The sequence below is a fragment of the Cricetulus griseus genome, chromosome 10 (genome assembly GCF_003668045.3).
Source record: "Cricetulus griseus strain 17A/GY chromosome 10, alternate assembly CriGri-PICRH-1.0, whole genome shotgun sequence".
Lineage (NCBI taxonomy): Eukaryota > Metazoa > Chordata > Mammalia > Rodentia > Cricetidae > Cricetulus > Cricetulus griseus.
The window spans coordinates 16,775,436-16,919,614 of record NC_048603.1 but is presented as its reverse complement, the minus strand read 5'-3'; the positions used below and the strand labels follow the sequence as shown (position 1 = coordinate 16,919,614).

At 44.3% G+C, this 144,179-nt stretch overlaps 1 protein-coding gene across 2 annotated transcripts; it reads left to right on the top strand.

Moving 5' to 3' along the window:
* Positions 1 to 94,510: 94,510 nt before the first annotated feature.
* Mtdh (metadherin) lies at positions 94,511 to 141,730 on the top strand. 2 transcript variants are annotated; one of them, XM_027431530.2, is made up of 12 exons: positions 94,511 to 95,196; positions 106,097 to 106,198; positions 118,075 to 118,159; positions 118,852 to 119,028; positions 120,419 to 120,484; positions 121,640 to 121,876; positions 127,017 to 127,115; positions 132,938 to 133,062; positions 134,849 to 134,956; positions 137,565 to 137,705; positions 139,452 to 139,608; positions 140,028 to 141,730. In XM_027431530.2, exons 1-12 carry the CDS (start codon positions 94,801 to 94,803, stop codon positions 140,096 to 140,098), a joined length of 1,764 nt encoding a protein of 587 aa, XP_027287331.1. In that variant the 5' UTR covers positions 94,511 to 94,800; the 3' UTR covers positions 140,099 to 141,730. The 2 variants fall into 2 exon arrangements, with proteins under 2 accessions (XP_027287331.1, XP_027287332.1); XM_027431531.2 differs by lacking the exon at positions 127,017 to 127,115.
* Positions 141,731 to 144,179: the final 2,449 nt, after the last annotated feature.

The following is a 144,179-nucleotide window of genomic DNA, read 5'->3' as shown; positions in this document are numbered from 1 at the left end:
ATTCTCTGCTGGAGGGAGGAGGGAGACTCCTAAGAATTAGGAAGCAAAGAAAACTTACAAGGCTCAGGGAGCACCTGAAAGTTACAAGACTCACAAGACCCCCCAAAAAAAACTGTATAAGCAGTAACAGTGGCTGGGAAAGTGGACTCTAAAATCAGCCAAGATGCCTGTAAGTTCTGTAGACAGCTCCAGATACGCAGGGTGGAGGGTTCTTTTGGTCATGTGACTACCTTGGAGTTAGCTATACTCCTGTATGTAACACCACAAACTCTCTGCCTCCTTAGCAAGACTTGAGTGGAGCTGCCTAGTTCACCTCTTGTCTGTGCCATATCTAACATTTGCTCACTCTGCCCAGGATAAGACACACAAAGCTAACTGGGCTGGGGACAATAACTTGACCACGATTTTAAAAAACTTATGGTATAGTTAGAAGAGGAAAAGTAGTATTTTTTTTTCCCTTCACGTAACGCAAGGTTCGTGGCAAAGTATATCATTAGAGAAAAAAAAAATGTATGAACTAAAGTATACCAATATAACCGACAAGTGTCACATGAAACAGGAAGCTTTGAACACAGGGATCCAAAGAATGAAGGACATTTTTTGGGTGGTTGGTGAAGAATTAAGAGTTTGGGAGAAATGTAACTGGACTGCCAGACATGGTGTGGCATGCTTGTAATTCCAACACTCAATAGGCTGAAGTATCAGGGGTCATGAATTTGAAACCTGCCTGGAATACATCTTGAGACCCTATCTCAAAGAAAAAAAACAAAACAAAATAAAACAACATTGTCCATGCGGCTGCCGAGGGCCATGTCTGGATCTGTGGTCCTACTGCAGAGCTGGGGGCTGTGTTGATGTCCATGGCCTGGGTTACCATCAAAGGCCATATGGATGTCCATGTACCGGGAGTTTTGGCCAGTGAGTATATGGGCAACACAGATTTAACTTGTTTCCTCCTCCTCCTCCTCCTTCTCCTCCTCCTCCTCCTCCTCCTCCCTCTTCTTCCTCTTCCTCCTCTTCTTCCTTGTTTTCTCCTCCTCCTCTTTCTCCTTCTTCCTCTACTTTTTGAGAGGGAATCACAAAGGTTGGGGGAGTAGACCTGGGAGGACTCGGAAGTGAGTGTGACTGAGATTCATGATGTAGAATTCCCAAATAATCAATAAAAATATTATGTTAAAAAAAAGGAAAACATGGGCTTGGGAGTCGGCTCTCCATCAGATGTTCCCTGGGCCTTAGGACTGTGCTTTGTTTTCTACCATACTCTCGCATAAAATCCTGGTCCAAATACACACAAAGAACGATTTCACAAAAATTACCACCGAAACAGCTTCTCAGTCTTGCTTCTCCTTCCAAATAAAGCACGGCTTGTAATTGAAAGCACACGCGCACACACAAAGCAAACACAAAGAGAAAAAGACAAGAGAGAGCAGAAATACGGACAAATGGTCTCGCTCTAACGGGATGACTAGGGCAGCCGCGCTTGCCAGGGCCTCTTTGTTCAGTCCTCTCCACGTCCCTGAACTTTTGCAGACAGGGGAGGGGAACCTCTGAGATGACCTGCTTCTCAGGAAGATCTGCTAGGTTTTATGACTTCCTTTAAGGAGACACGTGCTGACAAGACACGTCTGCTGTGCTTAAGTGTCAAGCTGCCGCATTTGGGGATGGTGTGTCCTGAATCCCATCCTAGACCTTGACTTGAAAATGTAAATCTGACCATTACAGTTCTCTCCCTTCATTATTAAAACCAAGAAACACTGAGGCTGGGGCAGTCAACTGTTGAAATAACAGAAAGGTCACATAAAGATCGAATCCAGGATTCACGTTGTTCTATGTGTAAAACAAAGAATAGAGTGAAAGCTATGAGATACAGGTCTAACGCAAACTACAAGGAGAGAAAGCCGAGGTTGGGGAGGCCCTCCAGGGGGACCAAGTCACATCAATTTCCAGGCTCTGCAATGAGAGCCTGCTGCCACCTTCTGTACTATGGGTCCTGCCCTTTCCTGTCTGGTTCTTTGTTCTTGCCCGTTTCCCTGTGTGTTTATGCCCTTATAACAAATGGTGCATTGCCCAAGATCATTTTCTAAATCATTCTTTTCACACCCAAGAAAGGGAAAACTCAAAATAAGTCATTTGGACCTATGGAGAAAGTTGAGTCAGTAAAGTGTGTGTGTTTGCAAGCATAAGAAACTAAGTTTGCTCCCTGTGTTGACTCAGTAGTTAAGGGCACTTGTTGCTTTTGCAGAGAACCTGGGTTCAATTCTCAGCACCCATATGGTGGCTTGGAGTCATCTATAACCGTAGTGTTTAAGGGGCTCTAACGCCCTCCCTGGGCTATGGTACACTTGTGTGTGTACCATATATACACACACACACACACACACACACACACATGCAGGCAAGACACTCGTACATATAAAATAAAATAAAAAAATCTTTTATAAAGAAAGAAAAAACCCAGGGTAGTGACATACACTGGTAATCGGAGTGACGGGGAAATGAGTTATGCAGATTCCTGTGGCTCACTGGCAAAGCAGGCTAGAGAACTCGGCAAGTTACAGACCAGTGAGAGACCTTGTCTCAAAAACAACACCCAAGGGTGTTCTCTGGCCGCCACACATACACACACATACACATGCACATGTATACCCATATGAACATACATTTATATATACGTGTGTGTGTGTGTGTGTGTGTGTGTATGTGTGTGTGTGTGTGTAAATATATAATAATTTGTGTATGTGTGATTTTATCCATGGAAACTACTTTTGTATCTGCAATAGACTGATTTCAGGGCCAAACAGCCTCTTTTTAGGGACTGGACAAACTAAAATCAATTGAATTCTACTTATTTTTTTTACCATGAAGTACTCAGGAGGAATTTCTGATCTGACTTAGAGAAATGTTAAGAGCAAATGTGTGTTGCCAGTCATCTGCCTCTGTGGGAGAAAAGAAATAGGAAACAGTACTATACATTTCTTGAACTAACACCTACATTTAAACTGGGTGTTTCTGAGCCAGGCTAGCAGGGGATGAGGAGATGCAGATGGGTTAGTCTTCAACCAACCAAGACATTTTGTTGTGAAGTTTACCTGAATATTGAAAACTAACCCAAAACAACGTGTTTTGGTTTGGAGTTTTTGAAGAATTAATAGAAGAAAAACAGATAATAAAATTAACTGATGTATTTTGGGGGGAAACACAGACTGGCCTTAGATTTGCTAGCTGAAGACCCATGAACAAGCTTCTGTGACTTTGTTGCCTCATCTGTAACACGACATTGTTACGGACTTGTTTTGAGTCTTGAACAAAACTATCCATGAAGGATATTCAGCACTGTGCCTGGCATAAAGTAGACCCACAGGGGAAGGGAGTTATGACCATCCCTCCTTCGGATAACCCCATTTCTATCACCACAGACACCTTTTGAAGACACTGTGCCCAGAGTCATCTCTGGAAGTTTCAAAAGAGAATCAAAAACCAAAATATAGTCACAGAAGTGGACCATACTGCCATGGAGACATGAGGATATTTGGGATTAAATCTATGGCTCTGAAGAACTAACGTCCCAAGGGCTTGTCTAAGAATGAAGCAGCCATGTTATCACAGCGAAGAGTGTAACAGCCACTCAAAGGTCTAACATTCTGTAGAAAATTCTAAATCCTATTGTTTAAATACAGCCAGGCACACTGTAGCACACCCCCAATCTTAGCACTCCTATGGTGGAAGCAGGAGAATAAAGAGTTCAAGGACAACCCGGGACACTAGGAAAGTTCAAGACCAGGGAGATTACAAGAAAGCCTGACTCAAAAGGAAGAAATAAAGAGAAAGAAAAATAGAAAGGGAGGCAAGAAAGGAAAGAAATGGAGGAAAAGAGGAGGGGGAATGGAAGAAGAGTGCAGACTAAGTGAAATAAAACGAAGCGATTTTTAAATTTTGGTTTTTATTATTTTTTCACTTGTTACTAATACTGCTGGTATCATGCAAGCCTGCCTGACTAGATTGTCTCTAATTTCCCAAAATACAGTCCTCATTGTGAACACGTATCGCAGAGTATCAGAATCCCACCTATTGGTCATCCACCAGCTCATCCCCACAGTATCTACAGCTCTGTGACTTCTGCCCTTTTGTAGAAGCCAAAGGCAGATCACACCTTGTGTGTCAGAACGGAGCAGCTAGGAAGAAATACTCTTGGGAGCAGATTTCAGCTAGACTGCAAGTCCTTAGTCCCTCCCTCTCCAGCTTATAACTCAAAGGTAAGTGTTTTGTCCATCTTCTCAAATTTCTTCTGTGAACACACCCTCAATGGCTACTGAGTTAGTAACATACCCTTATCTGCTGCCTTGTTTTCTCAACATTACCCACTCACTAATATTCCCAGGAACTCTAAATAAACCCGCTGACTTGGGCTCTCCCCCTAATGGGACCGGGATATTTGCAGAAACCTTTTCCCAATCTAACATGTTCAGGAGAACGGTTGAAGCTCTCAGCAAGCCCTCTGTGCTGATTTCCCCTCTTCTTCCGCATAGCTTTGCCAAACTGTCAAGACCTCTCCTCTGAGCCCGAGACCTTAAAAGCCTCCAGTGGATCCACAATGGAAACACCAACGGGCTCTGCAAAAGGCAGTTTTGCTTATGGCAACTGCACTGTCTCGGGAGACAGCGATGGATCTCAGTGGCTGCCCTTCATCTTGGCTCCCTAGTACAAAGCGGCTGGGTCACCTCTGCCAAAGTATCAGTTTTCCCATGGTGAGCACCACCAGGCAATTAGGTTCTCGCTCTCTACAAATTTCAGCAGGAGAACATAAGGCTTTATTTTTAACTGTGCAGGAAGGCATCGCCATGGTAACATAACTAACTCCTAGAGCAATTTGATTGATTGTTGTTGTGGGATGGGAGGATTGAAATGGATTGACAGGAGGGGGAAATTTCATACAGCTTTATCACCTCAGGCCAAGTTTATAGATTTTGGTTATTAAACAATAACAGCATGCAATAGCTACTCTCATATGCAAAGGGAACCATGTGGTCCAAAACAAGATGATGAAGAAACTAATGAACTGACCACCAGGGAGGAGTGAACTGGTCTCCTGATAAATGGAGATGAAAGAATACGTCTTTGGGCAGAATGGAGCATTCAGACGCTTCACCCACCGGCAAAGATGGCAATCATCCAACTGCTCCTTGCTCTGAGAACATTTCACACTGACCATCACCTCACTTCAATTAATATTTCTCTTGACTTGTCTGCCCACAGCCCAGACTCTATAGTCTTGCTCCTGGGAAGGTAAGGGAAATCCAAGCAGAGAAGGAATCAGCTATGAGCCAAAGCAGACAGATCCCATCTGACACCAAAGGCATTTGGAAAGCCTTCTAGTTATGAAGCAGAAATGAAAAGAATTTTATGGTTGGGGGGAGGAGTCACCACAACAGGAAGAACTGTATTAAAGTGTGTCAGCGTTCAGAAGGTTGAAAACATCTGTGCTAGAAAATGGGTGTTCAAACACATCCAAACAACGAGAGAGTCCCTAGACCAAAGTGTTGACGTTCCATTTTATTACATTACATTCAGAGTGGCAACCAAGACAAACACATGACAAAGCTCCCTGAGAAAGGACTCAGAACCCAAAGCTCTGCAACACTTAAATGCTTGTCAGCAGATGAGGAATGTCCTTCTGTGTGCTGTGAATATACATTTCTCCTACTGGTTGATGAATAAAGCTGTTTTGGCCGATGGACAGGCAAGATGCAGCCAGGCAGGAAGTATAGGTGGGGCTACCAGACTAGGAGAATTCTGGGAAGAGGGACACAGAGAGTGAGTCCTGGGAGAGACGCCATGTAGCTGCCAAGGGAGCAAGAGGTCCAGTCATCATTGGTAAGCCAAGACAACGTGGAAATACATAGATTAATAGAAATGGGTTAAGAGAGAACTAGCCAGTAAGAAGCCTGAGCAATAGGCCAAACCGTTTACAATTAATAAAAGTCTCTGTGTGTTTATTTGGGACTAAACAGCTGCGAGACCATGTGGGACAGAAACTTCCATCCACAACAAAGTGGGTTAGGAGGGAATGGCACGCTGTCCTGCCTATCTTGAGTCATGCCAGGGAGTTCTGTGACCCTTCAGGAGCCGTCTCCAACTTAGCACCATTAGCAACTGGCTCAAGAATGGCAGAGCAACAGCAGAAACCAACTCCAAATAGAAGGAGCCAGGCTGACATTTCTATTTCCAGTGCCATGCGGTGTGAAGACTTTTTAGAAACTAAAAACACCCGGGCGTGAGGGCAAAAGTAAAGACAGTGTGGTGGTTTGAATGAAAATGGACCCCATAGGCTCATATATTTGGATGCTTAGTCACCAGGAATTAGCATTATTTGAGAAGGATTGGGAGCTGTGGCCTTGTTGGAGGAAGTGTCTCACTGAGAGTGGGCTTCGAGGCTTCATAAGACCAAGTGAGGCCCAGTATCCCTCTCTCCTGCCACCTCCAGATCCAAATGTAGAATTCTCAAGCTACCTCTCTGGCACCACGTCCGCCTGAGTGCCGCCATGCTTCCTGTCATGGTGACAGCGGACTGAATCTCTGAAACTATAAATTCTTTTATAACTATTGCTGTGGTTGTGATGTCTTTTCCGGCAATAGGAAACCGACTGAGACACATAGAAAGAACAGAAATTAACCTGCAAACTATGGTGCCCATCCCCTAGGTGACCAGCTACTCAGCCAGTAGCCAGCAACAACGGCCCAGAGCTGCACAGCAGATGACTCGAAGGTCCTAAGAGACAGATACCCTGTTATGTTTCAACCTCACCCAGGAGCCATCTTTAAACTGAGGAAGTAAAAAAAAACACTCCAGAAAGCTCAAGGAAGTCCCTTGAGGCAGCGTGAAGCTTAAGCCAACTACATGGATTACTGTATGCTGTGAAAAAAAAAAATCCTGCTAGATTTAAACACATTTAAGGCATTCTTTTCATGACCGTTGAAATTGTTGCTCAGGGCCATATAAGACCAACATCGTTTATATGCCTGAGTCATGGTGTTTACATTTTTACTTCAAAGTTCTTCTTTTCTCTTATTTCTTTCTTAAAAGATTTTCTTTGGGGCTGGAAGGGTAGCACCATGGTGAGGAGCACTGGCAATGCCCACAGCGAGCTGGGCCCTCCATTGTGAATCATTAATCAAGAAAATGCCTCCGAAGACTTTCCCACTGGCCAATCTGATGAGGGCATTTTCTCAACCTAGGTTTCCTCTTCCTAGATGGCCCTAGTTTCTGTCAAGTTGGCAAAAATCTAACCAGCACACGTGGGTTCCAGGGATCAAACAGTGCCTGGCTTGTACATAGGGTGCCTTTGCCCGCTGAACCATCCTGCCAGCCCCAGAAGCCTTACCTAGCAGACTGAAAGCACATGAGATTTCCTTATCAGCCTCCTCAGAACAGTACCAACAAGTTACAACCAAGACCTAATTTCACCTCACCTTTGCCCTCTCTTATATACTCTTTATTGTGTATTTTTCTCTGGCACCCCTATTCTTCATGAGTCAATGACTACCAGCAAGAAATGGAAATCATCACATACAACATTGTACCTGGATTATGGAAAATACAGAATGTGGGTGCACATCTCTGTGAGGGTGCATGTGTCCATGTATGAGCATGCGTGTGGGGGCCAGAGTTCAACCTGTTGTTCTCAAGAGGCTCCTGTCTTGTTTGCTGATACAGGGTCTCTCACTGGTGTGAAACTCACCACGTAGGTTAGGCTGCCTGGAGAGCAAGCCTCCCCAACACTGCAAATACATGTGTGTCAGCATACCTGGTTTTTTTTATGTAGACTCTTAACTGAAACTTGGGTGCTGTGCAAGCAGCACTCTGAGTTCTCTCCAGACCTTTCTTTAATCAAATAGCCCCTATTTCCCTCCAAACCCTGCTGCATCTCTGAAAGCCCACCAAATGATGACCCCTCCCCCAGAGATGCCCAAGACCTCTCCCACAGGGTATTTAAACTATCCCCCATAAAAAGACTCATGGTTTTCCAGTATCTCTTTCCTGTCTCCTCTCTAGGGGGCTGGAAGGCCATCCGGGAGTGTTGTATTCATTAAGGGTGGGCTCTTTCTGTCTTTCTTTTTTGTTTTTGTTTTTTGTTTTTCAAGACAGGGTTTCCCTGTGGCTTTGGAGGCTGTTCTGGAACTGGCTCTTGCAGACCAGGCTGGCCTCACACTCACAGAGATCCGCCTCTGCCTTCCAGGGGCTGGGATTAAAGGTGTGCGCCACCTCTACCCAGCTGAATGTGGGCTTTTTCTAATTCAGTTTGACTTGATCCGATTTGGATTGCTGCATCGGTGGAGAGGCTTATTGGGATGCAGCAACTTTTCAGCGATGGTGTACCAGAAGCCTTGAACCAGACCAATGACTCATTACAATGAACATTTTGAGAGTGGGCCTGATTGGGACAAAAGGGGCACACTGCGTGGCACACCAATACCACTACGATGAATGAAGAGGGTTTGGAAAGATGGAGGAGTCAGGTGGGTTTTTTATGGTTGTTTTGTCTTTAATTAATTTGGGGACATACTGCAGGGGTGAGGGGTGGATATGGAGGGACTGGGACATGAGCAGAACTGGGGTGTGTGGTACCATAATAGAGGGAGCCATTATAGGTTTAAAGAGAAATCTGGCACCAGGGAAATGTCCAGAGATCCACAAGGATGACACCAACCTACAACCTAAGCAATAGTTGAGAGGCTACATTAAATGCCCTTCTCTGATAATGAGACTGATGACTACCTTATATGCCATCGTAGAGCCTTCATCCAGTAGCTGATGGAAGCAGAAGCAGACACCCACAGCTACACACTGAGACGAACTCCTGGAATCCAGTTGCAGAGGAGGAGGAATGATGAGCAAAGGGATCAAGACCAGGCTGGAGAAACCCACAGAAACAGCTGACCTGAACAAGGGGGAGCTCATGGACCTCAGACTGACAGCTGGGAAACCAGCATAGGACTGATCCAGACACCCTGAACACGAGTGTCAGTGAGGAAGCCTCAGAAATCTATGCATACTTATCCCTAGCAAAAGAATGGCCTTTGGGAGCTCAATCCACATAGAGGGATACTCTCTCAGTGTAGACACAGGGGGGAGGGCCTAGGCCCTGCTCCAAATGACATGACAGACTCTGAAAGATTCCCCCATGGAAGGCCTCCTCCCTGGGGAGCAGAAAGGGGATGGGATAAGGGTCAGTGGGGGGCAGGGGAGGAGGGAGGGAGAGGGAACTGGTATTGACATGCAAAACAAGCTTGTTTCTAATTTAAAGAAAAAAACAAAAAAAAATATAAATTTCCAAAGAATCAAAAATTATGTTCAAAATTTTAAAAAAAGAGAGCTAATGTGCTGATATCATACTGAAGTCAGATAACTGCAGAAATTATATTAGATGGAACCTATGTTATTCTTGATTGAGCGTTGACTCTGTACCAGGCACACGGCTAGTTACTTTCAATGTATTATCTCATTCAGTTCTTAGCAACAACCTCGAATGACAGATTCTGTGAAACCCCAAGGGTTTAAATACACTTCCTTATGGAGTCACAGCCTGTAAATTGAAACTTGCATCTGTCTGATTCTTCTATTCTTTACAACGATCATATTTCACTGAACCATTACCGTCCCACTGCTTGCCTGTAACTTGGACTTATTAGATTTTTCCTTTTTCATTTTGGTATAAACCTTTTCAGATTCCCTTTGTCACCTCAGGCAGAAAACTGCCACACAGACCTGATGCATCGTCCCTGGAATGTGTTTCTTATATCGGAAGTGAAATCAATTTATCTGCTTTGATATTTCATGGGTGTCTTTCCTCCTCTCGAAGCCCTCCTGAGCAATGGGAGCATCTCAAATGGCATTTTGCAAGCTAGTTCGCTTGATCACCCAGCTGCTAATTTTGGCCTCTCTCCTCCTCCTTTTTATGTTTCCATTTTCATTTTGTTTTAAGAAAACAGTGAAACAGCTTAGCTATTAAGCCATATATTACTTCCAAGGTGCAAGTAACAATAGGAATTTTATAGCTTGCTTGGCAGGGAGCCGAGGATGAAGGAAAACAAGCGTGCCATTTTCTGTATTTTCCTGACTAGTACTCCCACCACCAGGCTCGGTATAACAGGGAACTCCACCACTCCAGAGCTGGAGAATACAAAGCGATATGGAAGGCGAGAAGGGCAGCTCTCTTACTAGAGAAGTGCTATTGTATCTGGGTCTTGGTGTTCTTGAACCCTTTGCCACAGGGTATCAGTGGGTTAACCAAAGACCTCTCACACAATTGCCTTGACACCTAATTGTAGGGAGAGATCTGTACGCACCTTGGCACTGACCACGCCCGTTGGGGCTTGGCCACAGGTGCATGGGGTGGGGGGGCGTGGGGAATAAAGATCTGAGGAGAGGGGACTCTCTTCGGGGTTCAGGTCCACTCTCGGAGTGCTGCTGAGACTGGATTCTCGGAGCGCTATCTGGTTGTCGGTTTCTCATGTAAGTGATCTCCCTTTTAATAAATAACCAACTATATCCACATCCTGTGTACGGTTTATTCCCGAGACCTTATCCCCAAGACACCTAATGACCTCCAGTCAGCCACCAACTACCACTCTTCTTGAGGCCCTGTTTCTGACAGCAACTTGGTTAATTTAGTTGTCAACTTGACATACCTAGGAAGAGGAGACTTCAACTGAGGAATGGCCTCCTCCATCAGACTGGCCTACGGGCATGTCTGTGGAGGCACTTTATTGACTGACTGCTACTTGATGGCGAAGGGCCTAGCCTGCTGTGGATAGTAGCATCCCTGGATTGTATACAAAAGCTAGCTGAAGAGAAACACAGATCAAGCTAGTAAGCACCCTTCCCCCTTGGTCTCAGCTTTGTTTCTGCTTCTAGATTCCTGCCTTGAGTTCCTGTCTTGGCTTCCCATGATGACCTGTCAGCTGAAATAAACCTTTTCCTCCTCCAAGTTGTCTTTGACAACAATGGTGTCTCACAGCACTGTAAAAGTAACCTAGGGAGGGGTCATCCCTCTGTGACATGATCCAAACTGATTCCATTGGAAATAAACATCGTTTGCTCCTATGAGCTGCAGTGAAATCCACTCTGTAAGCGGCTGCTTTTCCTTGTTCTATCATCTGTGGCAATATCTTGCTTGTACAAATAAAGCCTGTCTGAAGGTCAGAGGATGGAGCTTGTCACTAGCTAACCATAGAGGTCTGGAGGTCTGTACAGACAGACAGGAAGTGAGATAGCTGGGTGGAAACACGATATAAGCAGGGAGAAACAGGAAATGGCTCTTGTCTCTGCTGAGACGCTGAGGAGGTAAGGTGTGCTGAGGCTTGCTCCTTCTCTCTGATCTCTCAGCATTCCCCTCTTTATCTGACTCTGGGTTTTTATTATCTAGACTAATTAAGAACTCCATTTACATTTTGGCACCCAACTACAATCATCAGATCAGCTGGCTATCACAGTCCTCTGGATTATAGACTTTTTCAGGACCCCCAGAGTCCACAGTCTCCAGAGCTATGATACCCCCAACTCAAGTCTTCTGTTCTATGAGGCCAGTGTTACTAGTTGCTGCCTAAGAAGGATATTCTTTGAAGGTAGTGTCAGTTAGCCGCTGCCATGTAACAAATCAAGAACTGCATGTTTAAATAAAACACCATTACTGTATGTCACATGTCTACAGGTAAGACTGATTTCTTCACTTTGTCAGCTTGTCTAGGCCAGGTTAACAGACCTCAGCTGATACACATACACACACACACACACACACACACACACACACACACACACACACAGACACATGCAGCCAAGTGTCAGGTCAGCTGACAGCTGCATTCCACTCTCTTATGTAGTGACTAACTCTTGATTGAGACAGACATGTGACTAGGCTATGTGTTTCTTATCACTCAGCAAGCAAGCTGGGTCTTGATCACATGGCAGAGGCAAGAGTCCAAAAGGAACATACACAGGCTCATGAGGCCTTGACTGAATAGTAACGCAGTCATTTCCATCATGTTGTCTTGAGAGCAGAGCAAAACGTGAGGCTCAATTCCAAGGACGTTCAGAAATAAACCCCACCACTTCTGGTAGCAATTGCAAAAGTGTTTGGAAACAAGGAGGGAGGTGAAATTCTGGGTACATTTTTAGGATGGGTCTACTGCCTGCATGAGCAATTCCCTGGTCTTTGTCTTTATAATTAGCTCTAGTTCACCTGAATTCCAACTTAGTCCTATCTCTGTTAAGATACGAAGATATTTACATGTAAGAAAAGCCTTCACTAACTCAAATTTTGTTTTGTTTCCTCCTCTTGTCCTCCCGTGCTGCCAAGACACCTAAATTCACACAGCGGGTTTGCTGCATTCCTAACTCCCAACCAGACACACATCCTGTCAAATTTCATCTTGTTATTTTGGGAGGTTTTTTTGGTTTTTGTTTTTTGTTTTTCATTCCCCTTTTAATCCATCAGAGTTCTTAGTCAAGCAGCCTGAGAAAACAATTCGAGCCATTTCCTGTCAGAAAGTCCTGAAAGCCTGGAGCCAGTCAAAACTGAATGTTTTTAGTCAAGCCCACTGGTTCCCTTCACACACAAAGCTCAGATCTACCTTGAGGAGGAATTCAAATCTGCATCCACACTCTTCTTCGAAGTCTGCCGCAGGAACATTGTGACTGATGTTTAAAAGGGCTCTTCTCGTGCAGTGCAGATGCATGGTGCCAAGTCGGTCTTGCAGCCCTCTGCGGTGATAGCCCTGAAATAATTCAGAAATCAAAAAAAAAAAAAAAAAAAAAAAAGGAAATCAAACAGCTTGACGGTGAAAGAATAAATCAAAAGGAGAATCCAGGAAAACTGAAAGAAACTAGCAGTGGTAAAATTTATTTTTGGTGGGATGGGTGGGACCTGTTAGAATATGAGAGGGGAAAAGAAGAGGAACAAATCCCTGAGTGTTCCTGGCCTTCTTTGGACTGAAAAATCTATTGCCTATTTGGCAGATCCCTTTTAAAGGCTTCTCCTCATTCCAGACTCGGCAGGGAGAGATTTAACAGGTAAGGCTGATTGATCAATAGAGAAGCTAGGCAATAGTTGAAGGCTTCCAGGAAGATATTTCCACCACCCTTCAAAGGGAATCGGTGACGATTCTATCACCACAAAGATGCGTCTTAAGACCCAGATCACACCTCACCGGCAGGCCTCTTCCCCCGAAGCTCTGCTTCAAGCCTCCTAAAACCCCTGGATCTTAGGGATTGCTCTGGTAGACAAATGCAAGACTAGAAATCACATTCAATGTTCTGGGAGCCTTGCTGGCTCCTGCCTCTGAATCTTCTCCATGTGGAAACCACAGCTCTCCCGTACAGTGTGAGAACGTATTTCATTAAAGCTTTCAGATCAAGAAAAGCTTGGTGCTCATACTTAGGCTGAGTGGTTTTGGAGTAAGACATAAAGATAAGACGAAAAATGAAAGCAAAAACCTGGAATGTTACATATATCAGAGAATGGCTGATGGGAAAATTGTTTTCAAATCTGTGAGATAACCCGGGTCTCAGAATTGCCAAGCAGTTTAAGACCTGAGGGAAGAGTTGGAGGGTGTGTTCCAGGAGACTTTCAGAATAAGTTGCTATGGACTGACTGGTGGCTTAAAATAACAAAAACATGTTCTCTTCTAGTGCTAGAGACAAGACATCTGAATCAAGAGTTTATTGAGTCCGTGCTCACTCTGAAACCTTAGACAGGGCCAGTCCTCATGTCTTCTAGCTTCTATTTGTTGCCAGCAAATGTGCAGAGATAGAGAGAAGAGAAATAAATAAAGGAAGGGGGAGGGAGGGAGAGAGAGAATGAGGGAAAGGAATCACAGAATTTTAGATTGAACAACCATTTACTGAAGGGGAAAAAAGAGAGACAAAAGAGACTTGGGGGAAGACCAGAGATTTGATGCTAAATATTAGATTTTATATCAAAGAGTAGATGTTGAATTATGTATAGATCCAAAGTTCAAAGAATGAATCCATTGTTGTCAGGAATGGAAAACAGTTAAAGCCATAAGACTCGTGACATCCACAACAAGGAAACCTTTCGATAAAAGAAGTAACCAACGGTGTCAACCGCTTCTGAAAAGTCAAAGGTGATGAGAGCCGAGGTTGATCTGTATGCTCCTGCCATTACACGCAAGTAGGTTGAGGCTCAACCAAGGTTCTATGTCTTAGAGCCACATACAGCCACTACAGCTTTGCTGTCTCTTGTCTTGTAATAGGAAATAAGAAATTAGAAGTAGCATCACTTTTAGTAATAAAAACCCTAGAGAGATCTAAATAGGAAGAAAAAGGTAGGTCATGGACACCACTGACAATCTATATGCTCACAGTAATAATTAAATATATAATCAATTGTCTAACCACTAGCCCGTATGTTCATAAATAAGTAACCATTGGCCTATGAATTTTGTGGTACATCTTTTTTAAGGTTTTTAACTATACTTTGTGTATACACACACACACACACACGGGAATGCATTGTACCACAGCATGCCTGCAGAGATCAGAGAGCAACTTCCTAGAGTGTGTTCTTTCCTTCCACTGTGTGGATCTCAGAGATCAAGCTCAAGTCATAAGGCTTTGCAACTTTACCTGCTGAGCCATCTCACTGGCCTTATGGTACTTTTTTTTTGAGACAAGATCTTGCTATGTACCCCTGGCCAGCTTGGAACTCTATGTAGACCACGTTGGCCTCAAACGTTGAGATCCACTTGCTTCTTTTTTTTTTCTTTAATTTAGAAACAATCTTATCTTACACATCAATGCCCCCTTCCCTCCCCTGCCCCCCACCAAACCCCCATCTATTCCAAGGGAGAGTGAGGTCTTCCGTGAGGGAACCATCAAAGTCTGTCACATCATCTGGGGCAGGGCCTAGGCCCTCCCCCTGTATTTAGGCCGAGAGAGTATCCCTCCAAAGGCAATGGGCTCCCAAAGTCCGTTCGTGCACTAGGGATACATCCTGGTTCCACCCCATAGACTGCCCAGGCCTCCCAACCGACACCCACGTTCAGAGGGCCTGGTTCAATCCTATGCTTGTTGCCCAGCTGTCAGACTGGGGTCCATGAGTTCCCACCTGCTCAGGTCAGCTGTTTCTGTGGATTTCCCCAGCATCTGCTTCTTTCTAGGTGCTGGATTACAAACACGCAGGACCGTGCCCCAGCCCTATGGTATATCTGCTGCGTGATTTTTACCCTTTTGGCTTTTTAGTCTTTTGGGGGCCCACTACCCAGCTCCCAAATAAATCACACATGGAAGCTTATTCTTAGTTATGAGTACCCGCCCTTAGCTTGGCGTGTTTTTGGCCCTTCCACCTTTCCCCTTTCCTTCTTACTTCTGTATATCTTTCTTTCCTTCTTACTCAGTAACTGGCTGGGTGGCTGGGTGGCTGGGTGGCTGGGTGGCTGGGTGGCTGGGTGGCTGGGTGGCTGGGTGGCTGGGTGGCTGGGGTGGCTGGTGGCTGGGTGGCTGGGTGTGGGTGGCTGGGTGGCTGGGTGGCTGGGTGGCTGGGTGGCTGGGTGACTGGGTGACTGGGTGGCTGGGTGGCTGGCCCCTGACATCCTCCTCTCCTTGTCTCTTGTTGCTTGCTCCTCTTACTGATTTCTCCTTCTATTTATTCTCTCTGCCTGCCGGCCCCGCCTATCCTCGCTCCTGCCTTGCTGTTGGCCATTCAGTTCTTTATTAGAACCACCGGGTGTTTCAGACAGGTGTTGAGACAGTAACACAGCTTCACAGAGTTAAACAAATGCAGCATAAACAAAAGCCACACACCTTAAAATGATACTGTACCACATACATCTTTGAACCAAACTTTGTCCCTGAGTAGCTAAGTCAAGAGAGAAGGCATGGGAACTCTGACAAAAGTGGAGATGGTTTTCAGGTGGAGCTGGACAGCTCACCCTTACAGGGGGGCAAGGGGGGTGCCAGCAACAAAAAGACCTGCTTAAGATTAGTGGCCACCCATTGAAGGAGCTCCGGTCATGATTTTGAGGGTTTTTCTCCAGCCATGCCTCGTCAGACAGACAGAAAATCAGATGTAAACAAGGATTTTACAAGGGAGCATTTTGAAGGGAGACAAATAAGAAAACTAAGATGCACTTAGGAGCATTGGAATGTGGAATCTAAGAGGGAGATGAGGACGTGGGGTTGGTAGATTGATTGCACATGCTGTGGTCACTGAGGCAAAAAGAAGGCTGCAAAGAGAATATGAGAGTGTGACCAGGCATATTTACTAGCAATAGGTAGGTTGGCGGATGACCTTGAGCAGAAGGCTATAGGAAGGAAGACAAGGTCATTGGAGGCCAGGAGTCAAGGAACTACAAGGCAGGGGTGACAGAATATCATTGATGTAGGTATTAAAGACTTCTTGGGCTGGAGAGATGGCTCAGAGGTTAAGAGCACTGGCTTCTCTTCCAGAGGTCCTGAGTTCAATTCCCAGCAACCACACGGTGGCTCACATCCATCCGTTATGAGATCTGGTGCCCTCTTCTGGTGTGCAGATATACACGGAAGCAGAATGCTGTATACATAATAAATAAATAAAATCTTTTTTTAAAAAATGACTTAACGACAGCAAAAGGGGCGTGTGCCTTATAGAACGTATGACCCTTTAGTAAATGATGGATAGAGGGAGCAGAGGCTAGAAGCCAAGAGAAACCGTAGGGACTACAATCTAATCGGGTTTCAAAGATGAGGTTTGCAAAGGGAAGGAAAAAAGAATGGCCTAAAAGTGTCGATGAAAGAGGGCGCTAAGCCCATCTATTGGCTCCCATGGTTTGTGGGGTGTAAAGAATGAGGACACAGGGTGAGCAAGAGGTCAGGGAGGAGGAGACAGTTGCTAGAGAAAAAAAGGTAAAGGAGAATTTCAGAGAAAAGTCTAGAGGCAGACAGCCATCGATTGGTCTTATGAGTCCCAAAGATATAGGAGAATTGGAGGCGTGAAGGGTGGGGACGTGAGGTCAGAGAAGATGGTGCAGAGGCCCTGGTCAGCCTTACAATCCTGAGGAACAAGGATAAACTGCAGATGGAGGTAAGGAGGCTGCAGGGTGACTCGCTGCGAGAGTCTTAAGGCAGATACAGAATCAAAGCTTCAGTGTTACAGAGGGAATGAGGGGGCAAGGTGTCCCAGCGTTCTGGGGAGCCTTCTCTATTACAACAGAAATAGAGGTGGGGGGCTGGTTACCTGTGTGTTTCCTGAGCTATTCATTGTTAACTGGTTTGGTAATTATACACGGTTTCCATTATATATATATATATATATTTTTATTTTGCTCCGCTGATTCTAAACTTTCTCTCATGTAAACGCATCCTCTTTATAATAAGATTTTCCCTAATCCCAGAAACTTCCAGTTCCTTCAGCAGCTGTCTGACTTTGAGTTAGTCATTTTAAAGATATAGACATTGTCTCCATCTGTTTTTAAAGGTGCAAAGGAAAGCTGAATCTGTGACAGTTGTAGGAAAGTATTCTAGTGCTCACTAGAGAAGCTTTTGTATGTGGGGAATCTATATCCTGAAATCATCACCAAGAAACTGAGTCTTCCCATGCAGTTGCTGACACTTACTCCTAGGAATGACAGTGTTCTGCCTACTTTCTATCTATCTTTGAAAAGTTGAAATTCAATGGGCATTGGTGGCGCACGCCTTTAACCCCAGTACTCAGGAGGCAGAGGCAGGCAGATCTCCGTGAGTTCGAGGCCAGCCTCGTCTATGGAGCAAATTCCAGGATAGGCTCCAAAGCTACACAGAGAAACCCTGTCTCAAAAAAACAAACAAAAAGAGAGTGAGAAAAGTTGAAATTCAAGACATCGTGAACCAGCACAAAACCAGAGGAGGCAACTATTTCAGTTAAATCCATCTCAGAAGGTAATCTGTAGTACCTATGCATCCACCTAAGTATCTACGCTCAAATTCTAGCAAAGATTATCTTATTTCATGAGAAGCCAGCAAAATCTTATCGAAATTATCCTTAAAGCATCATTATGAGGCTAATATCAGGAGAAGCTAGCGTGCAGCCCCAGCCCTGCTAAACCAGACAGAACATGGTCTTCTCTGCAAATGGTAAGAAGGTGTACTGTCTTGTCTTGTCCCCTTGTGAATTTTTTCCCACCCAGAAACCTCAGCAGTGCTCCCATAAAACCCATTCCTTTATAACCAACAGACTATTCTACTCTCTGGATTGCAAGAAAGACTTCAAAGTGGGCCATTTAGAGTAGAATGTGTTTCCTGAAAAAGAAATTAGAATGGCTTCTTGGAGCGTTGAAAGGTTTGCATTTATCCAGGGAACAGGAACTTCTTTCGGAGTCTCTTCTCCCTATATAATAGTCGATTTTACTATTACATTGAAAGACAGAGAGAGGAGAAGAAAAGAGGAAGGAAGGAAGGATCTAGCTTTCACCCAGTACTTACTAGCCTTCCTAAGCATTTAGCTACAAGAGCGGTGAGCAGAGCCTCCCTCTGTAAGTACCAGGCACCCCATCATGATCCAGCAACAGGCTCATGCTGGGTACCACTTTAAGAAGACGAACATGACTTCCAGTCCTTAGTTGACCTGAAAAGCCTGTTATCCCAGACTCCTGATGCATTCTGTTTTGGCCTTATGTCTTATTTGGAAGAACTCTGTTCTCAGTCAAGAGATGATTTTCAATATTTCGTCTTTTGGGTTCTCTAAAGACGCACAGGGTAATGTAATTAGCCAACAGGAAGATGACTGGGACAAGAATAGATGCCCATCTGCTTAATGAGATTTGGATCCTCAACTTTACCAGCGTGTTGATTCCACCCTCACAGCAAGAGGCCCAGAAGTTCTTCCCATGGTGTTTTTTCTGTTCAGTAAAATTTTAAAGAATCAGAACACAGATCCCAATGGCTTCCTCAGAAACATCAGAAAGACATTTCCTTCCCCAACTTAAAAAAAAGTGTCTGATGCTCAGCATGAATGTTTCCTTTTGGACACCAGGAAACCGTTTAACTCATCCTTGACGTTTGTACTCCAGATAGCTGTGATTGGCTTGTCATGTCTCCTCCTTGCCCGTCTCACTCTTCTGTACATAAACCTAACCCATTCATTGCCTCAATTTCCCTCACCCTTACTCTGCCCCTGACAAATCAGTACCCAATTAGCTGTTACTTTTCTGGATTTTTACCTTTCTCGTTTTCTGGCCTTTAATGAAGTAAAATTTCATGGCTCTTTGCTCCTTATCACCATACCTTAGCATCTATGTAGCTTACACATTGATGGGCCACATACAAACAAGGGTGTCTTGGTGGGATTGGTTTAGCTGGGTTGGCTGTGCTTCTCTTAACTGTTACCTCCTCTTAGGACCAGAGGGCTCAGCCATGCATATTCCCCTCACAACAATGGCAGAAAAGCTCCCCCCCCCAAAAAAAAAAAAAACAAGGCTCAACTTTTGTGTTGTGTCTACCTCCTTCTACTGACCAAAGCAAATCATACAGCCAAACCCAGAGTCAAGGGACAAGGAAATATACTTCCCTCCTCTCTGCCAGGTGAACTACATGGCAGAGTCACATGGAAAATGCCATGGATGCCAAGCTAGCATTTTCCACCTTTGCATTTGGACACTACCAAAACTACACTGGTGGCATTTTCAGGAGCACTGCTGATGTTTATCAGAATTTACCAGTCCTTCAAGGCAGCCCTATTAAACCTGACTTACAAACGCTGTCTAGCAAAATGGAGATGGAGCCTGTTTAGGAAAGAAACTTAACCCCTGCCCAACCCAGGGACCTGATCAAGATGATTATAGGAACACTAAAAGCAACCAATGTCATTCTAAGCTATAGTAACCAAATAATAACTATGGACACCATATTGGTCTGTATTCTAATGCTATGACAAAGCGACCTAGCCTAGGCACTTTATTAAGAAAAGAAGTTTGGTTAGCACACAGTTTAGAGTCTGAAAGTCTAACATTGAGTAGACTCAAACACTTAATATCTAGTGAAATCTTTGCCAGGAATAGAATCTCGATGACGTGACCACCTATAGGAGAAAAGGACAGAGAAGGAGGGCACAGAGGCAAGACAGAACATCAGAGAGATTCAGGTGCCAGCCATGTTCTCATAAAAAGTTACTCTCCACAAAATTAGCATGAATCCCACTGGAACTGCGTTCCCAATGACCTAGTTACCCTCGATGTAAGCGGCTAGGGACCTATGACAAATGGAAGGAGAACGAGGCAGGAGTGAGAATTCCATGGTGCTTCTCCAATGCATTCAGCTGTTTTGAAAAACGTGAGGACCAGAACCAGAAATTAAATTAATTTTCTGTTTTTGTTTTTTGAGACAAAGTTTCTCTGTATAGCAACCCTGGCTGTCCTGGAGCTCACTCTGTAGACCAGGCTGGCCTCAAACTCACAGGGATCGGCCTGCCTCTGCCTCCTGAGTGCTGGGATTAAAGGTGTGCGCCACCACTGGCCGGTGCAATGCTTTATTTACTTATTTATTTATTTATTTATTTACTTATTTATTTATTGTTTTTTCAAGACAGGGTTTCTCTGTGTAGCTTTGGAGCCTGTCCTGGCACTTGCTCTGAAGACCAGGCTGGCCTCGAACTCACAGGGATCCTCGAGTGCTGGAATTAAAGGTATGCGCCACCACTGACCTGCCGAAATTAAATTTTGTGATAAATAAATGAATATCCGGCCAAACAAGAGTAAGAAGTGGAACAGAAAATGAGATGTGCTTTAAGGGATTTATTGTCACTGTCTACAAAGTCACACCCAAGGGGCAGCAGGTGGGAGGCGGCATTTGGAGACCGATTGTCACCTTATCACTTGGACAAGAAAGCTACTGTAAAAACAACAGTCTAAACTAGAGTGGCATCGCCAGGAGAGTGACCCAGATCTTTAATTTGAAAAGCCATCAGTGCCATCCCCTGGTACCAGCAGGCTGGATGTGCTGGCCCCAAACGGTTTGCTGCCAGGGTCCCTTTGCAGCCCAGGAGACATTAAGGTCTGTGTCTCCCTCCTACACACTTTTTTGCTGGCTGCTGTGTTCCTCTACGGATTCACTTCTAGTTACCAATTAATCTGAAGCATGTCTCTCGAATCAGTCTGTTTTCACCCTTCGAAGATCATGGTTAAACATTTGCTTAGTATGAGATCTGACTATAAAATAGAGAGCGGATATTTTAACACAACGTAACTTGGGTTTATAAATGAATGTTTTCATTTCAAATACGTCACTTTCTCCTAAGTTTGTCTGCCCATGACAATGTAGAAGACCATGCTCACAACTGCACAGCAGTGTAGACCATGCTCACAACTGCACAGCAGTGTAGACCATGCTCACAACCGCACAGCAGTGTAGACCTTGCTCACAACCGCACAGCAGTGTAGACCATGCTCACAACTGCACAGCAGTGTAGACCATGCTCACAACCGCACAGCAATGTAGACCATGCTCACAACCGCACAGCAGTGTAGACCATGCTCACAACTGCACAGCAATATAGACGATGCTCACAACTGCACAGCAGTGTAGACAGTGCTCACAGATGTTCCTGTGAAAGCTGTATGGTGCTCATTCTTGACAGGTTTATCCTTTAGGACCCAGGTCTGGGCCTTGTCCTTCTACCCTGGGCTCCTCTGAAATCCATTCTTTTCAATCCTGTGGTTTATAACCCTGTCTGTCTATGTTCTCTAAGTTGAATGAAGCAGCCTTTCCTTCCACATACTGTTTCTTCAATAACTCAATAACTTTTGAAGCTTCTTCCACCGACACAGGGAAGACGTGATGGTTAATTTTCATTGCCAGCTTGACAGGATTTAGAGTCACCATGGAAACACATTTGTGGTGCATCCCTGAGGGTGTTACCCAGAAACTTTGATTGAGCGAGGAAGCAAGCCTCACTGTGAGTGTGAGACACACCATCCATGGGCCAGTCTCAGAGGGAGTTAAAGGAAAGAAAGAAGCCAGCTAAACACCGAGCCAAACTCCTGGAACCCAGTGCAGAATGGGAAGAGAGATGAACAAAGGGGTCAACACCAGAGAAACCCACAGAAACAGCTGACCTGAGCAAGGGGGAGCACACGGACCCCAGACTGACAGCTGGGAAACCAGCATGGGACTGATCCAGACCCCGTGAACATGGGTGTCAGTGAGGAGGCCTGGGCAATCTATGGGGCCTCTGGCAGTGGATCAGTGTTTATCCCTAGTACACGGATGGACTTTGGGAGTCCACTCCACATAGATGGATGCTCTCTCAGACTAAACACACGGGGTGGGGGAGCAGAGCCTAGGCTCTGCTCCAAATGACATGACAGACTTTGAAGATCCCCCACAGAAGGCCTCACCCTCCCTGGGGAGCAGAAAAGGGATGGGATGGGGGGTCAGTGGGGGGCAGGGGAGGAGGGAGGGAGAGGGAACTGGGATTGACGTGTAAAACAAGCCTGTTTCTAATGTAAATTTTAAAAAGGTCAAAAAAGGGCTGGGGAGATGGCTCAGAGGTTAAGAGCACCGACTGTTCTTCCAGAGGTCCTGAGTTCAATTCCCAGCAACCACATGGTGGCTCACAACCATCCGTTATGAGATCTGGTGCCCTCTTCTGGTGTGCAGATATACATGGACACAGAATGTTGTATACATAATAAATAAATAAATAAATAAATTCTAAAAAAATAAATAAATAATTAAAAATAAAAAAACCTGGCAGAAATAACACTAACTTCCAGTATATGTGACTAGGTTATGAATGGCTACATACAGCTTCTACCAGGTTCTCTGTGGGAAACTTGTCTCTCAGACCCAAACACCCTACTGTGAGGAAACTCAATCAGCCACACGCAGAGGCCGCATGCGGGTGCTGGGTTACCAGTTGCAGCTGAGGTCTCAGCTGGCCGGCTATCACCTGTCACAGACATGCGGTAAGTCAGCTCTACACATGGCTGTGGGGTCACCCACCCTTCAGTCGGCCCTGCTGGGACCCCCTCACCCAAGCAAAGGTAAACCCCAGTCCCTAGAGACACACTGGGTTTATTACCCAATCCCAGACCTAAAATGATAGTCCCTTTATGTTGCTAAGTTTGAGGTGGGTTATTGCACAACGATAAAAAAAAAAAAAAAAAAAAAAAAAAAAAAAACTGAACAAGTATGAAATAACTGAAAAAGACAGCGATTAAGCTACAGACTGAAATAAGCCCAGATTCCGGTCCCATGTTCACCCTTCACCAGCTCTGTGAGTTGAGGCCCATCCCACGGATGATTATGCCTGCTCTGTGAGCTGTCGTGAGGAATTGATGAGGCAACATTATAAAACACAGTGCGGAGCTTTGACACACAGTAAACACTTGTTTCTATCTGCCTTTATCACTGAGGTTACCATGGAAATTATATGTATGTGATTATCTCTGCCATTAATCCAGGAGGACCAGTATCAGGAACTATATCTTATACATCCATATAGTTTATGGTCTAGCCCAGTTATTTAATTCATGGTTTTAAATCTTACATGAAGACTATGGAGATGGCTCAGCGGTTAAGAGCTCTGATTGCCCTTGCGGGACACCTTAGCTCCCAGCATGCTCATCTGCCTGCCATCTCATAACTATCTATAACTACACCTCCAAGCCATGTTAAGCCCTCTTCTGGCCTCTGTGGGTACTGCACTCACATGGTGCACATACCCACACGTAAACACATATACTCATAATAAAATAAATACAGTTTTTTAAAAGTTACTTTAAATCTCAGGTAATAGATCATGTCCAAACGGGTTGTTGGTGGCGCACGCCTTTAGTCCCAGAACTTGGGAGGCAGAGGCAGGTGAATCTCTGTGAGTTCAAGACCAGCCTGGTCTACAAGAGCTAGTTCCAGGACAGCCTCCAAAGCCACAGAGAAACCCTGTCTCAAAAAATAGGTCATGTCCAAGATGTTTGGTAAATAACATTACAAAATTTTACATGTATCATATATCTGATTAATTCTGATTTGATTCATGGCTACAAAGCAATTTCATGGTCAAGAATTTTCACACATGTCAAAACTCATCTTCCTAGACACATGGTGAAGTAGTCTCTTCATTTTACAAGTGAAGACACTGAGAGTCCAGTAAGCTAAACACATACCCCGGTCATGACCAAATTTTCATCAAAGAGAGTCAAAAATCATACAAAGATCACATGAGGTCACCAAGAAGAGCATCTGTTTCAGTCATCAAAAACTAAAATAACAAAAGCCTGATTTTCATGTGAGTTACAGGAATCCCCCCAAGATAAGAGTTACAGCAATGTTTCTAACAGTATCATATCACAGGCACAAAGAGGAAGAGAACACTTTTAATGTAACATGATAGTTGGTCATGATGCTTTTACCTTCCAATATTCCTTCTGCAATGCCTGGACACAGGGGAGACACTGTACAACCCGCTAGGGAATATTATTTTAAGGTGTGTGACTTCTGTTTATGCTTCATTTGTTTAACCGTGAAGCTGTGATTCTTTGCCTGTCTAAAACACCTGGTGGTCTAATAAAAGAGATGAACAGTCAATAGCAGAGTAGGAGCAAAGATACATGGGGCTGGAGGGCAGAGAGGACAAACAGAAGGAGAAATGAGAAGCAAGATAGAACAGGAAGGAGGAAGACATCAGGGGCCAGTAACCCAGCCACACAGCTACACAGCAAGCCCCTGAGTATAAGTGAAAGTAAGATTCACAGGAAGATAAAAAGGGAGGGGGGGCAAAAGGTAGATGGGATCATTTAGGTTAAGAAAAGCTGGCAGGAAACAAGCCAAACTAAAGTCAGGCATAGAATAAGCCTCCCTGTGTGATTTATTTGGGAGCTGGGTGGTGAGCCCCTCAAAAAGACTAAAGAGCCAAAACAATAAAACATCTTACTACAACAACCCATAACAGCAGCTGAGAAGAAAAGCTGTAAGGCTCTGAGGACAACAACTTGTTGGCTCACTTCATATTCAGGGAGAACACTCATCCCATAAATGGTAAATCCTTCAAGACAATATCTGAAATATACTCAAAATTAAATTCTATACAGGGGAGTGAAGAAAGAGATTTCAGACAATTGAAGCAAAGCTTGTTTTCAATCACACACTGTTTCCAACTTGAGAACCATTTGTACAAAAAGAAGCCTCAATGCCTTTTTTCAGTAGTCTGAAGAAACACATTATGATTCTGCATTGAAGAAAAAAAAGAGAGAGAGAGCCAGGATTTCAAGTTTCTAAGAAAGTAATCCCTCTTCTCAAATAAAAAAGAGTTTAACAGGAAAACTTCTGTTCGTAAAAGTATTAGCCTCCAGATAATTTTGAAAAGCTGGAAATAAACTTTTAAGTATAATTTAATCATTATTTATTGACTCACTTGGTACCCATTAAGGAGCGGATGCTGAAGAAGGCACAAACCAAACTACTGGGAACAAAAAGCACCCATTCCGCCAGATACTAGTTAGCTCCCATCTAAGTGGAGACAGATGCAGCCGGAACTGCTGACCATCCCGAGGAAGAGAGAAATTGGAGGCGGCAAAGGGTCACGCTACAGGAGGATGCGGGCTGGATTGTGTGAGTGGGTCTGGAAGTCTCCAAAAGCGACATTTGAATTAAGAGATAAGGGACAGTGTCCTGGTTTCCAAGGGCTGCCAGAGCAAATCATCACAAACTGGGAATTTGGCACAAAGGATGCTTATCCTGTAGCGGTTCTGGGAGGTCGGAGGTCAAACGTGAAGGTACTCAGCAAGGCCACTTCTTTCCGATGGAGAGCTTCTTGCCTCTTCCTAGCTCCCGGGGGTGGCTTTCCATCCTCGGCGTTCCCTAGCTTCCCTCTGCGTCTTCCCTCTTCCTTGGATGTTACCTAATGCTCACACATCATTATAGGGTGATTCTCATGACCTTCCCAGAGGGACACTGGTGACAATGGGCTAATAGATCGTCACCGTATTCCAGGACGATCAAGGCTCAATTATTCTATCTGCAATGACCCTACTTTTGAAAAAAAGGGGTCCCATGTGAAGTACTAGGAGTCAGGACTTTGTGTATCATTATCTTTTTAGGGGACCCAATGTAACTCATTAAAGATGAAAGGCAGGATTGGTAAGATGGCCCAGGGGATAATGAAACACTTGCTTATTTTCCCTGAGTTTAATCCGGAATTCATACAAGGGTGGGAAAAATAAAGCAACTCTACGGGGCTGTCTTCCTACCTCTACACATGTGCCTTGGCGTGTATGCTTGTTCTCTCTCTCTCTCTCTCTCTCTCTCTCTCTCTCTCTCTCTCTGCGTGTGTGTGTGCGTGCGTGCGTGCGTGCGTGCGTGTGTGTGTGTGTCTCACACACACACACAATTATGGCGATGATGATGACGGTGATGGTGACAGCAGGGCAGAGGGAAAGCCCCACCCACCAAAAGCCTTGTGGCAAATACATACCATATCTGAGGACAGCGACTGTTGGGGGTCTGCTTTCTTGACCTATCTTGCTGCTCTGATCTTATGTCACAACGGTTATTCAAAAAGTTATAATAATATTGACCCTGACCAGAATCGGAGAGAGAGCCTTAGCACTGACATTTTCCTGCCTATGTTTCTGCCATCCCCCCGGGTCTACCCTTGAGGGGAGAACACGGAGATTTTTCTGGACACTATTGCTCTTCCCAGCCACAACTGAAGCAAAATTTAAAATGGTTGGCCCTCCACTCCTTCCCATCCTGGGGGGGATCGTGCATGCAGTTTGAAGTCTCAGAATAAGTTACTAAGCCAAGCCTAATTTTAAAAATTAAACATAAACAAAAAAGGAAAAACACCTTGCTATTCTCTTTCATTGTACAAACCTCCTTCCCAGAAGGCTGCGTCTCAATGAGCCACTGCCCCCATTTTTTTTTAAAGCCAGCTCACATCCTGATGCTGTGGTCATTTGTTTCTTTGAATCCAGATCAACTACATAACCAATGGAGAGACCACAAATAAAGATGCAAAGCCCAGTTCAGCAGTTCCTGTAAACTCTTCTTAAGACACTGAAGATTGCAACAGATCCCAAAGGGCAGGGAAACTCCACAGTTTATGCTGGGCTGACTGATGTCAAAGAAACCATGCTCCAACCCTGAAGGGCTGGATTTAATTTGGGGTGACTGTCCTGGGAAGAGAAAAAAAGGCTGAGGGCATGTGTGTCAGGGTCCAGAATACAGTTTACTTTGGAACAGGTTCTTCTAATAAATTTCACGGGACCCTGAGAACATCAAGTCTTCCTGGATATCCTGGAATACAAGTTGCTTGAAATTAATCAAGTAAAACATTTGTCTCTTGTCGTGGCCCGGCATGTTTCAGCCCCAAGCCACAGTAGCCATGAGGTTCGGCCCAAGTCGGGGAGTGTGAACTTGGAAACTCTTAGCAACCCAACGGCGATAAAGACCAAACATAGGCATCTTGTCATCTTTAGAGAGCTCTCAGTTCCATGCTGCAAAACTAGAGTCTCTTCTTTATTCAGCATCTTCCTGGCTGTTTTCTAACCATGCTTCCCTGACCAAGAGGCCATTTCTCTCTCCTCTGGTCGACCCCTCTGCCTGGTCGCTCCTAACTCTATCTGTGTCCTCATTTGTCCTGCACACCTAGCCCTCTGCTCAGGTGCATCCTGTTCAAAGGCTTAGTCCTGAAGAGATGAAAACCAGTGGACATTGCCCACTGAGGCCATGATATTCAATAGCAAATCAGTTAGCATCCACTATTCAATGCAGACTGGAGCTCCCCGTTAGAAATTTCCTAATGGAATTTTCCTGACCCCCCCCCCCCGCCAGTCTCCACTCACAAATTTTATTTGACTTCTGGGAACCCGGATACCTACAAAGCACTACCATTTGTCGATATGAAATTCAAAACTAAATTCTCCCCAAGTATGTCACTTTGGTTGTACTTCAAAGCACTGAGGGAAAGCCTGGCTAATGCAACATGGAGCAGAAATTTCAGCCTGAAGAACGGCTTGCTCCTTTGTTTAAATGAAAGGTCTGGGCTGAGGAGTTGTATACACCTGCAGTGCCAGTACTTAGTGAAAATAGAATCAGGAGCTCAAGGCATCCTTGGCTACACAGAGAATTCAAGGCCAGCCTGGGCTACATGAGACTGTCTCAAAACAACAACAGTATATTTGTATGTATGTATACATATATATAGTATAAGGGCAGAAGTTTGGAGAACACTGCTATAATTAATAAGCTACAACTTAGACCCTACAAGAATTGCCAACATTGAAAGAGTAAGTACGCAAGAAAATTGGTGCTGGTCTTGTAAGACCCTCGGAAGCTCAGGCCTCCAGGATCTCAGCCCAGAACCAAGGTCACCCCAATCACCAGGCAAATTCAAAAGCTTGATGCAAACTGCATGAGGCTTTATTATAGTTGTTTAATGAGCTAAGATCATGTTAGCTCGGGCCTTTCATCCATCCACCATGGCAGATGGCTAGGAAAGACAGCTTGAAGCATCTGCATAGAGATCTTATAGGGCAGTGTAAGGGGAGTGTCTAGGGGTACACACAGGCTCAGGATTGGTGTGCCTCCAGGCTTGGAGGGCTTGCCCTGTGTTGATTGGTCAACTGGTTGTTATGGCCCATAGGCCCTCCCAGGGTGGTTGCTATGCTATTCACGTCATTGCTGTGCACTTGTCCGTAAAGCACACCCAGAGCCGTAAAGCATAGCACCACCAGCTAACTTCTGATTGGTTCCTTGCCACAAGGCAGGGATCTGACCTCCTAGTGACCAAGGCAAGGTCAGACAAGCACGTGTCTGGCTGTTATGGCTGCCGAAAGGAGGAGCTGGTCCCTTCAGTCCTTCAGTCTGAATCAATCTGAATGAGTCTAAAGGTGCCACAAGGGGTTACCATGGAAATAGGAATTGATAAAAAATGCTATGACTAATAGAAAGATAGCAACAGCTTTGGCTTCCATATATATATATATATATATATATATATATATATATATATATCAAGCCTTCATTGTTACTCTCCATGGAAATTAAGGAGTTAGCTTAGAGATGGATTTGAAAGAGCTGTCCAACCTCTGAACACACCTCAGTCCTCAGAAGCCTTGCCCAGCCTCCTGTCCTATGCAATGGCAGCAATAGGAAGGAGCACCGTTTTGTCAATGATAACACATAATTTTTACCATGATGCTTAGAGTGAGAACTTCAGTGGTATTCTAAAATAATATTTATGTCATTTCCTGATTACAAAAGTAATGTTTTGATGGGCAACTAACTTTATCCCGCTGTTTGCTGCTCAGGTCTCTGAAGCCAAGAATTACAAAGCCTTCCTTCTTATGTCAAATGGTAAGAGTAAAAAGTTACAGGGAGGAAAACATTAATAAAACCTGTTACTTGTTAAAAAAATCCATGTTGATAAGAACAGAGTGGGGAGCATAAATTACTATTTCAGCCAAATGCTATTTGGCTATTTATGCAGGGATGAAATTGAACTGTACAAATGTTGCTATTTCCTGACTTCAATAAGAACTCCTCTGTAGACATAGACTCACGTCCACGGCTGTGTGAGGATATAGGCACACTGTGCTTGCACTATTCTCCTATGGCTGACCTTTAAGATTATTTACTCTTTTGAGTTATGCTAACTAGCACGGTGATGGACATCTTTGAATATGAATCTTGGCCTGCACATCAGATCGCTCCCTCTGCATAAGTAACAATAACCATCAGTAGCGAGTCTCTGGCAGCGTATTTTTAATGAGATGTCCCTTCTCAGTCTCCCCGCCAACACACATTCATGTGTATTGGTGACCTTTCTTTGTTTGGTGCCTGTAGCATTTTCTGGCTATGCCTCTAGGCTTCCGTCCTGTTTTGTTTTCAACGATTCTTCTGAGGGTTCTATTGTCATCCGGTTGTGTCAGGTGTTCTGGCCATCAGATTCCAGCTTCTAATCAGCTGTCCTTGCTGATGCATTTCTCTTAGCCTCCTGCATCCTGTTATAATGCTTTAGAAGCCATTCCCCAGGATCTTTTAGGGCATGACTTGGCTGTTACTTTCCTCTTCTTCTAATGCCCCTGTGTTTCCAAAGAATGTAAAAAATAATAATAATAATAAGTAGGAAGCAGCCTTTCTAACACAAGCCTGCACTTTGTGAACTGGATCTTCTTCCAGGGGAAATCCCTTAGGCTTAGAGAGGATGGCTTTGTGTAATTCTTTTAGATCAGAGAGGTTCGATGGGAAATGTGGCTGGAATTTGCACTCATTAGCATCCAAGTGGTAGTCAAACACCTTTCTGTATTCTGTGCTTAAGCAGAATAGGCCCAGAAAAAAACCTATACCAGACATCCCCCATGGCAAAATTAAATGAAACCAAGTTTAAAAGTCTAAAAACACCAAGAAAGTTCTGAGCAGATCCAAGTGTCTTTTGTTTCTTAGGAATTTCACACTTTGGCACCTTTGACTGAAGATCCTCTGCTTAAGGGTGCCCATCTCAGATTCTTTCCTGTGGGACTGCCACCACTTCCCAGTACAGCTTCGCCACTGCCCAACGCCACAGCAGCAGAAACAATTTTACCACATGGGCTCCAGGCAGTTAGTAGACAGTTCTAGACAGCAACAATGTTTCTGCACTCTGCTATTCAGCCTGCATAAAGAGTTCAACCCCTCCCCAGGCCCCACGCTCCCACCCTTATGTATAAACACATCTGAGAAGGTTGCATGAATTATCCCTTGTAATACAAATGGAGGCGTTTTAAAATGCAGCCTTTCTCTTCATGCTATACATTCCACAGCATCCGTTTTAATTTAAAAATAACAATAGTGAAATTGATGGAAGCTATTTGTTCCAAATGTACGCGGATGATCAGGATGACTGTTAAAATGTTGAACTGCCACGGTGTCAACTAGTAATTAACTATGCCCCATCCCTAACAGCAGACCCCTCCCTAGGGAATCATCTACACCCCAGCCTCCGGCTCAGTGGAAGACTCTAGGTCCATACCATAAAGCCACTGACTCAGGGTCCATTCCAATTGATGCTGTATCTCAGAAGTGATAAATACTTTGAAGGGATCAGCTCCCCATTTCGGCAGCCATAACAGCAGAACACGTGCTTGTCTGAACTTGCCTTAGTCACTAGGAGGTTAGATGCCTGCCTCGTGGCAAGGAACCAATCAGAAGTTAGCTGGTGGTGCTATGCTTTACGGCTCTGGGTGTGCTCTACAGACAATCGTGCAGCAATGACGCACAGAGCATAGCAACCACCCTGGGAGGGACTATGGGCCATAACAACCAGTTGGCCAATCAACACAGGGCAAGCCCTCCAAGCTTGGAGGCACACCAATCCTGAGCCTGTGCGTACCCCTAGACACTCCCCTTACGCTGCCCTATAAGATCTCTATGCAGACACTTCGAGCTGTCTTTTCTAGCCATCCGCCATGGCGGGTGGATGAAAGACCTGAGCTAACATGAGGTTAGCTCCTTAAACAACAATAAAGCCTCATGCAGTTTGCATCAAGCTTTCTACTCTGCCTGGTGATTGGGGTGACCTCGGTCCTGGGCTGAGATCCTGGAGGCCTGAGCTTCAGGGTGTCTTACAACTTTAATATCACCCTTAAACATTTCACCTAGTTTGGAAAAACCATGGAATATGTATTTATCCGAGCTTGAGTCTCATTCTTTCATTTATCCTCATTGTCAATTTTTCAATAGGTATTTATTAGGCTTCTTTCTATTCAGCGATATGCAGAGAACAGTCATACCTCAGGAGGGGTTATAATCCAGGAACAAAAGTAACTAAATCAATTGTTTTAATATTGTGTGATAAATACTCCGGTGGGGCAGAGTCAGTGCTGTGAGGGCTCAGAGGGTGAAGTTACAGGAATAGCCCACAGGGAAGACGAAACTTTAGCGTCATGTCTTCCTAAGGCACATTCATGGTGGCTGGGAAGTGTTGCACTAGGCTTGTACAAGCAAAGTCAACCACGGACGGAACGGTCCGGAAGCCCAACAGAAGAGGTGACCAATTAGTTCATGAGATTGAGTATAAAAAAAGGTAAGGAGAAGTTAAGCCCGTGAACGATTTGCCTTTCGTACCACAAGACTATGTTGTGGAGATGACAAGTAGCTGAGGTGATTAGCTCACTCTTCCTCTCTGCTCTGTTAAACCAAGAATTGCCAGCACTTCCCACTTTACTCCCAAGGGGGAGTGTGGTCTGGAGACCTCATCTCTAGTTCTCACCCTGTTAGTTCCTGCTGTTACTGTGAGTAAATAAGAAATTTGATGTGACTAAACACTACCACGGGCTCCTCCATGCAACAAAAGGCTAATTTATTTTTGGTCTACTACTTATGGATAAAAACCTGACTTGGAGCATGCCATCTTCCCGTCTTCCTCCTCCCCACTCCCCCCCCCCCCCCGTGGACTCACTGGCTCAGCTGATGAAACACCTGACTATTGTGGGAATACTGGGTTCATTTCTTCTCACAACTTCTCTAACTCTGCTCCAAACACCTGTTTTCCCTGTAGAAGCAGAAGTCAGCAGCAGAACAACAGCCCAGTCAGTGGTCCTGTTCATACATGTGTTCTCAATCTGGGTGCTTCAATATTCAGGCAGCAATAACTACTCACTGTGGTTTCTTTACCTATTGTAAGACCCCCAGAAGCTCAGGCCTCCAGGATCTCAGCCCGGGACCACGGTCACCCCAATCACCAGGCAGATTCGAAAGCTTGATGCAAACTGCAGGAGGCTTTATTATAGTTGTTTAACGAGCTAACCCCATGTTAGCTTGGGCCTTTCACCCACCCACCATGGCAGATGGCTAGAAAAGACGGCGAGAAGCCACTGCATAGAGATCTTTATAGGGCAGCGTAAGGGGAGTGTCTAGGGGTACACACAGGCTCAGGATTGGTGTGCCTCCAGGCTTGAAGGGCTTGCCCTGTGTTGATTGGTCAACTGGTTGTTATGGCCCATAGGCCCTCCCAGGGTGGTTGCTATGCTATTCACGTCATTGCTGTGCACTTGTCCGTAAAGCACACCCAGAGCTGTAAAGCATAGTGCCACCAGCTAACTTCTGGTTGGTTTCCTGCCACGAGGCAGGCATCGGACCTCTTAGTGACCAAGACAAGGTCAGACAAGCATGTGTTCGGCTGTTATGGCTGCCAAAATGGGGAGCTGGTCCCTTCACAGGCAGGACCAAACTACTTAGGGACAGGAATAGTTACATACGGCTATTGTGTGCCATTGGTCACGTGGTACAGTTACAGCAACAAAGAAATCGAGTGAAATTATTATAAAGACTAACCATTGCATTGGAGAGCTGGCTCAGAGGTTAAGAGCACCGACTGCTCTTCCAGAGGTCCTGAGTTCAATTCCCGGCAACCACATGGCGGCTCACAACCATCTGCAATGAGAGCTAGTGCCCTCTCCTGGCCTGCAGGGATACATGCAGGCAGCACACTCTATACATAATAAATATTTTTTAAAAAATATATACTAACTGTTGATACTGATCATTGGCTGTAGATACTGTTTTAGTTACTTGCTGCTGGATGAAATACTTGATGCAAAGCAGCCTAAGGTTGGGGGAGGTTTGTTCTGGTGCACAGGTTGAGAGGATGTGGTGTATCCTGGCAGGAGGACCATGAGGCAGGAGCCAGAGGCGGCATCCCCAGGCAGGAAGCAGAGAGAGATGAAGGCTGGTGCTCAGCTGGTCTCCCCCTCTTCCCTTTTATTCAGCTTGGGACCCCATTCCATGATGTGGGTGTTCCAACATTCATGGCAGGTCCTTCCTCCCATAGTCAAGTCACACGTGTTCCCTAAATCATGCCAAATCCACTCACGTTGACAATAAGGACTGACCATCACAGCTACTAAGGACCAGGGCCGTAAGATGTCTTTTGAGAGCAAAATGACAGTCTCGAGACTGATAAAACAATTCTTCAAGCTACTTCTTCAGTGTGGTTAAGGAATTACTCTGAACCACCTGCACCTCTTTACAGATAGTTGGCCAAGGAGAGAAGGAAAGGTCTTGAATGTTTCCGGGCTGCAGTTTCCTTGCTTGTAATTAGAGATGACAAAGGTCTACAAAGACAACGGGAAATGTGTTGGGCATCTCAAATTTTAAATTCTATCCCCTTTCTTTTTCTCTTCCCGGCATGACGGAAGGGATCACGGTTTCCTTAGAATGTATGTAAAGTCTGCGTTCTGGGGGATAATTAGCACCCTAAGGATCAAGGCCTATTTGATCCTCTTTGACTGCCGGGCTCCAGCACAGATGGCCATAGGCACAGCTGAGACTCAGCTCAAGTCCTGCCTGTTCTTCAGAGCCAAGAATTCTCCAAGGAGGCCCTTTATAGCCCAAGAAGCTATCCATCACATGACAGGCCAGCCTGGTCTACCTAACAGTTCCAGATAAGCCAGGGTTACATAGTAAGACACTATTTGGGAAAAAGAAAAAAAGATTGGTGCGAATGAGATTCATTTAACCAATATATTTTATGTAGCGTGATAGATATAAAATATTATCAGGTCAATATATAATCAATATGAAGCCAAGAGCCTCTTAATTTACTCTGACTTAGAAAATAGATCATACTAACCCCCAGATTCAACACCTAAAACTTTATTAGTTAGAAATATTAGGGAGATAGTCCACTTAAGCACCACCCTTCCTAAGTAACATGCTGATTTTTTATTATTGTTTTATTATGTGTATGGGTGTTTGGCCTGCATGTCTGTCTGTACCGTGTGCATATAGTGCCCACAGAAGCCATAAGAGGGCATCAGAGCCCTGGAGCTGGAGTTACAGACAGTTGTGAGCCACCAGGTGGCACTGGGAATCATTGAGTGCTGGAAACCAAACCCGGGTCCTCTGGAAGCATCCCATGCTCTTACCCACTGAGCCATCTGGACGCTAACATCCTGATTTTTAACAAGCATTGGAAAGGAAAACTCTCCCCTCCACTGACAACCACACTTGAGCACACATACATACACACACACACACACACACACACACACACACACACACACACACACGCACACACACACGCACACACACACGCACACACTTATATATTACATACTAATACATGTGAATGATTGAAGGGAAGCAAAATAGAGTTTCTCTAGATAGGCAAGCAAGCAACTCAAAGTTATTGGACAAGCACTGCGTGGGATGTGAACAGTGGCAGAAGACACTGTTGAAAAAGCAACATCCCAGTCACAAAGGGGTTGATGTGTTCTGCACAACACCCAGGACCGAGGCCTAGGACTGAGGGAAGCCCAGTCAAACATTTTAAGCAGGTACATGTCCAGACAGAATTCTCTGTCCACACCAAGTTAGAAGTGACTGTGTGTCCTATTTGGGCCATCTGAATGTTAACAAAAGTGACATGGGTCACCTTAACCAGTACGCCCTGGTTCACTTCCAGCCAATGACCAAGAATGTTAAAATATGGGGCTGGAGAGATGGCTCAGAGGTTAAGAGCACTGACTGTTCTTCCAGAGGACCTGAGTTCAATTCCCAGCAACCACATGGTGGCTCACAATCATCTGTAATGAGATCTGGTGCCCTCTTCTGGCCTGCAGGAATACATGCAGTCAGAACACTGTATACACTGTATATATAATAAATAAATCTTTTTAAAAAATGTTGATAGTTCCTGAGTGGGTACCATGAGCAGAGCCCTCCTGCAGAGTGACAGTGCCCTTGTTTGTCTTAGCCACTTTGATTTTCAGGTTGTTTTATTGCTGCAATAAAACCACAGGCTATTCTGACTGACGTATGGGGAGAATAGAAGCACTGGATTTATATTTTGTAAAGTAATGAATGACAATACAAAGGATGGAATGGAGGTGGGGGAGCATTAATTACAGAGGAGAGATTCCAGCAGTCTGGGAAAGAGGTGACAATGGCCTAAGTTAGAGAAAGAGGAGTGCAGATAAAGAAAAGGAGTTATAGCCGGGCGTTGGTGGTGCAGGCCTTTAATCCCAGCACTGGGGAGGCAGAAGCAGGCCTCAAACTCACAGGGATCCGCCTGCATCTGCCTCCCGAGTGCTGGGATTAAAGGTGAGCGCCACCACCACTCAGCAACAAACACCTATTTCTAAATAAGGTCAGGTGCTCGGTGGCGCCTGGTGTCACTTTATAAGACACAGCCCAACCCATATCCATCCCCGGATCTACATCTGAAAACTCCCAAATGGTGTCTCGCCTGCCTGGCCTTCTCTGTGAAGCTGGAATGATGTCCTCCTGCCTTCTTCGAAAGCTTGCAGCCTCTCTCCACCACTCCTGCTTTTCCTTTGTTTTTCTCCTTGTCTTTTTCCTCTTTTCCTGCCTTCCCACCAAAAAATACTAATGAATATTTACAATGTGATGGCCTTGTGTAATGGCTATAGAGGACAGAAAACAAAGAAGCAGACTAGGAGCATAACTCAGTCAGTAGAGTGTTTGCCTGGTTTGCACAAAGCCATGGGTTCAATCCCCAGCACTGGTGAGATGGAGGTGAGAAGACCAGAAATTCAAGCTCATCCCTGGCTACGTAGTGAGTTCAGCCTGGGGTGCGTGAGACTTTGTCTCAAAACCAGACAAATAAATAAAAATAAACTAGTAAAGTAGGACTCCCACATTCAAAATTTAGAGTCAGACACAATGGTACATACAAAGCACAAGGAGGTAAATGCCAGAAATGCCCAGGGACAGTGGCAGCAATCACAGAAAGGATAGATCCATTTCTGCTGAGAAAAAAACAAACAAGACGGTTGAGCTCAGCTTTTTCAAAAACTACCTAGGAGCTGGGTTTTCAGAAATATTTTCAGAAATATTTCCCAGTTGTGCTGTGAGAAAGGGCAGGGGAAGATGAACTCACAGCACAGGCATCCATCTCTGTTTGCTACAAAAACATCTCCGAAACTTTAACAGAAAAAAAAAAAGATGGCAACCAAAAAAAAAAAAAAAAAAAAAAAAAAAGCCGGGCATTATTTTTAATGAAAAAGATGTCTTTTATTTAAATTGTTTAATTAAATATTTCACCTCCAAATTATTGTCACATAAAAGGAGGCAGCTAATCTTCTGAGATTAAAAAAAAAAATTGTAACTGAGTCCTGACTGTGTTGTGTCAATAGTGGGGAGACACCAGCCATGGATGGTCCCCAATTCTGGTTTCCGGGAGAGCTGCAGCTTGAGTCTTTCCTTTAGGTAAGCATCGTCTGCCCTCTGCTGGCAACTCAAAAGTCACCAAAGAGTTTGCCTTGCCTCCAAAGACAAAATGATAAAAAATAAAGACAAAAAAAAAAAAAAAAAGTCATCCTTCCAATATTAAAAGCATTAGTTACGTTACTGTGACCAGTTTTCACGTTCCTTCAGCACGTCCATATCAGAGAGAAAAGGTCATGTGTTCACTGCCCTTCTTGTCCAGTAGGACAGCTGGCCCTCAGCTGGGACTTCAAACCATCTCCCAGACTGGAGGAACAGCTTGGGTTCACTGTGAGCAGGGTGGGGTGTGCTGGGTGTGTAAGGTGTTAAGCACTGCTGAGTGGCTGGGGTCAGGGGAAGGGGAGCAATCACATGGGTCTCCATCATACGTGATTGCTTACATTAGGACTAAATTCTCAGCCACAACAGGACTGGCCTTCAAGAGTGAGCAGCGCTTGGTGGTGGGATGTCCTTGCCGTGTGGGGAATTCCCAGCAACCCTGGCTTCTACCCCCCAGGTGTAAGTACCCCCCTCCCCTCAGTGATGGCAGCCAAACATACCTCCGGGCATTGCCAAAGAGCCCTCTACCACTGAGGGCGTGTGTTGGTGTGTGTGTGTGTGCATGCTTGTGTGTGTGTGTGTGTGTGTGTGTGTTGTGTGTGTGTGTGTGTGTGCGCGCGCGCGCCAGCATGTGTGCATGTGTGTGTGCATGTGTTTGAGTGTGTGCATGCAGGTGTGTGTGTGTGTGTGTGTGTGTGTGTGTGTGTGAAGTACACACCGTGTGTGTGTGTGTCTGTGTGTGTGTGTGTGGAGTACACACCGTGTGTGTGTGTGTGTGTGTGTGTGCGTGTGAAGTACACACCGTGTGTGTGTGTGTGTGTGTGTGTGTAGTACACACCTGTGTGTGTGTGTGTGTGTGTGTGTGTGTGTGTGTGTGTGTGTGTGTGTGTGTGTGTGTGTGCGTGTGAAGTACACCGTGTGTGTGTGTGTGTGTGTGTGTGTGTGTGTGTGTATGTGGAGTACACACCAGTGTCTGTGCATGGAGGATTGAAGAGTGTACCATGTTTCCTATCACTCTACATTTGTTCTTTTGAGATCGGGTCTCTCCCTGATCCAGTTTCCTCAGCTCAAGTCTCCTCAGCTATCCCCAGTGATCCTCCTGCCTCTGCTGACCTCAGAGCTGGGGTTGGAGCTGTGCATGGGATACTTGACCATTACCTGGGTTCTGGGATCCCAGCTCCCATCTTCATGTTTGTACAGCAAGTGCTCTTAATAACTGAACCAAGTCCACAACCAGAGATTCACACATTCAGACCTGCCTTCAGTTCCTCTTAAACCATCAGTCTTTGTTGTCATTGTTGCCGTTGGTGGCAGCGGTGGTGGCAGCAACAGCATCAGTGATGCTGTTGCTTGGGACTCAGAAAAGCGAAACTGTGTCTCTGGTGTTATATAATGCACCCCATCCCGTGTGCCGGGCCAACTTCATAGTGGCCATGCAGCCAAGATTGAACTTCTGATCATTTTGCATCCACCTTCTATGTACTGGGATTCAGGCATGCCAACACGACCTGTCTATCTGGTATTGGAAATGGAACCAGAGCTTCCTGTGTGCTACGCAAGCATTCTCCCAGCTGAGACATATCCCCAGCTTTGTGCTGTTTTTTGAGACACCATCTTGCTGTGTAGCCCAGAAGGGGCTTGAACTTGCCATTTTCCTGCCTCGGCCTCCGGAGTACTGGGTTTACAAGTGTGTGGCATCACACACAACTTAAACCAGCCATTACTGGTCAACATCAGTTTTCTGGTGTGCAAACATACAAGGACGGCGACAATAAAGAACTCCCCTTGTCACCAGGTCAACTGACTCGGTCTCAGCGACTGCAAAAAGCTGGCTGGCATCACACTTGGGTCTAGGCTGGTGGCATGGCTCATCAGGTCACGGCACTTGTTTCTACGCCTAACAATTTGCTCCCTGGAACCTACATGGTAGAAAGAAAGAAGTGACTCCTGTAAGTTGTCCTCTGACCTACACACACTCACACACACACCTTTCAAGATTGTTGTTTGTGAAGCTAACCTAAACTAATGAAGCAGCCATCAAGTACAAGGCAGTGTGCTGAGGGCCCTTCATAAGGAGCAGCCAACGAGAACCCTGAGAGCGGGTGGTGGGAAACCCTGAACGGATAAGCTGCACAAGCAAAATGGATCATAAGGTTGGAATGATGCTCAAGGAATTGAATAGAGTGCCTCAACTTTTTATTCCATGTTAAAAAAAAAAAAAAAAAAAAAAAAAAAACCTCTGCAACACCCCCACACCTCCTCCTGCTCCTGCTCCTGCTCCTCCTCCTCCTCCTCCTCCTCCTTCTCCTCCTTCTCCTCCTCCTCTTCCTCCTCCTTCTTCTTTTCATTTGACATCAAAATTTATCTGCGGCCAGGGCCAGGTGTGGTGACACACACCTTTAATCCCAGCGCTCAGGAGCCAGGAGCCCGCTGACCGCTGAGTCTGAGGCTTGTGTAATCCACACAGTGAGTTCAGGCCAGCCAGGGCTACACTATGAGAGGGTCTCAAACTTTTGTTTTCACTTGGTATCAAGAGCAGAGGCACACACCTATAATCTCTGGATGTGGGAGGCTGAGACAGGAAGACTTGGAGTTCAAGGGACGCCTCGACTGTGTAATAAAACTTGTCTGAGCAGAACAATTTTTAAAAAAAATCATTTGGTGGAAAAACTTGACCCACAGTGAATGAAGCTGTTTACTCTGAACCTGCACTGTGAGTGTTTGTGTTTTTCCGCACAGATATTGCGATGTTTGGTCCAAGGATGCTTCTCCAGACTGTATTGGGTTTGTTACATAACAACATGGACACCTTTTAAACTTTCCGAAACAAAGCATACAAGGCCTGAAGGCCTTTTTGGACAACGGACTATAGGTAAGTGCGTTAAAATTAACAGGAGGATGAGCAATACCAGAGGCGAAATTTCACACTAGGTGTGTGCTCTCGTCTCCTTTGCATCACATGAAATTGCATTTGAGGTTAAGTGAGAAACACGGGCGTGTGACCAGTGGGTGGGGCCTGTGGATTTTGCTGGAACAGCAGAAGCAGCGACATCCAGAGACTAGTCACGATTTCCATCCCTCACCCTGAGAGAGAAGTCATACCCCATTACAGAGCCGGGTCCCTCTCCTCACAACGAATGCTCTCCTGCCACGAATGACTCCTCCCTCCTGCTCCCCTGGCAAGGATCAGCTTCAGGTAGCTAGTACAGGCTAGGCTAATAGCTTTCTTCTTTCCCCTTCAGCTCAGCAGCTGGGGCCAAGGGCAGCACCTTAGACCGAGTCCTGCTCTTCTCTAAGTGGGCACGTGAGATATTTCTGAACGTCCAGTATGCGCTTGGATATTGTGCTTGCCACTGTAACCTTTCCTTCTGACTCTTTGGGGAAGAGGGACAAGGGGCAGAGACATACCAATCTTTTTTATGTCATCGCTTCGAAGTCAGTAGGATACAAGGAAGTTTCAAGGTGTCACCTGTAAGAAAGTTTCAAGGTATCACCTGTAGGACTTGAGGAGAGGAAGGGGATGCAGGTGAGGAGGACACATGACTCACATACGCAAGACTCTGGACGGATCACAGCACTTGGAAACTAAAATCAAACACTTGATTACATAAGACACGCTTTTAAGATGTCAAGAAAGATCCAGTTATTCCATAATTAATAGTCATGAATTTCTTTTCTCCTCTACATGATCTGCATGCGTCAGCAAGTCTCATGCACAGTGTGTCTTCACAAATGGCATGGGTTAAAGCGGTTTTTGTTATTGTTAATGTCAAGAGAATTAAAGTTTATAAACGCTTGTCCGCTGTTACATTTATTTATGCTTCTCTACTCCCCGCTGAATATCCTTTAAAACCTTTGTGTGCGCTAACTTCAGGTGCTTAATGAATGTTTAATGAGGAAATGAAAGCGTGCTGTTCTAAGTGTGTGTTAGGATTCATTGCCTTTCTCACCAGCTGTGGGGAAGGGGCTTCCTGTCCCACTGAGACAGTCTTAAATGTTACTTAAACGTGAATCGAAGTTTGCAACTTGCCGAGGGCTTTCGTGCACCTTAAAAAGCCATTTTAGCTGGGCGTTGGTGGTGCACGCCTTTAATCCCAGCACTCGGGAGGCAGAGGCAGGCGGATCTCTGTGAGTGTGAGTCCAGCCTGGTCTACAGAGCGAGTTCCAGGAAAGACTCCAAAGCTACACAGAGAAACCCTGTCTTGAAAAAACAAAAACAAAAACATCTTTTTTAAATTAAGCCAAATTAATGCAAAAATGTACGTTGACCCCAGGAGTTGAGTTAACAGGCAACACTGCTACCTTCCCCACCCGACTCCCCTTTAGAGGCAGGAATTGGCAAGAGGTAACCTAAACAGTACTGAAATTCAGAATCGGGAGCCTGATGTGGTGGCCTGCGCCTGTAACCGCATCTCTTGGGTGGCCGGGTACTGCAGGGTAACAAGGTAACACCCTGTTTCAAAGACACACAAAAAAAAAAAAAGTCAAAAGAAAGAAAGAAATCCAGGATTATAGTAAATTTTCTGTAACATAAAAGGCGAACGAATCACCACAGACCACTGACCACCAGGGGGCACTATAGCAAAGTCCAAAGGAACTGCCTGCCTACTCCACCCAGCACTTGGTCTCAAAGCCCCAGGCGTCAAAGGATTACCTAACTACATTCCACGGAAAAGCACTGCAAGAAGACTTTGTGGTGGGGCACCAGTTCTGAGTGTAAGAACCCCAGAAAGCTCAGGCTTCCAGGGTCTCAGCCCAGAACCACGGTCACCCCAATCACCATGTGGATTCGAAAGCTTGATGCAAACTGCACGAGGCTTTATTGTTGTTTAATGAGCTAACCCCATGTTATCTGGGTCTTTCATCCACCTGCCATGGCTGATGGCTAGGAAAGACAGCTCGAAGCATCTGCATAGAGATCTTGTAGGGCAGCATAAGGGGAGTGTCTAGGGGAACGCACAGGCTCAGGATTGGTGTGCCTCCAGGCTTGGAGGGCTTGCCCTGTGTTGATTGGTCAACTGGTTGTTATGGCCCATAGGCCCTCCCAGGGTGGTTGCTATGCTCTGTGCGTCATTGCTGTGCACTTGTCCATAAAGCACACCCAGAGCCGTAAAGCATAGCGCCACCAGCTAACTTCTGATTGGTTCCTTGCCACGAGGCAGGGATCTGACCTCCTAATGACCAAGACAAGGTCAGACAAACACGTGTTCAGCTGTTATGGCTGCCGAAATGGGGAGCTGGTCCCTTCACTGAGGAACAGAGACTCACATGGGATCATGACGTCTGAGCCTTCAATGGTTTTGGCTGCAAACTGGTACCCTCACACTAGTGGAATCTCTCCTATCCTTGCATCTGCTGGTGACTCTGGACACTGACATGTGTTTAATTTACATGTTCCATTTTTCTGATGTGCATTTGTGATAAACAAATCAGAACTATTGGAACACGTGAGGCTGCTGCGTTCAGTTTAGCAGTTAATAATTAACACTGAAAGAACCTTTTATCACTTAGAAACACCAGGATCCATCCTTTTAATTATGTCTGGGATTCTTGTAAACTGTTTTGGTTTGTGTAAGCCTTGTTTACTATCACTCGGAAGACCTGAAATTTTGTTAATTCGGCATGTCAGATGCAGGGCTACTCACCTCAGTGTAAAGTGAAATATAGAGCTGGCATTTGAACCGCCTTGGTGGTGAAGAAAGCTACCTGCCAACCACCTTCAGACAAAACAAGCAGATGAGGGGGTCATGCTTGGGAAGACACAGAAAGACCCACCTGCCAGCCACATTCACCCCCCACTCTCAGTGGGGAAAGCTTGGACTGGAACAGGGGATTTTTATTTTTACGTTCAAGTGAACTTCTAAGATGGAAAGGGAATATTTCCCAGTGTCTTGGTAATAAGGAAACAATAAGGGGTTCTATTTGGTTCATACCTTCTCCAGGTCTCTAGAACCAGGTCACCCATTAATCACAACTGAACAAATGTCCCAGTGCAAGCTGTCTATACGAAGTAGGCCACAGGGCTGTCACCGTGTGCTCAGCTTTGTGTGTGAGAAGCTAAACGGTGGGTCAATCTACATGTTAATTTCGTTTAATGATGAGTTGAGGCTGGCCAGCCCTAGCAATGGCAACTCAGACAACAGACTCCTCACAACGTCCTTAGCAAGTCATGGTGTCTTTTTTACAGCAACAGAAAAGTAACGAGGACCCCGGTAGAGATCTATTAGGAGGTTTCTCATGAGGGAAGCAATAGTTGCATCAGACGCCAGCACTGCCGAACCGTCCATCAACAGAACCTCCAGATACCAGCTCTGTCTCCCCCAGAGTCTGGTCCCTAACCCAGGTCACACCATCTCCTCCCTTTGCTCTCTTTCTTCTTTACATCTCCTCTGGCTCTGAGAATCCTGGGTGCTTCTTCAGTTTCCACATCCAACCTATACACAAGAATCCACCCTTTCAGCTGGGTAGTGGTGGTGCACGCCTTTAGTCCCAGCACTCTGGAGGCAGAGGCAAGTGTATCTCTGTGAGTTCGAGGACAGCCTTGTCTACAAAGCTACACAGAGACACCCTAGGTGGGAGGGAGAATCTGCCCTTTCTGAGCCTGGGATTGTGAAAATTTGGAATCAAGAATGGATTCATTCCTTATCATCCTGCAATTCCCAAGTCACCTTTCTCTAAGCCAACAGCCGCACAACGACACACTCGCTCGTGTGAATGGAAATAGTGCATAAGGAAGTACCAGGTATTAAAACAAAATTGAGCCAGGTATGGCATGGCTCACGCCTGTAACCTAATGCTTAAGATGTTAAGGCAGTGCTCAGCCTAGACACAGGGGGGAGGGCCCTGGTCCTGCCTCAGAGTGGTGTTGGGACAGAATTCCTTGACTCCCCATGGGAGGCCTTACCCTCTCGGAGGAGCAGATGGGGATGAGATGGCGGGGGGGGGGGGGGGACGGGAGGGGGGGAGCCAAGAGAGGAGAGGAAGGGAGAACTGGGATTAGTATGAAAAAAAAAAAAAAAAGATTAAGGCAGGAGGATTGCTATGAGTTTGAGATCAGCATGTGCTACACAGTGAGCTCCAGATCAACCGGTGCGGTAGAGAAAGACAACAGTGACTCCAAAAAAAATATTTTAAAATATTCTCCTTTCAGACTTCAGTATGAAACCTGACCCAGAAGCCCAAAATGCAAGAGAAATTTTTAAAATAAAAATCATAGCCAATATGGTGAGTTAGCTAACCTCAACATACTTCCTTTCCTTGTCTATAACATGGAGATAATAACAATACAAATAAAAATCACAGCCAATATGGTGAATTAACTAACCTTCTCAAACCTCCTTTCCTTGTCTATAACATGGAGTTAATAACAGTACCTAACTCTTGGGAGCTGTTGGGGTTTTTTATTGTTGTTGTTGTGTTTTGGTTTTTTTGTTGTTGCATTTTGTTTTGTTTTGTAAGTAAATAATTGGCTGTGCTGTAACTCAGTTGGAAGACTGCTTGCCTGTCGTGCACAAAAACCCTGGGCTCAATGCCGGGAACCATATAACCAACCTGAGTGTGATAGCACGTGCCTATAAGCCCAGCACTCTGGAAGCAGAGGCAGGCGAATCAGACAAGTTGAGAGCCTCCTCTCCTACATAGGGAGTTTAAGGCTAGGCTGATGCGAGAAACCCTGTTTCAATAAATAAATAAATAAATAAATAAATAAATAAATAAATAAATAAATAAAGGTTCTAGAGTCTGCCCAGAAGGTGCGGCTCTCCACCAACCTTCGGGAATGATGTCTAGTGTTCCTTGACATTTTGGTTTCATAGATTCTCTTCTTTGCCCAAAGCGTTCAAGAACTGGGCCATGCTGTGCTGTGCGAATCTTGTATCATGTTGCCCTGTTCTGCAACTGTTTAATGGAAACTTTGAAACAGTAACGATTATGTCCCCTTCTGCTAATTACCTACATACAGCTCAGCCTCCGAACTGCTCAGGCTTAGAGAAACTCCCAATCCCCTGTTGTTTGGCCCTTTCCCCACTGCGTTAGTTTCTCAAGGCTGCAATGAGCGGTTGGCTTAGAACAATAGAAAAGTATATTCTCTCACAGTGTCAAGCGCAGCGGGTCCAGGCTCCCTCCCAAGTTTCTAATGAAAGGCCTTCGTCTCCTCTGTGGGCCTCTGGTGGCGCCCCAGCATTCCTTGGCCTGTGACACAAGTCTCCATCTGGGTAGTCAGTCAGTCAACAGCCGCTTCCCTGCATCCTGCCTTCGTGCAGGTCTGAGTCCAAATTTCTCTCTTCTTGTAAGGACAGCAGTCATCTTGGACTGAGTGTCACTCTCCAGTGTGGCCTCATCCAGAATAAATACACCCAGGAACACCCCTATCAGTCACTCAGAGGTACTGGGCCTGGGGACACGTCTCTTAGGGGCCACAATTCATCCGGCGATACCTGCAGGGTCCTGCAGTGCTCCTGGTGGATCCATGAACAACACCAGAGCGTTTCTGTATTTATTTCCAGACCTATCAGTTGATGGAAGGAGACTGGGGGAGCAAAAAGCGCCCCTACTCTGTGTTGTCATTTCCAACATGTCCAGGGTCCCACATGCAGCCACAAACATTCAGACAAGGTCATCCCAGGGCCTTACATAATCTGTGCGCGTGTGCAGCGTGGCAACGTAAACTACACACATACGTGGCGTGGCTATGTAAGCCCCCACACGCATGCACTGAGCACCCCACTTTCTCTCTCTGCCACATTTCTTCCAGACAGGCCTGCGCACTCCCTTTTCTCCCCTTTACCCACTCTTGAGATGGGTTTTGTAGTATATCTTGTGGTCCCTTCTAGCGCACGGTAAATAACACTCTCTACATGTAATGTTATGAAACACACAGTCAGCTTGTTGGTCATGAAATACTACCAGTATGACAAACATGCCCCCCCACACACACACACACAGGTTGGGCCCTTTACCCTGCTCTCTCCCTTGCTAACCCTTTAGGTCATATTCCAAAAGCTGGCCCCAAAGGCCTATTCCCTAATTTGGCCACTGACCCGTTCCTGAGACTAAACACCGAGATCCAACAATCAAAATTCACTATTTGGCTACACTGGCTAACCTGTCTAATCAGGATTTACCAACTCACCCCAGCACTGACTTCCGCTTGTCTCCTTACAATCCCACTCTGCAGATCCACCTGCTGCCGCTGCGGCTGCTGTCTGCCTTTGCCTGGTCCAGAGGCAGCCACCACCTCAACCCCGGCTTGCCCCTCCAGGGGAATAAATCTCCTTTGTGCTGAGAACTTGGTGTCTGGTGTGTTCCGAGCCTGCGGCGTCCACCCTTGACCAGCAAGAACGACACCACACCGAGGAATCTTCTTCAACACAGTTTAATCGGGACCCTCTTTGCTTTACAGTGTATAATGGCTACAGCCCCGGGTCGGGTCGAGGGAGACGGGGCCTGATATAGTCTACATCTACCAATCACCTAACCCTACGTGGTGCGCCAGGATTGGTTGTCTCCAAGCAGAATTAAGAGGATACATGACCTTTACCAAATTAGGAGTTGTTTACCACAGAGAGCGCTCACCGTCGGGCTGGCAGAGGGCGGAAACCAGCGCCATCTTTTGGGTGCGGTATTATGCAGCTCCCTACACGAGCCCACTCAGAGGGCTCCCCACACACACACCCCAACCCTTCCAGGTCACGTTTGTGCCTCTGCGCATCTGTGAACTGCAGTGTGGATAGGAACTGAATCACGGGGTAGAAGTGGGCCAGAAGAACCTGGTAGAGCCCGGCATTGGTGGCGCACACCTATAATCCCAGCACTCGGGAGGCAGAGGCAGGCGGATCTCTGTGAGTTCGAGACCAGCCTGGTCTACAAGAGCAAGTGCCAGGACAGCCTCCAAAGCCACAGAAAAAAAAAAAAAAAAACAAACAAAAACAAAAACAAAAAGAACCTGGTACATGCACTGAATGAGAAGAGACGAACACGCAGGAAGGAAGGAGATGTTGAAATAACATGTATGCATGACTACTGGACCCCACTGGTGAGTGGCGTCAGCGCACAGAGTTCCTGCAGCATTGGTTCCAAACCTGGCTTCTCCAACACGGGCCCTCATCTTTGTTTCTGTCAAGGGTCCATTCCCAACTGTCGGTAGCCACAGGCTGCAACACCTAAGTGACGTGAGCTTCCTACGGCCACTATATCAACTCTGTGATAATGTTACAGCCTTCACTGTCTCTCTCTCTTAGAGTCTGGATATATGGATGTCAACCTTCGTCTTGATAACATCCAGCTCAGACTAATGCCCACAGAGACAACAGTAGCACTCGCTGTGTACCAAGCATCTTTTCCGATTTCTTCACAGGAATCCCTCCCTCATCAGAACCTACAATAGCTGAGGACCCCAGAGACCACTGGCACCCCTGTAAGACAGATGAGGGAAATGAAGTCGGGATGTTAAATAATTTAGCCAAGGAAGAACGAGAGCTGTGTTAGTTTCCTTTCTGTTGCTATGATAAAATACCCTGTAGTTTTTTAAGGAAGATCTCCCTATGGGGAGAGGGAGGAATGTCACAGTTTCGGGAGCTTGAGATGTCGCAGCTGAACACATCATATCCCTATCAACAGCAGAGATAATAAATCCAAGTCAGCAAGCTTGTGGGAGTGGCCAACCAACCGACTGGTCTAATTTGAGGCCACACCATGAGAAGGAGGCCCATGCCCTACACTGCCTGGATGACCCAGAACTGGAAGCTTGACAGTGGTAGGACAAAACATGACTGTTCAAAAAAAATATATCAATGAAACGATTCCTAATGAAGCTCTGCTGTATTCAAAGATCAGTGCCTGGTCCAATCGTCATCAGGGACCCACAGCCAAACATTAGGCAGAGAGAGAACCAAGATTGGAGGTCTCCATGGGGTTTCTCCCCTCAGAGCTTGGAAAATTGGGGGACCCCCATGGAAGACAGGAAAGGGAAATTGTGGGAGCCATCAGGAGAGCATGGCCTGCAGAATCAACTAAGCAGGGCTCATAGGGGGTCACAGAGACTAAAGCAGCCATCACTGAGCCTGCATGGGTCCTCTGCATATATGTTAAGGTTGTTGGCTTGGTGTTTTGGGGGAGGACTCCTGACAGTGATTCGCCACAGCGTTGGCTATGGTTTGGATATGAGCTATTCATTCCCCAAAAGGAATCAGAGGTTGAGGTCTTGGTCCCTCGCTGGCAGAGTGGTTGAGTGAGGTTCCCCTGACAGGAAGCAGGAGCGGAGGACATTTCCTCCTCCATAATCTTCCATGTTGCTTCAGCTGCAATCGGCTGACTAGAACTCTGAAAGTGAACTCCAAAACTAAGTTTTCCTTTTTTTTTTCCGGCCAACATTGTTAACAGCAGAGAAGAAAGAAGAAGAAGAAGAAGAAGAAGAAGAAGAAGAAGAAGAAGAAGAAGAAGAAGAAGAAGAAGAAGAAGAAGACGACTTACAAAGGATTCATTTTTTAAGATTTTATTTATTTATTATGTATAGAGTCTTCTGCCTGCACACCAGCAGAGGGCACCAGATCTCACTCAAGGCGGTTGTGAGCCACCATGTGGTTGCCGGGAATTGAACTCAGGACCTCTGGAAGAACCATCAGTGCTCTTAACCCCTGAGCCATCTCTCCAGCCCCCACAAAGGATTCTTGAAACAATTTTCTTTTACATTGTAAAAATAAACTTGCATCATTTTAAATACATATTGTTAAATACCTACTCTGTTATCAAAACTAAGTTGTCAGGGAGTTTGGAAATGTGCTTACCTCACAGGGGCAAAGAAAAGAAGAGGCAGGGGCCAGACTAGGATAGACCCCTCAAAGACACAGTGGCCTACTTCCAGGTCATCCTCCCTGAACCAATTAAGGATTCCTGAAAGGTGATTTAACCAAAAAGCATTGACTTGCAGCCTTCCTTTTGGCACCAAGCATTCGGGGTACGTTGTGGGGACAATGGAGGAAACAACGGGTCATATTGAAGTGGATGCCTTTAATCCCAGCACTTGGGAGGCAGAGGCAGGTGGATCTCTGTGAGTTCAAGGCCAGCCTGTCTACAGAGTGAGCTCCAGGACAGCCAGGGCTACACAGAGAAACCCTGTCTCGAGAAAGAGAGAGGAACACCACAGGGCTGTGTACTGCAATAATCAGCCTTGATGGGGTGGACAGCTGCACCAGGGGCTTCCTACATTTCCTTGGATGACACTCACAAGCAATGACAGGTTGAGTAGTAGAAACCACTCGTTCACCAGGCACAATCGCCTTATGTTAAAATTCTACAATTTAACTCTGACATAAATGGCATAGTCCAAGAACATCAGGATCAGTTCAGATCGTTAAGGAAGGAAAACGACATGCACTGTTGTCCTGGAAACAGTTCTCTTTGGACGTTCCATCATGTGTCCTTCACTGGTACCGTGACCGTGAACTGCCAGTATCCTTGGAGACCCACCAGACGCACAGAGTAAGGGCTGTGACATTTAGATCGCACTGTGCTGTTCAATGTATAGGTCGGAAGAGCTTTTTTTTTTTTCCTTAAACTGTACTAAGAAAAGCTGATGTCCAATGCTCAGGAGACAAAGCTTTGTATCAGGCAGTAATCTTTTTTTTCTCTGCCCACTGTCTTGGGTGAGCTGAAACCAAACCAATTACCTCAAGATCAAAATCTCCAGATGCCTCAAAAACTGTTTTAACTTGCTTTTAGAATTGTGAGCTGCCGTTCGACCAGCCTCTCCTACTGGTATCAAATGTAGCCAAATTTAAAAATGTAAATTTTAAAATTTAATGTAAAACTGCTCAACTCTTTCTCTTACAGCTATGTTCTATTAACAACCATTATGACCCTCCCTGGGGAGCAGAAAGGGGACAGGATGGGGACTGGTGGGGGGGCAGGGGAAGAGGGGAGGGAGAGGGAACTGGGATTGACATGTAAAACAAGCTTGTTTGCAATTTAAATAAAAAAGGGGAGGAAAAAACAACCATTACGATCATTTTTGGGGGGTGAGCCTCAAACACATTTTTCAATGGAACGGCCCATAGCTCGTCTTGAACTGTTTTTCTCATCCTCTTTACTGACCTCCTTCCCTTCATCTCCTTCTCTGGGAAGCCTGAAACTGGATTCCATAAACACAATAAAAATTAAAACTGACCCCATTTGGAATGAGGTCTCATTGTTGAACTCACTCTTTTTGTTATATCATGTCTCAAACACTCCTGCAATGTAGCTGGGGTCCAGGTGTGGTTAGATGTCAAGCTCTTGGCATTAGAGAGGGGTCAGTGAGTCCTGCACTGGTCCTTCCAACACTTCTTGCTGCTCTGCGCCCCTGCCTGGTCCCTGGGGGTGGGGGTGGGGGTGGGGGGAGAACTGTCCTGAACTGTCTCAGCACCTGACCCAGCCCTTACCTATTTAGTGGCTACAAGCAGTCACCAAGAATGGATTCTGCTTCCACCCTGAGAACCATCCAAACTCAGGTCTCGAAAGCCATCTCCTGCAGAATGTTAGATCTTAAACTGTTGGAAGAAAACACCTCAAGACAAAAGCATAGGGATAGACCATTTTCAGAAAGACTCTAGTCAATCAGGGAACAATAGCAACTACTGAGAAATGAGACTTGGTGCGATTAAAAGCTTCCACACAACAGAGTGGAGGAGACAGCTCGGTGGATAAAGTATCTGTCACGCAAGGATGAGGAACAGAGTTTGGATCCCCCGACCCACGTAAAGGACAGATGTGGTGGTGTGCGTCTGTAATGCCGGTTGCTCCTACGGTGGAGACAGGAAAGTCCCCACACAGACCATCTAGACTGGCTACAGGATGGCCCGACACAAAATCGTAAGCTTACTTAAAATACTATGAATTTTGGCGTGATGGTATTTTTAGCGGCTTGATTGTGCTGTTGGTAAGCATGGACCTTGCAGATTAAATGCAATGTCACAGTGTCAAGAGGATGGGTGCTGGCTGATTGTTGGCGTCATTTCCTGAGTGACTAGAGTCCCTCTCAGAAAGTCCTTCCCTACGCCTTGGTCTTTCACCTGCAACAGTTTCAGAGTTTCGATCTTACGTTAAGGTAGAAGCTACTTTTCTGCAGAGAATAGCTTCTGGGATGTCGAACTAGATAGTCCTCAGGGCAGGAACCAGAATCCTGCTTGGTAATTAGGTGTAGCATTAAGTAAGCAGGGCCCAGGCCAGGTGTTGAGATGAGGCAGGATCGTCCCTCCTAGAAACAAGGGGGCTCAAAGCAACAATAAAGGGGACCAATGGAAAGGGAGAGAGATAAGAGCCTGGAGGGGAGAGGATATGGGGAGACAATACTCAACATACTTGCAAGAATGTACACCATCTCATGCAACACACTTGTGTGAAAATGCCCTTATGAAACAAAGTACCGTGTACAATAAACAAACACAATGAACATTTTAAGTCTCTAATTTAGTCAATGATGGTCGCTGGTCTTGGTAGAAATATTAGTGTTAATCAATAATCCTTGCACACATCTCTATTCACTAATTCAACTCGCTGGATTCGGTGCCTACTAGGAGCGAGGCATTGTTTGAAACACAGAGTCAGTGGTTCACACACAGCTCCATCTCCTGTTGTTATTACAGCAACTGTTTCCTAGCACTCTGTTCTCGGGAACCCACAGTTCCCACCATTTCTCCTGGTGATGAGCTATCCTGACTCAACTCTGTACATCACCTCCCCCCTGCCTTGCCCTCCTCACCCTCCCTCCCTCCCCATCAGCCACCTCTTGATAGTGGTTCTTTTTCAGCAACACTTTAATTTTTTTTAGGTTTACTTATTATTTTGTGCCAACGGCTGTTTTGCCCACATGGACGTATGTGTAACACGTGTGTGCCTGGTATCCCTGGAGTTCAGAAGAGAGCATCAGATCCATTTAGACGGCTAAGCTAAAATGTGGGAGCTGAGAACTGAACCCAGGTCCTCTGCGAGAGCAGTAAGTGATCTTAACCACTGAGCCGTCTTTCCAGCCCCTACAACAGTATTTTTTTAATGTTTAGGTTGATCCTGCACTCAGACTATAAATGACCCCTTCACCAAGTCTTTCTCTAAAATCTTCTCCTCATGTTGAAGTTTCTAGAACGAGAAATCCACACATGCTGTCATTGTATATGGCCCAAAACGATTGAGAACAGGGGTCCCCTTCAGGCAAGCATGTGCCCACGGTGAAGACAATAGAGGGGTCTCCCGCACTCATGCCCAGCGCCTCCTCAAACTCTCCTCAGTAGAGGTAAACTGCCACCCTCCTGGAAATCCAAGGAGTAGGGGAAACGTTTCCTCTAATGCTGAATTGTGTGTTTTTAAGAACAAAAACCCAGAACAACATGCAATGGGGGCCTAAGACAGAAAGCAGAGGCTACGGCTCGGTGGGTAACGTGCTTGCCAGGCAAGCCTGAGGACCTGAGTTTGGATCTGAAGCATGCATGTAAGAACCCAGGCATGATGGTGCATATTTGTAACCCCAAGACTGGCTGACGAGAAGGGAACCCCTCATGGCAGATCCCAGAGCTCACTGGTCAGGCAGTCTAGCTGATTCTGTAAGTTCCACATTCAGTTAGGGACTCTGTCTTAAAAAAAAAAAAGTTAGTGGAGCCTGATGTTGACCTCTGACTTCAACACACACACTGTGTGTGTGTGTGTGTGTGTGTGAGAGAGAGAGAGAGAGAGAGAGAGAGAGAGAGAGAGCACGGTGTAAGACAACAGGTGTCTCCTTTCATGAAATGCTTAAGAAAGGACTCATCTGAGGAGAAGCATTTGTACAAGTCTGTGAATAGGAAGGATGATGGGTAGATGTCCTTCTGCATATATGTTTCTCTTATTGGTTGATGAATAAAACACTGGCCAATCTCTAGGCAGGAAGCATAGTCAGGGTTACCAGACCAGGAGAAGGCTGGAGAGAGGAAGGCAGAGAGGTGGCCAAGAGGCCCCATGTAGAGACCGTGAAGATAGGATGTGCCAGGCCTTCTCTGGTATATAAGGCCATGTAAAAATACATAGGTTAGTAGTTATGGCTTAATAATTAAGACAGAGCTAGCCAATTAGAAGCCTAAGCCATTGGCCAACAGTTTAATAATTAATTTGTCTCTGTGTGCTTATTTGGGGCTGAAGGGCGGCAGAACCTGGCAGACAAGAAACTTCCCTCTTCAGAAGAACATTACAGACTGAAGGAGCAATAAAGAGACAAACTCAGAAAAGTGCATTAGTTGGGTGGAACTGAGGCTTAAAAGGGTCCCTGAGGCTGGAGACGTGGTTGAGTAATGCCCTCACAAAAGATGCCCACACCATAGTCCCGAAGGCCTAAGAATGCTGTGGCAACAGGAGCTTTGTGGATGTGAGTAAATTCAGGATCTTGACACAGAGTGATTCTCCTGAATTATCTGTCTGCACCAAATGGGAACACAGGTATCCTTACAAGATGGAGGCAGGAGAGTCGTTAGAGAGAGAGTGAAGGTGCTCCATTGCTGGCTTTGAAGAAGGAAGATGGATCCATGAGCCAAAGACCGTGAAAACTAGGAGACTTTGACAGCCAGAAATGCTGGAGTCTCCATGAAGTACACAGCCCTGTTAACACCTTGACTTTAGGAACAGGCTGGCTAAGTCTGTGATGATTTGTTATAGCAGTAATACAGAACTAATAATACAAACCAAGGGACTAAGAGCAGAGTGGGAATGATGGGTTCCAAGAGTTTGGTAAGGATCAGCTCGTGCCTTGGAGACTGTGGCACAGTTTGGGTTCCACGCTGTTAGGCCTGGGGAGCCTTGAAGTTGATTTAAGTAAATGAGTCATTTTTTTTTTTCTGTGAGCTTCAGACAGAATGTTCCCACTGCCATGGAGAGAATTGGTTGAGAACAAGAGTCCAGGCAGGGAGCTGTTGCCATAGAAAAAGCAGAGCAGGAGCCACAAGGAAGAGTAAAAAGTCAGCTTCGGGGCTGTCTTTTACAGACCGAAATAATGGTGATACTTCTGGAAGATTGCTGTGAACTTTAAAGAAACAATGAATTGAAAAGGTCTTTAACCAGATGCACCAAACTGAAAGCAATAGTTAACGGGTGTTCCTGACAAATGAGGATGGCTCTGCAGGGTAACGAGAAAATCAATGTCTCTGTTTTTATTGGCCTATGTTCTAGGCCTCTTAGACTCGTAAGAGAAAATGTTAATTTAACATGTGGATATTTAAGTTTGGAGAGCAGAGGAGAAATTTAGGTTGGCAATTAAAATTCGGATTCCATGGCTTTTTAGCCATGAGTGGGAGGAAATGACTGATCAGAGTGTGGATGAGGCCGGGCGTTGGTGGTGCATGCCTTTAATCCCAGCACTTGGGAGGCAGAGGCAGGAGGATCTCTGTGAGTTCGAGGCCAGCCTGGTCTACAGAGCGAGTGCCAGGATAGCCTCCAAAGCCACAGAGAAACCCTGTCTCAAGGAAAGAAAAAAAAATTGTAGATGGAGTAGGAGAATTGAGTTCTGGACCGCTCTTCTCTTTCCTGGGCATACACAAAGGAAATGAAGAGCCAGTCATCAGTGAAGGAGAAGTCAGAACCTACAGGGAGAAAGTGTTTCAGGGTAGAAACATCCCCCAAGGAACTCTAGGTACCAAAGCAGTTGTTCCCAGCCACTGACTCCGTCATCAAAACTAATGAGTGACAGAGAGCTGAGTCAGAGTCCCAGGAACTTAAGAAGGGAAAGACACATAGTTCCCCGCACAGATCCCAGCCTGAGAACCGGACTCAGGGTGGGAGAGATGGCTCAGAGGTAACGGAGGGCACTTGAGGACAAGCCGGGCGACCTGAGCTCAGTTCCTGAAGCCCACATGAAAGAAGAAACGACTCCTGCAAGTTGTCCTCTAACCCTCTGTACAGAGAGTGAACGAGTAAACGTAAAAATGAGATATGTGCAATATATTTAAATGCACACACAAATAATAAAATAAAACAAGTGTGAAACTTTGTTTTTTTTTAAATAACTGAGTCCAGGCTGTATAAACAAATGACATGGTTTGCATAGCCACTTGGTGGTTGAATTATTATGCTAACTGTCATGAACCTTAACTTTTTGTCGAGCGGATGCTGGCTTTCGTCCGCCACATCCTTCAGTTCTTTATGTGTGATTAATTTTGGCATCTCATCGCTCTTTTCTTTAATTAAAATATAATCACATCACCACTTCTCCCCTTCCCTTCCCTCCCCCTTAACTCCTCTTGTGTCTGGTGCTGTTGTTGTTGTGTCTGGTTTACACTGCCCAACATTTCTCGGGTGTCTAGCAAAGCATCAGGTGTAACCGCTGCGGCGAGGGTCAAAGCAGCAGAACGCAGGCAGAGTGCAGAGTGCAGAGGTCAACAAGGTTGCTATCCAAGCAGCAGAACGCAGGCAGAGTGCACAGTGCAGAGGTCAGCAAGGCTGCTATCCAAGCTGCGGAAGGCAGGCAGAGTGCAGAGGTTGACCAGGTTGGCTGCGCTGCAAACCCGCGCCTTTCCCTCGGTGAGAGCGCCATCTGGTGCGTAAAGCGCACAAGGACAACGGCGAGCATCGGAAAACATGACTAAAACATAGCAACCACAGTGAGAACTCAAAGCCACAAGCTGCAAGTCACAGTGGCTACAATCCGGGAAGGCACGGATACAGAACCAATCGTTTGTCACTGGGAAAGCATTGCCAGGGAGGCTCTTCAGCTCTAAAGACTTCAGGCCTGGCTTTTGCAGGCTCGGCTGCCCTTAAATGAGGGATTTGGAGAGGGAGGGGGACAGAGAGGGTTACACACTTGCTGCCCCTTACAGAGGAGCAGAACTCAGTTCCCGGAGCCCACCCTCACCACCCTCTCCACCCTCTCCACCCTCTCCACCCTCTCCACCCTCTCCACCCTCTCCACCCTCTCGGCAGTGGGCAGCGCCTCACAACGCCGGTTCCAAAGGATCCGGTGGCGCCCTCTTCTGGCCTTGGTGGTTTGAACAACGGCTCTGGGCGTTTGAATGCTCAGTCCGCAGATGGGGGTAAGAGGCGTGGCCTTGTTGGAGGGGGTGTGTCCTTGTTGGAGGAGATGTGTCCTTGTTGGTGGGGGTGTGTCCTTGGAGGAGGTGTGTCCTTGTTGGAGGGGGTGTGTCCTTGTTGGAGGAGGTGTGTCCCTGTTGGAGGGGGTGTGTCCCTGTTGGAGGGGGTGTGTCCTTGTTGGAGGGGTGTGTCCCTGTTGGAGGGGGCGTGTCCTTGTTGGAGGGGGCGTGTCCTTGGAGGGGGTGTGTCCTTGTTGGAGGAGATGTGTCCTTGTTGGTGGGGGTGTGTCCTTGGAGGAGGTGTGTCCCTGTTGGAGGGGGTGTGTCCCTGTTGGAGGAGGTGTGTCCCTGTTGGAGGGGGTGTGTCCTTGTTGGAGGGGTGTGTCCCTGTTGGAGGGGGCGTGTCCTTGTTGGAGGGGGTGTGTCCTTGTTGGAGGAGATGTGTCCTTGTTGGTGGGGGTGTGTCCTTGGAGGAGGTGTGTCCCTGTTGGAGGGGGTGTGTCCCTGTTGGAGGAGGTGTGTCCCTGTTGGAGGGGGTGTGTCCTTGTTGGAGGGGTGTGTCCCTGTTGGAGGGGGCGTGTCCTTGTTGGAGGGGGTGTGTCCTTGTTGGAGGAGATGTGTCCTTGTTGGTGGGGGTGTGTCCTTGGAGGAGGTGTGTCCCTGTTGGAGGGGGTGTGTCCCTGTTGGAGGAGGTGTGTCCCTGTTGGAGGGGGTGTGTCCCTGTTGGAGGGGGCGTGTCCTTGTTGGAGGGGGTGTGTCCTTGTTGTCACTGTCCCCACCTTGGTGAACCCTCTGAGACTGGAAGGAAGCCCTCAGTCAAATGCTTTCTTCTTTAGGTGTCCTCGGGTGCGGTGGATGAAGACAAACGCTCGTCCACATGAAGCGAGAATACATCACTCCTTTTTTAAGTACATAGAATGTAGGCAAGCAGAAGTCAGCTGGGTGTTGCTCCAGGAAGGGAAGACCGAAGTGTGGAAGTGGCTGGGAATAAGGTGGCCCTGAAGAGCGGGCGCCAGCAGAGGGGTCAGAGTCCATCCGTGTGCAGGAGGGTTCGACGCAGAGAGCAAACAAAGCAGGCTGCCCTGGGGGAGAAGGCGGGGGTTCGAGACAGGGTTTCTCTGTGTAGCTTTGGATCCTATCCTGGCACTCGCTCTGGAGACCAGGCTGGCCTCGAACTCACAGAGATCCGCCTGCCTCTGCCTCCTGGGCGATGGGATTAAAGGCGTGCGCCACCAGCAGGCTGCTTTTAACCGTCCCAGGGCCAGGGAAAGAGGCTGTCAGAACGGCATCTGTCCATCCGCCTTGAGGTCCCGGGTGAGCAGAGACGCTGAAGCCCAGCTTTGGAAAACAGCCCGAGGACAAAGAGGAGAGAGAGACGCCCGAGCACTCGGGTCTGGGAAGAGGACATTCTTTCCTGTGAGAAGGGGGGATGCTCACTCTGAAAGGGTTGAGTGGGCGCCACTGCCTCCGGCCTCACATCGTGGCTGTCGTCATGGTGACCACGCCCCCCCAGCCCCCCCCCCCGTAGTCCTTGGATGGGGAAAAAAATGAAACATCACAGAGCAGATAATGTTTTTTTAGGACGGAACCATGTTTTGTTAAGATCAAGAGAGGGGGACACTGTCCTGAAACTTACAGGGGATGTGGGGGAGTCTTCAAACAGTGGGATGGATGCTGAGTGAACAGGAAGAGGGAGGAGGGTGAGCCGGGGCCAGGAAACCTCAGAACAGGATGCGGAAAGGTGCCGGGGACGAGGGAGAGGGGAAAGTCACAGAAGGAGCTGCCCAGTGAAGTGTCTGACGGGACTGCAGTTAGCACGGGCAAGTGAGGCATTTATCTGGTGTGCTGGTCATCGCTATCAGGCTGGCACAACCTAAAATCGCATGAAAAGACAGTCTTAATAAGGCCGTGCCTGCATTGGTCTGTGTAATGGCGCAGGCATTATGCTGCCTGCCTGTCGCCTGGCAGAATGCACTCAGTCAGTGCCCTGGTCAGCCCGGGGTTCCTTGATTGCGTAGTCTGCACACAGGTGCAAAGTCTCCCTTTAAAAGACCCCTGCCAGGTGGTGGTGGCGCAGGCCTTTAATCAATCCCAGCACTCGGGAGGCAGAGGCAGGGGGATCTCTGTGAGTTTGAGACCAGCCTGGTCTACAAGAGCTAGCTCCAGGACAGCCTCCAAAGCTACACAGAGAAACCCTGTCTCCTTCTGTCTCTGTGTCTCTTTTCTCTTTCCTTCCCCCTTTCCCTTTCTAATAAAATTTCTCACTTAAACTCTGCCTGGAGTGTGTGTGTGTGTGTGTGTGTGTGTGTGTGTGTGTGTGTGTGTGTGTGTGTGTGTGTCCGTCACCCTTGCCTGCCATGGAATCCACCAAGGTTCCTCAAGCTTTATCATAACAGTCTGGCCTATGAGTGGAGGGAGAGGATGCTTCAGTCAGTTTTAAATGTATTATACAAGAGAAGAAAAAAGAAAAAGAAATTTTAAAGAAAGAAAAATCAAGTTGGCCATCTGCAAAAGCACTGTATCAAATTTGTTGAGTGATTATTTGGTAATTTTTTTAACCAAAAGCTGGACACAGTGGTCCACATATGTAACCCCAGTACTCAAGAGGCTGAAGATCTATTTATGTCCACTAATCAGCATCCCATTGATTGGCAAGAAACAAAACACTGGCTGTGCAGCTGATGAAATTTTAGTCAAAGGATTGTAGTTCGGAAATATATTTCCCTATAGGCAGCAAATCAAGTTTATATCCAGGAGTTTCCAATGGGCAGAGATAAGGAAAAAAATCCAAAACTTACATGGGGGAAATAGAAAAAGCAAAATTTAGAAGTCCCCAACTTTGAGTTGGTTTGAACTGACTAAGCTCAGGATGCTAAAAGTGAAGGCATTGGTCCCCAACACACACACACACACACACACACACACACACACACACACACACACCCTGAACATGCTGGGCTTACCAGTTTTTTAGTGAGAGCATGACAAAACCTGGTTCATTTCTATGGAACAACTGTCATAAGACGGTTAAAAAGCACAACAATAATGAGTTAAGGCTCAGGAAAGAAGCCCATGGGGACCTGGGGACTCCGGGCACTGGTAGAGCATTGGCCAGAGGCAGGTGAGCTGTGTGGAGAGAACTAAGCAGAGGGCTGCCCTTTCTCTCTCACTGGTGTCCTTGTCCATCTGAACCACGGATATTTCCCATGGCACACCCCAGCCTAATCCCTGCCCGGGATCAGCTACATCACTTGTGAGATCTGGTGTGAAGTGAAAACTAGAGGCCCTTTGTTCAAATTCTGTATTGAAAACTATAGGGCGGGGGTGTTGGTGGCGCACAGCTTTAATCCCAGCACTCAGGAGGCAGAGGCAGGTGGACTGAGTTCAAGACCAGCCTGGTCTACAAGAGCTAGTTCCAGGACAGCCTCCAAAGCCACAGAGAAACCCTGTATCGAAAAAAAAAAAAAGTGGTTTTGCTGTCTACTTAAATTAAAATCATTTCCTTTTGTTATGCTTTAATGTATTTTTCACTGTCAACGTGCAATATGAGTTATATTTATAAGACAAAGCTTGACGTTTACGCCTTTTGTCGATGTGATAGGAGCCTAGGAATCCATCTCTGGGAAATAATATAAACCATGAATTCATCTGATGTTACAATATTATCCCAGCAGAGCGGGAGTGGGAAGAGAAACACAGAGACTCAGGTCAGGGCCGGTTCCTGGATCGTTAGTAATGCAATGTACAAATTGTGCCACTGGGTGGCAGTAGGGAGCCGGGCAAGTGGTTCTCCTCCAGGTTGACTTGCTAACCTTAGAATCCAAAACTGGGTTCAGGGAGGATGTTTTTCACAGTGATTTCAAAACTTTATCAGAACAACAACGAAATCCTTTGACACAAGTTTTCTTTTAGGAATGTGGCCTGCGATGTAGCTCATGGGGTCACAAACCTGACTCCGCTCCGCCCCAGTTCGATTCCTGGAACCCCAGCTACAGAACCTCAGTTCTTGAAGTTATCCTTGGACTTCAGCCGGTGCTTAGTGGCCCTCAGGCATGCACAGGTACATGCTCGCACACACATGCATGTACGCATGCGCACACACACACACACACACACACACACACACACACACACACACAGCAAATTTAAAGGAAACAAATTATTTTTAAAACTAATAAATGGGGGCTGGAGAGATGGTTCAGAGGTTAAGAGCTCCGACTGCTCTTCCAGAGGTCCTGAGTTCAATTCCCAGCAACCACATGGTGGCTCACAACCATCTGTAATGAGATCTGGCGCCCTCTTCTGGTGTGCAGATATACAGGGAAGCAGAATGTTGTATACATAATAAATAAATAAAATCTTTAAAAGAAAAAACTAATAAATGAACAAAAAAACTTTTAGTTTGGGTTGTTCAAAGAACTAACTTCAGTGCAAACCAAAATCAGTTAGCTGGAGAGTAAACAGATCAAAGAGAGAGCCTGTGTGGGGTGGGGGCTGATAGACAGGCAGGCACATACATGCACAGTAGATAGACTTGGTAAAGAATCGACTCACAACTGGGTGTTGGTGGCGCACGCCTTTAATCCCAGCACTCAGGAGGCAGAGGCAGGAGGATCTCTGTGAGTTCGAAGCCAGCCTGGTCTACAGAGTGAGTTCCAGGACAGGCTCCAAAGCTACACAGAGAAACCCTGTCTCAGAAAACAAAACAAAACAAAAAGAATCGATTCACATAACTATAAAAGCTTAGGAGTCCCACAATCCTTAGGGACCCAGGATCCCAAAGTCATAGCCTGAGAACCAGGAGAGTGGGTGGTGACTGTACGAAAAGCTAAGTGTCCTGACAAAGACAGCTAGGCAAATGACAAAGCTCCTGCCCCAGCCTGCTTGTTCTAGTCAAGCCTCTGGAGACTTAGGTGAGGCTCCTGTTAGAAAGAACAGTCTGGCTTTCATTCTTCTGGCTCAAATGTGCCCTCAAACCACACCGAGGATTCTGTAGAACCAATGGCCCAATGGAATTCGCACACAGAATCAAGCATCTTGATATAGCAAAGCCTGTGTGCAGGGGTGAAGAACAGACTCCATACAGTATCCCCTGTTAGTCAGATCCATGTTGACATGGAAGAAGATGCGTTTTGCCCACTATTTTTAATTGAAAAAAAAAGGCAGATTACAAAGCAATAACGTGGAAAGGTAATTTATTTTTAATAAATTAAAATAATTTTGTGTATTAAAAGTACAGGGGACTGACTTTGGTGGTTCACACCTTTAATCCCAGCGCTCAGGAGGTAGGAGGAGGATCTCTGTGAGTTCCCAGCCAGCCAGGATTATACAGTGAGACATTTGCCTAAAAATAAATAAATAAATAAATACACTGCCTCACCATGTTATTGTGAAGATCCTGTGGGGTCTCCAGGTAAAGAGCGGCGGGTGGCATATAGTATAGTAAGCTCTCAGTAGCTTTTAGCTACCATTGCTATAGAATCTCATTGCTTTTTGAAAATAATCTATGTTAGTGTTCAGGCATCTGTACCGGCTTGTCCTTGGGGCTCTGACAGGATTTGCCCTCAGCTGCAGACACTGAGAGCACCACCTGTGCACATTCACTGCGTTCCCTTTTAAAAGGGCCCCGCCCACCTCCCATCCTTCTCTCTCTGTCTCTGCTTCTCTGTCTGTCTGTCTCTCTCTCTCTCTCTCTCTCTCTCTCTCTCTCTCTCTCTCTCACTCTCTCTGCCTCTCTCTTCTCTTCTGCCACTCCTGTCCCTGAGGCCGGTCTCCCTTCTCCTCTCCCCCTTTTCCCATTCACTTTCCCCCAATAAAAAACCCTCCACCCAAGCTCTGTCATTTGGCATCTCTCTCGCTCGTGCTGCTTTTTTTTTTTTAAGTACAATAACCTAAATATCCGTATTTGGACATATGAACTCTCTAGAAAAACACATATGGAATGTTTCAAGACCTGGTTAGTGTAGATGCACTTAGTTTTGTCATCAGAGCCTGAGATCACCTCAGAGGAAACTCTGGTGGTGATTCTGCACACGCAGATCAGGTCGGTGACTTACACACTGTGTTTCTAAGACAAAGCGGCCGATTGAGAGAGGACTCATTGGTTTAGTGTCTGCTTGCTAAGCTTGGAGGACCTGAGCTGAGATTCCCATCACCCATGTGAAAGCCAGATGCAGAGATGCGCGTCTCTGACCGCACTGGAGCTGGGTTGCACTAGAGGCAGCAAGTTCCCTAGAGCTCAGTGGTCCAGCTGAGTCAGTGAGATGCCTGCTCTCAGATAAGGTGGGGCCAATCACAGAACATGCTTGACGTCAGCTTTAGGTCTCCACATTTAACAGAAGACAGATGCCACACGCACACACACACACAATACACATGCACACACCACAAACACACCACATGCGTGCGCACACACACGCATACATATATATCACACACCACATACATACACACCCTACACACAAATCACACAACATACACACACATCACACCACACACACATATATATATATACATCACACACACACCACAAACACACGACATACATACATACATACATACATGCACACTATACACACAAATCACACAACATACAGACACACACCACACACACATATACACCACATACACACTATATCATCTTCACACCCGTACACACACTACACATACACACACAATATACTACCCTCACACACATACCATAACACACACACCACATGCATGGAAAAAGAATGGACAAACAAGTTTTACTCAGAACCATTTACATAATGATAATTCATTCTCTTAAAACGGAAGTCTCCCTTAGACTTAATAATTTTCCCTCAGCCCAGGACTGCAGCACTGTTTCCCTCTAGTCACACTGGGTATCCCCTTCCCGGCCCTCTAAAAATAGGTCAGAGCCCGACCCTCCCTCCCTTCCCACTGCTTCCTCTCTCCTCTTCACAGACACCAAAGCACCCCCTGTTTGAGAACAAGGAAGTCCCTGGTTAGCTGGCTCCAGCCACACCATTCCTGGGCCCCTTTGCCACATTTCCCTTTTTGCTCCCCTGAGATAAAAGAACCTCACTTCACCCCGCCCTGTCGGCTCCCTTCCTTTTTCATTGTCTCTGTGCCTCGTGAGCAAAGTCCTTGTCTTCCCATTTGCAAGTTCCTCCAGAAACCAAGACTCACTTTTCAAAATCCCCACCTCCACCAGATGCCCTGCCAGGAAAGTGAGGGGCAAACCCAACTGGTTCACTCCTGCGACTTGTGATCTTGGCTTCAGCTCCTCCACACCGCCGCTCCACTCAACTGCTGGAATATAATCGATATGGATATTAGTTCAACTTTTTTATTAACTTAAGCCCTTGTTCTCAAGGCTAAGAACAAATAGACGCCATTCAGAAGCGTAGCAAGAATAATAAAAACCCAGAGACGGATTCTGGGGTTCAAGTTGAAGATCAGAAAAGCAAAGCAGCCAAGCCACTAGAGAGTTCTCACCTCTACCCAGGCTCAAACCAAAGGCTGGGCAGTCCTGTCCTTAGCGTGACTGCGGACTGCAATGCTCTCCACCAGACCTCACACTGCCCTGTGACTGCACTGAGCTCCTGCCTTACATTCCTCTCCAGTGTGGGGATTAAAGGCGAGTCATCCCAAGTGCTGGGATCAACGGTGTGGGCTCTGTTTCTCTTTTAGATCGATTCAATCTCATGTAGCCCAGGGTGGCCTTGAACTCACAGAGATCCAGCTGCCTCTGTCTCCCCAGTGCTGGAATTAAAGGTGTGAACCACCGCTGCCTGTCCTCTCTAGTTAACTAGTGGCTTAGCTGTGTGTGGCTAACTAGTGGCTTAGCTCTGCACTCTGATCTTCAGGCCAGCTTTATTTGTCAGATTAGAAACAAGATACCACTACACAGAAGGAGGCCACTACATCTGAGCTTTAGAAGTGGATAGTACATGGAGAGGAATTAGAACGGGGTCAGACTGCTCTCCTCTGTGGATCTAAGGAGGTCAGAGGCTAGCCCTGCGAAACCACCAAAGCAGGTACTGGCTCTGGCATAAGACAGTTTTTGCATTGGCTGAATGATGGAAAAAGATTTACAGCAATTGCTATGACAGCTGTGTTTTTCCTTACCCAATACAAGAAAAAGGCACTACATTCAATTTCCATTAATACATCTTTCAGATAAGACACCGGCACAATTTCGTGACAAATAAAATGTAGCGAATGTAAGTAACTTCTGGTTTTCCTAATCTGCCTTAGAAATTGAGATTACACACACACACACACACACACACACACACACACACACACACACACACACACACACACCACATTTACACTTGATGGCAGCCTTTAGCCACAGCACTCCAGAGACAGAGGCAGAGGCAGGCAGATCCTTACCAGTGAAGGGACCAGCTCCCCATTTCGGCAGCCACGAGAGTAACACGTGCTTGCCATAACCTTGCCTTGGTCACTTTGAGGTCAGATGCCTGACTCGTGACAAGGAACCAATCAGAAGTTAGCTGGTGGCATTATGCTTTCCGACCCTAGGTGTACTTTACAGACAAGCACACAGCAATGACGCACAGAGCATAGCAACCACCCTGGGAGGGCCTATGGGCCATAACAACCAGTTGGCCAATCAACACAGGGCAAGTCCTCCAAGCCTGGAGGCACACCAATCCTGAGCCTGTGCGTACCCCTAGACACTCCCCTTATGCTGCCCTATAAAGATTTGTACGCAGCGGGTTCGAGCTCTCTTTGCTAGCCATCCACCATGGCGGGTGGGTAAAAGACCCGAGCTAACATGGGGTTAGCTCGTTAAATTACAATAAAGCCTCGTGCAGTTTGTATCAAGTTCTCGAATCTGCCTGGTGATTGGGGTGACTGAGGTCGTGGCCTGGGACCCCGGATACCTGAGTTTTCCGGGGGTCTAACACCAGTTCAAGGCCAACCTGGTCTATATACTGAGTTCCGAGTCATCCAGGGCTATATAATACTACCCTGTTTCAAGAGAAAAAAATTACATTGACTTACTATCTATTTGTGTGGGAAGAGGTCAGAGGACAATTTGTAAGAGCAGACTCTCTCCTTCAACCGTGAACATTCTAGAGATTGAACTCGGGTCACCAGACTTAGCAGCAAGTACCTTTATCTGCTGACAGGCATCTAGTTCACAGTCTTTTTTAAAAATATCTATTTATTATGTATTCAGTATTTTGCATGCATATATGCCTACATGCCAGGAGAGGGCACCAGATCACATTACAGATGGTTGTGAGCCACCATGTGGGTGCTGGGAATTGAACTCAGGACCTCTGGAAAAGCAGTCAATGCCCTTAACCTCTGAGCCCCCTCTCCAGCCTGCTCATAGTCTTTTTAATAGGCTTTATGTAGCTTTATGTTTAACTTACAGAACTCCTTCCGATCAGGAAAATGAACATGAAGAAGCTGCTGTTGAAGATTTATTCATGGTCAATCATTAGCTTAGAAATGGCAGCATAGAAAGAGTGGGGCTTTGCCACAGTGTGGGGGACCAAAATAGTTCCGTTATGGAATGTCTTGGGGTCCAGCCTCTGGTTTCACTAAACAGGAGCACCCGGCCCACTATTGTATTGCTAATTTAAGCAAGTCTGCTATTGTTTAGCACAGCCTCAGTGTGGGTTGTCTCCTGGTTTGTATCTCCATGGACAGTGTCTGAATAGGCCTGCACCTGGGCAGAGGCACTAGGTGTGTAAGTAACAAGTGAGGACAGAGAGGGAGGAGCCATCTAAGAGAGAGAAGAACAGAAGGACAGAAATGGCCTCCTCGTGGCCATGGAAGCATGGTTAAGAAACAGCCGAAAAGATGGTAAATAAACAAGAGACTATAGTTTTACAACATGGAACTGAGAGCTCTCTAAAGATGACAAGATGCCTGTGTTTGGTCTTTATCGCCGCTGGGTTGCTAGGAGTTTCCAGGTACACACCCCCCAAACACACTCAGGCTGAACCTCATGGCTTAAGGCTGGGACATGCCAGGTCACGACACCACAGACATTTCAAGAAATGTATCCTCTGCTTAAAAAAGAAAATCACAGAAATAAAAATCACTCACAGAAAAGTTGGGGGCGGCTTATAAACAAGCGTAATATCAATGTTCTGGATTTGTTTCATAAGACCTTTAGATGTGAGTGGCCACATAAAATACAGATCCCTTTATTAATATTTGACGTTCATAAAAATAATAGTAATTTTCGGGATAAAATTGTCCTACGCTTAAAGAAAAGTTTTCATTATGTGCCTGAAAGTCAAGTTTAACTGGGCATCCTGTATTATTATTTGCTAATTCTGACTACCTTACACTTAAGACATGCGGGGTACAAAACAGAGCCGAGGCCAGTGGAGTTGGTCGGACAAGCTTCCTGGAGAATTCGGCTTTTAAGCCAGCTGCTGGCAAGGGCTTGAGATGGAAACTGAGAACATGCCACATGTAGGCTGAACATGTCCTTGGCGCTGAAATGGAGATGAGCAAGTAATTCCTGGTGAGGATGGCAACCCAGCCGGCTTAGCTGCTTCCCTAGATGGAAGAGAACTGCAAATCACTCATGCGAGATCCCATTGTCACATTTTTTGGTTTTCTGGGGTTTTTTTCTCCTTTGTGGGCAGTCTCTTAGCTGGATTTCTTTCTATGGGGTTTGTGGAAAGGGATAATATTGCTATCAATCAGAGTGATATCGTTTCTTCTGGGTTCTTTATACAAACCAAGACCCAGTTTTCAATTACAAGTTACATACATGTGCATCACCATTAGCGCTGCGTGGGAATACATCTTAAAGACCAAAAGTTATTTTGAACAAGGCCCGGTGGCACGTCTGTAGTTCCAAGAGACAGCTGGGGTAGGAAGACCACAAGACAAATCTTTAAGTCCAAGGTCAGCCTGAGCTCTGTGATGAAAGAGACCCTGGCTCATGAGGAAAAAATCTGAGATTTTAACGTGTGAGTGTGTGTGTGTGTGTGTGTGTGTGTGTGGGTGTGGGTGTGGGTGTGAATGTGTATTAAGCATGTGTGTGTGAGTGTGTGAATGTGTATCTGTGTCTCTGTGTGTGTGTGAGTGTGAGCATCTGTGAGAGCGAATGTGTGAGTGTGTGAGTGTATCTCTGTGTGTGTCTATGGGTGTGAGTGTGTGAATGCGTGTGAGTGTGAGCATGTGTGAGATGTGTGTGTGTGTGTGTGTGTGTGTGTGTGTGTGTGTGTGTGTGTGTGTACTCTTCCCCAGTGACTGCCAGGAACAGTGTTCTGACACACGGGAGTGCCTTCTGGTTGAGGATCAGCAGGATGTAAGCTGTGCATTGTGAAACCTGAAGACTTTGCACAACTGGAAACACAAGCCTGAGAGTGAAGAGCATGGAGCCAGCAGGCTGGGAAAGGGCAAGGAGAGGGATGAAGAAATAAAATCCTCTTCCTTTGCTCTCGAATTCCAGTTCTCATTTCAGCAACCCCCTCTCTAGAACTCTACCACACGTGTATGAAGGCAAAACTAAGACCAAACATGTTTACAAGACCATTCTTTGTAACAGTTTCCAACAACCAAAAACCTGGCAGTAACTCAAACTTCTACAAATGAGGGCTGGATTGAACAAACAGAAGTGTGTTTCTTCAGCTTGATGGAAGGCTCCGTGACCATCTGAGGGAAAAGGCAGGGCTGACGATGTCATTGGTTGGTGAATACACAGGTCCTGCGTTCAAACTCAAGCATGGCAAACAAAGAAGAGGACAAAGGGGAAGAGAAGAAACTGCCAGGCAGGAGACCTAGGGAGTGTGAATTGTACATTTTAGAGTACGTAAGAGCCAAAAATCTAGATGGTGTTGGTGGTACATGCCTTTAGTCCTAGCACTCGGGAGGCAGAGGCACGTAGATCTCTATGAGTTCAAGGCCAGCTTGGTTGGTCTACAGAGTGAGTTACAGGACAGCTAGGGCTACACAGAGAAACCTTGTCTCAAAAAAAGCTAAAATACAAATACATTTGCTTATATTTAATCAACAGTCCTAATTTAGACAACAAAAATCTAATCATCAAGTAAAATATTTTAAAAATCCCTTTATATAGAGGAGGACAGAGATAAAAGGGACAGAAACTAAACTTCTTTAAGTGTGTGTGTATGTTTTTCTTTTTTGAGCTAGACTTTGTTGGGCTAGGCTTAACTTTGGGATCATGTAGGTATATAAGTAATTTTTAATTAAATTATGAAAAATAGGGGCTGGAGAGATGGCTCAGAGGTTAAGAGCACTGACTGTTCTTCCAGAGGTCCTGAGTTCAATTCCCAGCAACCACATGGTGGCTCACAACCATCCGTAATGAGATCTGGTGCCCTCTTCTGGTGTGCAGACATGCATGGAAGCAGAAGATTGTATACATTATAAATAAATAAAATAAAATAAATTATGAAAAATAAATCTTGAAAAGTGGAAAAATATGAGATAAGTTAGCATAAATGTGCAGCCAACTGGGGACAAACTACCCCAAGTAACTTAAATATATGGTAATGTAGGGCTGGGGAGATGGCTCAGTCACTGAAGGCTAGACTCACAATCAAAGGCGCAGTATAAAAAGGCGACACTGTAATCTCAGCACTCAAGGAGCCTGACGTAGAAGGATTCCCTCAAGTGGAAGGTCAAGCCTAGGATATACAGCAAAACCTCTCTAGATAAAATAAAGTAATAAAACAAAAACAGTAATTTGGCTAGTGTTCCTGGTGGAATATCCTGTAAAGATAACAACCGTTAAAAAAACATTAATAAGGAACAGAATCAGCTGACAAAATGGGGAACCTGCATAAGACTGAACTAGACCCCTTAACATAGGTGGCAATGGTGTGACTGGGACAATATATGAGGCCACTGGCAGTGGGTCCAAGATCTGACTCTAATGCACAAACTGATTTAGTGGTGTAAGACCCCCGGAAAACTCAGGCCTCCAGGATCTCAGCCCAGGACCACAGTCACCCCTATGACCAGGCGGATTCGAAAGCCTGATGCAAACTGCACGAGGCTTTATTGTAGTTGTTTAATGAGCTAACCCAATGTTAGCTCAGGCCTTCCATCCATCCACCATGGTGGATGGCTAGGAAAGACAGCTCGAAGCATCTGCATAGAGATCTTGTAGGGCAGCGTAAGGGGAGTGTCTAGGGGTACGCACAGGCTCAGGATTGGTGTGCCTCCAGGCTTGGAGGGCTTGCCCTGTGTTGATTGGTCAACTGGTTGTTATGGCCCATAGGCCCTCCCAGGGTGGTTGCTGTGCTCTGCACGTCATTGCTGTGCACTTGTCTGTAAAGCACACCCAGAGCCATAAAGCATATCACCACCAGCTAACTCCTGATTGGTTCCTTGCCATGAGGCAGGCATCTGACCTCCTAGTGACCAAGGCAAGGTCAGACAAGCACACGTTCAGCTGTTATGGCTGCCGAAATGGGGAGCTGGTCCCTTCAGTGGAGCCCATTCTATATGGAGAGACATCTTGCCCAGCCTAGACACAGGGGTGTGGGGTGGAGAGGGGCCTTGGTCCTGCCTCAAGGAGATAATGGGACAGACTTAGGGGAGGCCTCACCCTCTCTGAGGAGCACATGGGAGGGGTGAAGTAGGAGGAGAGGAGGGAGGGAAAAAGAACTGGAATTGGAGTTCTCTCTCTAGAGAGAGAGAGAGCCTTTGAAGTTTTAGAGTTATAACTGCTGGCATCTGATATGACCTTAAGGATTAACAAGGAACAAAGCAAATGAGTAATTATATGAAATTTTCTCTTCTACTCGGGGTCACTCAGTTCCGACGTTCCTGTCTAGGAAGAAGAGAATAACCAACTCAGATAGATGGTTAAGGAGAAGTCCTATGGTCATGAATTTTAATATGAAGTATCAACAGGAATAAACAGAGCATCGTATCTTTTAAACAAAAACTGAAGCTTTTCCTAGACCCATCCAAGGAAAAGTACTAGAAACAAAAGCAACAAAAGTAGCAATGAGCACTCTAATATGACCTTGAAGTATCTATTCCACTAGAAGAATCAAGGCACCTATAAAAAAATAAAAATAAAATAAAATAAAAACTAGCTGCAGGGATTGGAGGCATACTAGAGGAAAGCTTGGATCATCTTGTCACACAGGCAACAAAGAAGCTGTCAAAGACTTATAGGATCACAGCTAACTACCCAAAGGAATCCTACTGCAGCGATATGCTTGCACGTCCATGCTTCTTGCAGCACTAGTCATGGCTGCCAAGAGAGAGAATCAGCCCAGCTCAGCCCGTCAACAGATGAACCGATACAGAAACTGTGGTATGTGCACACAGTGGAGTATCATTCAGCCACACAAAAGGAATGATGTCGCTTGCAGGAAAACCGAGACAATCCCATTAAACAAAATAAGCCAGTCTCAGAAAGGATGACATCATGTGTTTTTCCTCATATGCAGAATAAAGATGTTAAAAATACAGACATATGACACTTGAAAGTGGGGAGAGAAAGACAGACAGACGGAAAAGAGAGCAGAAATGGGCAGTTTACCTCTCTCTCTTCTCTCTCTCTCTTATTTCTCTTTCTCCTCTCTCTCTTCTCTCTCTCACCCTAGGCAGTGCTGGGATTAAAGGTGTGCACCACCACCACCACCACCACCACCACCACCACCACCCTCAGAGTTTATCCCTTAAAGGGACCTCTGCATCTGCATACAGACCCAGGGTACTACTGCTTGCTGGGAGCACAGGGGTGATAAACACTGCTCAGGTTCCCAAAGGGCGGCGCCAGTTTGATGGAAGTGAACAGGATTAGTGAGATGAGAACAAGATAGAATAATTGGGCAATGGATATGAGCAAGTACAAGCTGTGTGTGGATGAAGACGTCGTGATGAAACCTGTTTGCATGCTACAGAAAATACGGATAAAAGGCTATACAGTCATGCGGAGAGGGTTCCAAAGCTAACCTGAAGAGGATCCCGCTGGTAAAGGGTGGGACAGTTGGAGCTTTGCTTTGATATGACCATGGCAATTAAGGGAAAAATATCAACGTGTTCCGGTCATGCGCCTGTAAAGGCAGTAAGTATAACCTCATCGGTTACTCCTGGAGGATGCTCAAAAGCCCAGGGTTATTGTGAAGACTGGCCAAAGAAAGGCAATTCGAAAGTGTAATTACTGAAAACTCAAAACTTGAATCTGACGAAACCAAGATCCAAGCACAGATCACAGGAACCCTAGAAGACAAAGGAGCATTCCCCATACAGCAAGGGTCCAATAAACAAAGTCCAGATGACCAAGGTCTTGAAAATTAAGTTGCAAAGAGAAAAAAAAATACAGATTTTAAAAAGACATATCAACAAAAAAGCAGGCATATAAGCACAGGATCTGCACACACTCAACTCTTGGGAAGCAAGAGGATCAAGAAGTACAAGCCAGTCTGGGCTACAAGACCCTGTTTTTTAAAAAAACAAAACAATCAATAATCACAACATATTTGGAACCTGGTTCAAACAAGCAAATTGATCTATTAATTTTTTTGAGACAGGGTCTCTCTACATAGCCCTGGCTGTCCTGGAACTCAATAGGTAGACCAGGCTGGCCTAGAACTCATAGCCACCTGCCTGCCCTCTGCCTCCCAGGTGCTAGGATTAACCTATTACATTTTTGGGCCAGGAAACCAGCTTGTGAGGTAGAGACTACTATTATCTCCATATAGCAAGAAGGAAACTCAGCCTCGGAGAGATTAATTAGCATCCTGAAAGTCACACAGCCTGAGAGAGGCTCAGATCTACCATTACCAGCCATCATCCTGTTAGGTATGCTTTCTGGAGACCACACAGTGGTGTCACATGTCCAGATTTGTTTAAAATGAGAATGTGAGCTATCTTTGGGGACAGCTGGCATCTGGGTTTTAGACATTTAAAAACTTCCAACTCTCCAAAATACATTTTTTAAAGGGGGGGGACAATAGTGTGTCCAAGCCGTGCCAGGGAAATATATCACTGTTTCTATTCATAGTAAAAACAACCTATTTAGAACAACACATGACCAAAAAAAAAAGGGGGGGGGAGACATTGAGCCTTTCAAGAAATGAAAACGTAGGCATAATGCTTGTAGACAGGCAAAAAGACATATGATCCTTAAGGGACTATGAATTTGAATAGAAAAATTTGAACAATGGAGAACAGACTGCCTCTTAGATTCATGATGTATGAAGTTTGGTCCAGTTCCAGTAGCCGTCAAAGGATATTGGCAGAGGCCCAGCCAGCCTGCCAGGAAGACCATCTGGAAATGACGGAAGTGTCCACTACACACTGGTCGGTCTGGCGTGAGCCCTGGGGTGTGTGTTGAAGCTGTGGAATTACCAGATAAGGTTAGTGAGGAGCTACATCACCCCAAATCACAAGGACTCCCAAGGAATTAAAATGCCAGATTGAGCTATCAAAGGTGGCTTTTCAAAAACAATAGATCCAGCTGAGAATAAATTATTACCAAGTTTCTAAAAATCGGCCTAGAGTTCATCCCTGGTCTGATTAAGGCCAATCTTATCTTTCCCCTGAACGGAGCGCAGCAGAGCTATGGCTATCACTCTGCTTGCATCTGGAGCCCCAGACACTAACTCTGACTTGAAATATAGCTTTGAGGTTGAAACTGTTATCTCCCTGCACATTCTGCTGGGGAGAAAAATCGCTTTTTAATGTAGTAGAGGCAAAGACTAATTTAATTCCTCACTCTCCCAAGAAACAGAGAGAAATATTTGCAGATTCACAAACACCAGAGATAAAAATTTTAATGGTTTTTTTTTTAAGTGATTTTTTTTTAAACATCTAACTTGATTCATAGAAAACAACGGGGGAGGAATGAGAATGGCCCCATGGGTTTATATTTGACTTTTTGGTCCCAAGTTGGGGCTGTTTGGAGAGTGTAGGATGTGTGGCCTTCCTGGAGGAGGTTTCAAAAGACTCATGCCATTCCCAGTGCACCCCCACTGCCTCCTGCCTTGAGTGTTTGCCTGCATGAATGTATGTGTACCGTGCATGTGCCTGGTGCCTGGAGAGACCAGAAAGGGGTATTCGATCTCCTGGAACTAGAGTTACAGACAGTTGTGGGTGCTGGGAATAGAGCTTGGGTCTTCTGCTTCAAGCATTCTTTTTATTCTTTTTTTTTTTTTTTTTTCCCGAGACAGGGTTTCTCTGTGTGGCTTTGGGGCTCCTCCTGGCACTCGCTCTGGAGACCAGGCTGGTCTCGAACTCACAGAGATCCACCTGCCTCTGCCTCCCGAGTGCTGGGATTAAAGGCGTGTGCCACCAACGCCCGGCTGCTTCAAGCATTCTTAACCACTAAGCCATTTCTCCAGCCCCAAGATGTATTTTACTTTAAATTATATATACTTGAGTGTATTCGTGTGTGTGTGTGTGTGTGTGTGTGTGTGTGTGTGTGTGTGTGTGTGTGTTTACTTGAGTGTAGGTATCTGCAAAGGCCAGAAGAGGCTATTGAAAGGGTTCCTGTAACCCAATATTAAGTCTCTCTGCCAATGCAATAAATCAGATTGGGCTTAATTAATACAACCAGGTTCAATCTGAGCAAAGCAACTCCCAGGTGGCTTGGGGGGGGGGCCTAAGGGGAGAAGAAACCATGTGGCAGGCCTAGAGACCATGTCTTAAATACCCTGTAGGTGTGGTCTTGAGCATTTCAGGGGTGGGGGGCTGCCCCTTGGTGGGCTTTCTAAGGGGCACGGTTTGGAGAGGGAGAAGGGAGACCTAAGATGGAGCTTCCACCTAAACAGCTCTCAACTAGCTCCTCTGGAGATGGAGTTACCACTGCCCCATTATAGGAGCTGGAGAAAACGGTACTCACTCTTAACCCCTGAGCCATCTTGCCAAACCACAGGCGAAGCATTGTAAAAAGAGTACTTCCATCCTTCTCTTTCCTCCTCTGCCAATCATGGAGACTGTATGCTGACATGAAGTTCACAAGACAAACACAGCCTGGATGGTGGTCGTAAGGAGCACAAGAGCACAGGCCAGTCACCTCACCGGCAGGAAATGAGCATCATGGTGCCGAGTCACTCTAAGTCTCATTCCCTGTCCAACTGCCAGGAAGAGACGCCGTGACCAAGGCAATTCTTACAAAAAGGAAACATCACATTGAGGGCTTGCTTACAGTTTCAGAGGATTGGTTCATTGTCATCATGGTGGGCAGCCCGACAGCTGGAAGGCAAACGCTGGAGCAGCAGCTGAGAGCTTTACATCCTGATCCACAGTCAGAGAGAGAGATTGAGAGACTGTGCCTGACATGGGCTTTTAAAACCTCAAAGCCTACCCCTAGTGACTCACCTCCTCCAACAAAGCCACAGTTTAATCCTTCACAAACAGTTCACCAACTAGAGACTGTTATGATAACTGTTTCCCACCAGCCTGGTTCCAACCATGTCAGCCCCAAATGAACACTCAGAAACTTACATTAATTATAATACTCTTGGCCGATGACTAGGGCTTCTTATTGGCTAGCTCTGACTAAATTACCAACCCATTTCTATTAATCTAAGTATTTCCAAGTGGTCTTATCTTAACCGGAGAAAGATCCTGGGACCTGTTACTCCTCCGGCGTCCTACATGGTGACTGCTCTCTGCCTATACTTGCCAGAATCCTCCTCATCTCCCAGACCTGCCTATCTTGCTGCCCTATTGGCCACAGTGTTGTATTCATCAACCAATAAGAGAAACATATTTACAGATGACATCCACATCAAGGAACTAATCGTGCAAATATATGAACCTATGGGGGCCGATTAACTGTGACAATGTTCAACAATTGTCCCACAAAAATTCTTGACATGTTAACACCAGTTCCTGTGGTGTGGCTCAACCCTAGTATATGCCCTTGATCCAAGAATTTTCTGTTTATTGTAAACAGGATTAAATAAAATCAACCATAGGTCAAGAGGTGGAACAAGCTACTCCTTGACAGGAAGTAGCCACAGAAAGTAGGAAGGAGTCAGGAAGATGGATAGAGGAGTACAGGAAGTAGTAGGGAAGGACTTTGAGTTTGGCTGTCCTTTTTGGTCTGGGATGGCGGAAGAGAAGCTCTCTTCCTGGGGTGTTGGTAAGCGGAGAAGGTCAGCTGGCTGCTTCCTCTGTCTCTCTGAGCTAGCTGGTTTTCACCCCAGCATCTGGCTCCTGAGTCTTTATTGATAAAATAAAAGGAGAGTGTTAAAATAACATTTGCCTCCCTACCTCAGGACATGTGCATTGGCATCACCCGACCATAATGGCATCACCAATAAAATAATAAATATGCATGTGTGACCAGCCCACCATATAGGGGTCAAGCTGGAGCCCCACCCCGATCCATCTGCTTCCACGTCCAATCAGGAATCAGTTTGTGGTTCTTCCTTTCACCTAGTTCCATCACACAGTCCAGTCTTTATCCTTTCCTATAAAACCCCCATATAAACATGGAAACATCTAGATTAAAACCCAAGTGTGCTTTCGGGCCTCTCTTCCCTGATAGAGACAGTTAACTCAAAAGGAAGATCCCTGGAGCCCGCTGGCCAGCTAGCCTTAGCAAATCAATGAGCTCCAGATTCTGTGAGAGACCCTGTATCAAAAAATAAAGTGGAGAGTGATTACAAAGACAACTGACAACACCTCTCCTCCAAATGCAAGCAAGCAAGCACGCACACACACACACACACACACACACACACACACACACACACACACACTTTTGCAATTCTTTGTACAGTGCCTAATCTCAGGTCTCCTGCTGTAGAGTCTATCAAGCCTCCTCTTAAAGCCTTACACACACTTTAGGTTTAGGTCCATTTTAAGGCTGGCCACCCAATTGCTCAACCTCTGCAGTCAGAGACAGGATCATCCAAAGGAGACTTTGCTGATCACCTGTTTCTTCTGGCTCCATTTCAGTTCCACTCCACATTCTATTTAAAGTTCTGAGAGTTAGATTTGAGCCAAAGAAATAGCTGAGAGGTGACATGACTAAACCCTAAAGTAGCCCTTAAATAGAGCAAGGCTGCAAAAGGCAAAGCTCCCCTGGGACCTAGTTCATGTCCACAGAATTCCTCCACGAAAGTCACCCACCCACTCCCATTCGTACCAGAGTCTAAGACAGGAGCACAGTCCAGATGAGAAAAAGGGTAGGTTTGTTTTATTATAAAGTATGGGGAAAATATCGTTTGTTACCTCAGAGGAAAAATGCATTTCACCACACAAGGGATGACAGGACCGAGTACTTTTTGTTATGATAGTATCTACTGCACTTCGTATTAATGGTTCTTCACAGGATAATTCCTAGGCAGTTAGAAAAGGGATCCAAGCAGCCTTTCTTAAGACAGGATTTTAAAAAGCAGAAAACAGCCCTCTTAAATGGATGAAGGTGCCTGCCAATTCCAGGGACCCACTTGCTGGAAGGACAGACCTGACTCCTGCAAATTGTCCTCTGACCTACACACACACAGACACACTCCTACACACAAATGTAATAAAAGAAAGAAAGAAAGAAAGAAAGAAAGAAAGGAAGGAAGGAAGGAAGAAAGAAAGAAAGAAAGAAAGAAAGAAAGAAAGAAAGAAAGAAAGAAAGAAAGAAAAGAGTGAATGGAAAATAGTTAACCGGCAAGCACAAAGCCACCCGGAGATATTTGGATTTTAAAACAGAGTCTGCACAGTACAACACAGCTGCTGCACTCAGACCTGAAAGCTGGTGTCTCTGTCTCTCAGATTAAGTCAAGCGAGCATACAGATCATCAAATGTTGGGGGAAACCTCTCCCTCCCCCAACTATGTGGTTTAAGTTTAGATAGCATGGACGGGCTCTCTGCTGTGTGAGGACAAGGGACTGACATTCCTGGCAATCTTTCCCAACTACAGTTTCTCCTTTTCCTCTCTCCATTGTGCCTGCGTTCCCCATTCTTAGGTTTGTATTTTGTTTGTTTGTTTGTTTTTCTTTATTTTTTTGACAGTTTCTTATCAGCACTGTAGTGGTGGATCATAATTTTGCTTTTTGTTGTCTTTCCCTCACGGTTGGAAGGCAGTGAGCCTGGTCCTGTGAGCCTATATCGCAAGACGAGTGCTAACGGTTGCCATGCTACGTCCATATATCTCTCATGTTCTCTCAAGAAACAGACCCTGAGTCTCAGCTGCAGTGATGTCCTGATATCCCTTGTAACTAGGGTGACTGCGTCACTAAGGTCTGGCCCGTGGAGTATTAGCAGAAATGACAAATCAAACTCATTATGTGTGTGTCCTAAAGAGAACGCACCTTCCTGTTCCAGTCAATATCCTCCCACCTTGCTGCAGGAGACCTGGGATTGGCAGCAAGCCATTGAGGACAGAGCAAATTGTTGGGGCCCAAAAATATCAATGATGGTATTTCGGATGCAGGCCTCAAGCTCTATCCCAGGAGCTCACATTGTCTTTTAGACAATGGTTTACCACCTGATGGCTTGGCTTCAGTGGAGAAGGTCTCCTGGTTTGCATAACAACAGACCTAAGCCCTGGGTGGGCCCATACCTATTCTGAGGACTTGTATATGTGCCCAGGGACTGGAGAGAGAGAGAGGCTGGTGAGGAGTGCAGTTTTAGGGGTGTTTCTAGGATTAAAGGAAATATCTGATATCAGCTTTATACATGATAATAGATGTCTTCTGATATCACCCCCACTGTTGGAAAGCTGTTTAAGAGGATGCTTGAATAAACGGTGGACTCCACTCTCCAGCACGGACTGACAGCCCTCCTGAGATGACAAGATGCCTCTGTCTCGTCCTTACCACCCTTGGGTAGCTAGGAGTTTCATGGTCCACACTCTCCTACTCAGGGATGGACCCAGGGCTGTTCGGCTGGCCCCAATTGCAGCTCCCAAAGACATCAGTCCGGAATAGATGGCTTCCGTAGCATGGAACTGATACTGAAGAGACCAGCTCCCCTTTCAGCAACCATAATGGCCGAACACGTGCTTGTCTGACCTTGTCCTAGACACTAGAAAGTCAGATGCCTGCCTTGTGACAAGGAACCAATCAGAAGTTAGCTGGTGGTGCTGTGCTTTACGCCCCGGGTGTACTTTACGGACAAGTGCACAGCAATGATGCACAGAGCATAGCAACCACCCTGGGAGGGCCTATGGGCCATAACAACCAGCTGGCCAATCAACACAGGGCAAGTCCTCCAAGCCTGGAGGCACACCAATCCTGAGCCTGTGTGTACCCCTAGACACCCCCCTTATGCTGCCCTATAAAGATCTGTACACAGCAGGTTTGAGCTGTCTTTGCCAGCCATCCTCCATGATGGGTGAAAGACCCAAGCTAACATGGGGTTAGCTCGTTAGAAAACAAAAAACAAAAAAAAACAAAACAAAAAAAAACAAAAAAACAATAAAGCCTCATGCAGTTTGCAGCAAGCTCTCGAATCAGCCTGGTGATTGGGGTGACCGCGGTCGTGGCCTGGGACCCTGGATACCTGAGTTTTCCGGGGTCTAACAATACAGGCCTAACCCCGGGAACAAATGAAACTAGTATTTTAGGGTACTTAAAATTTAGCATGTAAGAAGCCAACATTGTGTAAGAAATGAACCAGACTATTGACAGAAATAAAAAATCTTATCTTGATTTTAATTTCTAGTCTGTGCTAAGGCCACTGAATCTTTATCCTTATTGAAATACCTATAATTTCTATTTCAATAGCCTTACATTTAGATTATATTATGTTCCATCTATGTTGAGCCACTAATTACTATTTCATTTTCTCTAACTGCTAGAGTATGTAAGGCAAGTTTCAATAAAACACTCAAAGAACTGTACACGTTTCTTACAAACAGGAATGGCAACTTTGCAAAATTTGATGGCCAAAGCCCACAATATTTCAAAAAATGGTCATCGTAGTTATTGGCTATAAAAAGCCCAAATGCAGTAAATAACCATATTCAAGGCTATCCAAAATGCTGCCCACAGCAAGGAGAAAAAGTAAACTGTGTTAAAGAAGTGTGTGGGATGCTGCATCTCTTTCTTGGCCTTGTGTGTCAGCTACCTCAAAAGTTAGAAAACATCCCAGATACCACAGTCAACAAGCGACTTCCTGGTACTAAATCCTAACAGCCGATGAAGTGCAATTACTCCGAATCTATATTTAACAGCCTTTCAAGCTTCAGTTCTAAAGTAGGCTAAGAATAGTTTGTCCAGACGGAATGAACATATTTTAAGAGTGTTTGATATAAACCGGGGTTGTGGTGAGTGTGATCTCTTCCGGAGAGTACTTTGCCACTAGATTCCACAAGTTTCCATTCATAAATAATTCTTCGAGGGAACTGGAAAAGAAGATAGAGTCTTTTCTCATAGAATTTTAATGGCAAGGACGTGGTTGGGGAAAAGAGAAATTTTCGTTTTTAAGACTAAATACCTAGCCCAGGCTGGCTTCAGACTCCATACATAGCCCACGGTGATCTTGAACTTCTAATTCTCGGAATTACAAGCATGGGATACCACACCCAGTTCACACCAGGGCTGGGGAATGAACTCGGAGCCTCCTGTATGCACCCTACCAACTGAGCTACATCCCCAGCCAGAGAGGAATGATTTTTAAGTGAAGAGACTCAGTGCCTAGCAGGATAACGCCTGATGTGGCCACACTCCTATCTCCTCTGCATTGGTGACCACAAATAAAAGAGATGTTACCAGTAAAAGAGAAATGTGTATCTATTGCTTATAACTGACTTTGGGCTGTCAAAGCTGGGTGGGAACGACAAGAAACTAACAACCCTGGATGTTTCTGAGAAAGAAAGAAATCACACGTCTTCAGATAACTCTCAGGAAGCACCTGGAAGAAGCAGCTTTGAGGAGTTTCGGTTTCACAGATCATAAAAGTCCTAAGAGGTTTTTTGTTTCAAAGTGAAAATGGTGGTGATCACTGGTTTGCCTCATCTTGACCACTTTTCTGTAACGGAACGGCGGTCATTTTGCTCCGTCACGGAACGTTACATATCCGTGATTGTTTCTGCCTTGTTATTACTCACGGTCACTCTTTCTCACCTTTTCCCTTCATTCCTTCCACTGTTAAATTTAGGCACGTGGCTCCTCAGGCTCCAGACCATAGAAACAGCTTCCTCTCCGCTTCTAATAATCATATTAACTAACTCCTTATGTCAACAAATATCTTTGGGTAACGGATACTTTAGTAAGGCCGGGCAGTGCCACAGATGCCAAGGTCAGGTAGCCGTCACACCCGCTGTACAACAACCTCCTACCACAGATTATAGAATACTCTCAAATATTACCCCAGGGTACAAACTGCATTGCGCGCCCACCACCCCCACCACCAAACTACATGCTGAAGTTCTTAAACCAGGCCTGACTGTATTTGGATAAAGTCTTTAAGGAAGTAATTAAGACGGAAAGACACCATAAAGGTAGGGCCCTAACTTGACAGTATTAGAGTCCTTATGAGAAACAGGACATGGTGGTGCATGCCTTTCATCCCAGCACTCAGGAGGCAGAGGCAGGTGGATTTCTCTGAGTTTGAGGCCAGCCTGGCCCACAACTGTGATAGGACTCAGGTTCTGTAGTGAACAGAAGCTTAAGTTCCAGATCATACACTCAGTTCCTTTGCCAGCTTCCGAGTAACTGAGGCACAATTTACATAAACGCCTCCGTTTTACTCAGTGGGACAGCTGTTTCTTTCTTTTCCACTAAGCCCCCAGAATAACGCCCTCTGTTTTACAAACTTAGGCCTCCCATGAGGTTTGAGATGGTTTTTTGGTTTTTTCCTCTCTTCCACCTCTGAAAAACACTTTTTCCCTTTGTTAGTTTAAGCTTCACAGCATTAGAAAACATTTTAAAATTTAGCTGGAACCCTAGGAGCTACTAGAATGTTGAGAAAGGGCATGGGCTCGCCTATTTTAACACTCAAGGTGATCTTATTCAACAAATAGTCTGGCCTAAATAATACAACTTATCCAGGAAGGCATTTAAAATTCAAATTTACACTAAAACATGTGTAATTTTTTTTAACAACGGTAATCTTAGGAGACAGGCACAGTGGCTTATATGTCAGCAATCTTAGCTTCTTGGAAGGCTGATGGAGAAGATCCAGAGTCTGGCGCCAGCCAGGCTACACAATGAGACCCTGTCTAAAAAACAAAAGTAAAATACACTAAAAAAACTCCTAGTTCCTAGGCAGTGGTGGCGCACACCTTTAATCCCAGCACTCCAGAGGCAGAGGCATGCGGATCTCTGTGAGTTCGATGCCAGACTGGTCTTAGAGCAAGTTACAGGACAGTCAGAGCTCTTACACAGAGAAACTCTGTCTCAAAACTAAAACAAAAAACCATCCTAGTTCCTACATAAATGTAACTGTTGTAAATATTATAAAGACTTTTAGGAATATCTTTCCAGCTTTCTATCCATATACACAAGACACACATTTTGAAAAATTAACTAATCTTAATCACTCTACTACATTATTTAACCTGATTTTTTTTCTCTTTGCTTCCCATTTTACCAAATAACTAATATGAACACCTATATGCTGTGTGCTTCAAGGAGTGCACAATATTCCCGTTTGTCAAATGTATTCAAATAATCACTCCTTGGCACTTCTATGTACATTATAAACTACAATGAGCTTGATTTCACCTTTATGCATTTGTAGTTATTTTCTTTTGTTTTGTTTGTTTGTTTTTTCGAGACAGGGTTTCTCTGTGGCTTTGGAGCCTATCCTGGCACTCACTCTGGAGACCAGGCTGGCCTCGAACTCACAGAGATCCACCTGCCTCTGCCTCCCGAGTGCTGGGATTAAAGGCGTGCGCCACCAACCCCTGGCCTGTAGTTTTCTTTGGATAATTCCCTAGCAAGTTATTTCACTGGACCAAAGGTCATTTACTTGTCTGTTTGGTTTTTGTCTTTGGGTGTACATGCATGTGTGTATGCCTGTACATTTCTATGTATGCCTGTGTATGTGTGGGTGCGTGCTTGTAATTGTTTAAGTGTGTGCATGATACAGGGAACACGTAGGGCTCAGAGGACATCGTAGCGTGTTGGTCTTCAACCTCAACCTCGACACAGAATCTCTTGTTTGAAGCTGCTTAGCCCACAAACTCTGGGATTACAGGTACCTGCTACGTGTCTGTAACACCAATAATAACTGGTATCAATAATAAAAACCCGTCGACACATATTGGGATTAAAGCTGAAGATCAGAGAAGCAAAGCTGCCAAACCACCAGAGAGTTCTCACCTCTACCAGTGCTCAGACCGAAGGGGCAATCCTGTGCTCAGTCTGACTCCAGACAGCATCTCTCTCCACCAAACCTCAGTCTGCACTGAGCTCCTGTCTCCTCTTGCTTTATAATTCTCTCTCCTCCCAGCCATATCACTCCTGTCTCTGCCTCCCTAGTGCTGGGATCAAAGGCGTGAATCTGCTTCTCTTTTAGACTGACTCACCCTCATGTAGCCCTGGGTGGCTTTGAACTCACAGAGATCTATCTGCCTCAGTCTCCTGAGGGCTGGGATCAATCCAGGGGTGTGGCCACCACTGCCTGGCCTCTGTGTCTGTGGCTAGCTTTGCACTCTGATCTTCAGGCAAGCTTTATTAGATCATAAACAAAATATCACCACACCTGTCTAGCTTTAAGTAGGTTCTGGGGGATCTTCACTCGGGTCCTCACACTTACGTGACAAATGCTTTACTTGCTCAGCCACCTCCCAGTTCTATTTGTTTTTTGTTTGTTTTTGAGACAGGGTGTCATGTATCCCAGGCCGGGCTCAGCTCTCTGGGTAGCTGAGAACCTTGGACAACTAATTTGTCCGCCTGTCACAGCTCCCATGTGCTAGGATTACGGAAACAGGCCGTCATGCTAGGTTTATGCCATGCTGGGTATCAAACTCGGGGCCCTGTGCATTTTAGGTTAGCATTCTATCAGCTGAATCACAACCTCAGCTTTTCTATGTGCTTTTTGGGACACAATCTCACTAGTTAGCCGAAACTGGCCTCAAATTCACCATACAGCCCCGGCCAAGGGTGACTGGCCTTCTGTTCCCTGTCTTCCTGACTCAGCTTCCTCAGTGCTGGGATAATAGGTGTGCAGGTAAAAGTTCACATTCTAGCACTTCCTGCCCTGGCTTTAAAAAAAAAAAAAAAATGGTATTGACAAATTGTCACAGGAAGTTCTCTCTCATTTCAATAGTCTTGCAATCAGAGGTTACAGTTCATCTCTTCAAACCTTTACACCATTGTTGGTTTCTTAATTTTATTGCTGTGCAATAATTCACCACAAATGTAGCAACCTGAGCCTGGAGCCGGGCGGTGGCAAAGCCTTTAATCCTAATGCTCCCTAGTGAGGGAAGCAGACAAGTCTCTATGAGTTCGAGGCCAGCCTGGTCTACAAATCGAGCTCTAGGACAGACTCCAAAGCTACACAGAGAAACCTTGTCTCGAAAAACAAAACAAAAAACAAACAAACAAAAATGTAGCAACTTGAAAATATTTCCTCACCTTTTCTCGGTGAGTTGTCCAGGGAGTTGGTTTCCCACAAGAATGTGATCAGAGACTACCCAGGGTCTGCACTTTCTACCGTGTCTATTTCAACTTGAGTTGGCAGTGTTTTCATGATATAATTTTCTAAGGAAAAAATGTATGGGCCTTCTGTAAGCTACTTTGGGGCTCCCTACGCGGCATAAAACACCCATGCAAAGGTCTCTTCTAGATAAGACCTTCTCTCCCTTGGGTTCCTATTGATCTTCCTGAGAAAACAAAGAAATCAGCTTCCTGGACGATCTTTAGTTTAAATGAAAGTTTCCTTGAGATATGGTCTTAATCTCTTTGGGAGGAGTGGCCGGTTGTGTGAACGGCTACAATCCTTCCCCCCTTCTGATATTTTAGCAAAATATTATCAACAGTCACACCCAGGGCTTTTCCCCTGCCAGTTTTCCAGATGGTATTTATAGCCCTTTGTTAGTTGTTTTGAGATAAGTTCTCACTCCGCCATATCTCAGACTGATCTGGAACTCTTCCTGCATTGCCCAGTCTGGCCTCAAGCCTGCTAACTCCCTGCCTCAGCCTCCCACAAGCTAGGACTACAAGTGTGTCTGGGTTCAGACGCCCTTTCTCTTCTCCCACCTGAAGAGCTTAGGTTTCAAAACCATCAGTTCCTTGTTCTCTTCCTGTCATGGTTCCTTTAGTTTCTTCCCACTTGCGTTTTGACTTTTGAGAAGAAACCCAGTAGCAACTATTACTGCACGGGCAAGTCCTTTATATGCTCAATGTCTACCTAGTTTCAGGAGAGACTTGCCTGAGTTTTCTGCCACGGTGTAACAAAAAATGACCATGTCTCTGGTTTCTATAAAAGTGTTCATATTCTTTTGAGCTTCCAAATGGCTTTAATTCCTGTTTCTACTAACACTATGTTAGAGGAAATTTGGATTTTATCATGCTCCTCAAAATTCTTCCTGCTGATGATCATTCCTTTATTTCAAAGCCACTCCACCTTTGGGTTTTTGTGATAGCGACATCCTATTACCAGGTACCTAAGCACCCAGATCAGTTATCCATACCTATTTAGCAATACTGCCACAAGTGTAGCAACTTGAAACCATACACATCATGTCATGGTTCCTGTGGGTTAGGAGTGTGGACATCGCACTAGTGTTAGTTAGGACTAGGGCTTGAAGAGGCCAGACCCTCACCCAGCCAAAAGACCTAGAAAGACAAAGGCTCCTGACTCAGAACATGTACTTAGTTTATGGCCAGGGGCTTGTTTGGGGTTTGGTCAGAGGGAATCTATTTCTAAACCTTGAGAGTATTAGCAAGATTCCTTTCTTCCTGCTTTGTCAGACTGGCTGGAGAATCCAGGCTTAGAATCTTGTTTTCTTGATGTCTGACATAAGACCACCCCAGTCCCTTGACACTGTACCTCTCTCATCATGGATGGCAACAGGGCTCTGAGACCTTAGCACAACTGACTCCATGGTGGAAGTGCCATTCAGGCTGTAAAACTCAGCACACAGACAGCACCGCCTGCCAAAACTAAAACAGACAGGCCTGATCCGTCAAGGTCCGTAGTTCTGGGAAAGTCTCGAAATGTCCTAACCTTGCTTTTTAACTTCTGCTTCTGGCTAACTGTTCCTGTTAACTGAAGTATGCCAACCCAGGACAGTGTGTGTGTGTGTGTGTGTGTGTGTGTGTGTGTGTGTGTGTGTGTGTATTTAATAGTCTCTGTGTTCACATCAAGCAAATATAAACTGCTCTCTTGAATCTGTTCTGAAGCTTCATGCTAGATATAGCCTATAGCACAGTGGTGAGCAAAAAACAGGCACAGTTCCTGTCCTTGTGGAAAATACAGTAGGCAGAGAGAAAAATGATTGTACGAGTAAACAGGAAATTAGGTCAGATGTGGTAGTGGGCTCACCTTTAATCCCAGGCCTCAGGGGGTAGAGGCAGGCGGAGCTCTGTGAGTTCAAGGCCATCTTTGTCTACATAGCAAGTTCCCAGCTAGCTGGGGCTAGATAGATAGCGAGACCCTGTCACAAAAGAAATTTTGCAACTTCACCAAATAATAAGAAATTTCACGGTGCTGTGGAAATGTGTAACATGAGCAAAATAAACTGATCTAGCAGTTGAGCACAGCTTCTGAGCGAAAAGTTCTTTTTGCCTGGGATATAAAAATTGCATGGCCACAGAGAAACCCTGTCTTGAAAAACAAAAACAAACAACAAAAAAATTGCATGGCAAATAATAGGAAAAGCACAGGGATGAACTGCATACATAAAGAAAAGCACCTAGGAGCTGGTGGAACCATCCCATCTGAGGACTGAGGACTGAAAAATTGAAACAAGGAAACCAAGACACACTTCCCACTGTGCTATCTCCTCTGAGGTTGGCACTGATGTATGTATTCGGTTTTTAAATTCCCCTCCATCCCCCATTTTTCTCTTGCTACCAAAAATCCTAACTCATCCTTCAAGTTTAAACCTAAACGTGCTGCATTTAGTGTTTCTCTATTCCCAACGGGTCCTCAGTGACACCAAGTACTTCATCATCCCTGACAGAGTTTGGGCCTGTGGGAATCAGGCTTTTTCGGAAGATGGGCAGGCAGGCTATCTGTTGGCCAGTGCTCTTGGAAAGAGGATGAGGGAGTGGGGTTGGACAGAGAGATGCAGAGCTGATAGTTCCCAACCAGACCCATGGAGAGCCTGGGGAGTGAAAGTCTTTGAGGTTATACCAAGCTGCAGGCAACAGTCCAGACCTTTATATTCCGCTAGGATAATGACTCCTTGAAAGAAAGATGACTTTGGCTGAGCAAGTGTCTCTCAGTAATTTCTCCCAAAGTATGACAAATAGAGAGTGTCCTCTGCCATTATTCCATGTTCAGAAATTTGTCATTCTTAAAGAGGGATCTAAGGACCCACTGTTCACAGCCAGTGCTATATCAGCTCCAAGCTCAAATCAACTCTCGTCTACTGCCTTGTATTAAGGGATGTTGTCCTCACCAGGTTTCCAGATTTTTTTGTTGTTGTTGTTTCTTTATTGTTTGTTTTGTTTGAGACAGGGTTTTGCTTGTATAGCTCTGGCTGTCCTGGAACTCACTCTGTAGACAAGACTGGCCTCTAACTCACAGAGATCCTCCTGCCTCTGCCTCCCTGATCATCACATAAAGGCAGGTTAATAGAAATGGGCTAATAATTAAGAGAGAGCTAGCCAATAAGAAGCCTGAGCCACCAGTCAAAGAGTTTATAATTAATGTAAGTCTCTGTGTGTTTATTTGGGACTAAAGGGCTGTGGGACCAGGTGGAACAGAAACTTCTATCCACACATGTCTTTGTATCTGTATAAGTATACGTTTCCATGGAGGCCACGGGCATCGGATCTCCTAGAGCTGGAGTTAGAGGTGGTTGCTAGCTATCAAACTCAGGTCTTCTGGAAGAGTAACATGTGACCTTAATTGCTGAGCCATCTTGCCACCCTGGGGTTGCCTCTATAAAATATCCCTGAGACTCATGCTCACACTTGACTCCCATCTGGTGGTGGCATTTGGGTTGGTTGCAGAATCTTTAGGAATGGGGGCCTTGCTGGAAGAAGTCCCCGTGGTGGTGGTGGTGGGGTGAGCCTTGAGAGTAACAGGTCTGCTTCTAGTCCTAGCCCCTGTGCTTCCTGAGGAAGTTATGAGACACCCCAGCTACACTCTCCTGGTGCCAGTAGCTCTGGCGTGCCTTCCCTAACATAGTGGCTGGCACCCTCTCAAACCAAGAAACGAGATATAAGCCTGCCTCCTGTGTGCGTGCATGGGCATTTGTGTGTATGTTGCGGGGGGCCGCTTGTGTGGTTATTCTTTGAGACAAGGTTTCACTACAGCACTGGTTGCCCAGAACTCAGTCTTTATGTAAACCAGGGTGTCCTCAAACTCACAGAGATCTGCCTGTCTCTGTCTCCCAAGTGTTGGGATCAAAGGTGTTTGCCACCATGACTTCTGGTATTTCATCAGAGAAACAAGAAAAGCAATCAGGGACAGTGAGATGGATCACGGTAAAGGCAATTGCCAAGCCGGCTGACCTCAGTTCACTTCCAGAAGTCATGTGGTGGGAGAGAAGGGATACCTGTAAACTGTTTCTGAAAGTAAATGTAAATTTTTTTTCTAGAAGAAATACACTTTTGACGGGGTTTAGCTGTATAGCCCAGTCTGTACACATTGTTTTTTTAGATTTATATATAGGAATGTTTGCCGGTATGTATATATGCATGCATGTATGCATACCATGTGTGCAGTTCCTACAGTGACCTGAAGAAGGCATTGGATCACATGGAGCTGGATGAAGTTAAGGTTGGGAGGTGCTGGGAACTGAACTTGGGTCCTCTGTAAGAGCAAGTGTTTTTTTTTTTTAAGATTTTATTTATTTATTTATTTATTTATTTATTTATTTATTATGTATACAACATTCTGCTTCCATGTATATCTGCACACCAGAATAGGGCACCAGATCTCATAACGGATGGTTGTTAGCCACCATGTGGTTGCTGGGAATTGAACTCAGGACCTCTGGAAGAGCAGTCAGTGCTCTTAACCTCTGAGCCATCTCTCCAGCCCAAGAGCAAGTGTTCTTTTTTTTTTTTATTTTATTTTTGGTTTTTCGAGACAGGGTTTCTCTGTGTAGCTTTGGAGGCTATCCTGGCACTCACTCTGGAGACTAGGTTGGCCTCCAACTCACAGAGATCTGCCTGCCTCTGCCTCCCGAGTGCTGGGATTAAAGGCCTGCGCCACCAACGCCCGGCAAAAGCAAATGCTCTTAACCACTGTGCTTTCTCTCTAGACCTGACCTCGGCAACTCTTATCAAGGAAAGCATTTAATTGGGTGGCTTAGTTTCAAAGGTTGAGTCCCTTATCATCATGGTGGGACATGGCAGCGTGCAGGCAGACACGGTGCTGGAGAAGGAGCTGCATCCTGATCCACAGGCAACAGGAAGTAAACTGAGACACTGGGCATGGCTTGAGCATATGTGACACTTCAGAGCCCGCCCCTACAGTGACACACTTCCTCCAACAAGGCCACACCTCCCAATAGTGCCACTCCCTATGAGCTTATGGGGCTAATTACATTCACACTATCACAAGTTATTTTCTTTTTTTTTTTTTTTTTTTTTTTTGTTTTTTGAGACAGGGTTTCTCTGTAGCTTTGGAGCCTATCCTGGCACTCGCTCTGGAGACCAGGCTGGCCTCGAACTCACAGAGATCCGCCTGCCTCTGCCTCCCAAACGCTGGGATTAAAGGCATGTGCCACCAATGCCCGGCAGTTATTTTCTTTATATCACTGTTTTCAACCATTTTTATTATTTCCCAACAGTCTTTTTAAGCATTTTCTAGAACCCCAAATGAATTTTCAATTCCACACATACACTGTATCTCAGTGTACATCCTAGAACTGAATTTTATACAAAAAGGCTTTCTGTTCTCTTCAAAGAATGGGTACTTTTCACCCCCTTGAATGTCACTGAGCTCGGATGAAAATGTATGAATTATTGTAGTGCCTAGTAGTCGACCCCCAGCTTCCAGGACCCTGAGAAAATACATTTCTAAGAGATGATGAATCTTCACTGTCAACTTGACTGGATTTAGAATCACCATGGAAACACAACTCCGAGTGTATCTGTGAGACTCTTTCCAGAAGAGTTTAACTGACAAAAGACTTACCCTAAGTGTGGGTGACATCATCCCACATGTAGGCTGGGGGTCTCAGGGCAAATGAAAAGGAGAAAGTGAAGCTGAGAGGTAGAGCTCATCTCCCTCTGCTTGCTGCCTTTGGATGTCATGTGACCAGTTCTGCCTCAAATTCCTATCTGTGACTTCTCTGCCGCTATGGACAATAGCTTCAAACTAAGTCAAAATAATCCTGTCCTTCATTGGGTTGCTTTTATCAGGTATTTTCTCATAGCAATAAGACAGCAAAAGCAGCCAGTACAGTACCCAGTACACGTCAACTCCAGCCAATTCACACATGCACTAAATCCCAGAAATGGCCACACAGTGTACTGGAAAAGACATGTTACCAGAGGGTCTGAGCTCAGTCCCATTTACTCTGGGTAACACTTAACCCTCTCTCTATAAAACTACTGGTGTTAGGAGCCGTTACAAGCTGGTGCATATGTAAGGAGCCGTTAGAAGCTGTGCGCATGCGCAATAGGTAACTTTGTAACTTTCCAGCCCTTAGTCTCCGCCCCTCCCATGACATCATATAGTCCGATCAGCTGACGTCATATGGTCCGACGGGCTTCATCCAGTCAGAGAGTAACAGTCTAAGGCGACGGTTGCCAGCCTATATAAGGAGGGGTTTTTGGGAGTTCAGAGTCTCCGCTCTGTAAGCTGATGCTCTTCCTCTCAAGAAGCATTAAAGCTTTACTGCAGAAGGATCCTGAGGAGTGTCCCCGTGTCGTTTTTGCTGGCGAGACGGTTAGCGCGGGACATACTGGCTTTTCCAGATGGTGGTGGCTCACACCTTTAATCCCAGCACTCAGTAGGCAGAGGCAAGAGCTAGTTCCAGAACAGCCTCCGAAGCCAGAAAGAAACACTGTCTGGAAAGACAAAACAAAAAATCCTTTAAAAAACATATCACAGAAGATATGGGCGATATAACTTCTTTCGAGTCAGTTGACAGCTGGGGGCTATAAGAGAATAATTCTTTTTTGAGGTTGTTCCCACTGGTACTTTTTCCGTGATGTGGAATAGTATTTTAGCTAGGCAAAGGTGTGTGACATCTGTCTATACTGCAGAATATTACTTTAACTGGGTAAAGGTGTGTTGATGGGGAGGGCCTTCTGCGTATACGATTGTCTTATTGGTTGATAAATAAAGTACTGTTGGCCAATAGGAAAACAAGGTAAGTGGGACTAGGAGTCAAGGAGGATTCTGGGAAAGGTAGGAGAAAGTGCAGTTGCCAAGCTAACCGCTGGTGTCCGATAAGTCTTACAGAGATTTATGATAATTAAGACTGAGCTAGCAGATGAGAAATCCTAGTCATTGGCCAGGCAGCATTTGTACCTAAGTCTCTGTGTGTTACTTGGGTCCTTAACGTGGGGGCCGGCCTGGCGGAAAGACTTATTGCTACAGTGTGTTACTTTTGTTTATGCTGCATTTGTTTAACAATGTAGGGACATGTGTTTCATTATGTAAAGAGGAGTTGCATCCCTTTCACCTTGCCCGCCTAAGGCACCTGATTGGTCTAACAGAGCTGAACAGCCAATAGCCAGGCAGGAAAAGGGACAGGTGGGGCTGGCAGGCAGAGAAGAATAAATAGAAGAGAAAAGGGAACAAAAAAGGAGGAGAGTGGTGGCAAGAAGCCAGGCAGCCGCTGCCAGCCAGCAAACCTAGAGAAGCAGCAAAAGTAAGATATACAGAAGAAAGGTCAATAACGCCCGAGGCAGAAGGTAGATAAAGAGAAACGGGTTAATTTATGTTAAAAGAGTTAGCTAGGCTGAGCATTCAAAACTAATAGTGAGTCTCTGTGGCAGGATTTGGGAGCTGGTTGGTGGCCCAAAAGATAATCCAGGTACACAAGGGCAGGCACTAATGTGTTGCAGGATATTCCCTCACACTCTGGACCCTGGGACTGCATTAATTAAATAAAATCAACCTTGGGTCAGGAAGGAGGAGCCAGCAACCACCTGACAGGAAGTAATCAGAGTCAGAGGGAGCTTGGAAGACAGGTTGAGATGCACAGGAAATAGAAGGGAGGGACTTTGAGTGTGGATGTTGTTTTGGTTTGGGGTGGCAGAAGAATGCCCTCTTGCTGAGTCACTGGCTGATGAGGAAGGTCAGCTGGTTGCTTCTCAGCCTTCCTGAGCTAGCAGATTTTCTTTTTAATTATTTATTTATGTGCATTTTGGGGGGGGTTGGTTGTTTGTTTGCCTGTATGTGTGTCTGTGCGACGGTGTCAGATATTGGAGTGACGAAGTTGTTGGCTGCCACGTGGTTGCTGGGAATTGAACCTGGGTCCTCCGGAAGATCAGTCGGTGTTCTTAACCTCTGAGCCATCTCTCCAGTCCCTGCTAGCCAGGTTTTCACCCCAGCAAGTGACTCCCAAGTCTTTATTGGTAAATAGAACAATAGAGATTTAGTTAAAAACTACATTTGGGGGCATCAGCAAGAGGCGGGGGCTGTGGAGCCACAGTCTGTAGCTGAAACAGCAGCAGATTCAGGTGTAGTCACAGTCCTGGTGATAAAATAACTCTAGTTACATATATATACATATATAGATACATATATATATATATACACATAGATACATATATAGATAGATAGATACATATATATATATATACACACATAGATACATATAGATACATATATATATATATATATATACATATATAGATACATATATGAAGTTGGGGTACACATTGAGAGGCTAAGTGAGAGGAGTTAGAGGGAACTGGTGAATGGATTGTGATCGTATTTCACTGTATACATGTATGTATGTATTTTAATTAAAAAATATCTTGCCAGCCTGGCATTGGCGGCGCACGCCTTTAATCCCAGCACTCAGGAGGCAGAGGCAGACAGATGTCTGTGAGTTTGAGGCCAGCCTGGTCACTCAGCTTCCTGTTGCCCTGCCTCTGGGCCATGAAGACCCCAGCCCTCCAGACCAGGAAGCCAAATAAGTTCTTTCTTCCACAGTTTGCTTTTGGTCATAGTATTTTATCACAGCAATAGAAGATTTTTATTGTTTGGGGCTTGGCTACTAAGCCCACACTAGCCGGGACCTTTGAATTCTCCTACCCCAGCCACCCGACTACTGGGATCACAAGTAAGCACATCCAGGGATAAGTGACTTTTAAAAATGGATTTGAACTTTTTTTTTTTTAAGTAGTTGACAAGTCATAAACCAAAAGATTTAAAGAGAAGAGAGGGAGATATGATAATGAGTATGTCCCTGATACCAAATACAGTAAACGGAGAAAGAAAACAAAGACAATACGATCTTACTAGATCATATTTACTTGCTAGACTGCCGAAAGGCCTACGATGCTCACCTGTAATTACTGTAATTATTTAATTTATAAAATCACAGGCAATAATCTAGACTGATCAGCACAATTTCTTGGTGGAAACCACGACCCTTTGTGTCTGAAACCGACACAAGTATGTGGGGTTATAGATCTTATTCCAAAAATTTGAAAGTAGAGGGGAGGTGGCTCACGCCTTTAGTCCCAGCACTCGGGAGGCAGAGGCAGGCGGATCTCTGTGAGTTCGAGGCCAGCCTGGTCTCCAGAGCGAGTGCCAGGACAGGCTCCAAAGCTACACAGAGAAACCCTGTCTCGAAAAAAAAAAAAAAAACTATGAAGGGAATTTGTCATAATTTTTAGAGTTCATACAGATCCCATTTTAAGGTTCTGGCCTTTATAATTTAGTCAGTAATTATAAGTTCTCACAAAGCTTAGCTCGAGTAGTTTCCTACAAAACTCGATTCCACCTATTAATCAACAATACTCATCACAACGCTGATGCAAAGTAGGTCAAAATACATTAATAGATTTTTAGCTTGTAATAACACCAGCTGCCTACGGGCTGATTATCATTTAATGATAGACACTGTTTCCTTATAGCAACATCAAAACTTAAATCCTGGGGTCACCCCCGAGCGTTTTCATAATTAAGGACTGGAAAAGCGCCTTATTTGTTTATTTATTTATTTAGGTGCTGGAAAATCTGAAGCCAGAGCCTTGCGTGTGCTCAAAAAGCAGGCTGTCACTGCGTGTCATCCCCCTGCCCCAGCCACCCCGTTTCCTTCTAATGCTACATCCCACAGTCGGGCCACACACGCAGCTCCTTTTCCGCGTGTTTGTGTTAAAAACAATACGCCACAGGGACGCTCCCCTCGAATGAACGTCTCAATGCGTCCCAGTAAGGCTACGGATTAGCAGAATAGTAAGAGCCGCCCACGGGCTCTCCCGCTCTTTAATTCTGGAGTCTGACACCGGCAGTGGCAGCCGGCGAGCGGGCGAGCGGAAACGCTGGCAAATGTTACAGACGCTCGCCCGCCGCCGCCACGCATGGAGCCCCCGCCCCCATTTCTGGAGTCACCCAACGGACCCGGGAGAAAACACCGGCTCCGCGGCTCGGGTCACGGCAGAAAAAAGCGCGGGGAGAGCCTGCTCATGCTCACTAATGCTCGCACGCTCGCACTCCTCCCTCCCCGCTCGCACGCCTCCCTGCGGGGACCGCACCGCTTCCGCCTCCGCAGCTCCGCCGCACCGGCCACTGCGGGGAGAGCCTGCTCATGCTCGCTCATGCTCGCTCATGTTCGCTCATGCCCGCACGCCTCCCTCCCACCCCGCTCGCACAGCACCGCCACGGACACGCTTCCTCAGCATCCGCGCGCCAGGGAAATCCCCAGGACCCAGACACCAGCCGGCCCCGCCCACCGCGCCCACGTGACTCCCATAGCCCCGCCCACAGCGCCTGACTCCCGTCGCTTTCCCCCCTTCGCCCCGCCTTCCGCACCACCATGTGACTCCCACCGCCCCGCCCTCCGTACCACCACGTGGCCCTCGTCGCCCCGCCCTCCGCAGCACCAAGACGACCATGTGACCCGCGACCGCCCGCCCACCATACCACCACGTGATCCCCACCGCCCGCCCTCCGCGCCCCACGTGACCGCCCGCCCCTGCCCCCACGTGACTCCCGTCGCTTCCCCCGCCCCCGCCGCCGTCCGCACCACCACGTGGCCCTCGTCGCCCCGCCCTCCGCAGAACCCGACCACCACGTGACCGCGCCCCGCCCCGCCCCCGCCCCACGTGACCCCGGAGCCGGGCTCGGCAGGCGCGCGCGCGCGGCGTGAGTCGCGGCCGGAGCCGCCATTGTTCCGCCGCGGGAGGACGGCGGGCCGCCCCGACCGACGCCGCTCAGCGGCCGCCTCAGGACACAGCTGCGTCCCCCGCCGCCCCCGGCGCGAGACGAGAGGCCGGCTGCGGGCACCGGGAGCCCCGCGGCCCTGGCGGCTCTGGCGGCGGCGATGCGCGCTGCGGGCCGAGTGTGAGGTGTGACGCGGCCCCGTCGCCTCCCACGGCCCCGCTCGCCCGCTCGCCCGCTCGCCCCGCCGAGGGGGGAAGATGGCCGCGCCGAGCTGGCAGGACGAGCTGGCCCGGCGCGCCGACGAGGGCTCGGCCCGCCTGCGGGAGTGGCTGTCGTCCGGCCTGGGCTTCCTGCGCACCGAGCTGGGCCTCGACCTGGGGCTGGAGCCGAAGCGCTACCCGGGCTGGGTGATCGCGGCCGGCACCGGCGCGCTCGGGCTGCTGCTGCTGCTGCTGCTCGGCTACGGCTGGGCCGCGGCCTGCGCCGGCGCCCGCGGGAAGCGGAGGAGCCCGGCCCGCAAGCGGGAGGTGGAGGCGGCCGGGGCCCCGGGAGCCCCGGGAGGAGGAGCCGCCGAGGACCCGGCGCAGATGAGGACGCCGCGGGGCGACGAGCAGAAGAAGAGGAACCGGAGGAAGCCTTCGGAAAAGGCCAGAGTGAGTAGTGAGAGGGAGGAGGCGGAGGAGAGAGACAGACAGACAGAGACACAGAGAGAGACACAGACAGACAGACACAGAGAGAGAGGGAGAGACAGAGACAGACAGACAGACAGGGCAGAGAGAGAGGGAGAGACAGAGACAGACAGACAGATACACAGAGAGAGGGAGAGACAGACAGACAGGGCAGAGAGAGAGGGAGAGACAGAGAGAGAGAGACAGACAGGGCAGAGAGAGAGGGAGAGACAGAGACAGACAGACAGACAGGGCAGAGAGGGAGAGACAGAGAGACAGACAGACAGAGAGAGATACACTGAGAGAGGGAGAGACAGAGAGAGAGACAGACACAGAGAGACAGGGAGAGAGGGAGGGAGGGAGAGACACAGAGGAGAGACAGGGAGAGACACAGACAGAGAGACAGACAGACAGAGAGACAGACAGAGAGAGGGGGGGACAGACACAGAGAGAGACAGGAGAGAAACAGAGAGGAGAGAGACAGAGACACACAGAGAGAGACAGAGAAGAGAGAGAGGGAGAGAAGAGAGAAGAGGAGAGAGAGAGAGGGAGGGGGAGAAACACATTGGGGGGGAAGAGAGATCTATCTCTTAAGTCACGTTGAGACCTGAGACGGTACCGAGTGGAGGACCTATACGGCGACCTAAAAATAAATAAATAAATAAATAAACTCTTGGCTTAAAGAGGATTAAAGGTGTCGGGACACTTCCATCTTAGTTGGAAGTGTTAAAGGGAAATGGTGGTCCCGTCTTGGCCTGGTGAATGTGTGGTCAGTTTGGGGGAGGAGGAGGGGCTGGCACAGACGGGAGCTGGCTAAGTAATATTCCGTTGAAATAGACATACGCCACCCCTAGCGAAAGCTCAGGCAAGTTCAGCAAAGTACTCTGTAAGGACGGCCAGTCCACAGTGTGGGAGTTATTTTTAAATAAAGTAAAAGGGGGGTGACGGACTAGAAAGCCCAAGTTGAGAGGGGGTTCCAAGCCCCCGGTTTGCTGGACCACGAGTGGAAATGCAAAAAGGCATCCTCTGTATTTTTTTTTTTTTTGAATCAGGCCTTGGTGTTTTACTTCTGTGTTGCCGTTTTCTCTGTAATACATGCAATTTTTGTATTTGTTGGGGAGATCTCGTGCGGAAGTCACAGGAGAACTCGTTGGAGTCGGGTTCTCTCCTTCCACCACGTGTGTCCTGGGAACTGAACTTGTCAGGCTTTGTGGCAAATGCCTTTACCGGCTCAGCTGTTTTTCTAGCCGGTTTTACTTGAGAGTGTGGGGGTGGCCTCGAACTCACAGAGATCCTCCGGCCTTCCCTCACCCAGGTGCTGGGATTAAAGATGTGCTCCACCCACCACACCCTACTGGTTTTACATATTTTTAAAATACTTTACAGTTGGGAATATAAAAGGTGTGCAACGTTAGAAATACCTATTAGCCTGGTGTAGTGCCCCATGCATTTAATCCCAGGGCAAGGGCAGGAGGATTTCTGTGAGTTTGAGGCCTGCCTGCTTTACATAGTGAGTTCCAGGACAGCCAGAGCTACATAAAGAAACCCTGTGTCCAAAAAAGAAAGAACGAACTAAATACCTGCAATATTTGTATCATCTGAATGTAACTCTTTTAGAACAATTCAGTAAGCCAGTACCAGGTTCTTACTATGTGGAGATGTGCTCTGGTGTGTTTGGTGGGCACATAGTAGTTGGAGTCAATCATGGTGGCTGTTGTGGGAGACAGATTCGAAAATTTCGTGTTCGTGGACCCATAGTTGCTAAATAGAGGTGTGAACACGTGTTGGTGTGATTTGGAGGTTGGAGATTAATTCCAGTTTGAGAAATTTATGAAAGTTATTTAAAGAAGCTGGTTTCACTTCAAAAAATATTGTTAGTAGCAGTATAAAGAACAGGGTTGACAACTCACATAAGCTTTTGTGTTTTGCTTGCTGAGTAGAAAGACATGATAGGAGACGTAGAAAAATATCAGTGTAATACTCCCTTAAGTTCTGAGAAAACAACCTACGTGGAATATGCATAATTAAAAGTTCTGTAAGACAGTATCAGGGTGAAGTGATTAAAGTAGAATATTTGGCTTCAGAGTAAAGGTGACCCTGAAACAAACCACATACATTAATGCTAAGGCCTGTGTGGACTGTGGCTGGTTGTGAAAATCTCCAAGCCTCTTTGGGACGTTTAGAATTTCAGATGGGCTTGAGTGGAGAGGCAGGTGCTCCTGGCGTCCATTGAAGTGCATCATGACAGATGACTCATCCAGAGGACGGACTCACTCCACTGTGAAAGTGGAGACCATGCTTAAGATTTGGCCCGTCCTCCTTTTCATTTGTGTTGTGTTAAGGAAGAAGACATGGATAATAAATAAGTCTACTGAGATCTTTGGGGGAGCTGGAATTGAGACACTTTATCTGCCAAATAATAAAAATGTATTAAAGAAGTTACGCCCTTAAAACTTTTGACTGCAGCTCAGAAATAACACTTTACATTCTAGCACAGTCATGAACTTTCTTTTCTTTAGTTTGTGACCCACAGAGTTGACTTCTTCTTTGATTATTTATATGGCCTGACACCCTCTCTCCAACCCGTTAGAAAAATACTGCTTTTCAAGGCTAAGTATTAAATCCATTATTTCCTATTCACTATATTCCTTGTACTGTGCTGTGTTTTTATTTAGGAGAGGAGAAAACAAACAAGGCCTAGTTGAAAGCAGGAAAAATGAGTGTTTTGTGTTTTACTGTGAAGGGGACACAAGTAAAAAGCTCAGGGTCTCCTCAGGGAGCTTCATGCTTGCTGTGGAAGATGTCTGTACACAGTCCGCTCCTCATGTGTGCTCTGCGCTCGTGGATTAACCCAACCAAAGATCAGAACTTTATTTTTAGGGACTGGTGATGTTGCTAAGTTGGTAGAGTGCTTACTTGGCCTGCATGAATCCCTGGGTTCAATGGCCAGCACTGCATAAACTGGGGTCTTGACATAAGCCTACAATCCCAACATTCAAGGTAGAGACAGGAGCATTAGACTTTCAAGGTCAACCCCTACCATTTAAGGAGCTTGAGGCCACTCTGAGATACACGAGAGACACCCACCGACCCACCCCCAAAAGCAGTGGTTTTTAAAAACTGCAGCTGTGCTAAATTAAGTACAGACTTTTTCCTTGTTACTATTCCCTCATCTTACTGCACAATAACTGTATACATAATATTTACTTTGGATTAAGTATATTTAATCTAAAGATGATTTCAAGTGTATGGGGATGTGTGTGGTTGACATACCAATACTTCATTTTATTTTGTGAGCTACTTGGCATCTGTTCATTTGGCTATTCTTGAGAGTACTGGAATCCCTCTCCAATGGATACTAAGGGACTTTATCAAAACATTAACAAATACAGCCCTACTGTGGCACCAGGGAGCATCAAATGCCTGGTCACAGTGGTTGCTTCTGGAGGTTGAATCAAATTAGTGGAAAAGCCTGAGAGGAGGAAAACAGTCTGTCAGCCCTAAATTTGAGTAAAGCATTTAACCTAATCTGTTTGACTAATTGTGTCTCAGTTGAAGATCTTAGCTAAAACTCTGAAGGAGCGGGGTCTCCTTTCCTAGTATTTGCAGTAAAGTCAGTTTGAGTACTCCTGACAACTTGTGAATTCCTGAGCTTTTATTTCTCTTTTTGACTATTTACTTGTTTTAGAGACAAGGTCTTACTGGGCTGTCCTGCCTCAAATTCAGAGGTCCACCTGCCTCTACTTCTGGAGAGCTGGGATTAAAAGTGTGCACCACTGCACCCAGCTGACCTTTTTCCTCCAAGCTAATTAGAGTGGCACGTGTTTGTAATGTCAGTACTAAGCCTGGAGAATTAACTGTGAGATTAAGGCTAGCCTGGGCTACTTACTGAGGTCCAGGCCATTTTGGACTGTGGTGTGATACAGAAACAATAAGGATCTTTCTAGCCAGGCAGTGGTAGGGCACCTGTAACCCTAGGATGCAAGCAGAGGCACGAGGATCTTGAATTTGAGTTCAACCTCAGCTATACAGCAAGACTGCAAAAACTTTTTAGTTGAGTCACACACTCAGGTGGATTCTGTGATGTAAACTACTAGTTTCTACGCATGAGCATTCCATATTTCAGGGTATTATGCCTACATACAATTTTACTTTTATTGTTTCTTTCCATTATTTAGTTTTCTCTTAAATCATGCAACCCCTATTTTCAAAATGCATTGTTTGTGATGTCTGTCTCTATATATCTGTGTGAACATACGTGTGTGTGCATTTATGGTTGTAGAAGCCAAAGTCAATGCTGGATATCTTCCTCAATCAGTGAGTGCTTTGCCTGCGTGTGTCTGCACACATGTGTGTCTGGTGCCCAGGAAGGCTGGAAGAGGGTGGTGGATCCCTTGGAACTGGAGTTACAGACCGCTGTGAGCCTCCATGTTGGGGTGCTGGAAGTGTGGCAAGCACTCTAAACTACTTCCTTTTTTCCTTTTTTAATAAATAAATTTTATTTTAATTTTTATGTAATATATTTTGATCACACTTCTTGTCCTCTCCAACCTCTCAGGTCCTCCTCACCACCCTACCCACCCAAATTCGTTTTCTTTCTTTCTCTGTGCTCTCAAAAACACACGCCTTTAATCCCAGCGCTCGGGAGGCAGAGGCAGGAGGATCTCTGTGAATTGGAGGCCAGCCTGGTCTCCAGATCGAGTTCCAGGACAGGCTCCAAAACCACAGAGAAACCCTGTCTTGAAAAACCAAAAAAAAAAAAAAAAAAAAAAAACATGGTAGCACATGCCTTTAATCACAGCACTCAGGCAGAGGCAGGCAGATCTCTTAAGGCCAGCCTGGTCTACAGAGCAAGAGTTCCAGGACAGCCAGCTAGGTCTATACAGAGAAACCCTGTCTCAAAACAAAGAAATCAAAACCACTAAGGCAGGCAGGCAGGCATACATACCCAAAAACAAAAGGTGAGTCTGTTTTGTGCTGGCCAACTACTCCTAGGCATGGGTCCTGCCCTGGAGTGGTTGGAAAGACCTGGTAACACTCCACTGGAGAAAACCTTTTTGTTAATATTTTATTTTTTGCTTATTCTTTGAAAATTCCATGTATGTATACAATGCATTTTGATTATGACCATACCCACTCCTCTCAAACTCCCATCACTCCCTCTAAGATGTCTCCAACTCCACATTCTCTCCCTTTTTCAGTGATCCACTGAGTCCAGTTAGTTCTACCTTTATGCACAAAGATATGAGGCTTTGGAGCCATCCCATTCCACCTTAATTTAGGCAACCTACCAGTAGTCACACCCCAGAGAAAAACGATTCCTTCTCTCCCAGCTGCTGTCAACTGCCAGTAACTAAGAATGACTCCTTGTGAGTCTATGAGGGACTTTTAACTGGCTTGATCTTGGCAGCTGTTGGGCAGGTAAGGCAGTTGCTGTTCGTTCATGAGTACAGTAACCAAATGATGTCCAAAAGATAGCATTTCCCAGCATTCATCCTCCAGCTCTTAAATTCTTTCCTCTTGTCTTTCACCGTGTTCTCTGAGCCTTGAAGGAGTGATACGGACGTCCCATTTGGAGCTGAACGTTCCCCTCATTTTAATCGGTTGAGTCACTTCGTTAGCTACTGCCCACTGCAGAAGGCTTCTGGCCAGGGTTGAGAGTGGCACTGATCTGTGGGCTAAACATACATTTTTAGGAAGACAGTTTTGATGTCATGTTCATTTAAGCACAGCAACAGTAGTAGCCAGCCCCCAGTATCCACTGCTGCCACGGTGTTGACTAAATTGTCTTTCTGGTTTTATGCTTTGATTTTCTTTGTTGTTTTGTTTTTAAGAGAGTGAGAAAAGGAGAAAGAACTTGAGTTAGATGGGTTGGGAGGTACCAAGCAGGAATTCTCCCCAGTTGTTACCCCGTAACTATCATTCCACTGGGGCACCAATGGGAACATATTGCCTGTCAGGTGGGTATTGATTGGAGCATGAAGGGTGCATTGCTAGGTAAGATCGTTGATGTCTGTCCTCTCCCCGGGGCCTACACAACACCTTTCACACTATGAAAATTTAGTTCCAGATTGATTGATTTATGTCTGTCTACGGAAATACATGGTGAATGCACCTGATCTTGTCTGACTTTTCCGTGTTCTACAACCAGTGATCCACTTTGTTTTTTGAAACAGGGTTTCTCACAGAAACAGCTTATCAGTTGGCTAGACTAGTTGGCCTGTCCACGCCTCAGTGCGGGAGTTACAGATATGATGGGCTTTGGGGGGGGGAGCTGGACTCCGGTCCTCATGGTGTTACACTGTCCCCCCAGTACCCCAAGATTTATTTTTAAGCCTTTGTTTTATTTGTAAAGTGGCTATATTAAGCCTTTTAAATATTTTTGCAATCTATATATTCTTAATATGTCAGTTTGATTTTTATCCTGTAATAAAAATTTGCTTTTAGGTGTGGATTGCAGGTGCTCTATCTCTAAAGTTGAGAGGGGGGCTCTTTTCACTTGATGATTTTTTTTTCCTTTCATTCTTTTTCTCTCCATTGGCATTTTTAAAAAATCATTCTTCTACGTGTTTTTTGTGATGTTCCAGGTCAGTTCGGGTTCAAATATGATCTTTTAATCTGAGTAATGATTTAGGCACATGGGCATCATGCCTGTGAAGATGGAAAGGGTATTAGAGGTGAAACAACTTTCTTGAACAGGTGTGTTTCCATGTGCTTTCATTTGAAATATTCTAACAAGGATATTTAAGTTAAGTAGAAGATCAGGACATAGGGTGAGATCAAGAAAAATGCTTAAAAAACCACAGTGATTAGAGCTGACAAGACAGCTCAGTGGGTCAAGGTGCTTGATGCAAACCCGGTGAGCTGTGTTTGGTTCCCAGAAGGTACCTACCTAGTAGAGAGCCAGCTCCCAGAAGTCCTCCTCTAACTTCCTCATGCAGTCACGTGGCACACACATGGAATAAGTAGTTTTAAATCACATGGAATAACTGTAGCTGTTGCATCTTGTTCTAGTCAGGGTTCTGTTGCTGTGAAGAGACACCATGACCATGGCAATTCTTATAAAGGAAAACGTTTAATTGGGGTGGCTCACAGTTCAGAGGTTTAGTCCATTACCATCCTGGTGGGAATGGTGGCCTGCAGGCAGACATGGTGTAGATTGATTTTTCAGTTACATAGGGAAGTGCGGCAGGCTAGGTGCGGTGGCACATGACCCTTCATCCCAGTACTCCAGCAAGAGCCAGCCGCGTCTATACAGTAAGAGCCAGCAAGAGTCACACAGTTAGACCTTGTCTTCGGGGAGGAAGGAAGGAAAGGTCAACCACAGGAAATGAGAAGTTAGGTTTGGCTAGAGAAGACAGTTAGCATGAACTGAAAAAAATAGTCTATGATAGTTGGGTGTAGTGGCTTTTCCATATAGCCTTAGTTTCTTGGGAGGCTGAAGCAGGAAGTTTGCTTAAACCCAAGAGGCCAATTTGAACAACTCAATGAGATACTGTTTCTATTTTAAAAGAAAAAGGTAGGCCAGGTGGTTGTGGCTCACACCTTTAATCCCAGCACTTGAATGCAGAGGCAGGCTGATCTGTGTGAGTTGCAGGCCAACCTGGTGTACAGAGCAAGTTCCAGGACAGCCAGGGCCACACGGAGAGACCCTATGTTGTTGTTGTTCTGCTTAAATTAGAAGGAAAGCGTGCTAGATGGGACACCAGCACGAGAGATACATTAACCATAGAGTTTTTTCCAGGTGGAGGTTGGGGGGAGAGAGAGGAGAGAGAGAGAGAGAGAGAGAGAGAGAGAGAGAGAGAGAGAGGGAGGGAGGGAGGGAGGGAGGGGAGGGAGGGAGGGAGGAGGGGGGAGGGGGGGCAAGAGCAGAGAGTAAGAGAAGAATTAATGGTTGACCACCAGAAACAGAGAGCGCTGAGGGATATGGGCGCAGAGTCCCATGACGTGGCCATGCAACACAGGGCCCTTTGAGCTGCCTAAGTACTTGCCTGTCCCACCCATTGTCAGGGGACGCAGTCAGGTTCCAACAATCTGTCTTTTAAAAAAAAGGGGGGGGGAGGTCAGACTGGTAGCACACACTTGAAACCCAACACCCCAGAAGATGGGTGATTAAGATAGTGAGTTTGGGGCTAGCCTGGGCAAGATTTCACCTCAAAAACAAAGACAATAATTAAAAAACACGTAGCATACGAGAATAGCAAATATGACTGAGGTTGGAAAGTAGAACCAGCTGGTTCTGAGTACCTGATGTAGAAGGCTCTAAGTCCTCTTTGCCTTCTGAGGTTTCTTGCCTTCCCATGCACTTAACCAAAGAGCCATCAGAACAGTACAGAAGAAAGAAAACCAGACCAAGAGTGTGGAAGGAACCCGGTTTTGGCTTTCACTGTCCTATTTTAACAGGTTGCTTAAGATCCAGCAGATTAAATGTTGATTAATTAGACATTTATTCGGCTTAGAAGACAGCTTTTGTTTTGACTTCCTGCCACAAATCTTTGGAAAACGTACAAATTGAGTTTTAAAATGTGAATTGTCTGCTTTCCCAGCTTCATTTGCCTGATATTTTTAAGGGTTTATTTTTATTTTATGTGTATGAGTGTTTTTGCATGCATATATTCATGCAAGTTTTGTGTGTGTGTGTGTGTCTGTCTGTCTGTCTGTCTGTCTGTCTGTGTCTGTCTGTCTGTCTGTCGCCTGGAGAGGACAGGAGGAGGCTATCAGGTTCCCTGGAATTGGAGTCAGCCATCTTTTCAGCCAGCTCCTGCTTGTTTGTTTGTTTGTTTGGTTGGTTGGTTTTTGTTTTGTTTTGTTTTGTTTTTTGAAGACAGGGTTTCTTTTTTAGCCCAGGCTGTCCTAGAGCTCACTCTGTAGGCCAGGCTGGCTTTTAACTCGGAGATCTACCTGCCTGAACCACCACTACCCAGTTTTCTGCTTGATTATTTTTTAAAATGCATGTAACGTCACTTTATGGATACTTTGGTTTTGGTTTTTTGAGACAGGGTTTCTCTGTGTAGCTTTGGAGCCTATTCTGGAACTTGCTTTGTAGAGCAGTTTGGCCTTGAACTCACAGTGATCCTCTGCCTCTGCCTCCTGTGTGCTGGGATTAAAGGCGTGCACCACCACAGCCTGGCAACATTTTTAAATTTTAAAATGGATGTTTTTGTATAATATATTCTGATTCTGATTTCCCTTTCCCCCCAACTTGTCCCAGAAACCCCCCACTTACCCAGCAACCCAAATCCACACCTCCCCCCTCTCATTAGAATATAGATTATATGTAATTCTTTTTTAAAAAGGAAAAAATTAAAAATGTAAAATGTAAGCAAACCAGAATAGGACTAAACCAAAGGGGGAGGGCAGCCAAAGAAACATATAGTTTCAACATTCTTTTTCCCCAGTACATAGCTGAACCATAAAGGGCAGTTTGACAAACATCTATTCTGCAAATATTAGAAACAACGTTTTAGGAACTAGCACATTAATTTGCTGACTTTAATGTGTCGAATATGAGAGGAATGGATAAGTGATAGACTGGATGGGCCCCTTTTTATGAAACTCCTCAGTCTATCCATTTCTGTTAACGGGGCTCAGAATTGTTTAAAAGGGGAGAAAATAGTAGGAATGATCCTGATTACAAAATGGATTTGGGTTACAGACTACCTAAGTGTGGTCTCTCGTTTTAGACATGTTAGGAACCTAAACTGAAGTAGCTGGTTTGTTTGTTGGTGATTGTGGCAGTGGATTGTATAATTAAAAGCATCATTAGGGTCTTCTAACATGCATCGATTTGTCTATATTCTTTGGCTACTTTTTTGCTGCTATAGTCAATAAAGACTGTATGGCCCATAAATCCTAAAATATTTTCTATGTGGCCTGATACAGAAGGTTTGCTGAGGAGATGGACAAACAGGTCACTGGTTAAGAGCATGTATCACTCTTGCAGAGGACCTGAATTTGGTCCCTAGCATCTACATTGAATAAGTAGGTTGCAGACAGCTGTAACTCAAGCTCCAGAAGATCTGTCACCCTCTTCTGGCCCCCACACTCTCGTGCACATTCACACACTTACACATAATTTAAAAAAACAAACAAAACGAACAAAAGAAAAACTTTTTTAAAAGTTTACCAACTTTTTGGTTTTTCGTGACAGGATTTTTCATTTTTCTGTATTGCTTTGGAGCCTATCCTGGAACTCGAGCTATAGACCAGGCTGGCTTCGAACTCACAGAGATCCTCCTGCCTCTGCCTCCCAAGTGCTGGGACTAAAGGCATGGCCACCAATGCCTGGCTAAACTCATATAAGGTGCAGAAATAAAATCCAGAGTTGGTGAGATACTTTTGATTACCCATCTAATATGATCTCAGTGTAAATACATTTCAGAGCCAGCCTTTCAACAATACCTCTGTTTCGTTGCTTTTATTATTATTATTATTTCCTGTGTGTGATCAGAAAATTTGTGGTGCAAAATTTTGCTGTGAGTTCATTATAGGGAGGCTGGAGAGATGGCTCAGCAGTTAAGAACACTGGCTGCTCTTGGAGAGGACCCATGTTCAATTCCCAGCACCCACAAAGTGGCTTACAACCATATATGACTCCTGACCTCGACAGGGACCAGACACATACATGGCCAACATTCAAGGCAAAACACTTACACAATAAAAGTAAATAAAGGTATAAAATTTTAAAAATTAATTCATTATGTATATCACAAAACACTCTTATTAGTCCACTGAGAGTTAGGTGATATGGCCATACAGTCTTGTTAATTTGAATTTGGGTCAGGGAAAAACTTGATAGTTGTATGTGTTATTTCCCAGGTATAAATCTTTGGTTTGGCCAGCCAGCCAGTTTGATAATAATGGTGTTTTCTTGTTACCTGTGCAGCCAAATGGTCGGACTATTGAAGTACCTGAGGATGAAATTGTTAGAACTCCCCGAAGCATAACAGCAAAGCAGCCACCAGAAACAGACAAGAAAAATGAAAAGGTAAGCTTGGGAACATATGACATTGTATGAAAAGTTTTTAATAAAGAGAGTATCATTTAAAAAAAAAATCATGCTTTTGTGTTGGATAAGATTGTGTATCTTCCATTTAAGGAAACTCCAAAATCTAAAATAATCATACTGGATAGGTGGTTAAAGTTTTTTTAAAAAAGAAGACTATGTTATCAAACACTTTAAAATATTATGGTGGTGTATGTTCATCATGCCAAAAGTAATTTATGAGGTGAGGATTTTTTTGTTTGAATGGGGTTTTGGATTTATAGATTCCTATACAAGAAGAGAATCATGCTGCTCCTGTTGATGTTGTACCTTGAAATATTAAAAACACTTAGCAAGACTGTCATGTGGTATTGTGTAAATAGATTTCCATTGTTAACTTTATTTAACAAAATAATTCTATACTGAAATCATTATTTTAAAGGTTTGGATAAGGGCTGGTAGCATGGCTCACCAGGTAAAGGCATTTGTCACCAAGCCTGAAGACCTAAGTTCTATCCCCAGAATCACCGTGTTAGTAGGAAGAAAGTGACTCCTCCAGATTGTCCTCTGACTTCCATAAGTACATGTATACGGGAGCGTGTCATGTACATCAGCATGCTTACATGTAGATCAGAAAGGGGCATTGGATCCCTCTGGAGCTGGAGTTTCAAAGGGTTGTCAGCTGCCCATTGTTTGTGCTGGGAACTGAACTTAGGTCCTCTTGCAGAGTAACTATTGCTGTTAACCACCAAGCTGTCTTCGGCCCTCAAGCATCATCCTTGTCCAGAGAGTAATTGTTTCCTGGGTTATAATGTATATTGGTTATCTTGTCAACTGAGTAAACGTTATAGATAAAATTTGGTCTAGAAAAGAAAAACACACATATAGTTTATTATGAAGAGCTAGAGTGAGCTCAGGTGTGTAAAGCAGATTACACTGCCTGCTGTAGTTGTCTAGGTTGTTTGCTTTTTGCTTTTTAATACATTTTAATGTCTCTGTTTTTATAGCCCAGATTAGCTAAAGATTTATGATGCTTCTGCCTCTGCCTTCGTAATGCTGGGGTTACAGCTGCATGCTACCACATCTAGTATAGTTTTCAGGTCTTTGTTTTGATATGGAGGCCAGTCTGCGCCTCACTGGTAAGTTTCTAGTAAAGATCATATAGGGCATTAGCCAGGCACTGTGCTAATGATTGCTGAGTGGGTAGAGAAATAATAATGTTTTTACCCCAGAAAGATTACAGTCTAGGTAAGGAAAGGCAAACAGAAGCTGGTAAAAATAGGGTATTTGGTGCTAGGTATTCAGTGGAAAAAGAGAATCCTACTTGGGTAGCCAGAACAGACTGATTTGCTGGGCATGATAATGCATGCCTTTAATCCAGCACTTTGAAGGCAGAGATAGGTCCATCTCTGAGTTCAAGGCTAGCTAGGGCTACATAGTGAGTGAGGAGAGAAGGGGGAAGAGAAATACTGACTTAATTAAAGATGGATGGTATTTCAGTAATTGGAAGGGATAAGCCAGTTTTAGAGGGAGAGGATTAAATGAACATGTATGTTATTCAAATGAAATAAATGAACATATTCATATGAATATGTTCAGTGTATCAGTTTGGAAGGGCATATGATTTTTCTTATTTATGTGTAAAACCAGGTAAATTCATGTGTCAGCAGAATTTATGATTAATGAATCCATTTTGCATCTAGGATTACAAAGATCTAAACTAAAGGGGAAAATTTGAAAATTGTTAATTAGAAAACCAGTAATAAGTAAAATGTATAAAGGTTGGTTGCTATTAGATTGTTAAAAGATGAAGTCGGGCTGGAGAGATGGCTCAGAGGTTAAGAGCACTGGCTGCTGTTCCAGAGGACCCGAGTTCAATTCCCAGCAACCACATGGTGGCTCACAACCATCTGTTATGATGCTACTCTTCGTCCTCACTGCTGCCAGTCAGCTCCATTTTGGAAGAAGTTTATCTAGGATGCAATGGGAATGATTGTTAATTCTCTCTCTCTCTCTCTCTCTCTCTCTCTCTCTCTCTCTCTCTCTTTCTCTCTCTGTGTGTGTGTGTGTGTGTGAGAGAGAGTGAGTGAGTGAGTGTGAGTGTGTGACGTCCTGCCTGCATATATGCTGATACGCCAGAAGAGGGCACCAGATCTCATTACAGACGGTTGTGAGCCACCATGTGGGTGCTAGGAATAGAACTTGAGACCTCTGGAGGAGCTGCTCTTGCTCTTAACCTCTGAGCCATGTCTCCAGCCCCCATACTCTGTTTTGTTACCACATTTATTTTGTGTGTATGCTTAGTGGACACACATGTGATCAGGATAATTAGCAGGGAGGAACCAGTTCTCTTGCTCTGCCTTGCAGGTTCTGGGGATCGAACTCAGGTTGTCAGACTTGGCAGCAAGTACCTTTACCCTATGAGCCATCTGCCTGCCCTAAATCTTAAAGCACTTGATTTTAACTTTGTGCGTGGTGAAATGTGACTGTATGTGACAAAAGACGACTGTCTTAAACACTTGTACAGTGAGCTGTACAAGTTGTTCTGTTTCCCTTTGAAATCGTGATTGGTGCACAGCATTGGCTCATCAGACTTGGGTATCTGTAAGCATTTTCTCATGAATAAACAAAATGATCCCATCACAGCAAGGAAAATACTTTTCAAGGAAAAGTGTTTCCTCCAGATGATGAAAGGACTTGTTGTCGAATAAAAATGAGAAATTCTGAAGATTTAGATTTACTGCCATGACATTAACTTACAGTACTTAAAGAATGTCTGATGACATCACTTGTAGTATTGTAAATGTGGGTTTTGTTTTTTTTTTTTTTTTTTAAACAGAGCACATAATGTGTAGTGGTTTGAGTGTAATTGCCCCCCGTGGGTTCATAGGGAGCGGCACTGTTAGGAAGTGTGTCATTGGGGGTGGGCTTTGAGGTCTCATGAGCTCAGACTATACCCAGTGTGGGACTCCGTTCACTTCCTATTGCCTGCTGATCGAGATGTAGAGCTCTCGGCCCCTTTTCCAACACATGTCTGCCTGTGTGGAACCCACGGCAATGATAGTGAGCTAAACACCTGAACTGTAAGCCAGCCCCACTTAAATGTGTTCCTTTATAAGAGTTGCCATGGTCATGGTGTCTCAGCCCTATCTAAGACAGTGGGACATGTTTTTCATCCCATAATTTGGGAATTAGAAGCAGGATAATCAGAAATTCAAGGGTAGTTTCGACTGAGTTAAGTAACCATTTCAGTTTGACCAGCTTAGGCTACATGAGACCCTGTGTCCCAAAAAAAAAAAAAAAAAAAAAAAAAAAATCTGTAATGGAATATCTTAACATTAAATAAAATTTTTGTGACTTATGGAACCAGTATTTTACAGTTGACCAGCACTTATATTGCAAAGTCATGGATAGGCCAGGTATGGTAATGTAAACCTCTCATCTCAGCACTGTAGAGGCAGGCAGATCTCTGTGAGTTACAGAAAAAGAAATACCAAGTCATAAGCCACAGAAAAGCATTGTTTAGGTCTCCGTCGTTCATTTAACTCATTTTCTCGGGAATGATAGAGCATGTGTATAAATGTATGTGTGTCTATGTGGACATATTTAACATAATATAGACACATTTCTTTCAGTGGTACTAATATAGTCTACATTTTTTTTGTATCTGTTTTGTGTATGTGAACTGAGAAAAACATGGGAAATTTAAGTAGGAGACATTAAGAAAATGCTTACTTGGCATATTGATTTTTAGAATCCATTTGATAAATTATCTGTTTCAGATACTGTTGGAAATGTTTGGTTCATTTACCATCTGAGCCTTTGTTCATTTCTGCTGTTAGGCTGAGTTCTTTTTGGTTTTTTTTGAGACAGGGTTTCTCTGTGTAGCTTTGGAGCCTATCCTGGCACTCGTTCTGGAGACCAGGCTGGCCTTGAACTCACAGAGATCCGTCTGCCTCTGCCTCCTGAGTGCTGGGATTAAAGGAGTGTACCACCAACGCCCGGCCTAGGCTGAGTTCTTCATGTGCACATCTCTTCATCATGTATGTCAGTGCTGGCAGTAGAACACTGAAAGCAGTAAACCTATTATCCTCTTGACTTTAAGAGGTTGTATTGGCCGGGCGTTGGTGGTGCCCGCCTTTAGGCCAGCCTGGTCTACAGAAGAGTTCCAGGACAACCTCCAAAGCAATACAGAGAAACCCTGGGGGGGTGGGGAGGCTGTGATGAGGCTGGCATACCTTTAATCCCAGCCCTTGAGAGGCAGAGGCAGGTGGATCTCTGAGTTAAAAGACAGCCAAGGCTACACAGAGAAGCCCTGCCTCAAAAACCCCCCAAAAAAAAAAAAAAAAAAGTGTGTTGCTAGAAAAACTGACTTTTGCACACAGAAAGTTAAAGCAGTATTGGAAATCAGGGGAGTTAATGAGAGATGGCTCTACCAAGCTTCTTCTTTTAGGCCATCAACCAGCTCCCCGATCATTACACAGAGACTTACTATTTGAAGCCCTGTTTCTCAGCTAGCTTTTTTTTTTTTTTTTTTTTTTTAACTTACATGAATCTGTTTCTCTTGATCTGCCCTTTGCCTTGGGGTTTACTGCCTTTCTTAATTCTGTGTACTTCCTTTCACTATTGCTCTGTGGCTGGCTGGCTGGCTGCTTCCTGCCTGACTTCTTGTCCAGGGTACATCCCTTGTTCTTTCCTTCTGCCTTTTTCTTTCTATTTTGGTTTTTTACAGGGTTTCTCTCTGTAATAGCCCTAGCTATTCTGGAACAAGCTCTGTAGACCAGGCTGGCTTTGAACTCAGAGATCCGCCTGCCTCTGCCTCACCAGTGCCGGGACTGAAGGTGTGCACCACCACCACTCAGTTTTTCTAGCCTAGATTTTTTTTTTTTTTTTTTTTGTTCAAGTTAGGAACAAGCTTGTTTCACATGTAAGTCCTTTCTCCCTCCCTCACCCCATTCCTCCTCCCCCCCAGCCTACCCCCACCCCATCCACCCACCACTCCCCAGGCAGGGTAGGGCCCTCAACCGGGGGCTCTGCAAAGTCCACCAAATCTTCCTGTGCTGGGCCTGGGCCCTTCCCCATGTGTCCAGGGCCAGAGTGTAACCGTTCATCCCACCTGTGGGATGGGCTCTCAAAGTCCCTTCTTGCATCAGGGAAAAATACTAATCCACTACCAGAGGCTCCTTGGAGTGCAGAGGCCTCCTCATTGACATCCTGTTCAGGGGTCTGGATCAGTCTTGTACTGGCCTCCTCGACAGCATCTGGGGTCCATGTGCTCTCCCTTGTTCAGGCCAGCTGTTCCTGTGGGTTTCTCCAACCTGGTACAGACCCCTTCACTCTTCATTCCTCCCTCTCTTCAACTAAATTCCTGATTTCAGCTCAGTGTGTATCTGTGGATGTCTGTCTCTGCTTCCATCAGCCACTGGATGAGGGCTCTAGGATGGCACAAAGAGTAGTCATCAATCTCATTTTAGGGGAGCCTAGATTCTTTGCCTATTAGCCCCGCCTATTCTTTCCATGCCTAGCTATTGACCAATCAACTCTGTATCAGACCAATCAGGCAGGCAAGGTGAAACAGATGCAGCATATCTTTATATAATTTAACACATGCTTACATCATTAAACAAATGCAGCATAAGCAGAAGTAACACACCTTTACACATTTATACTCTGAAGCATAAACAATTGGAACACATCTTTGCCTAATTAATATAATATTCTACAACAGATGGCCAAGTTTGTGAGTTTTAAAGACAGGTAGATCATTTGATATATTCAGAAGACAAGAAAGGTCCTGAATCCAGTCCCCAGCACAGGTGATAGATAGGCTGGAGTCCCAGGGAGAGTGTGAGTGTGGTGAGGGGTGTGATGGGAACAAAGCTGTGTCCAAAAGTTAATACAGGTATGTGACAATGACCATCGGGAGGAGAGTGAAGTCACCCTAACACTGGCTGTGACACGGTTGAGATTCATGCAGCTTAGACAAAGACAGGAATGTTTGTAGGAATAAGGCTTAAAACCAAATGTTCGTATGTGTAAGTAAAGGATAGAAATGCAGAAGGCCTTTTATATATCATAAGGAAACCAGATTTTGCAGGTGGAGTAAAACATCCTATGTGTGCTTGCATGCATGTATGCGTGAGTACATGTATTCTTGCCAGTGTGAGCATGTTTGGAGATGAGAGGTTGGCATTAGGATGTCTTCTTGGATCACTTATCTCACTGTTATTTTTTTAGATATTTATTAATGTATATGCATATTTGCTTTCATGAGTTTATGTGCATGTACTTCGTGCAGGAAGAAACCCAAGCATGCCACAGAGGGTGTCAGATTCTGTGTGGACTCTAGAACTGGACCTGCAGGCGTGCCAGGTGCTCTAGACCATTGCCTCATCTCTTGAGCCCCTCCACTGTCTTTTGATGCACGGTCTCACTCAAAGTGGAGCTTTCTGTTAGGGTGGACTGACTGCGTGGCCAGCTCCTGAGATCTGCCACACACCATTGCACTCAGCTTTTCCAAAGGTGCTGGAAGTCTGGTCCCAGGACCTCATGCCTGCACAGTGGGTCCTCTACCCACGGAACTCTCACCCCAGCACCACACCTGTGCCCTCTTCAGAAGGCGTGAAGGTGAATGCACTAGTGTATATTTGCTGAGAGTTGAGCATCAAGAAAGTAGCCCTTACTCTGCGTGAGTGAGTGAGTGAGTGAGTGTGTCTCTTGATTCTTGTACCTTCTCTTGGGCCTTGGGCTCTTCCTTCTGCTCGTTTGTTGCGTTTTATTGTTATCTCTTAGAGGCCGGTTCTTTTCTCATGAGAGACACAGGGAATGGATCTGGATAGGAAGGGGAATGAGGAGGAACTTGGAGGAGTAGAGGGAGAGAAAACCAGTTTCACTCTATTGTATGTGAAAAGAACCTATTTTCAATAAAAAGTGGAAAAGAAGGTATTCTCACCTTCGAGGTGAGAATATTCCTGGTATCTGTTTACTTGTTTATCTCTCCTGTTAGATTTTGGCACAGCTGATGTGCACCGAAATCTGTATTCAGTTCTCTAAGCTTCCAAAATAACATGTGACACGTAGCAAATAGTTTATAAAGTTTAGTTGTGTGGAGATCATACAAGAAAAGGCTGTTTTGTTTTTTTTTTTAATTTTTTGTTTGTTTTTGTTTTCTCGGAGACAGGGATTGTGTATAGCCCTAGCTGTCCTGGAACTCACTCTGTAGCTGGCCTCTAACTCACAGAGATCTGCCTGCCTCTGCCTCCCCGTGTTGTGATTAAAGGTATGCACCAACACAGCCTGTTTTTTTTTTTAATTGACATAACAAACAATATTTGTACTTATTTGTGGACTTGAATAATATGATCCAGTACACCTGTAATTGTCAAATCACAGTAATCAGCATCTTCCATCTTTTCAATTATTAGCTTTCTGTCTAGTGAGAACCTTCCATCTTTTCCAGTGTTGTCTTAAAATACATAATTAGTTGTTGTGCACTATAGTTACCCTTCTTTACTAGAGAACATTAGAGCCATTGCCCCCAATTCTGTGTGTCTGCCATTCACCCTTTCTAGAACTAATCTCTAATCTCCTTTATATTTCCATGTTACCAACTCTTAGTTTTTCAAGACAGGGTTTCTCTGTGGCTTTGGAGGCTGTCCCGGAACTAGCTCTTGTAGACCAGGCTGGTCTCGAACTCACAGAGATCCACCTGCCTCTGCCTCCCGAGTGCTGGGTCACAGTTGAGTGAAGTGTCAATAGACCTAGGATATATGTCTAATCAGAGGGTTGCTACATTATAAAGTAGGTCTGTTTTCATTTTTTGAGGACCCTCCATACTGTTTTTGGTACTGGCTGTATCAGTCTACATTCCCATCATCAGTAGAACCCCCTTTGTTTTGCAGTTCACCATCGTGTGTGTGTGTGTGTGTGTGTGTGTGTGTGTGTGTGTACACGAGTGCGTGCATGGTAGTCAGGCATGTTAGCATTTGGGACTTGATTCTCATACCTCATTGGAGCGGAGTATCTCACTTCTGCTGGCTGCTTGCATACGCCAGTCTGTCTCTGCCTCTTTGTTCCCCAGAGGAGTTCTGGGATTGCAGATATACGCCACTACATTACACGGGTTCCGCAAGTTCTGGATCAAAGTCAGATCATTGAATCATTGGGCTTGTATTACAAGCACTTTTACCTGCTGAGCCTCTTGCAGCTCCTTGACGATTGGAGTGTTGCTCATTTCTTCATATATCTATTGGCTGTATGTCTTCTTTTCAGAAATGTCTGTTTAGATTGTCCATTTTTAAATAAAAAATTTGGGAGGATTTTTACTGTTGTGTTGTTTGGACAAGATTTAATATGTACCTGATTCCATGGTCAAATATGTTAGTAAAATAGGTGGGAGAATGGTAACACGAAAGCTAAACTATGTCAAAGGTTTCCCCCAGAGGTTTTAGCTATAGTTGAGCTCCTTAAAAGTCTTAAGACCTTAGGGGCACAGGCCTGTGAGACCAAGGCAGGAAAATCACTAAAGAAGCAGTTCAGGGGCAGAGTTCATACACACACAGCATGATACACAGAGGAAGTCTTTATTTTATCTTAAAGCTTTATGTGCGTATTCAGTCTAATCTGGATGTACATTTTTTTATTAAGAAAAAACAAATAGTGGTAAAGTTAAGGCATATTTAAGTCTAGTCCAAAGGGTTGCTTACTAACAAATCTTAGTATACTTGAGTGAGTATAATTCTATCCTTTTTTCAGTTTCTGTCCTTTGAGGGAGGGGTGGGGAGAGAGTATTGTGTACCAATGAATTTAAGGATAGTAGGGCATGGATAAAGGGTTATTTATTACAGGACATGGGTATCTAATGCCTATATACACTGCTGAAGAAAATGTCTCTCCTTCCCCCGCTCAAAAACCATTAATTGCTTATAATGCTGACATCATTTGTTAACTGCACATAATAGCTCAGAGAAGGACAGGACCTTGTAAACACCTATTCACTCCATGATGGGTGTTGACAAAGCTCACCTTGTATAGGTCTAGTGCAGATACTGGGGTTAAAGAGCTAGAGAATGGGATGATCGTATTGAGCCTGGAAAGCAGCTCTCTACCCCTTCTGGCTCTGAGATCCTTCCTACTTCCTCTTAGTGTTCACTGAGCCCTGGAGGGAGTGACACGGGTGTTCCATGTGGGGCTGAGCATTTCAGTCACTTATTCTCAGTATTTTGAACAATTAGTCTCTGAAGTAACCACTGACCAGAGCTAGAGTGGCACTAATCTGCTGTCATAAAAAAATATTTAGAGTTCACTTTGACAGGTACATCATGTCCATTTAGCAAAATAGTAGCAGCTGCCTCTGTAAGACTTATGACCTCATCCCTACCACAGCCTTTTTAATGTTTACAGTACTAAATGTGAACTCCACCTGTGGAGCAGGCCACAAATCCAACCAGAGTGAGTGGTTACTCCCATACCAATCATGCCATTATTACACCATTGGGAACTTTTGCCTGGCAGATGAGAATAGCCTGCTGGATCCACAGCTGAGTGAGACTCTTGATGACAATTCTCCCTTAGTACCCAGCCTGAGTAGTGCCTTCTAGCACTTGAAAGCAAGAGAGCAGCGGAGAAGCTTTTAGCTCACCTCCACCTTGATTTGTCTACTACATAAATGTGCTTTTGCAGTTAAATTAGTTGGAATAGCAGGTTATTTGTAAGTGCGGAGTTTGGGGTTAGAACTGGACTTTATTCCTAGTTTCATACTTAATAGCCCATGATCTTAGACATTTCCTGTCGTCTCCTTGCCTTTAAAGGAGGGATACCAACTATAGGTTCTGGAGACATAGACTGTTTGTTACAGCAACCATTTCCCACATGTGGGTGTTGAATACTCAATTTTGACTAATCTAAATTGAAATTAAGTATAACATATATTCTGTTTCAGACAAGATTAGCGGTGATTACACCAGACTTAGATTACCTTGCTTTTCATACTATGTCATTAAGTCATTAAAATAACATTGGTTACCATTGAGGTGATAGTATTTGACATACTAGTTGTCTAACCTTATAAATTGTTATAAAATGTTAATATGCCTATATAGCTTGAATATAGTTTTATTGGAACAGTTCATCAGCTCATTTTTATGTTGTAAAAGCCTGCTTTCATACTAAAAAGTTGTGTTGTTGTCACAAAGTCACCAGGCTTTTAAAGCCCAAAACACCAATTCTCTGGGCTTTAACAGACTAAGTAAATCTGCTTTTCCTTTCTTTGGAATGGTTATGATAGAGACAAAGTAGTTGAGTGAGGAAAGGGAGATGGTGAATACCTGCTAATGGATTCAAGGTTTCTCTGTGGGGCTAAAGAAGATTTTACAAGTATTTAGACATACTAAAGCCACTGAATTCTTTTAAAATTTGGGTTCTTTTAAAAGTAGACATGAACAACCGGGCAAATGTAATATAGTACTATACTAGACATGAAACATGGCAATGAGAACGTTCAAAAAGCCAGATGCAGATCAGTTATGAAGAGAATAAAACAGCTTGTAAAAAATAGTGATTTAAAAAATACATATATACACTCATAACAAAAACAGTTTTTACTACATTTCAAAATTGATACCATTTAAGAATGTGGTTGTCCCTCGATCTCTGTTTGGTACTGGCACCTGGACCTCACGAAGATACCAATATCTACATTTTACTCCCTCACGTATTTTCATAGATGAGAAACTCACAGTATATAAGTCGGACTCTTTGTAAGTTGCTCATAGGCAGGAAAAGCACTTAGATACCATCTATTCAGTTTATTCAAACCGTACTTATCATTTATTCATAATATAAATATCTTATTAAAATGCAGTCTATAACGTAAAGATGCTGTACAGTAATGAGTGAGTAGCTAATCTCAATAGGTAACCAAACGAGTGACTACAGAGTATGTTTAACCAGACGTTTAAGGCTGGGTGTGGTAGTGCACACTGTTATCCAAACATGCCTATGATGTAACCCAGCACTCAGGAGGAAGAGGCAGGAGGCGTAGGAGGTCATCCTCAGCTGTATTTGAGGTGTGTGTGTGTGGGGGGGGTGAGCTTATCTCAATAAAACAAAGCACCACAACCCTACTATATTGTTAGTGTTGTTTCTTTTCTGGAAACACCTATCTAAATACAGAAACCATGTGGACTTTTTGGCAAGCTTTTGAAAGGACAATATAAAATTAGCAGGAAGGAATTGGAAGACTATTCCAGAATTTGTATCTTGTGTTGTTATTTTTATCTTTATTTAAATTGGTAAACATACACAGTCAGATTTTTTTTCCCCGCATTGCTTTGAAACTGACCAAATAAATACAATTGATACGTTGATGTGTTGTACATAGGGTTTATCAGCAATGTACCTTTTGCAATCAAACCATTATTTGGTATATAATTTTTCTTCTGAAAATGGCAGTGGGTTTTAATTTTACTGCTCCTAGAACAGCATGTTAGAGTATTTTGTTTATACTATAGTGTAGGACACATTCTGTATAAGAACGTGATGTAGTTCTGGAGCCAAGCAGACCTGGAATCTTAACTTCATTTACTCATTTAATGTGACCCAGTAGAGCCTGTGTAATAGTTGATATTTCTACCTGTTTTCTTATCTCTAAAATGGGGTAATATCTTCTGGATTTTTAAAGAATAAATAAGAAATTACTGTAATTAGCATAAAGTAACCACTCAATAAATGATAACTTCTTATTGCCACTTAATATGCTGGTTTTAAATCAAATTTAAATTTTTTTATTTGTCAGCATCTTACATTTCATTATGTATTTTACTGACTTCCTACATTTTTTAAAAGCATAGCAAAATAATCATTCTATTTTACTGTTTCAGTCAAAGAAAAATAAGAAGAAATCAAAGTCAGATGCTAAAGCAGTGCAAAACAGTTCACGCCATGATGGAAAGGAAGTTGATGAAGGTATTTGAGAAAGGGAAAGGCCTGTAGAAAGTTTTTAATTTTTTTTAATTGAGGTGTGTGGTATACAAGCTGCATTTGTTTCACTTAATTTTGTATGTAGCTCTTTTTGATTACCATAGATTTTACAATAAAGATCTGTGGTGGTGTTGAGAAACACTTCAGCTATCTAAATCATTGAAGCATCCAATGGTGTTTCTCCTTTACATTTATGTCTGCTCAGTATTCCGACAGTTGAGAGGCCATCCATCTTGTCTTTGTTTCCTAAAGATATGGTTTGGAGTTTCCCATTTTTTTCTTAAATTTACCATTCCTAAAAGGCTGTGTGCAAAATTCTTGAATAAGCCATTTATTATCATCACACCATAAACTCATATTAGTAGCAGATATAACAGTCTCCTGTCACTTCTGCCCAACAGGATAAAAAGATAAGAGACAATTCCTTTCTGTCACTTTTTCTAAACCATACTCAAAAATTTTACTAAAAAACAAAACTAGAATAAAAATAGTTTTTTGCCTAAAATCACAAGATTAGAATAAATTCTTAGGTCGAATTAATATAATCAGCACTCTTGGTTTTTAGCTTAATATCTAAATTGATTATATCTGCCCCACCCCATATTTTTTCCCCTCAAAACTACAACTTTTTTGTTTTCCCCTTACTGAATAACATTTTTTTTCTCGGGCTATGTCAGGAGCCTGGGAAACTAAAATTAGTCACAGAGAGAAACGACAACAACGTAAACGTGATAAAGTGCTGACTGATTCTGGGTCATTGGATTCAACTATCCCTGGGATAGAAAATACCATCACAGTTACCACCGAGCAACTTACAACTGCATCATTTCCTGTTGGTTCCAAGAAGAATAAAGGTATATTAGTGGAACATAAGAGTGGTACATCAAATCAAACTCCTTTAAGTCAGATGTACAAAATACTATGTCACAATCTACTTTGATCTGCTAACATCATTGTGCTGATATACCCTTCTTCATGAGAGTATTGTGAACCACGTGCTGGTTTACCTCATAACAGCCGTGTTGTTGATATTGCCTAATGAATGGCTTATTAAATTAAAATTTGCCTTTCTGCCTTGAGTCATATTAGAAAATGTTGTTGCTTCCTTCCCTCGTGTGTGTTGCTTTGCCCCAGTCCTCTTACATCTCCATTTCTTACAGTGAATATGACATTGATTAAATGGAATGTCACCATTCTGCATGTTGGGCATTTCATTCCAACATGAAATAAGCATGTTATGGTCAGTGCAGGTTCTGTCTGTCCACCCCAGTTTTTTGTTGTTATTGGTTTGGTTTGGTTTTTGTTTTGGTAGTTTTAAGCATTGATGAAGCTAGACCAGAACTTCAAAGATAATTGAGCCAAGGTCCTTCATACCAAGAACTCAGCTGTGCAAACTGTCCAATATTGATAGCTACCTCAAGGTGTCACTTTGCACTGCTAACATTTTGCCCTGAAGACAACAGTTTGCAAAGTGGTGCTGCTCACCAGTTGCAAAACACTGGTTTATTTCCTTTGTCTACTTGTTAGTGACCTCCCTGGTTGTTAGCAGATCATCTTAACCCTGTTATTTTTTATTTTTGTTCTTTGCTTGCTAACTTACTGTCATGGTACAGCAATGAGTTCTCCTTAACAATCTGCTGTCAAATGGTATCAATAGTGTTAGTATTTTTGTTGGTGACCCATTTTTCTGATTTGGGCATGCCTGCCTTGCTTGCACCTCATGTTTCATGGGTGTTTTGAGTTAGTTTGGTTTGTTTTTGGTATATTGTGATAATTGTGCTTATTTTGTGTCAGAGAGCTGTAATTCTCATTCTTTATCATATTTCCTGTTATAATCCCAAGTCTGCAGTGCTCTTCTTAAGTTGATGTGCTTGCTTCTGGGATTATTGAAAAGGCAGCTCATGTTGAGATGAGGCAAAGTTGAATCCAATTTCAGAGCTTGGTTCTTCAGTTGCTACTGAAAGAACCTTCAGCGTTTAGAAGCATTGCAGAGTAATAGGCAGTGCTTATAATAATCTATAATGGGACAGTTTTCCAGGAACCAACATTTTAATTGACTGAAAATGTGGTAACTAGAGACTCAGTTTCCTTTGGACACGTGAAATATGTTGTAAAATCACTCAGTGTCAAAACTAGCACTTGAAGGAGCAATTTGTTATAGATGACAATTTTGTGTTCCTCCTGATTTAATGTGCATAGAGGCCTTTTTAGTATTAAATAAATTTTATTTCTATTTCAACCCAGGTGATTCTCATCTAAATGTTCAAGTTAGCAACTTTAAGTCTGGAAAAGGAGACTCTGCACTTCAGGGTGAGAGAAATTACATGTAACTTAAACTGAGGCCCATCAAAATAGAAACTTGCATACATGTCTCTTTCTGTACATGAATGATGTGGAAGGAAAGAAAGGGGGTTAAAGTGATTTTTAATTTCTGCATTAATAAGGTCATAGCCCAGAGATTTTGAAAAATGGAAAAGGAAGCTCACTCACATTCTGGTTTTGGTTTGTTCTAGCTACTTCCCTTCCTGTATATAAAAACATTCAATAATAGTCTTGCTTGCATCATTTAAACCAATATAGAAGGATCTTTGTTGAACATGAGTGTAATACGGGCATATTTGGGATAAAAAGACTTTGGTCTGTATCTTAAGAAAATGTAGTTGTTATAAATTTTAGCTGTTTCCTTGATGGTTGCAAATATTTTGTGATAAATAGTTTAAAGTTATTGGGTGCTTCATAAACAAAATTAACCTAATTGACTCATTTCTCACTACCGAAGCAAGCAGAGCAGAATGCCAACCTAAAGCAGAAGTGTCACAGAAAAAGAAAAGCACCTTCTCATTTGAGGCTTGTTCTTAATGCTTCATTAATGCTAAGCATCTCAATCCTGGCTACACATTAGGAAGCTAAAAACAGACTCTGTCCTTAAGATCCTCATTTTAATTGGGCTGGGCCAATGCCATAGAGTCTGTTTAAATTTCTTAGTTGATTGTGATGTGTAGTCATTAAACATAATATAATATACAAAAGTGTTTAAGGAAAGAACATGTAACTAAGACGTCTTCATAGTGGATGAGTATTCAGACTATACAAGAATGCTTGTTTGCAGTTTGTCAATGACATTGAGAACATCACTAGTTCCATTCTGTTGACTTTTAAATCAAGAAGTGATCTGTTAGTCGCGTATTGTGGTGCATGCGTGTAATCACAGCACTGTAGAAGCAGAGGTAGGAGACCCATGAGACTAAATGAGCTAATGGGAGACCCTGTCTCAGAAACAAACTCTAAAAGGGATCTGTGGTGGCCATGTCATAACTGTGTAATTTGTTTTTTTATACTCAACCTACTGAAAGGACAATAAGAAGGGAGGACTAAGCATAAGTTGAGTTATCATAGAAACCTGAAAATGCCCCGTTGTTAACAGGAAATTATGTATGTTTTTAATCTTTTCTTTTTTTTTTTAAGTTTCTTCAGGATTGAATGAAAATCTTGCTATCAATGGAGGAGGCTGGAATGAAAAGTCTGTAAAGCTCTCCTCGCAGATGAGTACAGGTGAGGAGAAGTGGAACTCTGCTCCACCTGCTTCTGCAGGCAAGAGGAAGGCAGAGCCACCTGCTTGGACTCCAGACTCCGCTGATGCTAACGCCAATGGGAAAGACTGGGGAAGGAACTGGAGTGACCGCTCAATATTCTCTGGCATTGGTAAGAACTCTTCGGGGGGGGGAAATGTAATTCACGTAAAATTGGCAATCTTTTTCAGGATTGGTGATGGAAAGCAAATGATCAGTAGAAACATTCCTAAGCTGGGCATGGTAATGCATGCCTGGGATCCCAGCGCTTGTTAGGTAGAGGATACTTGCAAGCACTGGAGGATCGGGAGGTCCTCTTCAGCTGCACAGTGAGTTAGAGGATAGCCTGGGCTACATGAGATCCTGTCTTGCCAAAAAAAAAAAAAGAAGAAATATTAGTCCTGCCATGCAGAAGTAATAGCAATAATTAGGTGACCTCAGTCTTTGCATAGAAGAGCAAGTGGAAACGAGCATGGATGACATCATTTACTCTCTATATATTCACGCTCTCTGTCACATTCATTCCTCAGGATGGCTACCTTAGTGTTAATATGTGAGTAGACCTGATAGGTTTTACTAGTTTTATTGAGTGTAAATAAAAATAGTAATACAAGTACTAGACAAGTTTATAGCATCCATTTTATTTTATAGTCTGTAGAAACGCCTATAAATTATTATTTACCCCTGGGTTTTAATGGCAGAAATCAGTAGTACCCCTGTTGAGAGAACATTGCATTTTAAGCAACATGTGCTTGTATGTTATAGAAAAAGAAATCTTTATTAAATATGGAAAACTGCAAATAGGTAAGGGGAAATATATTATCACACCACCCAGTCAGTGGCAGCTGTAATTGGTCTTTAAATTTGTGGTTTTTTTTTGTTTTTTTTTTTTTTTTTTTCTCTGCTGTGTATAGTTTTTGGTTTTACATGAACTGAATTGAATGTGCGTTTTTATGTTCCTTTTCCCATCCCCAAACTTGTAAGGAAGTTTCACTTGCTTCATGAGCACGTTTACTTAATGGTCTTTGTGCTGTGTTATTTAAACATAGCATTATCCACTTAGCTATTTCTGTAGTATTGGAGTCTGACGTTTTAAAAATTATTTTCAGTAATGTTTCATTTAGTGTATTTGTTTCGGCCAGATTCTTAAGAATGATTTGGGTTAAAGAGAACATGAGTGTGGTCCTCACGTGAGTGCCCATGCCCATGGATCGTGTTCTTGCTTACTGAGGCTGGGCTTTTTGTTGTTGTTGTTTGTTTGTTTGTTTTGTCTTTTCTGATTTGATAAGCAAAAAATCCATGTATTATTTTGGTTGACTTTTAAGTCACTGATGCAATTGGAAATTTTTCCATGAATTAATTGATCATTTCTGTTTCTTTTACCAGTTATCTATTCATGTTCTTTGCTGTTTGTCTAATGGCCCTATGCTGTTTTTGTTGATAATTCCTCATATAGTAAATTAATTTTTTTTTTCCTTTTGGGGTTTTGGTTTTGTCAGTCTCACTATATAGCCCTAGCTTGGAACTTACAGACAGTTCTTCTGTCTCTGCCTCCTAAGTGTTGGAAATACAATTGTGAGCCACCATTTCCCACTTGGGCATGGAGTTTTTGTTTTACTTACGGCAAGTATTTGGGGAGTATTGGATACTAGGGAGTTCTTAGCTTGTAAGAAAAAAAAATACAACCTCTTCTTTTACTCTTAGCTTTCCAGCCCTTTTTAAAGACTAATGCCCTCAAGAAGCAAACTGCAGTTCATTGACTGTTGTTCCAAGTTTGCTCTCCGCCCCCACCTTCAATGTTCCAAAACTGCAGAAATACCAAAATCTGTTTACAAAGATAGTCCCTAAATTCATACCTTCATTTTCAGCAGAGAAAGGAGAACAGATAATATATTATAATATTTACTATTAGAACATAGATTAGGTGGTGTTTGCCTGGTGTTGTTACAGATAAAGTTAAGCAGCCAATTAGATGGATGGGCTCCCCTAGCTAGGTTCAAGATTGTCTTTAGAATGAAAAAGAGCTGCATTAAATTAAGCTTGCTGAGGAAAAGCAGGTATGACTGATCACGTGAGGAGGTGTGTGTGCTCTTTAGAATACAGTCATGTCAAGTAACACGGCACATTTAGAAAGGCATGCTGGTTGATTTGTCGTTGTGTAGACATATACTCAAACTAAAACACTAGGATGTCACTAGGTGAGAAAGTCTTATCGAGCCACAAATATATATGTAGCCTGTTATTGACCTAATTATTCTGTTTTCAGAAAAATACCTTGAAAATAATATAAAGGTAGCATGACGAAGTAGAGTTAAGTATAGACTCGTTCAGACAGACCTATTTGGAGTTCATGGACATTTACTTATGTAACTCAGAATACCTCATATTTAAGACATTGTGCAGATTGATTGTAATGAATGTCACCTGCCAAGTTTGGTGCCTTATCTAAAATAGTTGCTTAATTTTGATAGATAATGACATAGTTTGTATAATGGAAAGAGTAGGCTTGTAAAGTGACTTTAAGTTCCAGTGATAGCTTGTGTTTTAGGTATTGGCAAATCTTTTGCTACCTCTAAAACAGCCTATCAGGGTTGACGGAAGGATTAGAACTCAGGGTATAAGGGAGTAGACATTCAGTTAATAGCTATTGCTATATTATTGGTTCTCATTTTTTAAGACAAGCCTTAAATATTGCTATCATAGTTTTAAATCTGTGCATCTTTAGAGTTTCATTGCAAATTGAAGGTTGCAAGTGACATTCTTTATTTTGCCAGCTGCTTGGTCTAGTGTGGCTAGGGGGATGAGTGCCTCTCAACAGAACTCTGCTTCTTTTGCATCTCTCACACTTAACTCTGCTGTTTCTGGTATGTGAAAACAGTCTTTCATTTAGTTAACCAAAGCATTTTTGTTTACTTTTATCATTTGTTACTTGGAAAATTGATTAGCATCAAGTATTGCTGTCAACATAACTAATACTCAGAGTAGCAAAGGTCTTTACATTGTAGGGGACACCTAAGCCCTTGTGTGCCTGTGACTTAGATTCTGTGGCCTACCAGTGGCAATTTATTAGCATAAATACTCCTAGAAGGCCTTCTCCTTTAGGTTAGGATAGTGGCTCTCAACCTTCCTTAATGCTGGGACCCTTTTAATACAGTTCTCATGCTGTGGTAACCCTGACCATAAAATTATTTTTGTTGCTACTATTCATAACTGTAATTTTACTACTGTTATGAATCATAATGTAAAATCTGTTTTCCAGTGATCTTAGGTGACCCCTGTGACAGGGTCATTTGATACATACCCCACAAGGGGTCACAACTCACAGGTTGAATGAAATCCATGTGGTTAGGACCATGTTCTTGTTACTGGTGCACTCCACCAATCGTGTGGTTGAGTCTGCCATTTTTGTATTCATTCTTCCTCATCATGAGTGTGTAAGAAGCCTTTCAGGTATGGACACACATGACAATAATGTGTTAGGACCTGTTGATTCACAGTGTCCACATGATTGATAGTGCTAATCCCACGTTGCTTAAATGGATAGGTCTTTGGTTAACCAGCAAAAGCTACCTGTATTAAACAGATACTACATGAGTGGGGAACACCTTCTTTTGTACTACTTTGACTCACTTATGGTGTTATTTCATGGTATCTGGAACACTAGTCTAGAATGGGGGCCAGCAGACTCTTCCTGCAAAAGCAGTAGTAAGTAGTTGAGGTTTTATGGCCATACTGTTTGTCATTGCTGTCAGCTCAACTGTACCCTGATAACAAGAAAGCAACCAGAGGCAATAGGCAGACAAGTGCTTCTGACTTCAAAACACTATTCAGTGTTTTTTTTGTTGTTGTTGTTTTGTTTTGTTTTTTTTTTTTTTTCCAGCCATTTAAAAATACAAAATTCTGGCCAGACATGTTGGTGCATACCAGCTCTCAGGAGGCAAAGGCAGGCAGATGTCTGTGAGTTCAAGGCCAGCCTGGTCTACAGAACAAGTTCTGGGACAGACAGGGGTTGTTAGATAGAAATCCTGTCTCAAGGGATAAAACCAAATATATATGAAATTCTTGTTAGTTCATGGGCCAATCAGAATCTGTGGTTGGCCTACAAGATGCCGTTTGCTAACTCATGGTGTCATCAACCACATTTTTTCTCCCAGGAGTGCAAATTAGTTGCTTCCTTCATTTGATGACTGTACAGCACATCTGTGTGCATCAGAGAAAGCAGTAGGAGTTTACTGCAGATAAGTTATGGTTGTGTAGCTGAGTGGCTAATGTGCTAAATAGTAACACATTTGTTGGGTAACCTGCTAAATTTTGCATTAAAATATATTACTATTTTGAGTATATAGTGGGAGAGTAATCATTAGTGAAATGCTAGCAAGCTTATATATAAGGAAGAAGAAATGTATAAATTAGTAAAGACTGTAAGGGAAAGAAGTAATTGTTTTATTTATACTAACAGAGACCTATGCTTCTTAACTATTTTTTCCCATGAGTGGCTCTAAATCCACAGTGAGTATCAGAGTCACCTAAGGTCTCTGGTTATGTGTGTCTGTGCACCTGATAGTAGAGTGCTTTCATTTGCATTCTCAAATGAATAGAACAGTGGGTTTGGCTTTACTTCCATGGGCTATTATACCCCAAAATATATTCACATTTTTACATAAAGTACTGGACATTGGGCCAGCACTGCTTTCATCTGGCTCCTTAGAGACCTTGGGACCCCCAACTCTCATTCCTTCTCTCTCTCTCTTTCTCTCTCTCTCTCTAAGAAAATAACAACCACACATAGAAAATAAGATTCTGTTCTTTTAAATGTACCAGACCTTAACTCTTTCAACTTCGAACAACTCCTGTCTCTGACATTTTTGTCTCACCCCTCCAGTTAATCCTGTTTCTTTAACTTTCTGTGGCCTAAAAAGTTGAGCTAACTCAAACATTTTCTAATCGTTTTTCTGAGTTCAGGATACCCTGAAGCATCTAGCGTTTAAGATTTTGTGTTTTACTGCTTACCTTTAAGAAGAAAAATGAAGCTTTTATCAACATTCTGACATTTGCAGATAACAAAAGTCAGACTGATTGGTATGAGTGTTGGTGTTGAATTAGATCATTTATTATCATACTTAAATTGCCCTCAATTTTACTTTTCCTTTTAACTCTTTTGCTATGTCTAAATTTTTCCTTTTAGGAGAAAATGTGCAAAGTATAGAACTATTGTTATGAAACATTCTTAGGAAATTACATTTTAATTTTTTTGCATTCGTTTTTCATTTAAGGGTCTACTGCTGAGCCCGTTTCTCAGTCTACCACTTCTGATTATCAGTGGGATGTTAGCCGTAATCAGCCCTATATCGATGATGAATGGTCTGGGTTAAGTATGTCCTTTAAAATTTTTTCAGTTACTTTCCTCATAATTTTCTTTCTAGCATCCTGAATTTGTGCTTATGTCTTAGTTTTTAATCCTAATTTTTCCCACTTTAAAGGTCATAATAATATAACACTAGCTGTAGTACTTGGAACTTGATTCTGACTGTCTGTGGAATTAAAACTATTCATTATGACTGAGGCAGTCTTAATTTTCTCATAGTTCTGTAGGACTAATTTTGAGATTTTTCTGTCTTAAATGAATAATTCTATTTCTGTGGTTTTATTTTAAAAGAAAGAATAGACTCTACAGCAGTTGCTTTGAATTATTTGTATTGTGTGCACATTTTGTACTAGTAAGACAACCACTTTCATAGCCCAATTTCCAACAGAAACATACATTTAAAAGAAAGAATCCCCCCCCCCAAAAAAAAAAAAGCCGGGCATTGGTGGTACATGCCTTTTTAATCCCAGTACTCGGGAGGCAGAGGCAGGTGGATCTCTGTGAGTTCAAGGCCAGCCTGGTCTACAGAGCCAGTGCCAGGAAAAGCTCCAAAGCTATACAGAGAAGCCTTGTCTCAAAAAACCAAACCAAAAGAAAAAAAAAAAAAGAATCATCTCGGTGGTGGCACACACCTTTAATCCCCGCACTCAGGAGGCAGAGGCAGGCAGATCTCTGAGTTCAGGACAGCCAGGGCTACATGGAGAAACCCTGTCTTGAAAAAAAGAAAGAAAGAAAAAGTAAAGCTGGGTATTGTGGCACCAGCATTCTGCCAACAGGCAGAGGCAAGGCTGAGCTCTGTGAGTTCCAAGGCCAGTCTGGTCTTTGTTGGAGTTCCAGCCAGACAGGGCTACATACAGGATCGTGCCTAAAAAAATAAAAGTAAGATAAGGAAAAAGAAAATAGTCTTCATATTGAAAAGGCTCACCATCTTCATTTAAAATTAGAAACCTCTTAAGGCTCTCCCCGCCATAAGTCCAATTTTCAGAATTTATTCTTTCCTCTGAATGTTTATGTCACATTCTTTGCTACCTTGTATATATCCCATTATTTTGTTCTTTGTTTTAGAAAAGAAAGGATAGATTTAATGATCTTGTATAAAGTGGTGTTTTGATTTTCTAAAATTATCTTCTGAATTTTCTATTTATTTTGACCTTATTTTAGTAATTTTTTATTTGAGTTAAAACCTCCTGAAAGAGAAACTCAATTACTCTTATATGTGCAGTACTTTTTTTCCTGTGGGGTTGGGGGCAGGATTCTGACTAAATAACCCTGGCTGGCCCAGAGCTCACAGTGATCCACCTACTGTGTGTTTCCCGAGTACTGGGGTTAAAGGCGTGCACCATCATTCCTGCTGTTGCAGTTTTTACAGGGTTTAGTATGGTGTGTGAGCAAAGTAATGACTTTGTAGGAATGTCCGAAAAGTAAACACGGACTGTCTGCCAGGACTGGTCTCACCTCACTTAATACTTAAAACAGTTGCATTAAATAGATGCTATTTTCCCTCACACTTTTCAGATAAAGACATTGAAACCAAAGGAAGTCTCTATAGATATCAGCTAGTTAAATGGAAGAGGGTGGGAGTCAAACCTTGCTAGTTTTGCTTGTCTTGTTCTCTTGGTGTAGTACAATCACAATAACACTAGTAGTTATGGAGGCCAGCTTATAACACAGAGACTGAGGCAGGGTCCTTACAGGGTAAGGGAGGTTAGGTTAGAAAGGTCTGAAGATTAAGAAGATGGGGTTGTCCTGTGTTGTGTTGGTGTATTTTTAGACATGGTCTCACTTTGCAACACTGTTGCCTTAAACTCTCAGTCTTGAGTTCTCAGATTACAGGTGTGTGCCACCATGCTCAACTAAGGATACTTGTTTGGAAGGTTTGGGTTTAGTCCGGGGTCTAAAATACAGTATTTCATATATTGTGAGCGTTAGCATTTGTTTTGAAATCTATATTGGACTGTAAAATGGAATAGAACCCATTCTGTCTACTGGGAATAGTTTTGAGAAAGCTTTACAAATTATAGTGCATCATGATGTGTATTAAAGAAAAAATGACTGTGCTGCTTTTAGGAAAAATAATTATCTCTGCAGTGCAGTGGAGAACTGGAAAAAACAGCAGTGAGGGATCTGGGCTGCTGAGAGCTAAGAGCACTGAACCACCAGCTGCAGGCCATCCTACTGGACACTTTACTTTAGTTGTGTGAGGGCTTCCTAATATGGAAACCATTGTTGGCTGACAAAGAAAGAAAAATTACATACTTTACATATAAAAGTGGGTTGGTAAGATTCTAGATGCTTAAAGCCAGCTGTTTTCTGGCAAGATGGCTTACTCTGGGCAAGGGCACTTTCCTCTCAGAAGTCTTACCACCCAAGTTTGATCCCTAAAACCCACTAGATAGCAGAGAACATAATTAATTGTCCTTTCATTTCTACATGCACACACACACACACCAGTGAATAGGTGAGCGGCAGTCTTATGGGGGTGGTCCTGGTGGGTCTAGAGAGATGGCTGAGTTATTAAGAGCACTTGCTGGATTCAGTTCTGGCGCACACATGATGGTTCTCAGCTATCTATACTCCAGTTCCAAGGTATCTAATAATCTAATAGTCTTTTCTGGACTCCATGGGCATGACACACAAATTATATGCAATGCAGGTAAACACACATCACATAAAATGGAAATACAGAAAAATTGGTGGTACACACTTTTAATATCTTTCACACACACACAGGAGTGCTCGAGGCGTAATTGAGTGTAATCCCAGTATTGGAGGGATAGAAGCCCCTGAAGAAACAGGAGGATCAGGAGTTCAAGATCTTTCTTGACTACATTGAGTATCAAGTTTAAGGCTAAACCTGAATTACTTGAGTCCTTATTGTGAGAGAATTTCTATACTTATTCATATATCTACACACACACACAATCAAAAATACCATCTTCAAGTTTGCTGTGCCATATTGACAGCCTTCTATATCCAAAATTTATTTTTAATTCATTTTGCCTGAATTTTATTTGTATATTTATATGTGTATCATCTTTAATGTGGTCTTGGTTTGGAATATTTTGTTTATGTAATTATCACTCCTGAATTTATAGAATGCATTGCATAGTATGTTATGGTTGTTTTAATAACAATTTTCCACAAATTAGAGTCAGCAATCCCTTAATAGCTGTCTCTCATTGTGGGGCAACAGCTGGTGGTTACTCAGTCCGTGTGGCAGGGGGGTGTTCAGGAGTCCCAGGCTGCTGCGTGGAGTGTTCTGCAGAGCCGCTGGTCTCTAGTCCGTGGTGGAAGTTAGAAACACAAAGTCTGCTGCTGGTGAAAGGACAGGCGGCGGCAGCAATGGGACAGGTTAACCTGGTGGCAAGAGAGAGGCAAGGAGCAGAGGCTACTCAGTGGAGGATTGAATCTGTGTTCAAACACCGGAGACTGAGTTAACTGTTCACAGATGTTTTCTGATAGGAATAACTGATCCTTGTCAGGCAGGCACAGTGGCACTCACCTTTAACCCCAGCACTCAGGAGACAGGCGGGCAGGTCTCTGAGAGTTTGAGGCCAGCCTGTCTACAAAGTGAGTTCCAGGACAGCCAGGACTAACAGAGAAAGAAACCTGTCTCAAAAAAGAAAATAGAAATAGGTGATCTCCAGATTGAGGCTAGCAGTGCTGTTCGTGAACCTACACACATCATTCCACAAGTAAATTACCCATATAATACAAATACATACATATGTATACATACATACAGCTCTGCATTAAAAGGCATTGGCAGACTCGTAAAACTTCAGGGTGGGAAAGTTGCTCTGCTTAATAATAGGACTACACTATGAGTCATTTTCAAGGAAATTTTGGTTTTGGTTTTGGGTTTTTCAAGGCAAGGTTTCTCGGTGTGCCCCTGGCTGTCCTGGCACTCGCCCTGTAGACCAGACTGGTCTCAACCTCACAGAGATCCACCTGCCTCTGCCTCTGCCTCTGCCTCTGCCTCTGCCTCTGCCTCTGCCTCCCAAGTGCTGGGACTAAAGGTGTGCGCCACCACCACCCAGCAAGAAAATTACGTTTAAGAAGTTCGTTAGGGCTGGGGATATAACTCATTGGTAGAGTGCTTGCCCAGCATGCACAAGGCCATGTTCAAATGTCATCACCACCAAAACAGAAACACTACATAGTTTATTAGCACATTAAAACTATGAGCCTTAAAGTTTGTGCATTGGAAAATCACTGGATAATAATGTTTAGGTTTGGGTTGTTAAATTATTGAGTGGTTTTTATTTGATCCCAGTTAATTAAAAAATTAATCTCTATTCAGTAAAGAGAAAGAAAAGAAAAAGGAAGATGGGGGTTAAGCAGTGTTCTGTGTCACATTAAGTGATAAAGGGTTATTAATGGACATTTGTTAGACAGTGAGGTTCCCAACTCTGTATAGGGGCTTTGAAGTATTGACTGGGGATGGTATCTGTCTGCTCATGCCACATGGGAATGAATTTTGAGATGGGCAAGGACTGCCTTTTCTTTCTGTAGCATACTTGACACTTGTACTTACTTGTTGCACATTTTCCTCATTAGAAGTTCTGCTTATTTTTTAACTTTTAGACCTACTTAAGAAACTACTGCCTCATGAGTAGATAAACTTCTTCAATTCTGAGAAGATACACATGCTATTAGTATGTGTCTTTCTCACATAGATTAGGGATCACATTGTACAGAAGGTTTGTCTGTTTAGGCTTTTTTTGTTTTTCCTATGAGCATTCTCTCACATCGTTCTTTGGTCTTCTCAAATGTGTATTGAAGCTTTTGTGAAGATCTATGAGAATCTCTCCTGTAAAAAGTAAAAAGTTGACCTGGGAAAATTAAAAATAGCAGTGAGCATAAAACAGGCAGATTTGCCTCCTAGATCCTAAAAATATATGTCCAAGTCATGTTTGGCATTACCTTAGGAACAGATCAGTTGGACAGATTAGAAATCCCAGAAGTAGTAAAATGCATATTTAAAAAACTTAGTATTTGGTACTAGTAGCATTAAGAAATTATGGGAACTTATTGGACTTACTTCAGTTAAACATTGCTAGGAAGACTTCCTGAGCATTTGGAGTAAAGTATAACCTCTTTCCTCTTAAAACTTGGCTGTAAATAGATGTTAAAAGAATGTATGTAGGAGTGAATGGTTTGTAGAAAGGAGAGTTAACTTTGGAAACCACTTAGCCAAGGAAAATTGAAGGCCTGTGCTCCCCTCTGGTACTGACCAGTGATAGCTTCCTAAGTAAAATGTCATTGCCACCTTAGTGGAAGAAGGGCATTCAGGAAGAGTTAAAACTGTTTTTGAGACTAGAGTATACAAAGCCCTGCAAATGGCTCAAATACTTTTAGAGTCATCAGATAAGAGAGTCACTTAACATTAGGAAACATTAAGAGGCTACAAGTTAACTATTAGAGGAGGAAAGAAAGCAGTTGTGTCGCTTATCATGATTTGGTGAGCTTGAAGAATCTAATCTTGAAGACCTTATAAAGATGGGAGGAAGTGTGTTGTGAGGTGACAGGAGGGCATTTAATTGTGGTACCGTGATTAAAGCTTAATTCTGTGCCCTAGACTGACGAAGGAGAGTGCTGTAGATCATTGAGTCTTTGTGTCTAAAATCCCAGTTAATCTTGTGCCTAGCAACGTTTGGATAAAGGCTGCCATGCTTCTGCTTTTTGCTAGCTCTTAAAATATGTTCAAGGGAAAGTAGAAAAAAATAGTTTAGAATTACAGCTTAACTCAACAGAAAGGATTTTTAGTGTTTGAATTTCAGCTTCTGACAGAATGGCAGCTAACTAATTCACGGTGTTAACTTTTAGATGGTTTGTCTTCTGCTGACCCCAGCTCAGACTGGAACGCACCAGCAGAGGAGTGGGGGAACTGGGTAGATGAAGAAAGAGCTTCACTTCTGAAGTCCCAGGAACCCATCCCTAATGACCAAAGGGTAAGTATAAGGAACTAGAAGGTCATTATTATATTGAAGACTGCCGGAAAGTGGTGATATATGCCTCTAATCTCAGCAGGCAGGGCAGGTGGATCTCTGTAAGTCCGAGGACAGCCCGCTCTACAGAGTGAGTTTCAAAACAATCCTGTGTCAGGACTCCACCACTACCACCACCACGCCCCCAAAGAGGGGGCAGAGACTTGAGGAGAATTCTAGTCCCCAGAGGCAGAGACAGTTGAATCTCAGGAAGGAGGAGTTGTTGAGCAACATAAGGGACAGCAGGGTACTTAGGAACATTAAGCCTGAAGATTGCCAATGTAGTTACTTCCTGGGAATTTAGGTCATTTTCATTACAAATTTTGCAATCTGGTTTAGGGTATGACTGAAATAGAGCATGTGCTTAGCATGTACAAGGCCTGGGTTCTATACTCATCATCATTTTTTAAATAGAAAGATTTAAAAAATTCTTGGACTAAAAGCTGTATTTCAGAAAGTTGAGTGGTTAGGAGATTAGTGTTAGGGGGCTGGAGTGATGGCTCAAGGGATAAAATCACTGGCTGCTCTTGACTGGATTTGATTACCAACACCCACATGGTGGCTCACGGATGGTTATCTGTAACTCCAGCCCCAAGGTATCCAGTACGTCAGGCATCAAACACAGCATCTTCTGACAGACAGGCATAACACCCATACACATAACTTTTATTTATTTATTTATTTATTTATTTATTTATTTATTTTTCTTCAAAGAGAAGTAGTAGCAAGTAAGGTTCAAGGAAGAAATAGGTAGATAAGACTCCAGTAGATGACAGCAATACACAGACTTGTGGCAGACTAGTTATAGTCTGGTGTGGGCTTGTGCTCTGCAAGAGGTTAGATGGTATAGAAATGAGCTTTGTACGCACTGGTGTGGAGAGGGCAGAGGGAGTGGCTGGTAAGTCCTGGCACCTGAGATAAAGCCCCAGAAGCCACACAGGTAGCACAGATCTTTAATTCCTGTGGTCCTATAGCAAGATAGGAGGTAGAGACGAGGAATCTCAGGAAATGACCTCCATGCCAGTGCCGTGGTACAAACACAGATACGCGCGCGCGCGCACACACACACACACACACACACACACACACACACACACACACACACACACACACACACACACACACACACACACACACGGGGTGAGGGGGTGGCCTTGAGGTGGATCGTGGTTTACTAGCCTCTGCTTTAATATATCTGTAAATGAGAAGGGTCTAGACTACAGTTTGAAGTCTACTGAGAGATGTGGATGTTTGTGCTGCTAAGCTGGCCACCAAGCCCTGGATTCAATCCTTAACCCTGCAAAGAAAAGAGAGAGGGGGTGAATTTATGTTAAATATGAATAGATGCTCGAAAGTACACTAAGCAGTAAGCAAGATCTGTTTGTATAAAATTTTACATCCTTTATGTAAATTTCTAGAAAATCGAATGGTCAGAATTGAAGGTAGTTGTCCTGTCCTGGAGGTGCTTTAAGAATGGGATCTGGGGTTTGAGAGTTGTTGGTAATGTTGACAGGGCATGTTTGAGACAACTCCTCCAGCCCAAGCTGGCCTTCAAGTCCAGATCCTCCTGTTTCTATCCAGTGAGTTCTTAATTAATGTAAGGTTTATTAAAATTTTGTTAGTCGTAGCTTATTCTTATTAGGTTTTGGAAGATAAAGACCAAACATAGTGACTGAAGGTATTTTAGAGTAATTGTTGTGAGTAATATAAACTTGTTGGGTTTACTTCAGTATTTTGCTTTTAACGTCAGGTTTCAGATGATGATAAAGAAAAGGGAGAGGGAGCTCTTGCAACTGGAAAATCCAAGAAGAAGAAGAAGAAAAAGAAGAAGCAAGGTGAAGACAACTCTCTCACACAGGTAAAGTTCTGAACAGTGAGCATTCATTGTGATACACCTGCTGTGTAGAGATAAATGACAGCATCTGGACAATCTGTAAAAACGTGTTTTGCGTACATGAGTACCACATGCGTCCTAGAGAGGTCAAAAGAGGCCGTCAGATCCTCTGAAACTGGGGTTACAGGTGGTGGTTATGAGCCATCAAGTGGATAGTTGCCTTACAAGAACAACAAGTGACCTTGGCCACTGAGCCATTTCTCCTGCCTCCTCCAGTGAGTTAAAATATGAAAGTTGTACATGTGTAAATTTGGACATGTTAGAGAATTGCTCCATAATATTAGTATAATAAAAATTGCATTACCCTGGGGCTGGAGAGATGGCTCAGAGGTTAAGAGCACTGGCTTCTCTTTAGAGGTCCTGAGTTCAATTCCCAGCAATCACATGGTGGCTCACAGCCATCTATAGTATAATAGACTCTGATGCCTTCTTCTGGCCTGCAGGTGTACATGCAGAACACTCATACATAAAATACAAGTAATTTTTTGAGGATTCTATTACCCTAAATATATATCACAGATTTACACCTTTAAAACTGAATCAAATTGCACGAGTACTTGTTATTGTGAAATGGGGAGGTGAGAAAGGCCGCACAAGATCACACGGGAAAGAACAAACTCCAGAGCTTCTGCACGTGTGCCTTTAGCTTCACCAGCGTGTGCCTGGAACGGACCTCCTCCCAGTGGTAACAGCATCCCCCAGGAACATCTTACCTATTTCCTGCCTCTAAAACCAGCCACCGCAACTTTTGGCTCTCTCCATGCATGCCCTTCCATACTCTTCAGAAGTGGTCCACCCAGATGGAGGCTGCCATTTCTCACCTGTCCCTGTGCATCTGTGAGGTCAGGGATGATAGAGCTCCCAAAGGCATCTCTTTTTCACCAGCCTCTTGATTGTGAAGTGCAAGGAAACATCTGTGCCAGTGTCTCCTGAACTTGTAAAACCAGCATGATCTTCCAGAAGGTAGAAAGCTAAACCTTCGAGAGAAACCTGATCCATGTCTTCTTTTGCCTCTTTGTGCCCTGAATCCTGCCTGAACTCTTACCCCTCCCCAGTCTCTGACTATTGCTAGAGAACCACTTCTTTTTTCTTTTTTTTTTCTTTTTTTTAAGATTTTATTTATTATGTATGCAACATTCTGCTTCCAGAAGAGGGCACCAGATCTCATTACAGATGGCTGTGAGCCACCTTGTGGTTGCTGGGAATTGAACTCAGGACCTCTGGCAGAGCAGTCGGCGCTCTTAACCTCTGAGCCATCTCTCCAGCCCAAGAGAACCATTTCTTTATAAATGAAATAGTCACATTCATCAAGAAGATAGGCAGGGACTTGGGAGGTGTCTCATTTGATGAAGCCCCTGCCATACAAGCACAACACGTGACGTGGTATGTGCCTGTAATCCCAGCCTCAGCAGGGAAGCACTCAGTCAGAGACAGGCAGATCCCTGAAGCTCAGTGTCCAGCCAGTCTCACCAAATTGATAAATAAGCTTTGGGTTTGGCTACACATCAGAGTTTTAAGTTGCTATTCAAACTTACTACTGTCATATCATATTCCATAGAACAGCAGTATTGGAAAGAAACTTTTTAAATGGTATTTGCTTGTGTGTGCGCGCATAGGACCTATTCCTGCGCCTCAGCATGTGTGTGGCAGTCAAAGGCCAACTTGTGGAAAGTCCGTTCTCTCCACTGAGTGAGTGCTGGGATCAGATTCAGGTTGTTGGACTTGTTAGCAAATGCCCTCTCTTACCCACTGAGCCCCCTTTCTGCCAGGAAGTGCACTGTGCAGTCATCTCAGGTACTTGTCAGAACAGTCACTAGAGTTTGACGTTCCCATGCCTTGACATGAAGCAAATTCTGTATGTTCTTTTCCGTAGGAAACACCTTCCATCTTTTATACTTGTTAAATGACAGTACAGTTTAGTTGGACTCCTACATAATATTGTAGTGTTTACACTTATTACATATTGTGTAAGCATGTAATGTGATTTAGGATTAGTTTGTTAAACTTTAAAAGTTTGAACAGTGAACACGGTAGCATTAAAACTTAGAGAGGATCTTAGAAACTTCCTGGGCAAACATTTACAGGAAATAAAGACAAAAGAAACTAAGAGATTTGTCCCTGAACTCACATGGCTGAGTCATGTCATGACCAGATTGGAGTTCTCTGTATATCCTCTGTATTTATAATGTGTATATGTATATGTGAATGCATTGCTCCTGGAAGAAGTCACTGAGTGAAACTATTTTTATGGTCTTGTCTCTATTATCATCCTTTTCACTGTGTGCTTCTTTAAGTGGCTCTGTTTGATTAGAATGATTACCATTCTGGGGTGGGTGGGTGGGTGTTAGTATATGTAATTTAAGAGAATGGGATTTGAGACAGGATTTCACTCTGTAGCCCAGGCTGGTCTAGAGCTCCTGCCTCAGGTGTTGAGATTAACAATCATGAGCTCACCATGCCTGGCTTGGACACCTCTTCAAGTGAATTTATTTTCTTTGGGACAATAAAGTGGATTTTAATCAGTAAAGAATGAAAAAGTTTAATCTCACCGACAGCTTACTTCTTTCTGCAGGACACAGAAGAGCTAGAAAAGGACATTAGAGAAGAACTTCCCATGAATACCTCCAAAGCCCGTCCAAAACAGGAGAGAGGCTTTTCCCTGAAGACCATGAGCACTAGTGACCCAGATGAAGCACTGGTCAAAAATAGCCAGGTGATTTTTTTAAAGAATAATAGTTTTCTTGAAGTATTACGCAAGCACAAACCATTCCGAGTAGTGTGGTCAAATGCCCTACTGTGTAAAGCACTCCCACCTGTCACTGGGTGCTCATCAATGCTATCAGATTGGTTGTTACACTGCATTAATGCTTGTGTGCAGATAACCCTTTTAGTTTACACAGTAATAGCTACCAAGCACACAAGTCTGTTTATGATTAAAACGAAACTGTATGTGTGCTTCTCCTTTAAGTGAAAAAGATTTTCAACTTTTGAGTTGGAAGAAAGAAAAACAGCCAAACCAGATGTTGGTCGCCTACATCTTTGATTCCAGCACTGGGGAGGCAGAGGCAGGTGGATCTCTGAGTTCAAGGCCAGCCTGGTCTCCAGAGTGAGTTCCAGGACAGCCTCCAAAGCAGTGCTGAGAAAGCCTGTCCTTGAAAAACCAAAAAGAAAAAAAGAAAAAAGAAAAGCAATGTATCACAGAGGTGACAACACCTTTGACCCCAGCACTTAGGAGGCAGAGGCAGTGGTCTCTGAATTGATGTTCAGCCAGGGCTATAACAAAAACATAAACGTAGGTCTTGTACTACCTACTGTGCTTTTTCCTTGTGAACATCTAGGCTTGTAAAGGATAGAAGACCTAAGAGAAAGTGCTTTTACCAGCTGCATTTACACAAAGTACACACCTTAATATGACCAGGTCGGGTTCCCAATGTTTGTTTTAAAATTTGGTGCATTTTTTGAAGTTTTGTTACTGTTTTGCTTCAGTTTAGTTTTGCTTTGTTATTGTTTGGGATAAGGTTTCATAACAGCTCTGGCTAGCCTCAAACTCACTGTCTGCCAAAATTGGCATAAATTCCTGATCCTCCTGCCTCCATGTTCCAAGTGCTGGGATTTTAGGCGTGTGCCTCTGTAGCTGACAGTGACATTTTTTAATCATGTGCTTTCTATGGAAATACTGATGGTCAGAAGAGACTCGTTTCTGAAAGGGCTGTATCAGTGACATGGAACAAAAGCCTGATTCTCACAGGGTAACTTGTGTGTGGTGGTTTGAATACACCCTCCTCCTGCCCCCAGAGGCTCATATACTTGGATACTTTAGTTGTGGAGTAGTGGGACTCTTTGACAGGATTAGAATGATGAGGAGGTGTGGTCTTATTGAAGAAAGTGAGTCACTGGGGGTGGGGTCTGAGGTTTCAGATGCCCATGCTAGATCCAGTCTGTCTTGGCTGTGGATCAGGATGTAGCTGCTGCTCCGCTGCCACGCTTCCTACCACGATGACTCTGAAACCATTAAATGGTTTCTTTTCATAGGTGTCTTGGGCTGGGGCAGGTAGCCCAAGTTGGTAGAGGTTATTTTAAAAAGCTTCCCCCCAAAACTTATCTTTTGGTAATTTGTGTTTTTGTTTTTTGTTTTTCGAGACAGGGTTTCTCCGTGGCTTTGGAGGCTGCCCTGTCACTCACTCTGTAGACCAGGCTGGTCTCGAACTCATAAAGATCCGACTGCCTCTGCCTCCCGTGTACTGGGATTATTTATCGATTTTATCTCAGTATAGTCAGTTGTAGGTGATGCCTTGTTTAGTTGTGCCACTAGAGGGCAGAAATGAGTTACAGTGCTACCTATAAACTAGTTAGAAACCATTTTAATTTTGCTTGCTGCTAGTCTCTGGATATTGCTATAATATACTTATTATTACATGAAATTTATACAAGATTCTGAGATGATTTTATTCCAAAATAGCCTATCAAGACTCTTCCACCTGCTATCTCTACCGAGCCATCTGTCACCTTATCACATGGTGACTCTGACAAGAGCTCTTCCCAAGTGCCACCGATGTTACAAGACACAGACAAAACCAAGTCGAACGCTAAGCAAAACAGTGTGCCTCCCTCGCAGAGTAAGTGCTTTGTTTGTCGTCTTGCATTTTTTCTTAGGCCGTGTGGGGTTCTGATCTTAGGTTTCTGGTAGGAAAGTAGAGTTGAGTTGTGATGGCCAGGCTGGTAGGGTCACATGAGCAGTGACAATAATGAGAAGCTGGCGTGGTTTGCCTGCACATGTTCTGGCTTTCCTGCTCTTCCCCAGCTGTCAGGGCGGGAGACAGTTGCCTGTAAGCAGCTACAGTTAATGTCTTGGCTTGGAAAGACGGGAGGCAGATAATAGCTAACTGAAAAGGACCAAGACTGGAAAACTTAAAACATAAAATTTGGGCATTTAGAACTTTTTCGTAGTTGTTACTTTTATATTATTGATCCATACTGAGTGTCCTCCTTATATTTTTCTCTCCTCAAACCCCCCCCTCTTTTTTTTTTCTTTTAGCCAAGTCTGAACCTAACTGGGAATCTCCAAAACAAATAAAAAAGAAGAAAAAAGCCAGACGGGAAACGTGAATTTTTTTTTCCTGAATTGGACATGTGTTTACAAACACTGTCTTGAAGATTATGCTGTTTATGCAATAATTTGTGAACATGTACAGAGTTTTATATAAATTTAAACCAATTTTTAAAACAAAACTGAACACAACCACCATAAAATGGAATCAAAGGAAAGTTAATTTATGAGATGAAGAGGTCAACAGAATACATCCTACAGTGCTGGAGACACTTGGGAGAGTCTTTTCAATTGATGAAGAGTGATCTTAACTGAAGAATATTATCCTGGTTTTACAGCAGTTCCCTGTTTACAACAGAACAGATTGTGCCCTGTCTCATGTGCAGCTGAAGGACAGTGGATTCTGATTAGAAAGAAGGCCGCCTAGAAACCAGTGGGCAGCTCTTTGGATCTTATGCACGAACTTAGACCGTTTGAATCTGTTTTTCGCTTAAATCAAAGTGCTTTGATCAAATGTGTAATCTGCCATATCTTTACATATTTGTTGTAGCAATTTGTATTAAAAGAATCACAAGTGCAAATAAAAAGTCATTTATCATTTGTTTAACTAAACTGTCTTGGTTTAGTTTACAGTTCTTAAAAAGTTCTTAATTAAAATATTGAAAAATGCAATTGACAAACGTATGGCTTACAAAGTTATTTTTGATAGTCTTACATTACTTGAATTATTCAAAATAACAGTATATTTTAAATTAAGAAAGGTAAACTATATTATTTGTTTGGTATGTTTAAGGCTGAGTAACAAATAATGCTCTTGTTGATGATTTGAAAACTTTCAGGCAAAATTCAACTTAATATTTTTCCTTTCCCTAGCAATTTTTCCAGTGTCAACTCTTAGTTGCTAGTAATTTTTTCATTTTAAAATGAAGTAACTCACCACTTTTGAGCATATGATGGAGAATGGAAAAGTAGTCAGACAGCTTTAACTGATGTTGTCGAGACCTCCAGTTATCAGGAATACATTTTTTTACTGCCTTAACCTGTAGTGCGTAGAATATGCATCAATTTCTTGAAGGGGATTCATGTTTTTTATAAGAATTTTCATGTAACTATTGCAATTGTGGTCAAAAAGGAACATTTTCTGCTTGAAACTGTGTTGATTTAAATGACGTGTGATCTGTCACCGTTTTCAGGCACTGTGTGATCTCGAGGAAACTGGCAGGCCGCTCTGTAACTGTTAATAGTGCATGCTTGGCCATGTACACTGTAAATAGCCTTTACCAAACATGTTTGACAAAGGACCATAATTAACATCACTTAGTGAATTGTGATAAAGAAAAAAGCCATGATATTGATGTGAGTGGCTTGTTTTCGTGTGGCGCCGGGAATGAACCTGTTTAAACGCTATAACCAATGGTACTGATCCATCCATCAAATACTGTCTTTATATTTAACTGTAGTTTAATAGTATTTTCAGCTAGGAAAGCTACCAGATGTGAAATGGTTTAGTCCTGCTGAAGACTGTCCTTGTTAACAGACAGACAGCTTTCCTCACGAGCGATTAACAACTTCTTTATCAGGTGTCAACATCTGTGTCAGGAACATGGCGGCGTGTTTACATGTCTTCAGAGTTTTGTTTGAATGGGGTTTCTAAACTAATTGACTTGTTTAAATAAATTCAGAAATGGATAGCACTGTTTTATTTGCCTTCACCATTGGGGTAAATAATAGCTGAAATGCCAGGAATGGAGCCTTCAGGTGGCTCTGTGAGCTTCACATTCCCTCAGGGGTCTGCCACATTGTGTCAAAAGGGGAATTTGTTATTACAGAGTGTGCCAAAAGGTCAGCACTCAGAAGTTTTGTTGAACTCTCTCAACTCTACCTCAGCGTTCCTTTTCCTTATAATTCTTTGGGCTAGGTCAAACATGAAACTTTATTTCTTGTTTCAGTATCTCTGGATTCAATCACTTCCTGTAGGAAGCGGCACCTACCCCAGGTAGACACAGTACTGCCTACCCCAGGTAGACACAGTACTGTCTTTGTGAGGAGAAATGTGTCATGGGAGTTGACAAAGCACAGTATACACTGGGTGGGTCAGTGTGGAGATGGCCTCTGTGCCTTCCCGCTCTATGGCTCACAAGCCAGGCCATTTTGTTTTTCAGAAGGAGGCAGCTATACAAGTGAAAATTAACTCAGTTCCCTTAAGAGTGTTCATTGTTCATGGCCTCTTTATGTGGCAGGACTGTGATTTCTTGTCACTGAAGAGAGGAACTGGTTTCTGTCATCAACTCAGAAACCTGGGTGATGGTGATTAGAGAGTGGGAATAAAGAGGACCCTGTTGTTTGTGCTAGCTGGCTGGGGTGAGGGTCTCTGATGCCACCTGCCTCCCTGCCGTGGGCTCTCTGAAGAAAAAAAAAAGCCTTTCTGTTGTGGAGCAGTGTGTGGCCACGCCAGGGTTCTCCAACTGCATCCTCCCCGTATGCCATAAATTGAGAAACAAACAGTTGAGAGAGTCCAAAAAGAAAGTATTTAAAGAAAATAACATTAGTGTAATTTACCAGGTTTAATTTGTGCATGTATTTTATTGGGGAGGGGAGGTCAGAATAATTTATCCAAATCTAATGGCATTATTTCATAGGCTAATCCAGTTTGTATTTGAGTTAAAGATCCCAGAGGGTGGTAATTAATTGCAGAGTTTAGTTTTTCTTAATTAAAAGCAGTCCTCTATTAATATAGTGTGAAATATCAAAATTTAGGATTTAGGTTCTAAGGTGTCTAATGGCTATCTTAAGGTTTTCCTGTAAACTCATTGCACATACTGGAATTGGAATTGCTTTCAAAAGATTTGGGGAATGAAAATAATGTCATGTGTAAGATGCACTGAGTGTTGTAAATAAAACAGACCATTTTTGTTTTGTTTAAATTGCTTGTTACAGTCTCTGTGGGAAGGGACTTTGTCCTTTTGTATTGTGGCCTAGTAAGGTATCAGTCCTTTTGTTCATGTGTTTTGTTTTTCCTTTTTGTTAAGACCATGTTTTCAGGCTTCGCTACCAAGGAGTCAAATGAGCAGTTGCAGCCTGGCACACACCTTGAATCCTTTCCCAGTACTCGAGAGGCAGAGGCAGGAGGATTTCTGTGCATTCGAGACCAGCCTGGTCTACAGTAGATCGAGTGCCAGGACAGCCAGAGAGAGCTACATAGTGAGGCTGAATTGGTGAGCCCCAGGTTTACTGGGACCCTGCCTTTAAAAAGTGTATGGAATTATCCAGGAGCACACCCACTGTTGATGTCTGGCTTGCACACGAGCATGCATGCACCAACATAAATATAAATTAATTACCCACAAAGGGTCTGGGAGGCAGCCCAAGTGTAGCTCGTGTGACAGTTGGGGACCCCGTGTTACTTTCTATTGGCCGAAGACAGCAGCTCTCACTATACACTTCGGATCGGCACCTGAGCCACATGGAAAAAAGCATTTCCCAGACAATGTTCATAGAGATTGTACTGGAGACTTATCTTACAGAAGTTGCTTGGTCCCATCAGCCACACAGAATGAGGTGGCAGTGGCAGGGAAGAATTTTTGTCTGTACCGCTATACCCAGCCCAATTTTCTACTTAGTAGGCTCTGAAGAATTTTTGTCACCCAGTGACAGATTTGAGGCTGGAGGAGGGGGGGGGGGGTTGGCTGAGGTAAGAGTGTTTACTGCACTAGGTCCTGGTCCCCAGCACCTTGGTATAAAAAGCCAGGCATGGCCACATGCCTGTTTGTAACCCCAGACTGTGCGTGGCTGACATACAGCAGGATCACGGGGCTTGCTGAAGGCCCCTCTGCACCATGTGTGCATGCCACCACACTAAATGACTGGTTGAAACTCCCAAGACAGGCTGAAACAGTTACCACCCACTGCAAGTGTAGATTATAAATTACAACATGCCTAGCCATGCAGAATCATTAAAAATTTAACACCACTACTGGCCAGGTGGTGGCCGTGGTGCAGGAGGCCAGCCTGGTCTATAGAGTGAGTTCCAGCTCCACAGCAGCTCATTTCATGAGGCACCGGTTCATAGTATACCAAACACTCGTTCGCCCCATGCAAAGAATAAACTCCAAGTGGGTCGTAGATCCACTGTAAACTAAA

Bases quoted from the DNA above. Each gene is read 5' to 3' on its own strand.
- Mtdh (XM_027431530.2), top strand. From the start codon at position 94,801: ATGGCCGCGCCGAGCTGGCAGGACGAGCTGGCCCGGCGCGCCGACGAG. The intron at 106,199-118,074 runs GTAAGCTTGGGA...TTACTGTTTCAG, and splicing joins CAGACAAGAAAAATGAAAAG to TCAAAGAAAAATAAGAAGAA. The intron at 139,609-140,027 runs GTAAGTGCTTTG...TTTTTCTTTTAG, and splicing joins CAGTGTGCCTCCCTCGCAGA to CCAAGTCTGAACCTAACTGG.